Genomic DNA, 140,062 nt, shown 5'->3' with positions numbered 1-140,062 from the left:
CCAGTGGGTTTTAAGGAGGGTGTTGCCTGGGGTGAGGTTTGGTAGATTTATAAACAAGGTGAGGGAGGAAAGGCTTCTACACATGCATTATTAACGTGTAAGTGTGTTACATTTAACCTGAAAAAATAAAGGCAGAAAACTTTATAAATAAGCTGAGATTTTCCTTCTTTTATTTAACAGAGAGCTGTTGGAAGAAAACAAAGAATGCTTTGGGTGGAGATGGAAATTCCTGATGCGTTGGAAATTGTTTCAATACTTTTTCTAATACTTCAGGCATTGACTAGAGGAACTGAAACTACAAAATATCTTGAACTGTTAACTCAGTGTCTCACACCTTCATCTGTTCTCAGTGCTGAGGCATACAACTTAAAATAATGATCATAAATGTATGCACAACGTGCTCCCCTTGCTCTACACAAACCAATTACGCTATTTTCTGCATCAAATTTGTCCAACTCTAAAGAAAAAAAAAACTTCAAAGAACAGGATGTTTTTCAAAGCAGGCTTTTTAGAAGCTAATGCTGACTTGCTGTGTTCTAGCCTTTTTTGGTGTTTCTTTGCTCTCTTTGACAGTTAACAGTTTGGAAATGAGCTCATCAGCTGATATAGGAAGGTCAGAGTTTAATATCTTTGGTCTCCCATTCGTTTGGCTAAATACCTAAAGCTGGTTATGCACTAGTGCTGAAGTGGGGGGAAGCATTCATGGCTCACTAAAACAAACCCTATGGTTTAAGGGTCAGCTGATACTCTTGCTAGAGTTCTTAAAAAGGAGAACTGAAATCCCTGAAAGAGGTCTGTCTGGATCAAGGTAAGTGGCTTTATCGATATCAGTCCCGTCAGTGAAGGCATAATAATTCAAAAATAATTTTGATCACAACATTTGAAAAATTACACAGTTGTAAGTCAGGCTGTCATTAAGTTCACTACATTTCACTTAGGTAATCCTGGTAAAATGTGAAGTTACTCACTGCTGGAAACTTGAAACGCTCTCACCATTTTCTGATCCTCTAATTTCAGCTTATGAAATGAGCCCACAGTGTAGAGGCAAGAAGCTAATTTTCCTGTCTATAAGTAGGAAGGACGTGAATACATGTTTTTTCAAAGTACATTAAAAAAAAAAGAGAGTCTCAACTTGACACCTTCCGTCTGACCCATTTATAGCTGGTTCTCTGTGATCTCTGGGTAAGTCTCATTACTGGGCATCATTAATCATTAAACACTGGATTTGGTAGCTGTCTATTCATGTGGCCATATTTCTTTAAAGATGGTGAGAAAATTATTTTATTCTGGCCAACCTTAATCATGTTATTTTCTAAAGTGAGCCTTTACATTTACTGCTTTTAAAAAAAATCCAGAGGCCAGCCCGGTGGCTCAGGCGATTGGGGCTCCATGCTCCTAACGCCAAAGGCTGCCGGTTCGATTCCCACATGGGCCAGTGGGCTCTCAAACACAAGGTTACTGATTCAATTCCTCTACTCTGACAAGGGATGGTGGGCTGTGCCCCCTGCAACTAAGACTGAACACGGCATCTTGAGCTGAGCTGCCACTGAGCTCCCAGATGGCTCAGTTGGTTGGAGCGCGTCCTCTCAACCACAAGTTTGCTGGTTAGACTCTCGCAAGGGATGGTGGGCTGTGCCCCCTGCAACTAACCACAGCAACTGGACCTGGAGCTGAGCTGCGCCCTCCACAACTAAAATTGAAAGGACAAAAACTTGACTTGGAAAAAAAAAGTCCTGGAAATACCCACCTTTCCCAATAAAGTCCTGTTCCCCTTCCCCAATAAAATCTTAAAAAAAAAAAAAAATCCAGCAAGCTCAAATTTTAGGTCTTAAAAGCAGGAATGATTTAAAAATCTACCCTTTGAAAATCAATGTGCTGAATTTTGTGTCTCTGTGTGACTAGTTACTGCCACATGCATTCTAGTTATAGCTCAGCCTAGGGAAGTGTGAGCTGAACACAGCTCCTCTTGCCACAAAGCCTCCAGCTGATACAGAGCATAGATGGATGAGTAGATGTGCACTGTTTGCATTACGGGAGTGCCTATACAGCATTAGCACATTCGATCTGCTGTGGCAATTTGGTGGAGAGATCAATTGGTATCATATGTAAAAATCAACAGGTTGATTAACCAAACTTTTCCAGCTTTCAATTTGTTATGTGGGATCAAAATTTTTTTAAAAAAAGACATGATAGGATAATCATGATAAACTACCCATGATCTTAACCACATTTAAGGAAAAACACAAATGTTTAGTATAAGTATTTTCTTATTTACTTCTTTACTCAAGAGATGTGAGCTTTTATTTTGTTCATGATTTCCTCTAACTGAATAATAGTAAAAATTTAACAAACTAGCACAATTCAATTTATTGTTCTAAAGTACTTCAATTTATGGCAGACACTGTATATACATAAGAGAGCTGAAGTCTTCTACTCTGTTTCCCCAAAAATAAGACCTAGCCAGACAATCAGCTCTAATGTGTCTTTTGGAGCAAAAATTAATATAAGACCCAGTCTTATTTACTATAATGTAAGACTGGGTCTTATACAATATAATTAATATAAGACCCGGTCTTATATTAATTTTTGCTCCAAAGACGTATTAGAGCTGATTGTCCAGCTAGGTCTTATTTTCGGGGAAGCAGGACATGCTATTGTGGGGACAGAGTCCCAGAGAGCAGTTTCCAGGCTCTCGGCCTCACGTGGAAAGGTGCTGGCTCAGGTAGTAAATGGCCATCAACTGTGATTGGATGGCCGTCAGCTGTAACCAGTGAGCCATTGGCTACTAATATAACTGCTGTGGCTATGCTGGCAGAAAATGTGGGGCTAGCAAGAAGGTGGTGGCTTTCAAGTGTGGATTGCAGTTAGGACGGCGGGTTGTGGACAGTGTGGCTCCTGCTTCCTGTGTCTCCAACCCAGCCACCAGCGAGAATATGGTAGTATGAGTCCCCTATTTATGGTTCGTGGGTGTTCCTTTTCGGCCTCACAATATCCTGCGTTCTTATGTGGGGAGCGGGACCAGAGACCCTGCGTGAGTCCCTGCATGACAGCTATATTTTTGATTCAGAAATAATGGTGAGAAGGTAGAATCCATTTTTTTGTTGTTGTTATTTATAAATGCTGCCAAAAGAAGAAATGTTTATCAGATTTCAAATGATACTGCTGTAAATTGGTAATTGGCAGCTTTTGATGTAAAACTTCATCTTAGCAAGAGGAACTTGATTAGAGTCAAAACCAGCTGAGGAAAATTCAGATGTGTGATGCCAACGTCCATGTCACGCAGGGTCTCTGGTCCCACTCCCCGCACGTGAACGCAGGACACGGTGAGGCCAAACAGGAACTCCCACGGAGCCATAGGTAGGAGAGTCATACCAGTATAGTCTCACTGGCGGCTGGGTTGGAGACACAGGAAGCAGGAGCCACACAATCCGCAATCTGCCATCCGCTTCTCTACAAACCAACAAACCCGCTAGTGTAGCCACGGCAGTTGTATTAGTGGCTAATGGCTAACCGGTAACAGCTGACAGCCATCTACTATCCGAGCCAGCACCTTTCCACGTGAGACCGAGAGCCTGGAAACTGTTCTCTGGGACTCTCCCCACAGTCCACTATGTAACTATATGAAGACATGTACTGTGGTACTATCCACCCAGACAGTCTTTTTAAAAAGTTTATTGGGGAAGGGGAACAGGACTTTCTTGGGGAACAGTGTGTACTTCCAGGACTTTTTTCCAAGTCAAGTTGTTGTCCTTTCAGTCTTAGTTGTGGAGGGTGCCGTTCAGCTTCAAGTTGTTGTCCTTTCGGTCTTAGTTGTGGAGGGCACAGCAACTGAACTCCAGGTCCAGTTGCTGTGGCTAGTTGCAGGGGGTGCTGTCCACCATCCCTTGTGGGAGTCGAACCGGCAACCTTGTGGTTGAGAGGATGCGCTCCAACCAACTGAGCCATCTGGGAGCTCAGCAGCAGCTCAGCTCAAGGTGCCGTGTTCAATCTTAATTGCAGGGGGTGCTGCCCACCATCCCTTGCGGGACTCTAGGAATCCAACTGGCAACCTTGTGGTTGAGAGCCCACTGGCCCATGTGGAACTCGAACCAGCAGCCTTCAGAGTTAGGAGCATGGAGCTCCAACTGCCTGAGCCACCGGGCCGGCCCCCATCCAGTCTTTTTGAAGAATTAGCTGTAACAGTCACAGTTGTGGGAAGAAACAACTCCAGTTCTGTTTTAAAAAGTTTTTAAAGTGATATTAAATACACATCTTAGCACCGCTATCATTTTTGTCCAAACAGACTGTGACAAATAATGTAGGAACATGACCCTTTTCATCTTCATTTCTCCAAGTGCAGTCACCTTCATTTTCCTCTATAACATACAATGTTTCTGTTTCAACTACTGAAATGATGCCTTCATGCTGACATTCAAATACGTGGAGAGACTTACAAGTCCCTAATGGTGCAAAGAGGTTTCTTGTTATCAGATTCATTATTAAAATCTGGGGCCAGAACCTTCAGCTCACTCTCCTGACTTTGCTCCTTTATGTAACTGCCAGCTGTGCTCTCCCAGCCTGTGTGTATTTGGGGTTTGAGGTTTCTGGACATTCCACTCTGTTGTCAGGCCTGTTCTCTTGGTGCTGGGAGGCTGCCTTCAACCTCAGCCAGCCCGACTTCAAATTTCTGGGCCTCTAGTCACTGTTCTATATTTTTGCCTGACTTTTGTTATCTGTCACCCAAACTGGCTGGGTCTCTCATCTGAGGATTCTTGAGACAGTCATTCTTCATCTTTGTTATGCCATCTCTTTGCCTCACCTCCATTTGGATATCTTTATTTAAGTCATTGACTTTATTTTGTAGCTTTTTCCTTCTTTGTTGTGGTGGAAGATGGCTGAAATCCTCCGGTGTGGCATGCCTACGCTTTAGTCTTTTGAAGCAGTGAATCTGGGGTTTGGTGATCTCATGATCTCACTAAAGTAAATGATTCCCTTTTCTATTTGGGAGACCTATTTATTTTTATGACCAGACATAACTTTCCTTTGGATTTGCTACCAGATTTGACCTCCGGTTTGCCTTCTCTGGAATTTGAAAGACGATTGTCATACCTCATACACTCCACTGGCTGAGTTGCATCCTCAGATGTGTCCAGGAGGCTCAAACCCCGACGTCAAAGCTTCTGTTACTGGCGGTGGCATTTCAGCTGCCTTTACAGTTCTATCCAAGCCTTTCCCACTGATTGCTAGAGCCTGTTGGTCAACCCTTACATGTCTCCACTGATTCTACAGTTCTCACTGTCCTCCTTTCTTCCACCTCTCGTGTTTTCTGAAAGATGTGGGGAATCTGAGGGTGGTAATACTCATGCAGCTCATGGTTGCATTTCTTGAAGAACCGAGGAGTAACGTCCTCTGCCAAAGGTGAAGCTTTTGAGCTTGTTGGTGTGCCTTTCCAATATCTGCTTTTTAAAAGATTCATGTCGGTGTCATGTTCTCAAAATATTGCTGTGCTCAGTCTTTTTGCAATCTCACTCACGTCTTCCTTTGCTTGATTTAAGTAAGGTGCTTCCGGCAAGTACCTATGCGGGGTTGTGCCTTCTGCGGCTCAGGAACGTGCGATTCTCACTCGGGCTCAGGTCTTGAGCACAGCGCGCTAACTCCGCAGTGATCGGTGAGGGCGACTTCTCGAAGTTCAGAGCAAGCTGCCCAGTGAGATTGCTCATTTCGCTCACAGGGTGGAAAGGAAAGCTTTCTTTACATGATGTATTCCTGTATTCTTCTTCCTCCTTCAGTGTTTTGTTTTTTTTTTTTAGGTTGGTATTTCTTCAAAAGATTCCTAAGTAGTTTCGCACAGCTAAATTCAATCTCTGCTTTCCCTGACAAATGTGAAGTATTTCTCAAGAATGCCCATTTCCCACTGTGCGTGTTCTTCTAAATCAAACTAATTCCCGAGCTCGGTGCCCTAGTCCGGATGCAGGGGTCGGAAGCAGTGCCCCGCGAGGCGGGCACGGCTCCTAAGCGTCCCTTCCCCCGCCGCCGCCGCCTGGCCTGGGTCTCTTCAGTGGCCCCTCCTCCCTGTCGCTCCCCAGTAAAACTGCACGAGGAACCACCCCCCACCCCACCCCACCCCACCGCGCGCCCTGCGTGCTTTAATTTGTAAATGACCGGAATATTTGCCCGAATCCAGAAGCGCACACTCGCGCGTTCGTCCAGGGGAAGCGCGCCTAGGCCCAAAAGGGGACAGACGGAGAGGTAGGGACATCACCTGCCAATGTCCGGGAAGCTCGCGACCCGGGCCCAGGCCCCAGCAGAGACCCGCCGCCGACAGACCGCCCCTTGCCTCTGCGGAGGCCGCCCCCCAGGCCCAGGGATGGACCACCCCCGGGGAGGAGCCTGGATCCTGGCCCCAGGGCCCCGGGAAGAAGTCCAACCGTTCCCGGGGCAGCGCTCGGGGGTTGCAGCAAGCTGGGGAAAACCTGGAGGTCCAAGAAGTCCTTTCATATGAAAAAGGAGGCCATCCATAGACTGTCCCTGAGCGCTAGTGGTAACAGGTCCCCTGGGCCAGTAGTGGGCCTTCCTCTGCACCTCCAGCCCGACTTCCCTCTGCCTCCTTCCTTTCCCTGTTGGCCACCCCTAAACCAGACTGTATCCTCCCAATCTCCTTGCCCTATTTCTGGTAGAAGTGGGCTATATGACAAAATAAATGTTAAGCCAAAGCTACGCATGGAATGGAATACCATCATCAGAGAACTAACTTCAGGGATAAGTAACTTCAATCATCTGAAATTTTATGTTTAAATTTTTTCCTCCTTTTCTTCCGCCTCCACCCCCCACTCCAGTTCAAGCCGTTGTTTCTCAGTCTAGTTGTGTAGGACACAGCTCCTTGGCCCATGCTGGTGTTATGAGCCTTGCGCTCCCCCCCCAGCTGAGGCAGTTGGTCGCCAGTGGGTCAGCCGCTCACAGCAGCTCATGGCAGCTCTCGCCAGCTGCCGGCCTCTCACGCTGGCCACGGGCCGCTCCTGGCAGCACACAGTAGCCCACCGCAGCATAGCAGCCCATGACAGCACAGCGGCCCAGGGCAACACACAGCAGCCCACCGCAGCTCACACTGACCTCCAGCTACTCACGGCAGCCCAGCTCCAGGGAGAGCCGTTGTTCACAGTCTTAGCTGCAGAGGGCGCAGCTCACTGGCCCATGTGGGAATCAAATTGGTGACCTTGGCGTTAGGAGCACGGTGCTCCAACCACCTGAGCCACCCCACTGGCCTTATGTTTAAAAATTTAACTAAAAGTTTAGAATTATGAAGTATGGTGTAGACAATGTCTCAGAAGTGACAGCTGTAAGGGTGGCCGGATGGCTCAGTTGGTAGCCAGTTCAATTCCCGCATGGGACGGTGGGCTGCACCCCTTGCAACTAAAGATTGAAAAATGGCGACTGGACTTGGAGCTGAGCCACACAGCCCTTAGCACGACTTAGCTGCTTCAAAAGTTAATAAACCTTAGTGTGCGTTTATAAAACTGGTAAGTCCAGATTGTGGGAGCCCTTGGTGTCTCTGTGCTTGTCTTAGGCCAGCCAGATCCCATCTGGAACAAAGTGCTCATTTCTAGAGAGTCTAATATAAAAAGGATGCTCTAGGTGTGAAAAGATAAGGGCATGGGGATGGGTAGGACAGGGTCTGGAGCTATGTCACAAGAAGGTTCAGAGAATTAAGGACATGGTCTGTGGCTGAGGGATTAATTGGGATGCTTCTTAAAGGGGAAAGAAATTCAGTGGGTGGGGCTTAGTGTTCAATAATACTACGTGATGATTAAAAGCTTCTATGTCCACACAATGAAATACTAGGCAACTCTTTAAAAAGATGTAGTTCAGTATCACTGGTATTTAAAGATAATATATTAAGTGAAAAAGATTACAACACAGTGTTACTGTATTATTCCATTAAAAAAATATATGTACACATATGGTTGTATTTATACACTCAGAAAATGTTTGCAAGCAATATGGTTCTATTGTAGTGGGACTTCAGATAATTTTTAAAATCTTCGGTCTTCTAATTTTTCAGTATTTAACACCGAATTTGTATCAGCATATTTATAGTTACCCAGTAGTAAGTCGGCCCCTGCTGAAGTCACCTCAGACCCTGGAAATGGGACCAACACAAGGGCTGGAGAAGGGGACAGGACTGGGTCTCTTTCAATTGACACAGATGTCAAGTGGAAAAAAGCACTTTACCAAACACAGGGCAATCCCACTTCTGTAAAATCTGCAAACATGTGTGAGGATCCCCGACAGCCATGCATGCCCAGGCATTTGCAGAGGGTTCTATTGTAAGTAAAACAAAATGGAGATGAAAGCCTCCGAGTCGGTCACCTGGCACCCCATCAGGACTGTGGGGTTTTCACTGTGATGCCCTCAGGTAGGCACTCCGCTCTGTGTACTGACCTCCCGGGATGTTGGCATCCACTAGAAAGAATGATGAGGTCTTTATGGACGGTAGGGTTGCTTGTCTTTCTGAGACGCTGAATCAATCTCAGTCAGATATTTCAAGCAGGAAGGGACAGTTTCCTCTCCCACATGCCCTTCTCTCTTTTGTTCTCCTGGATTCATAGTTCCCTTTTCACCATCACCCACCACCACAATGTGAATTACGAGAGGCAGCCTCAGGCATGGGACCTTATGGAAAACCTCCTTGCCCCAAGGAAAACAGAATCTAGGGCCCCACATTTGGCCCTCCCTACTAGACAAGGGGTTCAGGCCATCAGATGGGAGCAGGATTCGGTGATCCTTTAGCAAACGTAACACCAGAAGTGGACAATTTCAAACTAATTAAAACATACTATACTTGATCTTAGCCAAAAGTCTGAGAAGCAATAGAAGTGAACAATTTTAATGGGGACGGGGGGGCACGTGCTGGGGAGAGAGAGGTTGGTCTCCAAACTGAATGGAAAAAGGGGTCAAAGATAAAAGGGAAAGAAAGCAAAAGGAGAAACATAAATGAGAAAAAGGCCATCTCTGTTTCCCCTTTTAGCCAGCTTTAAAAGCTGATAGCCTTTGAACATTAGTTTTTGCAGATGGCAGAAGGGGACAAAGACAGTTCTATCACTGCCATTAGTGAGGGCTTCATTTGTGCATCTACAACCTACAGGCGGAGGATGGGATTATAGTCAACCTTAAATACCCAACCTGGGACTGCGTCAAGGGGGGAAAAGAAGGATCGACACTGAATTTGAGTGCAAAAAATAAATATAAAATTTATTAAAACACCCACAATATTTTAAAGATACCAGGAGTAATACAGTTCACAAACCCAGTTGTTTGTGTAAATTATAATAAAATACAAATCAAAAAAGGATACATACTTGCAATTTCTAGGCACCCTAAATTAAATTTACTGAAACACTGGGGGAGAAGGGAGGGTAAGGAGGGGTAGCTCAGGAGGCAAACCAATAAAGTGGGAGGAAAAATATTAACAAAAAGGTAAAAATTATACAAAATAAAATTATCAGCATAAATTTACTGTACTAAGAATATCTACAGTTTAATAATACACATCCTATTGCCTTGAGACATTGCAAAAATCTACCATTCATCCATCAACCCCAGATAAACTTCATTTCAAGTAGCCACAGTTACAAAGTCAAGACGGAATATTCAAGTATGGTTGTTAAGTTCACCTCCATTGGAAGCCAAGTAACCAAACAGGAATTCAGAGAGAAGAAATAAAACACATCAAAAAGCTGCAGGGGTTCTAGATTAAGTCTAGCGCATTTATATGCCACAATACGACCTGCCCTTGTTTCTTTTGAAATTGGAGTACATGAAAAAGAAATGACATCACTCCTGTTTTTCTCCTCCTTTTTCCCCCTCAAAAGAAAAAAAAAAGTATTGGAACCAAGAAAATTTGGATGTTCAAATGAGCCAAATAGTATTTTTTAAATCCCCATGTGAATAGTGACAAAGTTATCCCTGAATGACGACGGGTAGTCAAAATGAGAAAAGAGAGCAAATAATACCACTACAAAAAGCATCCCTGATATCAGAATAGAAGCAAACGAGGAAGTAGGCCAAATCACTCACTGATTCTTAGGCAAAAAGCAACGTTAGACCTTGCATTTCTGTGCTGCAGTCTCTGCTCAGGGGAGAAGCCTATTGCTTTGCTGTTGGGGGCAACTCTGCGGGAGGAAGGCCTGGGAGCGCGGAGACAGGCGCCTCACAGGTAGAAAAAACTGCACACGTGGGTGTAGGACTATCACCAATGTTGGGGGTATGCACCTCAAAAAGTATTCATTTTGGTCCAGGGTATGTTAAAATTGGCCATGTACTACTGTAGACGCAGCTGGCTAATAAAATTAGGTTTTGAAGGAGTCATTTCAAATGCCAGTAACGATGACTGAAAAAGCTCAATGAGATGGGCATAGGATATTCACATTTTATTGAGAAGCAAAACTTAAGAAGAAAATGAAAGTCAACCATGCTCCTTCCTTTAGACGTTCTGCCATTTTAACTGCCGAAGAATGAAAAAAATAAAATGACCCCAGATTCTTCAAGGTCAAGTACATCATCAAATGGACAACCTGCAGGTGTCAGACCCTCACGGAATCTACTTTACCCAAGTTGTCATGATGTCCTGTTTTTGAGGTATTTAAAAAAAAAAAAAATTACTGTGACAGTGGATGACACAAAATGGAGCTTCCTGTTGAGTTTTTAGAACATCAACTTTTGTGGACCCAAGAAGAAATTTAGAATAGCACCAACTAAAAAACAGCCTCAGTGGCATCGAGTGAGCAAAAACAGCGCCTTCCTTTAGTCTGAATATGAGGGGTTTACCAATGAGGGACAGGGCCACGCTGGGGCAAAGGCTGTGGAGCCCAGGAAGGAGCCCTTGCCCTCCACAGCCCTGACCAGTGCCAGGTGAGGAAGGAGATCCGTCTGGGGCACCTTGGCAGGCAAGGTGCCTTTGGGACTCTCAGAGACACCTACTTGGCACCCTGGGCTGCAGGAGGAGAACACGTGTCCCCGGCTATGAGAATGCCTGCCATGTTAAAAGAGGCAGGAGAACCTGACTCCTCTTCCTCAAGAAAAACAAAAAGCTCTTCACCCTTCCTTTCTCAGTAGGCCTGAGATGACAGATGTAAAATGGAGCACCAACCAAACCAGGCAGGCCCACTCCCATTTGCAGCCAGGGAGCTAGCTGCCTTTGCGACGTGCCTTTCTGTGTTTGGCCACCAAGGGAAGAACAAAAAACAAAACAGAAAAACTGCTCAGAGCAGGTTATAGCACGCGGTAAACAGAGGTCTAAGGAGACAGCACCAAAAGAGGGGAGGGGAAGCCAAGAGAGACTGGAGCCCACCTTGTTTTTGGTTGGTTGTGGTTTCAGAACCTTGATAGCACCTCAGCAGGACAGGATCAGGGACAGTCACATGGAAACACCATAGCACCATTTTATTTAGACGATTTCAATTCATAAAAATGCTTCCTAGGCCATAACACACACTTCAGTAACAAAAGGAAAGAGACTGGTTGAGGCACGTCAGGGATGTCATTTTCGTTTTCCACCAGCATTGCCTTGGTTTGAGATCTGGCAAACGTCACTACGTCGAGCTGCATTTCTCTCAGTGAAATCAGGTTACCAACTATTCATCGTCAACTGTCCTCACACACCTATTGCTTTTTCGGTACAAAGCAATTGAGCTCTGCTCCTTCTTTCTTTTTGCTTTAGCACTTTAAAAATCCCTTGCTCTGCACACTACAGTATCCAAAAGGGGCTGGTGGAAGGACCAAGGTGGGGGACAGTATGATCTCTTTCCATGTACACCACTGTCATCTCAGTGAGAAGATAAAGCAGTACCCACGAAGCCAGCGTGTGGGAAACTTAGGCCCTGCCAAAAAAACAAACCAAACAACGACAAAAACAACAACAAAAATCCTCAGGATCCATGAAACACCTTTAGTCAAGATTTCTGATGGTTAGATAATGATTTCTTGAGCTAGCACCAGTTATTTTGTGAGAACCTGCCACGAAGCGATTTTTACTTTAAAAATCTCTTAGCACAGAACTTTGCAAGCACATCCCTTGCACACAAAAGGCAGGGAAAACCACACCAAACAAGAGGAACCAAATGTTTGCGCTGCACGTGGATGGTATTGGAACAGGGCACACTGGGGAGATGACAATAAGACTCCATTTTCCGTTGCTATAATATTACTCTTAAAACTTGGTCATGCTGTTAGGTTCTTTAGTTGCAATGGCTTTATTTTTCTTCTCATGATAAAAATGTCTGTTAATCATCTTTAGGACTTAAAAAATGATAGTGCCAGTAAAAAATAAAAATTTGATTTTTCTCTTTAAGAAACCTTCAGCAGCAAGGGGGGATAAAGAGCTGTGCATAGTTACTTTTTAAATATATGTCTAAAGCATGCTAATTTTAATGACTGAGATTTGAGGTAGGTTATACATGTAGTGTGTACAAATCAGCATGGGCTTGAGCATGGCAACAGCACCATCTAATTTCGGAAACACCATTCTGAGGGGACGGGAACGTCCAATGGAGACTGCCTCTTGGCTCACCTCTCAGCAGCCTGTTCGCTAATCTAGAAATTTATGCACCAAAGGCTGTTTGAGCTGGGGGGACAGATATCACATGCTTTGAGCTTGTACTGGATTCTCTTTTCAGCTAATGGCTTTGCTACCAAAGGGTGACGAGGGGAAGAGTATATTTAACACACATCAGGAAGATTCACACATGCCAAGTAGCAGAATCACCTGGGTTACACTCGGGACCTTCCAAACCAACAGCCAACCTGGGGCTTTCCCGGGTCATACAGACGGTCACATTCTCCAAATGTTTCGTAAAATATTGTATTTCTTGCTTAAGATCATTTAAAATGAAGTTTTCAAGGCACCCCCGTATCTACCTAAGCACGGAGTCAAATGAGACCTGCATAAAAGTACTGATGCGATAAGCAAAATAGCATTTAAAGGACCCAACTTTTCCTCAAAACTAGAAAATTAGCATGCTCATTAAAGACTCTGCTTCCTTTAGCTTGTCAAACTGAAGGTCAGAGGTTTTCCTATAAATCTGAGTTCTGAATAATTCTAAATCCTGATAAGCTCTTGGGTATTTATTTCAAAAGCAATAATATTTCATTTTTGTCCTGTAAAATAAATGCAACTTTACAGAATATGGTAAAAGTGAAGGATAGACAAAGCACGTTAAATATTCAGCTACTATTTACAATTTCTCCCACAATTACATGTTAAAACATACTTTTTATTTTTCAAGTTGCTGTTTAAATCTAGGCAAAAGTGCTTAAAAAAATCTTTCACTATTTACAGTTAAAACCAGACCACATAAATGCTCAGGACATTTTACAGCGACTCTCCGCCAGGGCTTCTGGAACAGTTACAGCAAACACCCAGCGGGTCAGTTCTCAGCTCTTACACAAGGCACCTGGAAGCTCAGGAACTTGCCTTTAGCATCGTCATCTGATTGTTAAACTCGTTTTACGAAGACCCACATCTGAATAAAACTGCTCAATAAATATCTGACGTTTATCTCAGGGCTTGGTTGTCATTCACTGCGTGGCCATATTCCCCTCTGCGTGTCCTACAAAGCCCCCCAGTCACCACATCCACACTGATGTAACTGCGGCTAATACCACAGGAAAAACAACCTCTTTAAGAAGTGTGACTTGCTGTGGATGAATGTTGCTTCCACCTGTCAGGCCCAACCTCTCTCAACATTGTGAAAATTAAGCACCACATTCTCATTTCAAAGAACTGAATAAATGCACCAGTATTTTCAAACAGGTGTGTTAAAGTGGGTGGAGAGGGGAGGAAGGAAAGGAGAAACTGACTGAATAGAGAAATGGCACCAATCAGAGAGGAAAATCATAGCTACCTGCTGAAAAAGTTTGATTCTTGCATTTTAAAATTGTTAAGTGGAGGCCCAGTCCCCATGTGATAGCATGGAGGGGTGGGCTCGGATGTGAGGCATGCACCATTCTCCAATGTGAAAATCCAGGAATAAGGAGAGATGTGTTAACTGCTGTTACACTGGTGTGCTGAGCTCCCGCGGGACGCGACCTGCCCGAGAGTCAAGGAGGTCCCAGCATAATACTACAGCACCAGGCTCTGCGAGCGCTGCACACAGGGCAACGCCGGCTTTTCACAGCTTGGGTTCAACTTCTTGTTTTTAGATACAGTAGCCCTTTTTCGGTATCAGCATGGACTTGGGGGCATTTTTTTTAGAAAAACTGCCACTAAGACAAATCCCTTCAGCCCAGTATTCACTGGCCTGTCGACTTGGTGGAAAAGGCCCCTAAGAGCCTCTCAACTCCAGCTCCATCACGAGGTGCTGCCTAGGGAACCACGACATCACGTGACTTGATAAATAACGGACAGAGAGGATTCAGTGTGGAGACTAGCAAGCTTGAAGCTGTCTACTTCCAACCTGGTTGCTGGGAAAATCTGCATCAGCCTCTCAGGTGTCTGGCCTGGGGTGAATCTGTCCCCCTCCCCGCCGACTGCAAGCGGTGCCTGGCAAATGGACCCCAGATGTCTTTCTACAGATTCTCCCATCCTACCGGAGAGGACAGAAAGCAGCTGTCCCGAGGACTCCCTCCCCTGAAGGGAAGGTGTATCTGTCCGGAGGGATGGGCAAGGGGCGGATGGCTGAGAGAACTGCGTCAGCTCCCAAGGGGGCCAGGCTCGCTGGGCCCAGCAAGACGGGCCAGGAATCAGCGCTTCTGGCTTTTCCTGCCCAGCCTTTACCATTACTATTGTCGCTTTTTAAAAATCCAATAAATACACATTTTAAATGGAATTTAAAACTACTCCTTTGTGAAAGGACACTATAAACTTTCTTTCCATTATTGTGATATACAAGGATAGAGTTTTAAAAACAAGAGAAAATAAAAGCCCCCCAAACAAGGGGGGAAAAAAAGCCAATGTGGAGATATAAATATTAAGATCACGAAAAAAATCACCCGACGGCCGTAGCTTCTTCTTCAAAGTGCTGGGGAAGTGGGGGAAGGGAGGGGCGGGTCAGTTCTGAGGTTTGGACCATAAATACATATATATGCATATCTATATATGTATATATAGATAAAAAGACTTCTGCACCCCCAACCCGCCCCCAGGTGTGAGGGCAAAAGCACCACAGAGGCAGCTCGGGCCGGGCCCGACGCTGAGGTACGCTGGCACCCTGGCACCTAGATCCAGCGGCTGTAGGGACCAGTGACCTTTGTGTAGGCGTAGGAGGACACGGTGACCGCTGAGTCTGTGGGCACAGCCAGCGCCTGCCGGGTGGGGACAATCCCCTTCTTCTCCTTATGTTGGGGCTCGTTGACCACTGCGCCGCCCCACTTACGCTTCTTCCCATAGAGCTTGGCCTCCTGCTGGCCCAGGCCCAGCCGGGCGGCCTCTTCCTGCCGCGCCCGTGCCCTCTCCGCCAGCTGCTTCATCTTGGCCTCCCAGAGGGCCAGCCCGTGGTTGGGCTGGTTGAGGTTCTTGTGCTGGTAGAAGACCAGCGAGATGCGGGTGGGGTGGCAGCGGTTGGGTTTCTTGAGGGGCGTGGTGGCATGCAGCTCCCGTCGGGCACACTCGATGAGGATGGAGCCGTGAGCGGGCGCCACAGCCACGCCGCCGATATTCTCGTCCAGGAAGTTGTGTTCACTGTCAGACCACAGCTCTTCTTCCTCCTCGTCCACGGCGCCCTTCTCCTCCTTCACAGCCCCCTTGTTGGGGGGCTCCTCAGCCATCCCCTCCTCCAGGCTGAAGGGATCCCACAGCTTCTCCTCGGACTTCAGGGCCCCAAACAGCTTCTCGCTGGAGCCCAGGGGCATGCTGAAGGACTGCCAGGCTTTGTCCAGCTGGCTGGCCCCAGGGGTTGGAATCCGTCCCTCCTCCCCTTTCAGGGGGCTCCACAACTTGTCTTGGAACCCAGGACCACCTTTCAGGGCAGAGGTGAAATCCCCTGCCCCCACCCCCCAAGGCTTCTCAGTCAGGCTGGACCCAGCCAAGGCCGAGGTGTTGTTTCCAAACTTGCAGGGGCTCCACGGTTTGCCTCGCAGCCGTCCTCCATGCTGGGCAGCTGACTGCTGCCCATCACCAGGGAACAGCCCCCACTGGCCATCTGGGAAGTGGGAAGGGGTCAGGCAGCCAGCCCCAAAAGAACCGAGCTTATCGGGGATGACGGCAGGGCTTTCCCCTGGAGGGAACACACCCCAGCTGCTACCCACACTGTTAGTCCTCTTGGGGGACATGCTTGAGCCTCCTGAGTACTGTCCCCATAGGTGATTGGGTCCCCCATTCTGAGATGCCTCGGGCAAAGGCATTTTGCCCATCTTACCAGGGTCTCTGGGTATGGATTCCGCCTGGACCAGTGGGTCTACTGGCTCTTGCTTGATGGACCTGTTGTAGCAGTTGGAGCTCTGTGCAAAGGGAGAGGGGTCCCTGGACACTGGGTGGATCTGGGGGGCCTTGGGGAGCAGATACTCCTTGGGGCCTGGATAAGCAGGCTGCTGGTGGTGAGGAGTGGGGTGGTGGGTATCTGTGGGAACAGCCTGGCCAGGCAGCTCGGCAAACTCAGCACCACCGTAGGCTGGGCTCAGGCTGTTGTGCAGAGCGTGGAGGTCTGGCTTCTTCTCGAAACTGCCACCGCTGCCAGTGTGCCCCCAGGCGCCAGGCCCCAGGAACTGAGAGGGGAAGACAGGGTTGCTGGATGGAAAGCCATAGTAACTGAATGATGGAAGAGCGAACTTGGAGTGGAAGCCATTGACAGAGGTCAGGCTGGGCTGTGCATAGTAGGAGTGGTAAGAGTACACGCTGTTCATGCTGTACGGGTCGGAAGGCCGGCAGTTGCCCAGCACCGAGTAGCTCTCCACCACCGCGTTGCTGCCGTACTTGAAGGAGCTGAAGTGGTTCTGCGGTTCCACCTTGAGGGAGGGCTTCAGGCTCTGCTGGGACAACCCGCTCTTCAGAGACAGGCCTGGGGAGAACAGGAGGCAAGACGGAGAAGGAGCAGGGAGAAGCACAGCTGCCAAGGCCCCAGGCAGAAGTGGGGACAGAGCCTCCCTCTCCCCCTCAGAGGCTTCCTCTGCAGGACACGCACGACAAGCGAGGCTGGACTCGCTCTGGGCACGGCCTCCCACACCTGCGGAAGCCCTGGGAGAAGTGGCTCACACAGCCCACAGCCCGTCATGCCTCCTCCCCACCCTCGTGAACGCCACAATTCCTCCTGGAAGCACTCTCCTCGTGCTGGCCAGGGCAGGGCCAAGGGCCAGGAGAAGGGCGAGCCGGCATGCTCGGCCACCCCCGCTGCAGCCCACGTGCCTGAAGCCATGGCACCCTCCGCAGACTCTCAGAGAAGTGGGCAAGCTGGAGGGGTAACCCAGCTCCTCTTGGGAAGATAAGACGACCTCCTTGCCTTTGCTCCCCAGGTGCCTCCTACTAGGTTTGGTGTCCTGGGGCTGCTGCAGCTCTTACACTGACGGACAAAATTAAGGTAATGGGATGGTCCAGATGGCTGAGAGGGGCCGCAGGACTTTTCTGCCTGGAGTTCTATCTCGAGGCAGGAAGGAGGCAGTGAGGGAGCCGTCCAGGGCCCCCACCCAACAGCACCAATGCCACCCTGGTGGGCGCCCGCACCCCACACACCTGGGTCAGTGGAGATGCCAGCCAGCTCCAGGGCCTCCTGCTTGATCTTCTCTGGGGTGCTCAGCTTCTCCTTCTGAATCATCTTCTTCTTCTCGGCCGCCGCCTTCCTGGCTTCCAGCTGCCGCTGGCGGCAGGACTTGGCGGGTTCTGGCAGGCGCCGGACCTCGCGGGGGAAGGCGGTGAGCACCTGGATGGCCCCGCTGCCCACCTTCGCGTTCTGGTTCTCTTCACTGCCGAACTCATCCGTGGTGGCCATCTTGTACAGGGGCAGCACGTGCAGCTGCTCGTCCTCGGGGATCTGGCCCACGCAGCGATTGTCTTCCTTGGTCAGGGTACAGACCTGCCCCAGAAGAGAGAGGGAGGACGGGCACGGGGTTGGGGGAGCCCAGTGCTGGGAGGAGGAGCTGAGTATCCCGCACAGGTGACCCCTTCCCCACACAGCCCCAACACCAGCCATCTGCTTGGGCCCTCTGCTCCCTATTACTTAAGAGTGTCCAGACAGCACGTCCATCTTGGTTCATAGAGGAACAGTACCACCAACATTTAGTCTGCTCTGCAGCTTTCAAAGCACATCCATTCACACTGTCTCATGCGATCTTAATAAGGCTGAGAGGGGATGAGACGACTGGCCCAGGTCACAGGGCTGACCAGGGGCTGGGTCACCCCCCAGCCCAGCATTATTGCCACGGCACCAGATCACCCAGCAGAGCCTCAGAATGCCCACCAGTATCCTTTTTGCCCTGAACACTCGGCCTCCTTTGGCTCTTAAAATACTTTTCCTTTATATTAAAAACTGCATGTGCTGGTTGTAGAAAATGTAGGCCAGCAAAAAGGAAATAAAGATTACCTCCATAATACTACCACTCAGAAATAATCACTATAAACATTTTGGTCAATGACACATGTACAGACTCACTTTTTGGTAATTAAATAGGATCATATTCTGCATGCAGTTTTAGAATAACTTCATTTTTTAAAACATAGTATATTTTCTTATGTATTAAATATTTGCCTTCAGTATGATTTAAGAGCTGATTCTACTGTATCAATGCATTAATTTATTTAACTAATATCTCATTACTATGTAAACTTATTTCCAATTTTTCCTTGTCATAAACAATACTTTTATCCTTTTGGCTAAATTGTTAAAAATACTTCATTCCTTAGAATAAACACTGTGAAGCAGAACAGCCACATACTGCTAAGTTACCTTCCAAAACGATTATCATCAGTGTTCCACTCATATTGGCAGAATGTGAGTTTTAATTTTCCTATACTTTTGCCAATAATTTTGCCATCAATTTCTTTAAAACTTTTTGCTCATTATTATCAAAATTTATTTCATTGGTTTGCATTACTAATGAAGTTTGATTTTTTTTTTTCTCAAGTTTACTCTCCACTCTTGTATTGACTATATTCTTATTTTGTGTATTCTTGATACTCTGGCATTTGGGGCCTTGCTTCTAGTGGGACTGCCTCTCCCAGGGCTAGCTAATTACTAGAGATAGCAAATGATTCATTCCCCTGTGAGCACACCTTTGATATACAAACTAACCAATCCAGGGCCCACCCCCGCAATCATCCTCTTTACCAAACTCTCACACACCAAGATTCCCACTGCCCTAAATCACCCCAGGGCTAGGTATGGACAAGTAGGGACCACTCCTATAGCCCAGAGCCCACAGATATTATTCAAACTATCCAATTCTAAGCTGACTCAGTTTACCTACCCTGCCTCACCCATTCCTTCACATGAAATCCCCCAATAAAGGCTCTGGGCCATGCTCTCCCCTCACTCCTGCCTCCTGACCGACCCTGGGGCTTCCCCACATGGCTTGCTGCATCGCCTGTTTCTAGAGCTCTGTGAATATAAACTTCTTCCTTCAGGACAATCATTTCTGAGTCTTCCCATCTTATCCTACTTGATTAAAAAAAAAAAAAAAAATCCCGAGTATATTTTAACACAACTCTCTAACGGTCTTCCTTTTTTTGTGAGTTTTATGCCTTTTGCCCATTTTTATACTAGATTATTCATTTGTTATCATTTATATAATCTTTGCATCATTCCCTTTGTCACTTATTACAAATAAAGTTTTCCTGTTTGTATTGGCTTTTCAATTTTGATTATGGTGTTTTATTACTGAATATTTTTATGCAGTCAGCCGTATTCATACTTTCACCTATAGTTTCGCCTTTGGTGTCAGGCGCTACCAAGTGTATTTCTTCCCAGAGTTTGTGTGGTCTTCAGACTTACTCTGCTCTGGCCAGACCCCTGTATACTTTCTGGGTCCTACCATTCTCTAAAACTCAGTGTCATTAAACAACAGAGAGAAATAAAAGGCAAAAATGAGAGACAACAGACGCTGTTTCTCCCTGACATACAGAGATACCTCAAAAACATCAACAGATATGGCTAAAAAAATAACAGTAATAAGGACACAAATAGGATAGTCACAAAGATGACATTAACATGAGCAAAAAAAAAAAACAACAGGAAAAGATATTCAATCTCTCTAGTAATAAAAGAAACAAATTAAAATGAGGCTGTACTGTTTGCCACTCAGGCAGGGAAAGACTAAAAAGGTTGACAAGACACTGTGTTGCCAACTAAGCCAGAAAACAAGCCTGAAATTGTCCTCAGCCCGGAACCTCCAGGAGAGTACACACCGCTGCACAGGTGTGTGAGCACGGCCCCTCCCTGTGGTTTACAGAGGACCAAGTCTGAAAGTACGAACTGTTCAACAGGAGGGGAATGGTCAAGTAAATCATACATACAGCCTTAGAACATGAAGTGAACCTACAGCCACGGACACAGAAAGCTGCCCACCATGTATCCTTGAGTTAAGAACGGCAGGTCATGGAACAGCATGTACACAAATGTGATGTCATTTCTGTGAAGCTTATGTACCTGTACGTGCACACACACGCATCTACTCAGGTGTCTAAACGGATGGTCATCAGAACACTAACACTGGTTATCTCTATGAGATTTCAGGCAATTTTTACTTTATTTATTTATACTTTCTTATATTATTTTAAACATTTTTACAAAGAATACTTGTTTACTTAGTAAAAAACATACTATTCATTTTGGAAAAAATTTACTTTTTTTCTCTGCAAACTCTAGAAGCTCCGGGATACAAATAACCTCCCTGTGCTCCCATCTCCCGGTGCCCCATCCTCCTTTTCCGCCTCTCTCCTAATCCCGGAGGGCCGCCCTTTCTCTCTATTTCAGCTAGAAACCCTCACAACACAGTGTAGGCAGGAGCCTGCCCCATCTTGCTTCTCAGCCTTGGACATGGAGAAGGAAGACAGGTGGAGAAATGAAATCCTAGGGTTGGGCCAGCAGTCTCCATGGGGACACAAGCTACACCAGACTCTGGGTGAATTGTGCCAGTGTCCCTGCCTCTTCCACAGCCCCCGGGGAGCCCTGACTGCCCAGGACCCAGGTAGAAAGCAGAGGACAGAGCTGGCCTCACGCCTTCGAGGGACCTCCTGTCTTCTCCATCTACTCTCTCTCCGGGTGACCACATCCAGCCTCTTGGCTCTAACCACGAACTACATGCTCTCCAGTCCCCAGTCCATTTTTCCAGACCCTCCCTCTCCCTTCCCTTTCCACATCGCCACCTGGCCATCTAGCAGGCATCTCAAAACAGAAGTCTTGATTTTTAACCCCAACCTGGTCCTCCCCCATTATCCCACATCTCAGTAAATAACACCAACACTTGCCCAGCTGCTCAAGCAAAAAACCTTAGAATGGTTCTCAAGTCTTCCATCTTTCTCATCCTACATCCTGTCCATCAGCACATACTCTCAGCTGTACTTTCAAACTCATTCAAAATCTGTCCAATTACCCCCCAGCCCCCACCCTCATGCCTGCCCAGGCCCTGTCGGCTCTGGCCTGGACAACTGTCTCAGCCTCCTACCTGGCCTCCTTCCTCTGATTCTCTCCCACCCTCCCTTACCCCCACCTCACGTACTTTATTCTCCATCTGCAGGAGCAAGGAGCATGTCTAACTTTATAAATGAGATCTTCCCATTCCCAGCTGAAGAACCCTCCCAGGACTTGCCATCACACTTACAACACAACCTACAGCCCTGCCCGGCCTCCTGGGCTCCCTGCAACCTGGTCCCTGCCCACTCCTCTAACTCCCATTTCCGAGCCTCTGCCTGTGCTGGTCCTTCTGTCTGGCGCACTCCACCCCCAGACGAGCAGTCCCTTCTCACTTCATTCATGTCTCAGCTCAGGTGCCCTCCTCGGAGAAGCCTCTCTGACCACTAGGTTAAATATTTCATCTGAAATATTTCCTATCACTTCATCCCTTACCCTCCTTCATCTTTTCCTCTCAGCCTTCCCTGTGTATCCCACAGTATATCACACACTTGGGCAGACCTTTGTCCATTTTATCCCTCGGCATCTAGAGCCATACCTGGGCACAGTAAACATTTTCTCAATGAATGAATTGAGAGATTGTTTGGGTTTCAATCCAAGTGTTCACAAAGACTGGAGCTATGCTTTAGACAATTGGGGGCTCCAGGTGCCCAAGGGGCTGCAACATCCACCTAACCACAGAAACAAGGCCAGGCCTGTGCAGGCATCTGGCAAATTTTCTCAGAGAGGCGGGCAGGAGTGGGCAGTCCCCGATGCTGAGAATCTGTCTCTTGGTCCCTCCCTATTCGAGCCTCCTGACTGCACAGACCCGTTGGCCCCCTCCCAGGATGGTCCCGTGGGTGGGGCTGTGACAGGACACAGGCGTCCTTACCACTGTGCAGCCGTTGTAGAGGTTATGCTGGTCCTTGTGGGCGTGGGCACAGAAGTCCATGCAGGCCGTGACCCCCGAGAAGGGCCGCCCTTCCTTCAGCCCCAGGCGGCAGTCGATCGCTATTTCCTCATTGGTCACCTGTGTGGATGGCCAAGGAGAGTTGCTCACGTGGCCTGAGGTGAGTGGCCCTGATTCTGCACCTGGGGAGGCCAGGTCTTGGAGGAGGGAAGTTAAGGATTACAGGTGCCTTGCCTTTGGGCCAGAGGAGGGAGGTTTTCTGGCTAAGGTGCCTGTAGGAACCAGTTCCTCCTGGGTTATCTCAGGTCCCCCTAGCCTCATCTGGGAGAGGCAAGGCTGGCAAGGGACAGGCACTCGAGCCTCGGCAGTAGGAACCAGACCAGAGGCGGTGGCCAGGAATGCAGACCAGGGATGGAGGAGAGGTGGTCTGGGACGCAGTCAGCGGCGTGGTGTGAAAAATGGATCTTATCAAAGAACTGCATCACTGCTCCATCTCTGGCTGGGCTTAAGGAGCATAGAGGAGCCCACTCCCCGTTTCCCTACTTCAGGGAGCCTGGAGAGGGATGGGGATGACATGTGGGTAGAGAATGGCCCAGGAGCCAGTACCTGGTTCTGGTAGGCCTGGGGGGCCAGCCGCTTGTACAGGGGCGCAACTTCAGTAGCCAGGTCCTGGAAACTCTTTCTGAGCACTTCTTCCTGTGGAGAGAGGAACAGTCACATATCCAGAGCAGCCTGCCTGGCAAAATGAACACTGGAATCAGCCACCACTCCAGAACCATCGCCATTCCAGAACTACGTGCCATTGGGAAGGTAGAAAGTAAGGTACCACCAGGTAGTTTTCACTGTGTTCCCTCTGTGAGGGGTATGGTACCGTGTCTGTTTGAAAATTGGAGACACTGAAGCTCACCAGGAAAAGCCCCTGCCTGAAGGCCAGTCAGCCCGACTGCTAAGCCACTGCTCTCTTAGACTCGCTCCCAGTGCCGCTCAGCACACAGAAAACGGTTCTTGCTTTCGAGTCCTCCACACCCTGGGTTAGAGGTGCGGTTTGGTAGCGTGTAAAAGCATGAGCAATGAATGGGGATCCTTCTTCCCATGTTACAAACAGGTCAATAAAGGCCGAGATGGGTGATCAAGGTCTATGCTAGGAATTCCACAGCCAGCCAGGCGCACAGCCTGTCCTGAGCCAGGTACACAGATTTCAAAGCTTTGTTTTCTATACACACCATATCATGTGTTAGTCACAAGCCACATGTGGCTATTGAAATATAAATTAATTTTAATTAAAATTAAATACAATTCAAATCCAGTCCCTCTGCTGCACTGGCCACATTTCAAATGTCCAGTAGCTCCATGCGGCTCCTGCCCTGGACAGCAGAGAACATTCCCATCATCACAGAAAGTTCCAATGGACAGTGCTGCCCTAGACGAAGCAGCAGCCCCCAACTACACTTGGTGGAAAGTTTTAGGTGTCCACAGCCGAACTCTGGGCATCTGAGGGTAGCGAGTAGGGCTGTGGAAGCTCCTAGCAGGCCTTGAAGAGTTTTCGGAAAAGGCATGAAGAGCTTTCAGAGAAGAAAGCAGGAGAAAGCGGGGAGAGAAAAAGAACCCACTTCACAGAATTAGAAACGGAAGAACGAGACCAACTGCTCAGCTGTCCATCGAATGGGGCTGGCAGAGTTGCCAGTCACCCCTGACGGCACCTCTCAGGCTGCCATCCAGATGCTGCCACTAGCACAGTGGGCCCAAAGCCAGCCCAGTTTGGAGGTGAGCTCGTGAACTCAGGGAAAACACGCCTGGGCTGAAACCCTGACTTTGCCATTACTGCCCTGGGCGAGTCATGTGCCTCACCTGGAAAGTGAGGGGTAATGGTGCCGAGGTCATCAGGGTGTCATGAAATTAACTGAGAGGTGCTGGGCAGAGCACCCAGCACTTAGTAAGGATACAGGCAATGGCAGCTGATGGAACGGGAAATACCGGTGAGCAATTAAGTCAATGCATTTTCATTCCTAATTTCTGCATTCACCTCTTTGGGGCTTCTGCACTCATTGAAGCAAATGCATTTGCTGCTTCTAGGGAGGGCGGATGCTGTCGTAAATAAAAGTCTAGCGTCAAATCAAACCGTTAGACTAGTTCACGCAACAGTCTAAAGCCAGGCTTTGCGGATAAAAAGTGTTCTAAATTTGAATATGCTTCCTTTGACTTATGAATAGCAAAGCTTGGAAATCTGAACTAGAAGTTTCTACATGGTATAGAACAAATGTGCCCCAGGGCAGTCCCTGCCCCAGGGAAAAGGGAGAATCTCTTCTGGTTCGAGGAGCTTTGGGAGGTAGGGGCTGGCATGGAGATGTTACCTGGATTCCAGCAGACGGACCCAGAATCCCACCCTCACAGGAGCTCAGGCAGGAGGGAGCCATGGAGGCTGGAGGGGAAGTGACAGAGAGCCCAGCTAGGCCCGAGACTTCTTTGCATTTGGAACCTCTCAAGATGGCCTTCACCATGCAGACAGCAGAGGGGAGGTGGCAGAGGGGGAGGTGAGCTAACCTGATGCTTCTGGTACCTACAGCCTGAGCGGAGCCGACAGTGAAAACCAGAGGCCCCTGTCCGGTTGTCAATGGGTTGAAAAGGAGGCCAGGCCTCCGGTGAGGAGACTGCAGAGGAAGCCTCAGGCCTACAGGCCATGTCATGTGAATGCCAGCCCAGTACCTGAGGACTAGGCCAGGCCCCCAGGGAGGAGACAACGGGACAACTGCACAGAGAGGTCTGTCCAGCAGCCGGACAGAATGAGGGACGCCTTGGGAAGCCCAGCACTGGCCCAGAGAATGGCCCAGGACCACAGGCCGCTTCCTGCTACACCTCCCAGGAAGACGTCTTGGGAAAAATGAAGGAAAGAAATTACCCTTTAAAAGGGTCAAATTCTGATAAGGAATTCGAATATTTACCTTAAAGAGACTGTTTTAAACTGGAAGAGTCTGACGCACCTGTAATTGGGAAGCCTAATTTTTCACTCATTGCACCTCTTCACACATTATTTCACAGCAAGAGAAGCACAGAAAGCAACTTCCGTTTTCTGTACATCTGAGTCATGTTAACCTCACCTCCCAGCTGGACAATGAAAGAAAGCAGGTGGGACAGGGCGAGTGGGAGGGTCTGGCGGCTCCGTGAACGCTCCTCACCTCTTTGGGGTTGTCCCCGGCAAGGCGGAACTTTCGAGGTGTCTTGCTCCGAGCATATTTGCAGCCGTTGAAGTACATGCTCCAGGAACACCCAAAGGAGAAGGAGGCACCGCAGGTGTTGGGGTCTTTGCCTTGGCAAGCGCAGGTCCGGCTGCAACACACATCACGTGTTAGGCACACACTACACTTTTTTGTTCTGGAATCTTTCCTCCTCCCTCAGGGAGAAGTCCTGCTGAGGCCTGGCATCCACTGGCTTCCCAGTGACAAGGACCACATCCCTCCCCACCCTCAATGCCTCTCCTAAGTTTCCTTGAGTAGAGAGCCAGCGCTGAGCATCCCGTTCTGTTCCCACTCCTGGGCCTGGAGGTCTGAGTCTGTTGTTTGGGAAGTGCACGTGGGTTGTTAAAGTGGAAAGAATCTCATCAAAAAAAACAGGAAGTTTTATATTTTGCCTTAACTTTAATATCTTGACCAGCTCTAACACAGACCACACAGACAAGGGAATGAAGTGAACCACGGGGTCTGAACACACCTGCTTCCTGCAGGTCCAGGGGCTGACAAGCCTTTAAACCAATAAATACTGCCATAACAGTTCAACTCTTAATTAAATCCAGACACAACCCAAATGCTCCTCAACTGGGGAACGACAGACAGTGATACGTCTGGGTAATGGAATACGACTCGGGAGTGAAGAGGGCTGGGCTGCTGACGCACATCCGCAGAAGACGTTTGGAAACACTGTGCTCAGGGGAAGAAGCCAGACTCAAAAAGCTATACACTGTGTGGGTCTGTTTATATGACATTCTTGCAAAGGGAGAGGAAACAGAATTGGTGGTTGCTGGGGTGGGCGAAGAGCCTGTCTATTAAGGGACACGAGGGAAAAGTTTTGGATGATGGAACTGTTCTATATCTGGATTACGGTGGTAGTGGTACATGACTGTGAACATTTGTCAAAACTCTTCTAACTGTAACCTCAAAGGAGGAATTTTACTCTAAGTGAAAACAGCTTGATTTTTAAAAATGGGGAAAAACCCTGTAAGGGCAGTTTTTTTGCCTTATGTTAGTGGGGCACTCACACACTTTCACACTTACTAGCATCACTAGAGCCTCAGAGTTGATCAGGGCACAAGAGCAACCCTGAGCCAAGTTCACAGATGCTCCCCAGCCAGGACCAGAACCCGGCTCGGGATCCGTGGGTATAAGCATTTTTTCCACCCAAGGCCTAACTCTGTAGGACAAACAGGGCCCTGGGTCTGAGGGCGAGTGGTTTCCCAGAGTCCCTGCATCTGCTGCCCGGGGCCCTGGCTACATACTCATCGTTGAGGCCACATCTCCGGCTGGTGGGGTTCCCGTACTTCCGGAGGGTATCAGTGAGCTCCTGGTACAGTGTGTCTCCCAGGCTGCGGGGGATGCCCTCCCAGGCCAGGATGAGGATGACGATCACGGCATTCTGGCAGTGGTGGCCTGCCCGCTGCCGCACAAGGCACAGCAGCTTCTCCTCCAGCGTGTGCCGGCGGATCACCTGCAGGGGCGGGGCGGGCAGGTGCCGTTAGCCGCGGGGCCAGCAAACACACTCCTCTGCACAGGAGGCCACACACCCCTCACTTCTGCCGACCAGACCTGCGTGTGCAGGTCTTTAGGGCAGTGTCCTGGGGTGTCCCACCTGGGCAACAGCAACCACACAGGCTGTGAGACCGTTATAATTAGCGAACGAAAAACTCAGAAGTTATTTTTCTAAAGAAGAAAATAAGAAATGATTATTATGCAATCTAAGTTATTGGCGATTTATGTAGACTTAGGAATGAAAATACAGAGATAAAATTCTAAGCCAAAATATATTCAGAGACTTTCACGTTGTCCTAAAACATTGGGAGAGAAAATACTGCCTATCTGTGTTTTCAGTTAGAAAGCAATGACCTTGGTGCTGCAAAAACCAGTTTTTGGCAGTTCCTCATACAGCTAACCATCCAATTACCACACGACTAGGCAACCCCATTGCTAGATATATACTTAAGGGAACTGAGAGCGGGGACTCAGACACCTGCACCCCCATGTTCAGAGCAGCATTATTTGCATCAGCCAAAGGCGGAATCAATAGTGTCCATCGACGGATGAATGGATAAACAAAACGCAGCATGGCCAGACGGTGGATTATTCAGTCTTAAAAAGGAATGAAATTGTGACACCTGCTACAACGTGGATGAATCTTGAGGACATGACGCTGAGTGAAGTACACCAGACACAAGAGGACAAATACTGTATGATTCCACTTATATGAGGTACCTGCAGCAGTTAAACACATAAAGAAAGTAGGACAGTGGTTGCCAGGTGCTGAGGGGGAAGCGGGAAGGGGGAAGGGGGAGTTTAACAGGTAGAGTGTCAGAATGGGACGACGAAAAAGTTTTGGAGATAAGATTGTGGTGACGGTTTCATAACAATATGAATGTAACTGATATCACTGAACGGTACACTTAAAAATAGTTAATATGGCAAATTTTGTTATGTATATTTTAATATAATTTTAAAAAATTAATAATGTAATATACCCCAAATCACTGAATTGTATACTTCAAATGGGTGGACTGTATCATATGTGACTCAATAAGGCTGTTGACAGAAAGCAAGGGCCTTGGGCACTGCAGTCCTCTCCCCCTCAGGCCCCGGCCATTCCCTCCCCCAGGTTCTCACCTCCCTCTTCACTCACTCGCGAAACACTGTCCTGGCTAACAAAACAGTATGTCAAGGCAAAGGGCCCTGGGAGCTGGGGAAGGAGGTGGCTGCATCTCCCCAGAGGATCCCAAGTAATTCTGTGAGCAGATAAGAGGTGGGGGCCTGTGAAGAGCGGAGACTGGGAAGGGCTCTGAGTGTCCGGCTGATGGACACGGACCCAAGGCGGGGGTTCCAAGGACTATAAGCAAGGGGCTTATTTTTGTAAATAGCTTCATGCTGTAGAAAGGGGGGGACAGATGGTTGGGAGAGCAGAGAGACTAGGAGGCCAGTTAGGAAACCATGGACGTAACACAAGCAAAACACCAAGTCTGGAACGAGAGCAGTGAAGAATGAAATAGGAAAAGGAACCGATTCCAGAGACACTCAGGAGAAGGGTGACTTTGGGACCAGCTGATGACAGGGGCTGGAAAAGTCTTAAAGGACTTCCATGTCATTTAAGTGTAGGAGAGTGGGTGGGTGTTGTTAACGGGGAACACACCAGGGTTGGGGTACTTTGGAACCCCCAAGTGGCTACCGCATTTCCCCGAAAATAAGACCTAGCCGGACCATCAGTTCTGATGTGTCTTTTGGAGCAAAAATTCATATAAGACACAGTATTATATGATATAATATATATGATGTGATACCTGGTCTTACATTATAGTAAAATAAGACCTGCTCTTATATTAATTTTTGTTCCAAAAGACGCTTTAGAGCTGATGGTCCGGCTAGGTCTTATTTTCGGGGAAACACAGTATTTCCAGTAGGGCCTGGACGTCAAGAGGCGCCCTGGCTGGAGACAGACTTGTACATCAGTGATGTACATCGTGAGTACATCAGTGCGGGGAGTGTCTCGGGCAGCCAGGCAGGTGATGTAAATGGGGGACGCAGGCCAGACGTCAGACCAGGGCGTGGTGTGGACCAGGGTGTGGTGTGGACCAGGGTGTGGTGTGGACCATGGCACCGCAAAAAGCACCTGCCCCTTCAGAAGGAGGAAGCCAGGCCACCTCTTCATCAGTGTAGGGAGTGTCACGCTGCATGGAGGCAATTCCAGCCTAGTGCAGCTACCTCTTCCAATTTTGTAAGGAGAAAATAGAAATCTATACTATTACATGAAATCTCCCTTTAAAAAGACGAGAATACCAAATTCAATAATTTTGTGGCAAAATACACATGATACAAAATTGACCATTGTAGCTATTTTGAAGTGTACAGTGCAGAGGCACTAAGTACACTCCCACTGTTGTGTAACCATCACCAGAATTTTTCTGTCTGCAGAACTTTCCATCTTCCCAAACAGAAGCTCTATACCCATTAAACACTAACTCTCCATTCTCCTGACCTCAGCCCACACTTAGTAACCACTATTCTACTTTCCGACTCCACGAATTTGACTACTCTGGGTAGCTCATATAAGTGGACTCGTACAATATTTGTCCTTTTGTGATGGGTTTTGTTTCACTTCGCATAATGTCCTCAAGGTTCATCCATGTGGAAGAAGGTGTCAGAATTTCCTTCAAAATGTTAAAGAACACCTTGGATGCTAAGGAAAACACATCTCCAGGTCATGAGTTTCTGCTTTGAGCCATGGTGAAAATGGTGCCCCCCAGTCCCCCCATGGAAGCATCAATTATATCTTTTTTTTTTTATTGTTTTTTGGGATCTGTGACACCTGAACACACACATGTGTGTTGGAACTCCCAGTAAGATCGCCTGGCTTCCCACACACTGAGCTCGGCACATCAGGGCAGCCGCACAGACCTGCAGGTACTGGTAAGACAGTGGTCTGTGTGACTGGGATTGCTGAGGCACTATTGTCAACCTCGGCTCAGTGTCTTACTGCACTCCTGGGACATGTGTTCGGAGCATGCAGGGAGACACCTGTTCTGTCAAGCTGTGACTGAGCCACATCCTTTTGGTTTCCCAAGTGGCAAACACACACATGTCACTAGGCACAAGCAGAAGCTCTCTGTGGCCACACTGTCACCAGCCTATGGGTGCAACTCAAGAAAACAATAAGGAGGTGCTCCCTACCCACACTCTATGAAGGAACCCAGGACGGAATGCAGAGTGCCAGCATCAAAGGCAACGAGAGGCACGGATACAGCAGCACCCGAGCATGGCAACACACATGGGTCACACACCATCACAGAATCACAAACATCTCACCTAGATCCTGGGCAGGAATTCCTGCAACACTGAACTGAGAACAACACAGCACCCAATAGAACCACAAATCTATCCTCCTGTATCCTCTATTCCCACCCTTGGTACTTAGTTCCACTCCCTGGGGATCCCCAGTAAGTCTCATGCCCCTAATGGGCCTTCACATACCTGCCTTCTGACCTGTTACGTTTACAGACTGGCCCATGCAACATCTCTGCAGTTTTTCTACCAAAAGCCCATTTTTCTTTTATTTTCTAGCATGCTCCCGTTTATTCTGAGCCTTCAGAATGCTACGTGGGTCACTCTTCTACTCCCATGCTTGGTGACTTTCATACTTTGTCTAGGCCACCTTAAAAATCAGAGATTACCATTGGCTATCTGGTTCATCTCACTGCTTTCTTAACATACATTTGCTGAGTACCCATGATATGCCTCAACTTGGTTCCCAAGATCCTGGCCAGTCAGCTCTAGAACTTGTCAGGCATACTGCTTTCAGCTAAAGGTTCTGGTTAGGGGTTCAGGCTACAAATAGGGACACGAACCCTGGTTGGAAAAGAAAGCCCAGGCTCTAGACATGGGACCAGGTAGGACGGGGAGAGCCACAAGAGGCACTGTCCCACTTGCTGTGGCCACATACCACTGTCCTAGGCTCTTGACACCACTCTGCTACCAAGAATAATCTTTCCTTCCTGGTGTTTGCTAGTGACTTCCCCAGGGGGGCAGGGAAGGGAACACCTGCCTCTTTCCAACTTCTAAGGAGGGGGTACTCTTTAGATGAGCCCTACCAACCAAAACACATAGGGTGTTTGGTTGCTGTGTAGACAAAAAAACAAGAGAAGTCTATCCCACTATAGTAGATGGTTAGAAAACACACACACACACACACACACACACACACACACACACACACACACACACCTGCCATTTTCTTGACACTGTAAGAGCTCTATGATCTACCACCATTTGTTCTTCTTGTAAAAAACAATTTCTTTCTTCTGACCTTTTATCTTCACTCATCAGATACAGGAATTTCCCCACCTCTGGGAATGCTGTCACTATGCATTCCCTGCCATCTGGACTTCTCTTTCAAAGCTACTGTCACCCACCAGGGCTCAGGGATGTCACCCATGAGCTGCTTCACCCTTTGGACAAAACCTCAAGTTCACAGGGCTCCCTGTGCTCCGTTCTGGGCTCTGTCCAGACCCCAGAGGACACACTGAGAACCAGTTCCTCCTGGGTTATCTCAGGTCCCCTAGCCTCATCTGGGAGAGGCAAGGCTGGCAAGGGACAGGCACTCGAGCCTCGGCAGTAGGAACCAGACCAGAGGCGGTGGCCAGGAATGCAGACCAGGGATGGAGGAGAGGTGGTCTGGGACGCAGTCAGCGGCGTGGTGTGAAAAATGGATCTTATCAAAGAACTGCATCACTGCTCCATCTCTGGCTGGGCTTAAGGAGCATAGAGGAGCCCACTCCCGTTCCCTACTTCAGGGAGCCTGGAGAGGATGGGGATGACATGTGGGTAGAGAATGGCCCAGGAGCCCGTACCTGGTTCTGGTAGGCCTGGGGGGCCAGCCGCTTGTACAGGGGCGCAACTTCAGTAGCCAGGTCCTGGAAACTCTTTCGGAGCACTTCTTCCTGTGGAGAGAGGAACAGTCACATATCCAGAGCAGCCTGCCTGGCAAAATGAACACTGGAATCAGCCACCACTCCAGAACCATCGCCATTCCAGAACTACGTGCCATTGGGAAGGTAGAAAGTAAGGTACCACCAGGTAGTTTTCACTGTGTTCCCTCTGTGAGGGGTATGGTACCGTGTCTGTTTGAAAATTGGAGACACTGAAGCTCACCAGGAAAAGCCCCTGCCTGAAGGCCAGTCAGCCCGACTGCTAAGCCACTGCTCTCTTAGACTCGCTCCCAGTGCCGCTCAGCACACAGAAAACGGTTCTTGCTTTCGAGTCCTCCACACCCTGGGTTAGAGGTGCGGTTTGGTAGCGTGTAAAAGCATGAGCAATGAATGGGGATCCTTCTTCCCATGTTACAAACAGGTCAATAAAGGCCGAGATGGGTGATCAAGGTCTATGCTAGGAATTCCACAGCCAGCCAGGCGCACAGCCTGTCCTGAGCCAGGTACACAGATTTCAAAGCTTTGTTTTCTATACACACCATATCATGTGTTAGTCACAAGCCACATGTGGCTATTGAAATATAAATTAATTTTAATTAAAATTAAATACAATTCAAATCCAGTCCCTCTGCTGCACTGGCCACATTTCAAATGTCCAGTAGCTCCATGCGGCTCCTGCCCTGGACAGCAGAGAACATTCCCATCATCACAGAAAGTTCCAATGGACAGTGCTGCCCTAGACGAAGCAGCAGCCCCCAACTACACTTGGTGGAAAGTTTTAGGTGTCCACAGCCGAACTCTGGGCATCTGAGGGTAGCGAGTAGGGCTGTGGAAGCTCTAGCAGGCCTTGAAGAGTTTTCGGAAAAGGCAAGAAGAGCTTTCAGAGAAGAAAGCAGGAGAAAGCGGGGAGAGAAAAAGAACCCACTTCACAGAATTAGAAACGGAAGAACGAGACCAACTGCTCAGCTGTCCATCGAATGGGGCTGGCAGAGTTGCCAGTCACCCCTGACGGCACCTCTCAGGCTGCCATCCAGATGCTGCCACTAGCACAGTGGGCCCAAAGCCAGCCCAGTTTGGAGGTGAGCTCGTGAACTCAGGGAAAACACGCCTGGGCTGAAACCCTGACTTTGCCATTACTGCCCTGGGCGAGTCATGTGCCTCACCTGGAAAGTGAGGGGTAATGGTGCCGAGGTCATCAGGGTGTCATGAAATTAACTGAGAGGTGCTGGGCAGAGCACCCAGCACTTAGTAAGGATACAGGCAATGGCAGCTGATGGAACGGGAAATACCGGTGAGCAATTAAGTCAATGCATTTTCATTCCTAGTTTCTGCATTCACCTCTTTGGGGCTTCTGCACTCATTGAAGCAAATGCATTTGCTGCTTCTAGGGAGGGCGGATGCTGTCGTAAATAAAAGTCTAGCGTCAAATCAAACCGTTAGACTAGTTCACGCAACAGTCTAAAGCCAGGCTTTGCGGATAAAAAGTGTTCTAAATTTGAATATGCTTCCTTTGACTTATGAATAGCAAAGCTTGGAAATCTGAACTAGAAGTTTCTACATGGTATAGAACAAATGTGCCCCAGGGCAGTCCCTGCCCCAGGGAAAAGGGAGAATCTCTTCTGGTTCGAGGAGCTTTGGGAGGTAGGGGCTGGCATGGAGATGTTACCTGGATTCCAGCAGACGGACCCAGAATCCCACCTCACAGGAGCTCAGGCAGGAGGGAGCCATGGAGGCTGGAGGAAGTGACAGAGAGCCCAGCTAGGCCGAGACTTCTTTGCATTTGGAACCTCTCAAGATGGCCTTCACCATGCAGACAGCAGAGGGAGGTGGCAGAGGGGAGGTGAGCTAACCTGATGCTTCTGGTACCTACAGCCTGAGCGGAGCCGACAGTGAAAACCAGAGGCCCCTGTCCGGTTGTCAATGGGTTGAAAAGGAGGCCAGGCCTCGGTGAGGAGACTGCAGAGGAAGCCTCAGGCCTACAGGCCATGTCATGTGAATGCCAGCCCAGTACCTGAGGACTAGGCCAGGCCCCCAGGGAGGAGACAACGGGACAACTGCACAGAGAGGTCTGTCCAGCAGCCGGACAGAATGAGGGCGCCTTGGGAAGCCCAGCACTGGCCCAGAGAATGGCCCAGGAGCCAGTACCTGGTTCTGTAGGCCTGGGGGCCAGCCGCTTGTACAGGGGCGCAACTTCAGTAGCCAGGTCCTGGAAACTCTTTCGGAGCACTTCTTCCTGTGGAGAGAGGAACAGTCACATATCCAGAGCAGCCTGCCTGGCAAAATGAACACTGGAATCAGCCACCACTCCAGAACCATCGCCATTCCAGAACTACGTGCCATTGGGAAGGTAGAAAGTAAGGTACCACCAGGTAGTTTTCACTGTGTTCCCTCTGTGAGGGGTATGGTACCGTGTCTGTTTGAAAATTGGAGACACTGAAGCTCACCAGGAAAAGCCCCTGCCTGAAGGCCAGTCAGCCCGACTGCTAAGCCACTGCTCTCTTAGACTCGCTCCCAGTGCCGCTCAGCACACAGAAAACGGTTCTTGCTTTCGAGTCCTCCACACCCTGGGTTAGAGGTGCGGTTTGGTAGCGTGTAAAAGCATGAGCAATGAATGGGGATCCTTCTTCCCATGTTACAAACAGGTCAATAAAGGCCGAGATGGGTGATCAAGGTCTATGCTAGGAATTCCACAGCCAGCCAGGCGCACAGCCTGTCCTGAGCCAGGTACACAGATTTCAAAGCTTTGTTTTCTATACACACCATATCATGTGTTAGTCACAAGCCACATGTGGCTATTGAAATATAAATTAATTTTAATTAAAATTAAATACAATTCAAATCCAGTCCCTCTGCTGCACTGGCCACATTTCAAATGTCCAGTAGCTCCATGCGGCTCCTGCCCTGGACAGCAGAGAACATTCCCATCATCACAGAAAGTTCCAATGGACAGTGCTGCCCTAGACGAAGCAGCAGCCCCCAACTACACTTGGTGGAAAGTTTTAGGTGTCCACAGCCGAACTCTGGGCATCTGAGGGTAGCAGTAGGGCTGTGGAAGCTCTAGCAGGCCTTGAAGAGTTTTCGCAAAAGGCATGAAGAGCTTTCAGAGAAGAAAACAGGAGAAAGCGGGGAGAGAAAAAGGCCCCACTTCACAGAATTAGAAACGGAAGAACGAGACCAACTGCTCAGCTGTCCATCGAATGGGGCTGGCAGAGTTGCCAGTCACCCCTGACGGCACCTCTCAGGCTGCCATCCAGATGCTGCCACTAGCACAGTGGGCCCAAAGCCAGCCCAGTTTGGAGGTGAGCTCGTGAACTCAGGGAAAACACGCCTGGGCTGAAACCCTGACTTTGCCATTACTGCCCTGGGCGAGTCATGTGCCTCACCTGGAAAGTGAGGGGTAATGGTGCCGAGGTCATCAGGGTGTCATGAAATTAACTGAGAGGTGCTGGGCAGAGCACCCAGCACTTAGTAAGGATACAGGCAATGGCAGCTGATGGAACGGGAAATACCGGTGAGCAATTAAGTCAATGCATTTTCATTCCTAATTTCTGCATTCACCTCTTTGGGGCTTCTGCACTCATTGAAGCAAATGCATTTGCTGCTTCTAGGGAGGGCGGATGCTGTCGTAAATAAAAGTCTAGCGTCAAATCAAACCGTTAGACTAGTTCACGCAACAGTCTAAAGCCAGGCTTTGCGGATAAAAAGTGTTCTAAATTTGAATATGCTTCCTTTGACTTATGAATAGCAAAGCTTGGAAATCTGAACTAGAAGTTTCTACATGGTATAGAACAAATGTGCCCCAGGGCAGTCCCTGCCCCAGGGAAAAGGGAGAATCTCTTCTGGTTCGAGGAGCTTTGGGAGGTAGGGGCTGGCATGGAGATGTTACCTGGATTCCAGCAGACGGACCCAGAATCCCACCTCACAGGAGCTCAGGCAGGAGGGAGCCATGGAGGCTGGAGGAAGTGACAGAGAGCCCAGCTAGGCCCGAGACTTCTTTGCATTTGGAACCTCTCAAGATGGCCTTCACCATGCAGACAGCAGAGGGGAGGTGGCAGAGGGGGAGGTGAGCTAACCTGATGCTTCTGGTACCTACAGCCTGAGCGGAGCCGACAGTGAAAACCAGAGGCCCCTGTCCGGTTGTCAATGGGTTGAAAAGGAGGCCAGGCCTCCGGTGAGGAGACTGCAGAGGAAGCCTCAGGCCTACAGGCCATGTCATGTGAATGCCAGCCCAGTACCTGAGGACTAGGCCAGGCCCCCAGGGAGGAGACAACGGGACAACTGCACAGAGAGGTCTGTCCAGCAGCCGGACAGAATGAGGGACGCCTTGGGAAGCCCAGCACTGGCCCAGAGAATGGCCCAGGACCACAGGCCGCTTCCTGCTACACCTCCCAGGAAGACGTCTTGGGAAAAATGAAGGAAAGAAATTACCCTTTAAAAGGGTCAAATTCTGATAAGGAATTCGAATATTTACCTTAAAGAGACTGTTTTAAACTGGAAGAGTCTGACGCACCTGTAATTGGGAAGCCTAATTTTTCACTCATTGCACCTCTTCACACATTATTTCACAGCAAGAGAAGCACAGAAAGCAACTTCCGTTTTCTGTACATCTGAGTCATGTTAACCTCACCTCCCAGCTGGACAATGAAAGAAAGCAGGTGGGACAGGGCGAGTGGGAGGGTCTGGCGGCTCCGTGAACGCTCCTCACCTCTTTGGGGTTGTCCCCGGCAAGGCGGAACTTTCGAGGTGTCTTGCTCCGAGCATATTTGCAGCCGTTGAAGTACATGCTCCAGGAACACCCAAAGGAGAAGGAGGCACCGCAGGTGTTGGGGTCTTTGCCTTGGCAAGCGCAGGTCCGGCTGCAACACACATCACGTGTTAGGCACACACTACACTTTTTTGTTCTGGAATCTTTCCTCCTCCCTCAGGGAGAAGTCCTGCTGAGGCCTGGCATCCACTGGCTTCCCAGTGACAAGGACCACATCCCTCCCCACCCTCAATGCCTCTCCTAAGTTTCCTTGAGTAGAGAGCCAGCGCTGAGCATCCCGTTCTGTTCCCACTCCTGGGCCTGGAGGTCTGAGTCTGTTGTTTGGGAAGTGCACGTGGGTTGTTAAAGTGGAAAGAATCTCATCAAAAAAAACAGGAAGTTTTATATTTTGCCTTAACTTTAATATCTTGACCAGCTCTAACACAGACCACACAGACAAGGGAATGAAGTGAACCACGGGGTCTGAACACACCTGCTTCCTGCAGGTCCAGGGGCTGACAAGCCTTTAAACCAATAAATACTGCCATAACAGTTCAACTCTTAATTAAATCCAGACACAACCCAAATGCTCCTCAACTGGGGAACGACAGACAGTGATACGTCTGGGTAATGGAATCTGACTGGAGTGAAGAGGGCTGGGCTGCTGACGCACATCCGCAGAAGACGTTTGGAAACACTGTGCTCAGGGGAAGAAGCCAGACTCAAAAAGCTATACACTGTGTGGGTCTGTTTATATGACATTCTTGCAAAGGGAGAGGAAACAGAATTGGTGGTTGCTGGGGTGGGCGAAGAGCCTGTCTATTAAGGGACACGAGGGAAAAGTTTTGGATGATGGAACTGTTCTATATCTGGATTACGGTGGTAGTGGTACATGACTGTGAACATTTGTCAAAACTCTTCTAACTGTAACCTCAAAGGAGGAATTTTACTCTAAGTGAAAACAGCTTGATTTTTAAAAATGGGGAAAAACCCTGTAAGGGCAGTTTTTTTGCCTTATGTTAGTGGGGCACTCACACACTTTCACACTTACTAGCATCACTAGAGCCTCAGAGTTGATCAGGGCACAAGAGCAACCCTGAGCCAAGTTCACAGATGCTCCCCAGCCAGGACCAGAACCCGGCTCGGGATCCGTGGGTATAAGCATTTTTTCCACCCAAGGCCTAACTCTGTAGGACAAACAGGGCCCTGGGTCTGAGGGCGAGTGGTTTCCCAGAGTCCCTGCATCTGCTGCCCGGGGCCCTGGCTACATACTCATCGTTGAGGCCACATCTCCGGCTGGTGGGGTTCCCGTACTTCCGGAGGGTATCAGTGAGCTCCTGGTACAGTGTGTCTCCCAGGCTGCGGGGGATGCCCTCCCAGGCCAGGATGAGGATGACGATCACGGCATTCTGGCAGTGGTGGCCTGCCCGCTGCCGCACAAGGCACAGCAGCTTCTCCTCCAGCGTGTGCCGGCGGATCACCTGCAGGGGCGGGGCGGGCAGGTGCCGTTAGTCAGGGCCAGCAAACACACTCCTCTGCACAGGAGGCCACACACCCCTCACTTCTGCCGACCAGACCTGCGTGTGCAGGTCTTTAGGGCAGTGTCCTGGGGTGTCCCACCTGGGCAACAGCAACCACACAGGCTGCGAGACCGTTATAATTAGCGAACGAAAAACTCAGAAGTTATTTTTCTAAAGAAGAAAATAAGAAATGATTATTATGCAATCTAAGTTATTGGCGATTTATGTAGACTTAGGAATGAAAATACAGAGATAAAATTCTAAGCCAAAATATATTCAGAGACTTTCACGTTGTCCTAAAACATTGGGAGAGAAAATACTGCCTATCTGTGTTTTCAGTTAGAAAGCAATGACCTTGGTGCTGCAAAAACCAGTTTTTGGCAGTTCCTCATACAGCTAACCATCCAATTACCACACGACTAGGCAACCCCATTGCTAGATATATACTTAAGGGAACTGAGAGCGGGGACTCAGACACCTGCACCCCCATGTTCAGAGCAGCATTATTTGCATCAGCCAAAGGCGGAATCAATAGTGTCCATCGACGGATGAATGGATAAACAAAACGCAGCATGGCCAGACGGTGGATTATTCAGTCTTAAAAAGGAATGAAATTGTGACACCTGCTACAACGTGGATGAACCTTGAAAACGTTATGCTACGTGAAATAAGCCAGACATGAGAGGGCAAATAGCGTATGATTCCACTTATATGAACTATCTAGGACCAGGCAAATTCAGTGAGACAGAAATTAGAGGTCACCAGGGGCTGGGAGGAGTGGGAATGGGGAGTTATTAATGGGTGCAAGGTTTCTGTTTATGGCAACAAAAAGGTTTGCGAAATAGACAGTTATATAACACTGTGAATGTAATTAATGCCACTAAACTGTACACTTAAAAACGGTTAAAATGACAAATTTTATGTTACGTATATTTTACCACAATTTAAAAAAAGAAAGGAATGAAGTACTGATTCATGCTACAATGTGGATAAACCTCAAAAACATTATGCCAAGTGAAAGCAGACACAAAAGATGACATACGGTATGAGTCCATTCATATGAAATATCCCAAACAGGTAAATCCATAGAAATAGAAAGCAGATTAGTGGTTGTAAGAAGCTGGGAGGAGGAAGAAATAAACTCCTCCTTAATGGATACGGGGTAACTGCTTAATGGCTTAATGGATACGGGGTAACTGCTTAATGGATACGGGGTTTTATTTTGCAGTGATGAAAATGTTTTGGAACTAGGTGGAGGAGGTAGTTGCACAACATTGTGAATATATTAAATGTTATTGAATTGTTCACTTTAAAATGGTTAATTTTGTGTTATGTGAAGTTCACTGAATTTTTTTTAAAAAGGAAGAAACTACTGATTCACACAACAATATGGATTAAGTTTAAATAAAATTTTCTAAGTGAAAGAAACGAGACCCAAAAACTACGTACTAGTAACTCTGGAAAACAGTGCTTTGACTGGGTACTATATGGCTAAAAACAAAACGTACTTCACACAAATACTGTACTACAGTTGGAAAGTGTGTTTCATATCTAAGGAGACAGGACAACTAAATGCAATGTAGTATCCTGCATTGGGCTCTATAACAGAAAAGAAATATCAATGGAAAAATTGATGAAACCCAAAGAGTCTTTAGTTAATAGTTTTGTACCAACATTAATGTCTTAGTTTTAAATGTACCATAATTACATAAGACATTTTTATTAGGGGAAGGTGGGTACAGGGTATACAGGAACTCTCTGTACAACTTTGCAACTCTTCTACAAATGTAAAATTATTTCAAAATAAACCATTAAACAAAAAACTAGGCAGGAGGCCCAAATTTACTGATCCTGTCCTAGAGGAAATCTTGGCCACAAGCATCGAAACATGTACAAGAATTTTCACAGCAACACTACTTGCAGTAGTCAAAACTGGAAACAACCCATAATCTAGCAACAGTGGAACAGATACTTAAAATGTAGTAGTCATGTAACGGCATACATCCAGCAACTTGCAACAACATGGCTGAATATTACAACACAGTGAGAGAAAGAAGCATAGCACAGGACAAATACAGTAAGATTACACTGAAATAATATTCAAAACCAGGCTCAACTCTACTGTTTAGAGATCCATAGGTGGTAAAATTACTAGGTTGAACTATGAAATTGCAGATACTAAAATTTTTTTACCTACAATAAAATGGCAATTTCATATGGTTTAACTTTAATATAAAGAAAAACAAGGAAATCATTGTTTTTGGAAAGGAAACCACAAGTCAAGAGAGTGGTTACCTCTGGGGGATGGGAGAGGAATGTGATTGGGAAGGGTATACAAGGAACCTCTTAAAGGACCCGAGCACAGACTCCCTCCCTCACAGACACTCACCCTGGGCACTGGTGGAGGGACAGTGACTTGAGGGGCATCAGAGACATACAGGGAAAGACTGAGTTGTGTGGCTTTGGGGCAATGACTGGAGGGACAATTGCCATTTTCCCCATGTGGAGTCCTCTTCCCATGCAGCCAGCAGGCGGGTGCCATCTTTCCTGTGTTGAGCCCACCTCCCATGCCCATGGCCAAATCTGAATCTGCACTGGCCTGGTGACCTCTCCTCATGCCACCCAGGTGACTCCCTGGGACTCTGCCCCACGCAACTTGACCAACACCGGAAGCACTTTCTCGATGAGCAGCCAGTCATGCCCATGTAGTACTTTCTTGAACAACTCTTGGGGGTCTGTGGGCCCCACATGGGCAGTGACTGGCCTTGGTGTGCTCTGAGTCATTTGTTGAGTAGCTCCAGGCTCAGCACAGGAACCAAACCAGAATCTACATAACCTCCTGAACACCTTGGTGACTCCCTGAGAACTCGCCTCACTCAACTCATGTACCATACAAGGCTTTACCAGCCACTGAGCCTTACAGGAGCAGCAGGTGGCAGCAAACCTCAGGGTGTCCTGGCTTTTTGCAGTTACCCCAGGCCTGGTACTGGTGAAAGTGATCCTTGGTTCGAACTTGGCCTCTCCCATGTGCCTCCAGGTTTAGCACAGGGAGCAACCAACCACAGCTTGCTTTGTAGCGCCTACCAGGTAGTCTCTGGCTGGTCACAGGCAGTGGGTGAACTGGGCCTGCACTGGAACCCCTCCCAAGAGGCCCCAGAACCAACATACTTGGAAGTGGGTTTCAGACCACACCACAGCAAAGGACCAGCCAATTAGCCCTACAAGTGGTACACCCAAAGGGTGGTCTCAGTGGCCACCAGAGTCCACTGGGAAAAATCCTGCTACATGGGGTAAGCACCCCTGCACAGCAGCCCATAAGCTGTGGACGTGGCTAAACCCCACAGCCAGTCAGCCTGAGAATCAATCCCACCTACTGATGTGCCAAGAGCAACCAAAGCTCACCTATAACAGGAGGGCACACACAACCCACACAAGGGACACTCTTGGAGCACCTGGTGCAGGTGACCAGGGAGACTGCCACTGGGCCCCATAGGGCACCTACTACAAAAGTCCACTTTAAAGACTGGGAGACACAGCAGATCTACCTAACAGATAGAAACAAACACAGAAAGGCAGCAAAATGAGGAAACAAAGAAATGTGTCCCAAATGAAAAAACAGGAGAAAACTCCAAATAAAGAGCTAAACAAAATGGAGACAAGCAATCTACCAGATGCACAGTTCAAAACACTAGATATAAGTAAGCTCAAGGAACTCAGTGAGATAGCAAGCATAAAAAAGGACATAGAAACCACAAAAAAGAATGAGTCAGAGTGAAGAATACAATAACTGAAATGAATGCCCTAGAAGAAACCATCAGCAGACTGGATGAAGCAGAGGATCAAATCAACGATTTGGAAGACAAGGTAGCAGAAAACATCCAAGCAGAATAGCAAAAAGAAAAAAAGAATCCAAAAAAATGAGGATAGTTTAAGGGACCTCTGGGACATTAAGCATAACATTTGCATCATAGGGGTACCAGAAGGAGAAGAGAAGAAAGCAAGGAATTGAGAACCTACTTGAAGAAATAATGACTGAAAACTTTCCTAACCTGGTGAAGGAAACAGACATACAAGTCCAGGAAGTACAGAGAGTCCCAAACAAGATGAACTCAGAGAGGCCAACACCAAGACACATTATAATTAAAATGCCAAAGGTTAAAGACAAAGAGAATCCTAAACGCAGCAAGAGAAAGGCCATTAGTTACTTATAAGGGAACTCCCATAAGACTGTTAGCTGATTTCTCAACAGACACTTTGCAGGCCAGAAGGGATTGGCACAAAATATTTAAAGTGATGAAAAGCAAGGACCTACAACCAACATTGCTTAGCAAAGCTATCCTTTAGAATCAAAGGACAGATAAAGAGCTTCCCAGACAAGAAAAAGGTAAAGGAGTTCATCACCACCAAATCAGTATTACAAGAAATGTTAAAGGTACTTTTTTAAAAAGAAGGGGGAAAAAAGATAAAAAATATGAATAAAATGGCAATAACTACGTATCTATCAACAATTACTTTAAATGTAAATGGATTAAATACCCCAATCAAAAGACACAGGGTGGCTGAATGGGTAACAAAATGCTGCTGATAAGAGACTCACTTCAGATTGAAAGACATATACAGACTAAAAGTAAAGGGATGCAAAAAGATATTTCATGAAAATGGAAACAAAGAAATATAAAAGCTGTGGTAGCAATACTTATACCAGTCAATTATATACATACTACTGTGTTTCCCCGAAAATAAGACCTAGCTGGATAATCAGCTCTAATGTGTCTTTTGGAGCAAAAATTATTGTAAGACCCAGTCTTATTTTACTATAATATAAGACTGGGTATAATATAATATAATATAATATAATATAATATAATACAATACAATACAATACAATACAATACAATACAATACAATACAATACAATACAATATAATACCAGATCTTATATGAAGTTTTGCTCCAAAAGACGCATTAGAACTGATTGTCCGGCTAGGTCTTACTTTCGGGGAAACAGAGTATGTATATATAGAGTGTACCAAAAAAATATATACACATTTTAAGAAAACTGTATTAAAATTGTAATAATATATACCAATAACAAAGGATGAATACAAGTCATGTTTGACTTCTGCATCTACAAGAGGTGCTCAAAGTGGTTACCATCAGCATCCAGAAATTTCTGCTTGAGCAACGTTGACCAAAGTATCCATTTGTATATATTTTTTTGGCACCCCCAGTATATGTATGTGCATACACTCACACACAGACACACACAGACACACACACATACACACACACACACACGTCTAACCACTATGTTGTACACTTTAATATAAAATAATATTGAATGTCAAGAGTAACTGAAAAAAAATAATTAAAGAATACTTGTGACTGGAAAGAAAATAAATGGATTCAGAATACCAAAAGAAAGCTGTAAGATTGAAACAATGTTTAATTAACTAGTTCCAAAAATTTCAGTATAGCATGTATAATATGCTAGTTAGTGTACACACAATCCCACATGTGTATATATGTACACATATGCAAGCATAAAGGTGTATATACTATTACCCACACTAAGAATAAGCATAAGAGGGGGCCGCCTGGTTAGCTCAGTTGGTTAGAGCATGGTGCTCTTAAGGTTGCTGGTTCGATCCCCACATGGGCCACTGTGAGCTGTGCCCTCCACAACTAGACTGAAACAACCACTTGACTTGGAGTTGATGGGTCCTGGAAAAACACACTTAAATAAATAAAAGTTAAAAAAAAAAAACAAGAAGAAGCATAAGCAGAAGTTTGGCAATGGTGTGTACAGTCCAGTGAATTGAAGGAAGCTGCCTACTACTTATGGTTCTGCTCACAGAGGCTCTTCATTCCCCTCAATGTCCTGGGTCAGGCTCTTGCCTGAATTATTGTCATGGTCTCCTAACTAGTCTCAGCCCTCCGAGATCATCCTACCCAACGCGACCAGTTACACTCCCCAAAACAGAAATCCGATCTCATCACTTCCCACTGATAACTCCATGCTAGACAGAAGACAGAACCCGAATTCCAGAGCACAGTCCGCAGTCCCCGCAGAGCCACGTCTGCCTACTTCCCCGTCTTGCATCCTGCAATAGCCTCCGCAGATCCTTCCGCATTACTGGCGACATCCCTGTGTCGTTAAACATGTTCTCACTGATAACAGTGCCCTCCTTTATTGCTCTCTTTGTAAAACTCATCTCTTAAGGCCTCGTTTGAATGCCTCCTTTTCAGTGAAACCCTACTGGACTTCTCAGGCTCGTTTTCCCTCGGGATTCCCAGAGCACCTTGCATACAACAAAAATATCAAAGCACGTATCACAGTCCATTTTTAATGTTAACATGGAGCAGCAGAATGAACATGGATTTTTGCAGAGACCTGGGCAAGTTACCTTCCCAGCCTCTCTAATCCTCATGCCTCCTTGTGTAAAATACGTCAAGGTCGAAGTGCATTACATGAACTCAATATGTAGCTGCTGTCCAGACTGCCAAACAAATTATGTGATTGTGGCCAAGTTACACAACCCTTATGAGCCTTAAAGCAATTAAAATAATGTTTCGACATTATAGAATTGTTGAGTATTACATGACATGTGAGGTACCTAGTGCAGTTCTCAAACTATTAACACTTAAGTATTTCATGAATGCGTGAATATTTTCAACTAAAGGATTAAAAATGACTTGCTCCAAATAGACACTATTTTGCACCATAAAACAGAGAGGATTACAGAAGGATGCATGCGAAGTGGGGGAGGGGAGGAGCCCGAGGGGGTACAGAGAAAGCGAATGTAAGAGTGTGGGTGTTAGAGGCAATAGTCTGAAAGCTCTTTATAGTCATTAGGGTACTACACAGTATACAGAAAATAGAACGTAAGAACATGCCAGAACTTCTGGGCTGTATTCCAGTTTCTATTGTCTAGAGAAAAGTCAAAGTAATGGATTGACTGCAGGCTCTTAACACTGGAACTAGAACGTAATGTAGCTCTTGGTAACTAACCTGTGTCCCAAATCAGAAAAACTCAAAACTTACAGTTAAGGGCAGAGAAAGGAGATTTTCAAGGAGAAAATGCAAACCAAATCTTGGCAACTCCATCCCAGCAGCTAGGAAAAAAGGTATCAAGATCCAAAACCAAGCCAACCTGGACACGGAATGGTCAGGTTTTCTCTGGGGAAAGTCACAAAAACACAAAGGGCAGATACAGCTCCAAGTGCCAAATAAAACCAAAGTTATTCTCTTCCTTTCAGCAGTTTACAAGGCAGCCCAAGGAGTCTCTTAGAAGTATTGTTTCTTTTAATTACATCCCTTTCCCTGATATATAGATCCTTTTCTTTGATTATATATATCAGGAAGAAGATATTCTATGGGAAGAAATTGGACTTATAACCAAGTATGCTTATTTATAAAACCAGGATACATTTACAAACTATCCTAATTTTTAAATATATATATCCTCGTGTGTGTGTGCATGTGTGTGTGTGTGTCTTTTTGTGTGGTAACAGGTTTGTACTCAGTTGTGGCACCAGACAGCTTACAACACTTTGCAAGGTTGTGGTAACTTCCAGTAGAATGCAGTGTACACTCTGAATCAGTGATTAATATATGCTTGTTTTTCCATAAACAGAAATAACGTGTATTAACCATGTTGGTGCTGTTTAATGCCATTAATCTTAAATTCAACACGTGAGTTTACCATATTTACATTTACAGTTATAACACATGCACAGGGTTTGTCATTTTATGTTTTCCATGTTTCCCTGTTTTCTTTCTTATCTTCTGTTATACATGTTTTATTTTTTACCACCCCCCCTCCCCATAATCTGGAAAATCTGTAGCATGTTTTTAGTAATGCTAATGTGACTTTTAGAGAGAAAGAAGTTAGCACCCTTATAATTCCTCCCACCTCCTCCTTCACTTTACTTCATGTTTGTTGTTCGTATCGTCATGAACATACCATGTTTCCCTGAAAATAAGACCTCACCGGACCATCAGCTCTAATGCGTCTTTTGGAGCAGAAATTAATATAAGACCCAGTATTACATTATATTATATTACATTACATTATATTATATTATATTAAGACCTGGTCTTATATTATATTAAAATAAAACCAGGTCTTATACTAATTTTTGCTCCAAAAGACGCATTGTAGCTGATGGTCCAGCTAGGTCTTATTTTCGGGGAAACACAGTATTTCCCCCTCTCTATTATAAAAGAGATATTTAAAATAAAATAAATTTATTTCAAGTATAGTGGAAGTAAATATATTACTTCTTGTTTTAGGAAAAAATTATTAGAATTATTTAAATTTGGACTTTATATTTGAATACATTTTGTGTTCACTACCAGACCCTTCATACCACAAGCTCCCAATCTGTTAACTTATTTGGTTCATTTCCAGAAAATGTGAGTTCTTGAATATTTGGAAATGTTTTTATGAAGGCTTTATATGTGAATGGTAACTTCACTGAGGACAGAAGCCTAAGATCACGTTTATCTCAGTGCTCTGAGAACTGCAGTACAAATATCCAGCAAAGAACTCATATCCAGAATAAATAAACAACTCTTACCAAGCAGTAAGAAAAAGAAACACAAAAGAGAAATGGGCAAATGACTTGAACAGGTATTCTACAAAAGAGGACATAAGAAAGGCTGCTCCACTTCATTAGTCATCAGGGAAATGTAAATTAAAGCCACAGTGAGATAGAATTACACACCAACCACAATGGCAGGAAGACTGTTCAAACACTTGCTGGTGAGAAGCGGAGCGCTGCTGGTAGGAGTTTAAACTGTTACAACCACTTTGGAAAATGTGGTGGCCTACTAAAGCTAAACCTACATCATTTCAGTCCTATGTATACAAGTATACCCAACAGAAATATGTGTGTCTATACGTGTGCCAAGAGAGTACGTAAGAACCTCTTACATCAGCATGATTCATAATAACCTCAAATTGGAAACAATCCAAAGGACTATCAATGATCTAGTAGGTAGTGGCATATTCATAAAATGGAATACTATGCAGCAACGAAAATAAATGAACTACAGGTACTGCTACACACACACAGATGAATGTCACAAACACAACAATGAACAAAAGCCAAAATATAAAAGGAAACACACACACACACACACACTCATATATGATTCCATATATATAAAGTTTAAAAACAGGCAAAACTGATCAATGTGGTTAAAAGTCAGAACAGTTACCTTAGGACAGGGGTCAGCAAACTTTTTATGTTAAGGGCCAGATGCCAAACATTGAAGGCTTTGCGGGCACTCAGTCTCATCTTTGCTGATGTCGTGCATAAATAAATGAGCATTGCTATGTTTCATTAAAACTTACGGACACTGAAATTTGGACTTCATATAATTTTCATGAGCCTTGAAATAGCTTTCTTTTGATTTTATTTTTAACCATTTAAAAACAGAAAAATCGATTTTAGCTCACAAGTGTGGGCCAGATTTGGTCTGCAGGGCATAGTTTGCTTGAGGGGATCAGATGTCATGACTGGGGCCGGGAGGGCTGAGGGAACTTCTGAGGGGCTGTCAAAGTTCTGTTTCTTGATCTAGCTGTGGTTACAAAAGTCTACGCCTTTTGTAAAACCACATTTAGTTGTACACCTAAGATGTACATTATCTCCCTATATGTGTATTTCAATTAAAAGAATGGTTTTAAAAAGTATTTTCTTTAAAATAAAATAAAAAGTTTAAAAACACCAAGTGAATGTGACCAACTCATTTTTTTTGGTTAATTTATTTGTAGGCGATTCTTCATCCTAAAATTAAGTAACTTCATCAGGATCATTATTTGTCCATTTTTCTCCATTTTAATTTCAGACAAGGTTTCTACCCAACCTTTGACGCTTGCCTTTGTTCAGTTTGCTCCATGCTCTACGCTGGGAACACCAAGGAATGATCCCAACTTCCCCACAGACTGAATCTGTGGAGAGGATCCCTTCCATATCCCTTATCTCCACTCTTATGATGTTCATTTCTATTTTCTTCCCCTGTTTTGGAGGGGCCTTTCATGCTTGTCCCCCTTCATCACTGATTAGCTTTTTCTGTAATTCCGATTCTGCTTTCCACAGCTTGTAGTATAGCTGTAAGTGCTCTGTGCAACGGCATGCTTCTTCTGGAATTTAATCCACACTTCTTGTGGCTTCTCTGTAACTTTATTCTAGAGCCCCATCTTTCCTTTCTGGTTTCACTGTGAACATTTTATTCAACTGCCTTGAAGATATAAATGAGTTGTTCAAACGCCTCTTCTCTTTCCTAATATAAATCTTCATTTTGAATGTTCTAATAACCCCTGTACTTTCCACTCAGAATTTGAATGGATTGCGTGACGGATTTTTTGTTTGCTTGGTTGTTAATTTTTCAATGAAGGAAGTTTATCTCCAGGATTTCTCCTGCTTGACACTACTCACATTTTGGACTGGATGATTCTTTATTGTGGGGGCTGTCCCATGCATTGTTGAAGGCTTAGCTGCGTCCCTGGCCTTTACCCACTAGATGCCAGTAGTACCACACCAATTGTGACAATGAAAAATGCCCTCAGATATTGTCAACATCCCCTGGGGAAAAGCGATAAAATAGTTCCCAACTGAAAGCCACAGGTCTAGACTCATTTGCCCAAAAAATAGAATGGGTAGAATCTCCTTACTCCTTTCTATCTGGACATTGCTCAGCGTCTTCTCTTAGAAATTAAGCCAGAGAATTGGGTGTTACAGAGGTTTCAGATTATTAGTTCAAATGTTCAGTAACCTGAGGGGGGATGGGAGTAATTGAAGCTGGCTGTGGACAGCTGCAACTGGGAAATTTCATCTCTGTGCTCTCTGGTTGTTGGGGCCAACGCCTCTAAATCTGAGTGTTGAGAGTTGGGTTGTGCTGTCTTGATTCTAGGATTCTCATTTGTTCCCTCATATGGGAGTGAAGTGGTTACTCTGATAAGACATCAAGTTAAAATAAAACCGGATGGTTTGCAGGATTTTTGTCTGGTGGTTCGGCAAATATTTCTCTCTGCACAATGGCCTTTGTTTGATACCGCTGGCCCTTGGCTACAAAGCTGGCTCCTAGGATATGTCTTTCCATCTGTCCAGCCAACCATCCACACCACACACCTTGCCCCTATCAGAAGCTGGAGCAGAGAGGAAAAGGGAGACTTTGCATTCTCAACTTTCCAAAGAGCGTGCCTTCTAGGTGGGTGGTCTCTAACCCATCTCTCCAAGTTGTGTGGTCCCTCTGAGCCTCCACTAATGTTTTTCCCAGTACTGAGAGTTATATATATAACCCATGTCATCCTTTATTTTAATTCAAATTGACCTTAAACTGGCAGACAGCCCTTGTAATTCATGTTTTAAGACGGGATATTTCAAATTTCAGTTGACGAAATTTCTCCTGTATTTTTTTTTTTAAAGCCTCAGTTTTGCCCATATGTCAGGGTGCTTATTTATTTTTTATTGACTACTTATTTCCTATCCATACTTTACATCCCCATGACTACTTTGTAACTACCAATTTCTACTCCTTAATCCCTTCCCCTTTATCACCCGTCCTCTCAACCCCCCTCCCATCTGGCAACTATCGAAATATTCTCTGTATGTATGAGTTTGTTTCTTCATTAATTTTGTTCTTTAGATTTGACATATAAGTGAAATCACATGGCATTTGTCTTTCTTTGTGTGACTCACTCCACTTAGCGTACCATCAAGGTTCATCCATGTTGTTGCAGATGGCAAGATTTAATTCTTTTTTATGGCTGAGTAATATGCCACTGTATATATGTACCACCTCTTCTTGATCCAGTCACCCATTAAAGGACACCCAGGCTGCCTCCATATCTTGGCTATTGTAAATAATGCTGCAATAAACACTTGGATGCACATGTCTCTTTGAAATAGTGTTTTGGGGTTCTTCAGATAAATATCCAGAAGTGGGATTACTGGGTCCTCCTTTGTCTCTTGTTATAGCCTTTGTTTTAAAGTGTGTCTTGTCTGGTACAAGTATTGCTACACCAGATTTTTGTTTCCATTTTCATGAAATGTCTTTTTCAATCCCCTTTCTTGCAGTCTGTATGTGTCTTTCAATCTGAAGTGAGTTTCTGTGGGCAGCACATGTAAGGGTCTGGTTTTCCTATCCAGCCATCCTATCTTTTGGTAGGAGCATTTCATACATCTACATTGAAAGAAAATGTTGATAGATATGTAGTTATTGCCATTTTATTATTCATATTTATCTTTTTTCCCTCCTTCTTAAAGAAGTCCCTTTAACATTCCTTGTAATACTGGTTTGGTGGTGATGAACTCCTTTAGCTTTTTCTTGTCTGAGAAGCTCTTTATCTCTCTGATTCTAAATACCGTGTTTCCCCAAAAATAAGACCTAACCGGACAATCAGCTCTAACGCGTCTTTTGGAGCAAAAATTACTATAAGACCCAGTAGTATATTAATTATATTATATTATACTATATTATATAAGACCCGGTCTCATATTATAGTAAAGTAAGACCGGGTCTTATATTAATTGTTGCTCCAAAAGACGCATTAGAGCTGATTGTCCGGCTAGGTCTTATTTTCAGGGAAACACAGTATAAGCCTTGCTGGGTAGAGTAGTCTTGGTTGTACGGCCTTTCTTTTCATCACTTTGAATATTTCCTGCCAGTACCTTCTGCTGAGAAATCAGCTGACAATCTATGGGAACTCCCTTGTAGATAACTAACTGCTTTTCTCTTGCTGTTTTTAAGCTTCTCTTTTTGTCTTTGTCTTTAACTTTGGCATTTTAATTATAATGTGTCTGGGTGTTGGCCTCTTTGGTTTCATCTTGTTTGGGACTCTCTGCTCTTCCTGGGCTTGTATGTCTATTTCCTTTGCCAGGTTAGGGGAAGGTTTCGTCATTATTTCTTCACTACGTTTTCAATTCCTTGCTCTCTCTTCTCCTTCTGGTACCCCAATAATGTGAATGTTGGCACTCTTATCCCAGAGGCCCCTTAAACTATCCACTTTTTTTTTTTTTGGATTCTTTTTTCTTTTTGCTCTTCAGCTTGGGTGTTTTCTGCTACCTCATCTCCTAAATCGCTGGTTCAAAACTCTGTTTCTTCTACTCTACTGTTGATTCCCTCTAATGCAGTCTTTATTTCAGTTATTGTATTCTTCATTTCTGACTGGCTCTTTTTTGTTTTCTATCTCCATTTTTATGTTTCCTATCTCTTTGTTGAAGTTCTCCCTGAGATCACTGAGCATCCTTATAACCAGTGTTTTGAACTGTGCATCTGGTAGATTACTTATCTCTATTTTGTTTAGTTCTTTTTCTGGAGCTTTGTTCTGCTCTCTCATTTGGCACATGTCTCTTTGTCTCCCCATTTTGGCTGCCTCCCTCTGTTTGTTTCTATGTATCAGGTAGAACTGCTTTGTCTCCCAGTGTTTAGTGTTACTATGTAGTAGGTGCCCTGTGGGGCCCAGTGGTAAAGTCTCCCTGGTCACCTGAGCCGCGTCCTCTAGGTGTGTCCCTTGTGTGGGCTGTGTGCGCCCTCCTGTTGTAGTTGAGTCTTGGTTGCTGTTTGCACGTCTGTAGGAGGGATTGACCCTTAGGCTGATTGGTTGTGAAGACTGGCCATGACTGATAGAGGAGCTGTTGTGCAAGAGCTGACCCTATGGAGCAGGATTTGCTTTAGCAGGGCTCTGGTGCCTGCCAAGTCTGCCCTTTGGGTGTGTTCCTAGGAGATAACCTGGTGGTGCTCCAGCTTGGTCCAAAGCCAGCGACCAGGCATGCCGGCCCTAGCGCCTCCTTGGAAGGGCCCCGCCACAGGCCAAGTTCAGCTACAGCCTGTGCCCTGCCCAGGGCCAGCTGGAATGAGCCACAAAGCCATTTGCAGATGTCTGCCACCAGGGCTGGGACTGAAGGTACTTGGAATAGGCCAAGCTGCAAACCATGGCTGGCGCTGTCAAAGCCAGTTTTGGGGTTGCTCAGCAAGAGGTACGGGGCATGCTGAGGCCAGATGCTGTTTGTCTGCAGTTTGTGAACCTTTGAGAGGTTTTAGGAAATTCTGCAGCATGAGCCAAGGTCGTTTGTATGTAAAAGCCACTGGAAGAGGCTTGGGTGGGCCCACAAGTTGGGTGTGCCAGGGTCTCAGGGAATCACCAGGATGGGGAGACTAGTGTTAGCCAGGTTGATGGAGACTCAGGTACGGCAGCCACCTGCGTATGCATGCCTGGAGGTGGGAGGGCCAACAAAGGAAGAAGGCACCTTCCAGCACTTCTGTCTGGGAGAAAGCTGCCTCTCTAGCCCTCGCCCTGAAGCCAGGCAATTCAGTTCCTCCCTACGTGTCCCTGGCACCTTTTGAGCTGCTGCCCCAGTGCTAGAGCTCAGAGCGAGTGATGCCTTCAGTGAATAAGTCTGTGTGCCGTGTGCAGGCCATTTAAGAGGAACACCTGGGACTTCAGCAGCTCTCCATCTCACTCAGCCACAATCTCCGCTGGTTTTCACAGCCAAAAGTTGTGGGACTTCTCTTTGCGACACTGGAACCTTGGCTGGGGAGTCTTGTGTGGGGCTGGAACCCCTCACTCCTCAGGGGAGAGCTCCATAGCTGAGATATCCCTCCCAATTTTTAACTTTCACACAAAGGTGTGGGACCAGCCCATTCCGTGTCTCCGTGTCTCAATGTGGCATCTTCTGTATGTCCTTGGTTGTAGGACTTCTGTTCAGCTAGACTTCAGGTGATTCTCCATGATGGTTGTTCTGTAGTCAAGTTGTAATTCTGATGTGGTTGTGAGAGGATGCAAGCATAGCATTTACCTACTCCTCCATCTTGACTGGAAAGCCTCTCCCTTATTTTTGTTTCGTGGTTCCTTTCACTAAGTTTCAGGAAAGGGATATTTTGGTATCTTGTTGTTAAGTCACCATTTTCCCTTTTACTCTCTGGTGTAATCTTTCTTCATTTTCCATAGAAGTAAAGTGATAGAGCAAGGAAACAGCTCAACTCTTCTTAAAGAAAAATATGTTCATGTCTCACTTTGAACTGTGGGCGCAGAAGTGAAGTTTTTTTTTTCTAAAATACATATAGAAAGCTCTGGGGTAGAGCTTGGGAGAGCAAAATACAATTTTTGAGAAAATGCTGGTTATGTGGCTGTAGGTGCTTTTCTTTGCTCTGTGTACCTAATTTTATACTTATTAAAATAGAAAAATATGCTCTTTCCACTTCTGCACTAGGCTGGGGAGAGAAGGAAATGTATCCTTTCTGCTATCAGCAAGAGATACTGCACACGAGAAACTACTCCTTACTGCCTAACAGAAAGAGGGACCCTTAATTTCTAAATGCACCTTCCACCTTTCCCTCTCTCTCTACACGGAGACTAGGGCACCCACAGTTTATCAGTGGAGGATCTCATGGCCAGGTGTACACATAGGCTGAGGAATTTATTTTCTTTATAATACTGATACAGAGAGACGGTTGATAACTGGCAATACATAGGTGTCAAGATCACACAAAGCTTTTATAGTAGCTATCTTCTTTTTCCAAACAATCCTATATAATGCCTTAGTTTCCCGATGTAATTTTTATGAACTTAAAGCTGAACAGCTTAGCTTATGTGACTAATTAGATTGTACTTTATGACAACCAGTGGCTGCTAGCACAATACCTCCTGGCAGCCACAAATCTATGTGGAGAATGGCAGATGTTTGGGTCCTACCCTGGATCAGGTGTGCTGGATGAACATTTTTGAACTAAAATCTCAGGTCAGTTGCCTGTGAATTCATGGGCAGCATACTGGGCCTGCCGGTAGTAGACAGAAATCCTTTATAACAATGGGCACATTCACTGATGACAAAGATTAAAGGTAAGGGGATCATTCCTAAACTGATCTGATGTCTTTGGAGAGTTTAAATACGGAGGTAGAATAAGGTTGACCAGTTAACTAAAAAACATGTAGAGTACTTACCATATGCTCAGCACCAGTCTAGATGCTTTAGCAATACAACATTAAGTCCCAATTTTTAAAGAACCTGGGATTTAATTGAAAAGACTAGTGCACATGCAATATGTAATGTAAGACAAAGAAGAATCCAGCATTAAATCTTGACCCTTCTTCAGTACCTGTGCTGTTAACTTTCTCAACCTCCCAAACTATCTGTTGGTTCTTTAACCTATCCTCTCCTCAATTTCTTTCCACATCTCTTCCACACCTCCTTCATCGCTTCCTGTTTGAGATTCTCTCCCCTAAATGTTAGTATCCTCCATTCTCAGGCCTCTTCTTGAGCTATATATTTGTCCTGGTGAAATGACCCTAACTGAAACTTCAACTGCCATGAGTTTTCTGAAGAACCACCAATGCACAGACAGATCCAACCAGAAACACACTTCCAGACATCTCAAAGGCTGCAGGTCCAAACTTGCTTCCCTCCCAGTATTTCAAATCTTGGTAACTGGCACCACCATTCCACGCAATCATCTAACCTGGAACCTCGGGAGTTACCTGTGACTGCTTCTTCCTCCTTCCTCCCAAATCCACCTGGTCACCGAATCAGTTCATTCTTTTTCTTATTCTTTCTCTTTTCCACCCCCTTGTCTCCTCCCTCCTACTCAATGTCCATGTTAGTTCAGGCACCCATTATTTCTTGTCTGAACTACACCTGAGCTTGGAAACTGGTTTTTCTGCCTTTGGTACCATCCCCGCTTACCTTGAAACTGTCCTCTCTGGCCACTCCCAGTCTTTCATCTAACACACCAGTCACTCCAGCACAACTCGTGTTTCCCTGTTTTCTCATCTCCACATCTTAATGTGGATGCCCTTGCCTGGTACACTCTATCATCTCCCTCTTAATCTATTAAATTTCTACTTATCCTTTAAAACTCAGATCAGACATCACCTCCTCGAGGGAGTTCTTTCTGATACCCGCCTACCCAGAGTCAGATTCCCCACCTTCATACTGGTGTCCAAATATCCTATCACCTAAAAAAATTTTAAAAGATGAAGTTCCTCTTCAGCTCAAACTGAATATGGGGGGCGGGGGGAATACATTCTCATAAAAACTGTAGGAAGTAGACTTTACATGAGTGTAAAAAGAGATGAGTTATCTGTGCCCCCCCTTTCAGAACCATGGTCCATATGGAAGTGACCTAGTGGACCCCACTGTTAACCACAGTTGCTGGAATATACCTCCTTCACCCAAACTTTTACTACGTCCCAGGCAAAGGAGATGTTTTTCTTGTATTGGTCTTTAGATATATATATATATTTTTTTTAGGGCAGGACGATCAACTGGTTAAAAATACAGAATTTCTATGAAGGGCAACCCCTAACATCTTTGTCTCCCAATCTGCTTTTGTTATGGTTTAATGTCTCCAGCTGCTTGTAGACTGTGCCTCAGAGACATGAAGACAAGACTTAAAAATTAACACAGACCTGTTTATCTATAAAACGATAAGCAGATGGTCTCAAAGGATGCTTTTCTCACTAAAACATCATTTGGACTCATTCCTTGTCCTAAACTGGGTCTCCTTGTGAATTTCCCCATTTCTGAGAGCAGATAAAATACAGGAGTGCCTAGCCCACAGTTCCTGCAGCTCACTGTCCTGTCTCTGACCGTGATTTTAGGATGGTTAAGGCGTAGCTGGCAAGATCGCCAATGTGTGCCTCCGAACATTAGAAATATATCAATATTCTCTTCCTCCAATAATTCAATATAGAACTTCAATTTGTACTAAGTTTTCTCAAACTTATACATGTCGTACTACCTTTTGGAGTCAAGTATTTCCTTTCACGTCTTTTAAATTTATTTCTTTGAAGCCTCAAAGGGTGCATTTAATTCTAGTATTTCCAGATTCAGAGAACAAGTTCATATGAATTCCATTATACCTTCAGAAACCCATGGTCTTTATACAAAGATAAAACAGTACTCTGGGTGTTTGGGGTTTTTTGTTTGTTTTTGTTTTTTTACCTGGTGATGCCTGTATTGGCCAAAATGGCTTATTTGGTAAAAATCATCACAGAGCTTGAATGTCTCTTTTGCTATGCTATACAACCTTTCTACACTTTTATAAAGTTGTTTTTCTACCATGTTTCCCCCAAAATTAGACCTAGGGGCCGGCCCAGTGGCTCAGGCGGTTGGAGCTCTGTGCTCCTAACTCCGAAGGCTGCTGGTTCGATTTCCACATGGGCCAGTGGGCTCTCAACCACAAGGTTGCCAGTTCAATTCCTTGAGTCCCGCAAGGGATGGTGGGCAGTGCCCCCTGAAACAGATTGAACACGGCACCTTGAGCTGAGCTGCCTCCCGGATGGCTCAGTTGGTTGGAGCGCGTCCTCTCAACCACAAAGTTGCTGGTTTGACTCCCGCAAGGGATGGTGGGCTGGGCCTCTGCAACTAGCAATGGCAACTGGACCTGGAGCTGAGTTGCACCCTCCACAACTAAGACTGAAAGGACAACTTGAAGCTGAATGGCACCCTCCACAACTAAGATTGAAAGGATAACGACTTGACTTGGAAAAAAAGTCCTGGAAGTACACACTGTTCCCCAATAAAGTCCTGTTCCCTTCCCCAATAAACTCTTTAAAAAAAAGAAAAAGAAAAAGACCTAGCCGGACCATCAGCTCTAATGCAAAAATTAATATAAGACCCCATCTTATTTTACTGTAAGACCGGGTCTTATATAATATACTATAAGACTGGGTCTTATATTAATTTTTGCTCCAAAAGACACATTAGAACTGATGGTCCAGCAAGGTCTTATTTTCAGGGAAACACGGTAGTACTTAATTATCAATCATTTGTTATGAGCACTTAATGGCGTCTCCAAATTTTACTATCTCGTCTACAGAAATTCTTCCTTACAGTGACATGCAATCTGCACCCCTCTACCTACCACAGCTGAGGGGTGAGTTTCTGGAATAGGAGATGGTTCCCATTCAACATGAATCCCAGAGTGAGCAGCTTTATTTCTAACCCTTGTCCTGAGCTTGAATTCACAAAGATAATTCTCCCGTAGCAGCTGATGGAAGCACCTGTCCAGATGTGGGGACCAGACACTTCTGGAGAACAGGATGGCTCTCCCTCACATAAACCTCAGCACCTCAAAAAACTGTTTCCCAGTGAATCCCTTCTTCTTTGGCTCTCTTCATTCCTAATACCACTGTTTGAGTTAGGACTCGTTTCTCAACTAAACAATCTCAATCATTGTGTGACATGGGTTAAGAGTCCAACTGCCTAGCTGTAGCCCAGAATTCCTGCTCGTCTCTCCCCATCTGTGTTCACTACATTTTTCAGGACCCAGCTCTAAACAAGTTTGTTAAATAAAATATTACCCTCCATAATGACAACCAAGCCTGGTGTTTCAGAGCACTCCTAACAGTTTAGCCACTGCCCGACGCTAGCACAGAACCCGGCAGACACCTGCTGAATGCGTGACTGAATATTTTATTCTTTATATTATCTCTTCAAACAAACCACAGGGTCCTTCAGAGAGGAACTATTTCTCTTGATTTTTATTCTTATTGGTAGTTAGCACAGAGCTAGGTAATCAATAAATGATTGATGAGTTCAGTTAACAGCCAACACTTTTCTTCCTTTATGAGATGTATGTTTTCCCTTCTTTTTCTTGTCTTACTGAATTCAATGTGCTTCATAACAGCTAATATCCTCTGTGCTTACTGTGTGCCAGGTGGAGTTGTAAGTGCTTCACACATAGGAACTAATTGAATCTTCGCAACAGCCCTGGAAAGCGCGTACTATTACCATTTTCGTTTTACACGCGAGGAAGTGAGAGAATTAGAATTCAAATAAAAAAACTTGTTTGCTCAAGCACAATATCCACATCATTGAATAAACAATTAAAATATTTATGAAGGCTCCACTATGTCCTAAGCACTAGGTAAGGATGCTTCCTACCCCGAAGGAGCAGGAGAAACACCTAACACGAGGCAAATAGGACAGATACCTATAAACACAGAGAGAAAATGGTAAAAGGGGCCCAATTGCTATGATCAAAACAAGCCTCTCCCAACGCTGGGAAGGGGCCCTCAAAGTCCTATCATTAGTCCAGTAATAAACAGTGTTAGCGCTCGGTGGGAACCACAAGCCCGGAGCACATCTGTAAGCATCTGGCAGAACCCCGCACATGTGTTCACGCCTGGATAGAAGCCTGGGGCCAACGCTTCCCTGCTCCCCAAGTGATTCCTTGTCACTGACCCTTATGCTCTGCACCCCAGGAGTCTGGGGTGGTTGGGTGGGGCAGGACAGCCCACCTCCTCCTCCTCATTGATAAGGACACAGCATCCCAACAAATCACACAATTGACTTAATATTAATGGCTTTTAACAGAGAAGACAGCTTTTTGGTAGGACCTGTCGTGTGTCATAAAATCACAAGAATTCAACATATTCACCATCAGCATCAACATCTGAAACACAGGTATCTTTTAGGGAACACCATAAATGCCAGAGAACCCAGAGTCTAGAGTGGATCATGTATCAGCAACCCCCACCTCCCGGCCCGAGATAGCAGAAGTCCATGGAAACAGTTCTCACAGGCCTGTGTCTGCTCTGACTCCAGAAGACAAGAAACGGACCTGATTCCTCCGTGATCTCACCTATACCACAGCTGGATGCTAACTATGTCCAAAGCCCTACCCCCGATCTCCAGTCTCTCGGCCCCTTTAAACTCAGCTTGTCCAAACAGACCTCATCACTCCTCCTCCAAGTCTGTGCACTCAGTGACCCCCACCACCAAGGCAGAGGATGAGCTGTCCTCATCCCCACACACCCTCTTCCTCAGAGGCCCTCAATCCCACTCACTCTGCGCCCCTCACCCACCCACCCTTTCAGTCCAGACCCTTGTGATTTCCTGTGTGGCTCAAGACACCTTTCTCACAGCTCTCCCCACCCATCTTTCCTCTCCACCGCAGGCCAGTATAAGCTTTCAGAAGCACAAGGTGACAGGTCATTACTGGCCTTCAAAGCCCCAGGCGCACCTATGACCTATGAGAGTCAGTCAAACTCCCTACCTCGGCTCTCTGGGCTCTGCAAGATTTGACCCCTGCATGCCTCTCAGGCCGCCTTTTGTTCATCCCCACAAGACCCCTCCCTTTCTGTTCCCCCCAGACCAAGAACAGTCCAAATAAGCCCCACCCTCTCACAGCCACCAAGCTCAAACCTCAGCACAAGCACCACCTCCCACAGGAAGGCCTCTAAGATGCCATCACCTCAATCTGTGCAACGAGGCACCTGTGCCCATCTCCACTGATATGCCATGTGCCACACAGCATCAGCATTAGTTCCCTTAAATGTCTTTTGCTCTGGCCTGTGAGCTCGTTTCTGGGTCCCCAAGGCCCCGAGTGGTAGCTGGCATGCAATAACTGCCAGATGAAAGAGAGCCTAGAAACCCAAGCCTACCAGACCACATCCCTCTGCCCTTCCCCAACACCCAGGAGGAATTACCAACGCAGTCGCAGGTGGGGAACTCGGCCTGGGCTCTCTTGGCAGGTGTGTCCAGCAGACTCTTGGTGGGTGTGTCCAGGTACTTAAGAGGGGACTCCAGGAAGCCGCTGAGCGTGGGTGTGAGTGGATGCTCGGCCTTGGTGGGCGTGGCCTCCTGGCCCCCCTCCTCTGAATGGAAGCAGGTGGTTGAGAGCACAGTCACTGCCCCTGAAGATTCGATCTTGATTTGCTTGGGGGAGCGGGTGGCAAAAGGGCTCTCAGGGGCTGGGAGACATGTTGGCTGGTTCTCGGGATCCTGAATGGGAACAGACGGGGGGCCAGGAAGCCCAAAGCTATCCCCAAATTCAGCCTCAAACTGCCGAATGAGCTCTTCCAGCTTGTCATCGGCGGGGGGAAGAGGGCCAGCGGAGCCTGGCTGCAGGGTTGCCATGGGGCTGGGGGACCTCATTTCCTGAGTAGGGGGCAGCAGGCTGTCCCCGGAGGGACTAGGTGCAAATAGCGCAAGAGAAGGTTCTGGGGGCAGGGGAACAGCAGAGCCCTGTGAGGCGGGGGCGGGGAGAGGTGGGTGTGCCTGTGCCTCCTCAGAGGCTGGGGGCCTCAGCCCTTCCAGGACGATTTGCCTCAGAGGCGGGAAGAGAGGCTGCGCTTCCCGCGGCCTGGACTTCTTGATCTGAATGGGCTTCCGGACACTGGGCTTGATCCCAGGAGCAACTTTCTCAGTTCCCAGGGGACCTCCAACTGGTGTCAGGGGCTTCTTTTTCTTCTCCTTGGGCAGTCTGTCTGGAGGCCGTGGCACAGGCGAGCTTGATGGTGCCCACCAACTGGGCGCAGGAGGTTCCACGGGAGCAGGAAAGGAGGCATCGTGGGCCTGGTCCAGGAAGAGACTGCGCTTATGGTGGAGGTGCTGCTGCAGGGCGGTCTGGGCCTTCTGGTGGGTGTCAGGCTCAGAGGATGGTGTAGGAGCTTCCCTCTGGAGAACAGGGGATGGGGATGGAGCTGGGGCTGGGGAGGAAGAGGGCACCTCAACCTTGACCTTGGGCTTGGTGGGCTGGGCCTCGGGCCGCTTGAATACTGACTGGATGTAATCACTGGCGCTGCCCAACAACTGCTCCAGTTCAGCCATGGGGTCAGGGCTTGGGCGGGGCATGGGCCAAGAGCTCCGGGGTGTTGCTGGTCGGGTGTCAGTGCCCCATGCTTCAGGAAACTCTGTTCTAGGAGTTGCTGGAGGGAAGGCAGGGCTCTCAGGAGCAAAGGATGAGTGCTCTTCAGGGGGGACCACAGGCCACGAGGGGGCCCGGAGGTAGGACTGGGGAGATCTGAAAGGGGCGGGAGGGGACAAGGCCTCAGGAAGGGGGCAAGAAGCCTGGGAGGTGGAGTGAGAAGGCTGGGGGAGGGCAGAGGAGAGCTGTGTGAGGGCTTCAATGGCGATGGCGGTCTGCAGGCTGATGTTTTTCTCCTTGGCGATACTCAGGGCACTCTGGGACAGAGGCAGACCCTCTGGGGGAGGTACCTGGGGGGCCTCGGAGCTGAGGCGTGGCCTCGTGCTTGGTGCTGGGAGGCCAGCCTCACCCGGAGGCAGAGTCCCTGGGAGCCTGGCCCGCTGCTCCCCTCCCTCCACGACCACAGACTTGATCTTCCCCTCCAGCCACTCGAGGTAGTCAGGGCATTCTGGGCCATCGCAGGTGCAGTTGGGTGGTTTCATGCCATGCCGAGCGAGGGCCAGGGCTGTCTGCAGCGTGTCAAGGTCTTCACTGCCAGCAGAGCAGCTCTCGGGCCCTGACCCGGGTCCCCTGCTGTTGTTCCCAGCCTCGCGACTCATCTCACGGTTGAAGGTTTCATAGAGCCGGGTGCTAAGGGCCCCATAAGAGGACACAGCTTCGGCCACAGCCGAAAAGGCCACCAGATCGTGGGCATCTTCCAGGCGAGCAGTGTGGGCTGGGCCTGGGGTAGCGTCCCAGTCGGGCTTCTGGTCTACTCGCCAAGGACCCCCAGCCCCCAGCAGGCTGGGTCCAGCGGGTTCTCTAGCACCATTGACCGGCGCCCCTGAGGCGCTTAGCTGCCTTGAGTCCCCATGGTACACTGGCCCTGAGTCCATCTGACCTGGAACAGGTCCATCAACTGGGCTGAGCTCTGAGCCTGTCTGAAGAGAGAAAGAAAGAGAGAGAAAAAAAAATAAGGAAAAAGATGAGCCATAGTATTTGAAAAGCTCGTCCTACTTAATACGACTCAGGTGCACCCCTAAAGCCTGCTTTTCTGGTAAACCCTCTCTATTTCTGATGTAGCTTGAACCTCAGCTCACCTTCCCACACCTCCTTTCTCAGCTAGCTGTGCCAGCAGAAATGGAAGGCAGATCTTTAAGCGCTCCTAATTCTGAGTGACGCGCATAAGTGTTAGAGCCTCAGATCGAGCACACTGATGAGACTCCCCTGAAACGAAGTATTTGTTAAAGATGCACAGAAGGCCTTTTACTCGCAATGATCCAGGGGACACCAGGCCCACGGTCAAGGGGGAAAGAAAGCTACCCAAGTACACCAGGTGACAAAGTGCCATAAGTGTGAAGTGTATGTAAGGAACGAGCAGCTTTGATTAACAAATTCAGCTGAGACCAAGGGTCAGCTATAGCTTCTCAGTGGAAAGGAACCCACATTTCTTTTCTCTGTCTGTCACTGTCTTCACTTAAACCCAGGCTGAGTTCAGAGTCTGGGACAAGACAACATTCCCACTCCCAGCCCCAGGTCTGAGGGAAACACTGATGATTTGACACAGCATGTGTTTAGCCCCATGCTGAGCCAGTCATGCCTATGACGAGCCGGTTACCGCTTGGAAGAAGATCCAGGCCTCTCCCTAAGCCCAGGAAGCACCATTACACAGCTGATGTCCACCAAAGCACAGAGCAGGGGAGGGCACAAGAGGAAGGGGCCCAGGGGCCCCAGTCTAGCAAGTTAAAAGCTAATGCAAAGATGCAGAATGGAGTATTCAAGATTCATCCCTCCAGAAAGGAAAGCTCTTCCTTACTGTAGAATGCTAATTATATATATATACATGAAAAGGAATGATATATATAGAAGTCATCAGTAGATGCTACAACTAGTAGGTGAAAGCTTGCCAGGCACAGGATATATACATGGTCCTAAAACGTGTCCTCCAAAGTTACTTCATTACAATAACTTCATAGTGGAGAAATCTGGCACACACGACCTTTACCAAATGATCAGTTATCATCACCATCAATATCGGGACAAACCAACATCATGTGCCTCTTGATATGATACAAGAAGAATATATCATCAGTCACACAGAAGTCCAGCCAACACATACACCTGAACCTAATCATGAGGAAACATCAGATAAACCTAATGATGAGGAAACATCAGATAAACCCAAAGTGAAGGGACATGCCGGAAAGCACTTGGATTGCTCTCTTCAAAAAATTCAAAGGCAACTGGTCAAACGGCGGAGTAGGTAAACACTGTGCTTGCATCCTCTCAGGATCACATCAAAATTACAATTAAACTAAAGAACCATTATTGAGAATCACCTGAAGTCTAGCTGAACAGAAGTCCTATAACTAAGGACATATAAAAGAAGCCATTAAGGATGGCCGTATGGCTCAGTTGGTTAGAGTGCGAGCTCTTAACAACAGGGTTGCCGGTTCGATTCCCACATGGGATGGTGGGCTGCGTCCCCTGCAACTAAGATTGAAAATGGCGACTGGACTTGGACCTGAGCTGCACCCTCCACAAGTAGACTGAAGGACAACGACTTGACTTGGAGCTGATGGGCCCTGAAAAAACACATTGTTCCCCAATATTCCACCATTTAAAAAAAAATTAAAAAAAAAAAGAAGCCATGTAGAGACTGGTAGGAGGGGCAGAGTTGAAGAAGGACCAGTCCCACACCCACGTGTGGCAGTTAAAAATCAGGAAGGATATCTCAGTTGTGGAAGTCCCCCTAAGGAGCAAGGGGTCCCAGACCCACAGCAAGCTCCTCAGCCCAGGATTCCGGAAGAGAAGTCCCCACAACTTCTGGCTGTGAAAACCAGTGGAGATTATGGGTGAGAGAGATAGAGGGCTGCTGAAGTTCCCGGCATTCCTCTTAAAGGGCCTGTGCACGGACTTACTCGCTGATGACCTCACTCACTCTGAGCTCCAGTGCTGCGGCAGCAGCTCCAAAGGCGTCAGAGACAGACAGGGAGGAACTGAATTGTGTGGTTTCAGGGTAAGGACCGGAGGGGCAGCTTTCTTCCAAACAGAAGTGCTGACAGAAGCCACTGTTCCTCTGTTGAGCCCTCCCCACTCCCAACATGCAGACTGAGTTTCCATCAACCTGGCTATTCACCCTAGTGATTCCCTGAGATCCTGTCCCATATAACTTGTGGGCCCACCCAAGCCTCTTCCAGTGGCTTTTCCATAAAAATGACCTGACTTGGCTCATGCTGTGGAATTTCCCAAAACCTCTCAAAGGTTCACAAACCACAAACAAGCAGCATCTGGCCTTGGTGTGCCCTGTACTTGTTGTTAAGAAGCCCCAGGCCCAGCATCAGCAGCAGAAGGCCTCAGTTCACACCTTAGCCTCTCCCAGGCACCTCCAAGCTCAGCCCTGGTGGTGGACATCTGTGGATGGCTTTGTAAATCATACCAAGTGGCCCCAGGCAGGGTACAAGCTGTGGCTGAACTTGGCATGTGGTGGGGCCCATCCCTGGAGGCCCTGGGATCAGCACCCTGGAGCACCATCAGGCTGCCTCTGTGGATGACACACCCGAAGGGCAGACTGAGCAGGCACCAGGGCCCTGCTAAAGCAAATCCTGCTCCATAGGGTCAGCTCTTGCACAGCAGCTCCTCTATCAGTCATGACCAGTCTTCACAACCAATCAGCCTAAGGGTCAATCCCTCCTACAGATGTGCAAACAGCAACCAAGGCTCAACTACAACAGGAGGGCACACACAACCCACACAAGGGACCCACCTAGTACACTTGGCTCAGGTGACCAGGTAGACTGCTCTACTGGGTCCCACAGGTCACCTACTACATAAGGACACTCTAAAGACTGGGAGTCAAAGCAGTTCTATCTAATACGTAAAAACAAACAGAGGGAGGCAGCCAAAATGGGGAGACAAAGAAACATGTGCCAAGTGAGAGAACAGAACAAAGCTCCAGAAAAGGAACTAAACAAAATGGAGACAAGCAACCTACCAGATGCACTGTTCAAAACACTGATTATAAGAATGCTCAGTGATCTCAGGGAGAACTTCAACAAAGATAGGAAACATAAAAATGGAGACAGAAAACAAACAAGAGCCAGTCAGAAATGAAGAATACAGTAACTGAAATAAACAATAGATTAGAGGGAATCAACAGTAGAGTAGATGAAGCAGAGTTCTGAATCAGTAATTTAGGAGATGAGGTAGCAGAAAACACCCAAGCTGAAGAACAAAAAGAAAAAAGAATCCAAAAAAATGAGGATCATTTAAGGGGCCTCTGGGACAAGAGTGCCAACATTCGTGTTATAGGGGTCCCAGAAGGAGAAGAGAGAGAGCAAGGAATTGAACACCTTATGAAGAAGTAATGATGGAAACCTTCCCCTAACCTGGCAAAGGAAATAGACATACAAGCCCAGGAAGAGCAGAGAGTCCCAAACAAGATGAACCCAAAGAGGCCAACACCAAGACACATTATAATTAAAATGCCAAAGGGTAAAGACAAAGACAAAAAGAGAATCTCAAAAACAGCAAAAGAAAAGCAGTTATCTACAAGGGAGTTCCCATAGACTGTCAGCTGATTTCTCAAATAGAAACTTTGCAGGCCAGAAGGGATTGGCAGGAAATATTCAAAGTGATGAAAAGCAAGGACATACAATCAAGATTAGTCTACCCAGGAAGGCTAATCATTTAGAATCAAAGGACAGATAAAGAGCATCCAAGACAAGAAAAAGCTAAAGGAATACATCACCACCAAACCAGTATTACAAGAAATAAAGGGACTTCTTTAAGAAGAAAAAAAAAAAGATAAAAATAATATGAGTAAAATAGCAATAACTACATTTTTATTTCTTTCAATGTAAATAACTACAACAATTTCTTTCAATGTAGATGGGTTAAATGCTCCAATCAAAAGACATAATATGGGGCCGGCCTGGTGGCTCAGGTGGTTAAAGCTCCATGCTCCTAACTCCGAAGGCTGCCGGTTCGATTCCCACATGGGCCAGTGGGCTCTCAACCACAAGGTTGCCGGTTCAACATCTCGAGTCCCGCAAGGGATGGTGGGCTCTGCCCCCTGCAACTAAGATTGAACATGGCACCTTGAGCTGAGCTGCCTCCCGGATGGCTCAGTTGGTTGGAGCGCATCTTCTCAACCACAAGGTTGCCAGTTTCAACTCCCGCAAGGGATGGTGGGCTGTGCCCCCTGCAACTAGAAAAAACGGCAACTGGACCTGGAGCTGAGCTGCGCCCTCCACAACTAAGACTGAAAGGACAACAACTTGAAGCTGAACGGCACCCTCCACAACTAAGATTGAAAGGACAACTTGACTTGGGAAAAAAGTCCTGGAAGTACACACTGTTCCCCAATAAAGTCCTGTTCCCCTTCCCCAATAAAATCTTTAAAAAAGAAAAAGAAAAAAAAGACATAGTATGGCTGAATGGATAAGAAGACCCATGGGGGCGGCTGGTTAGCTCAGTTGGTTAGAACGGGGTGCTCTTAACAACAAGGTTGCCGGTTTGATCCCCACATGCGGCACTGTGAGCTGCACCCTCCACAACTAGATTGAAACAACTACTTGACTTGGCTCTGATGGGTCCTGGAAAAACATACTTCAAATAAACAAAAGTTTTAAAAAAGAAAGAAAGAAAGAAAACAAGACCCATGCATATGCTGCCTACAAGAAACTCACTTCAGATCCAAAGACACACTGAAAAGAGATAGAAACAAACCAAAAGCTGGGGTAGCAATACTTGTACCAGACAAAATAGGCTTTAAAACAAAGGCTATAACGAGAGACAAAGAAGCACCCAGTAATCCCACTTCTGGGTACTTATCTGAAGAAATGCAAAACACTAATTCGAAGGGACATGTGTATTCATATTACATGTAATCAAACAATATGGTGAATTTTTAAATTAAAAAAAAAACTTATTATAGCAAAAGGCACATTGCCATTAATCCCCCTCAAAATACTCCCCCTGACTTCGAACACACTTATCCCATCATTCTTGCCACTTTCTCAAGCAGTTCTGGAAGTTCTCTCTCATGAGTGTCTTTAGTTGTGCTGTCATGGCTGCCTCAATGTCCTGAATCATTTTGACTTTGGGAAAGAACCAGAAGTCAAAAGGTGCCAGATCCAGTGAATAAGGTGGACGAGGACACACTATAATGTTTTTATTTGACAGAAATTGCCATATATCAGAAGAGATGTGTGACATGGTGTGTTGTCATGATGGAGGATGATTTATGGCACACTTTAAAACACACCTTCTCTCAACCATAGTTCACACCCAACCAACTGCCCCGAACAAGTTGAAACTTGTCACATAGTGTTACTAAAGTTCGACGCACTGCTTCCCATATTGAAGATCCCTGCCTTTCCTTTGGATGGCCCTCGGGAGCAGCATTCACTGTATTTGTTGATCTCAACAGAAAGGCTCCGTGTCACACATCACTTCTGATATGGCAATTTCTGTCCAACAGAAACATTACAGTGTGTCCTCATCCACCTTATTTACTGGATCTGGCACCATGCAACTTCTGGCTCTTCCCCAAAGCAAAAATGACCATGAAAGGAAAACATTTTGAATCGATTCAGTACATTGAGGCAACCACAACAGTGCAACTAAATATACTCACAAAGAGGACTTCCGGAACTGCTTCAGGAAGTGGCAAGAACGATGGAATGAGTGTGTGGGAAGCAAGGGGGAGCATTTTGAGAGGGATTAACGGCAATGTGTCTTTTACTTTAATAATTTTTTTAAATTTAAACTTTCACCATATTTTGTGATCACACCTCATATGTTCACTGCAGCATTGTTTACAATAGCCAATATATGGAAGCAATCTGGGTGTCCGTCAATGGATGGATAGAGAAGAGGTGATACATATATACAACGGAATATTACTCAGCCATAAAAGAGAATTAAATCTTGCCATCTATAACAACATGGATGTACATTGATGGTATTGTGCTGAGTGGAGAAGGTTATACAGAGAAAGACAAACGCCATTGATTTCATTTATATGTCAAATCTAAAAACAAGATAAACGAACAAACAAAACAGAAACAAACTCAGAGATTCAGAGAAGATTTTGATGGTTGTCAGATGGGAGGGGGACTGAGGGCATGAGTGAAAATGGGGAAGGGATTAAGAAGTACAAACTGGTTATTAAAAAGTAATCATGGGGATGTAGGGTATAGCATAAGGAATATAGTCAATAATATTGTAATAACTATGTATGGTGTCAGATGGGTACTAGATTTATTGAGATGATCACCTTACAAGTTATATAAATACCTAATCACTCTGTTGCACACCTGAAAATAATAGAATATTGTATGTCAACTGTAATTAAAAACGTTTTTAGATATAGTTAAATAAATAAAGCAAAACATTTTTTTCAAAGACAGGGAAGACAAACATCTCTCCCAGCTTACACTAAGGAAACAGGACAGCAAAATGTATGCTCATGGGTCAGACCTGGGGAAAAACAGCTATAAAGTACATCATTGTGACAACGGATGAAATTTGAGTGTGGGTGTGGATAAGACCATATTGTGTCAATCTCAATCTTCTTGATTGGCTCATTATACTATGATTATGTAGAAGAATATTCTTGTCCTTAAGGCGCACACACACACACACACACACACACACACTGAAGTATTTGGTGTAAAGGGACATGGCACCTTGAACTTATTCTCAAATGGTTCAGAAAAATTAGTCACGTGCCATTGAATGACAAGGATACATTCTGAGATGTTATTAGACAATTTTGTCATTCTGCAAACACCCCTTACACGAACCTATATGGCATAACCTACTACACACTGAGGCTAGGTGGTATATATACCTCCATCATATATACAGTCGGGTGTTAACTTAAAGGTTATGTGCTGTGACTGTACATATAAAATAAATATACACATACAGAAAATGATAAAGCAAATAGGCAAAATGTAAACGATTTTGGTATGTGGGAGTCCCAGGTATTCTTCTTGCAACTTTTCTGTAAGTTTTAAAATTCTATCAAAATAAAAAGTTAAGAAAAACAAACTAGTCCCTCACGTAGAACCTAAGAGTATTAAACAGATGGCAAAATGATCCTAGTCCCCAGGCTGTCAGCCATGGAGTCATGGGCGCCAAAGTGGTGGTGGGAAGCTGGGATTTGGGATCAGCCCTGTGGGAGGTGAGCAGAGGCCCCAGCCTGTGGTTCCTGCCTCATCCTCGTCACTGTCCCAAACCTGGCCACAAAGAACCTTCATGCTTTTCCAGCGTGCTTTTCTGAACCTTGCCAATGCAGTTCTCATTGCCTGGAATGCCCTCCCAGCCTCTGTGAGGTCACTCTGGCTCATCCTACAGTGTCGCCTCCTCCCTGATCTGGTTAGCAGAATTACCTGTGGCGGGTTCCCACGGCACCTGGTATGGGCCTCTGTTAGCACGTATCACATGCCACTACCATTACTCAAGCAGCTGCCTCCCCCAGCAGATGATGGTTCCTTCAAGACAAGGTCCAAATCTTCCTGCTCTGTGCCTCCTGAGCATAGCCACTGCAGTAACCCATTCTCAGTCCAGTGAGAGGCCTCCCATCCCCATGGCCACGAAGCTGCCAGCCTTTCCCTGATGGAGGACTATCTTTCTGAACTAGGAACAAATACCTTTCCTCTAGGAATGGGGCTGATCACCCAGCACTCCCTTCCTTCCTTCCTTCTTAGAAACCTAAACTCATGTATCTGCAAAGGCTACAAACTCTGAAGTGCTCAGTTTCCATGCGTATGTGTAAGAGCCAGCAGGAGCTTGCATACGCAAGAAGAAACGTGGAAGAGCAGCATGGATTTACAAAAACAATGCCAGAAAGACTAATGCTACACGAGCTGAGGCTTCCCCAAAATGGTCAAGATAATGAAAAGGATTTAAAAAGTTATTTGCGGTGTGTCAATAAGAACAAGGAACGGTTAGGCCCACTGCTGTGGCTCTGAATTCCCTGGAGAGGAAAATGCTCTTTGGACCAAAAAGAGAAGAAAGGGAAGAACAGACAGAAAGACGAGGGAAGTGAAACCGGGGAGACTTTAAGAAACTCTAAATTCCAGTTTCCTGGCCAGAGGATCCCACTGATATATTCCTCACACTTGCTGGTGATCCCGGAGGAAATTTGTCATCAGGGGAAGGTGCCAACAGGTGAGAAAAGGGCAAGCGTTACCCCCAACTTTCAGGACAGTGAGAACAGCCCCAGGTGACATTCCTGAGTGGGTAACTAAAGGAACCACAGGAGTCGGTCAAGGAAGACCATCAACCCATCAACGTCCAACTAGTCTTACTTTTTTGTGTCACGTGGTCCTTGGACTAGGAGGTGAGAGGACAACCTGGCTGACAGGCCACACACACACTCAGGGCTGCAGGCCAAATGGGCCACAGATCAGTTTTGTTTGGCCTATACGGGTATCTCATTTTCTGAAAGATCGCATTTGCCCTTTACCTTTTATGAAAGACTCATATTAGTACCTGCTTTTGCTAACCGAAAGAAATCTGAAGAGGATTTTCACTTTTACCAAAAAAAAAAAAAAAAAAGTGGAAATAGGATTCAGTGTTTGTTTTGCTGCCAGCCAGCATCTGCCATGAGCAGCATATCCCATGAGTAGCAGGAATGGCGCCTCCACGCTCTTTCCCTGAGAACTACGCTCAGCATCAAGCCCCGTAACACTGAACTGTGTGTGTGAGCACCCCTGTTTTATCTAGATTTATCTTGTGCATCCGTTAGCAAGATGTGTCCTCAGGCATCAGAGAAGCCTAAGAGAGCTGGTAAGGGTGCTATGCTTAGTGTAAAACTGGACTTAATTTAGCGTTTTGTGTATGATTTGGTCGATTATTTTTTGGATCTGGGAATACTCCAGAAAGTTTCCGTATAAATTAATGATAATTGCTTCTTCACTTTACACCATTTCGGCTTACAAAAGGTTTCATAGGAACACGGTACTTTCAGATAGCAGGGGAAACCTGTGCAGTGTTAGGTTTTTATCTGTTTGTTTTGCCAATTTCACATGAAACCAAGATTTTCTCGAAGATCCACACTCCTGCCTGGCAACGCTGTCTACGACTGAACACGGGCTATGGCTCCAGCTCACCAGCAGCTTCACTGTGCGGCACCGCCTTCTTGAAACCAAGGCCAAGGGTCAGGGATCACTTATCAACTGCCTGAATTAATTATCACTTCATTCATTTGTGTTACCGCCAAGCCCCCGTAGGCATTTGGGTTTGTGACTCAGGCTGTAAACATTCAATTCCGCAAGGTCCACTGTGATCCCTCTGAGGGCCAGCTACAGAGAATTCCAGGCTGGCTCGGCTGGCTCACCGCTGGCTGAATGGCCATGCTCAAAGTGCGAGTGGCGTATCTGCTAGGGGGAAAGTCTTTAGCGGTCTGCTACAGGGCTCGGTCCTCAGAACTGTCCTGTTCAACATAGCTGTCAGTAACGATAGCGAAGGCACACTTACTAAATAGGCAGATGCTGGAAATAGGCGGGACAAGCCTATGTTAAGTGACAGAACCAAGTCCAAAAGGTGAACACGTTACAGAAAACTAAAAAATCTAACAGGGTAAGTAGGGTCCTATCCTTATGCTCCAAACCACATCTGTGCAAATTAAAGATGGAAGTAGCACATGACGATAGCAGTAGTCACATAAAGATGTCTTAGCATTCAGGAGGGGTAGGACACCCAATGGTACACTCAACAGGATGTGACTTGCAGCTTCAAAGGGTCTGACAACCCAGGGTGTTTCCAAACTTTTTTTATTACAATCCATAGTAAGAAATACATTGTATACCATGATCTATTATATACTTAGATATGTGACAAGTTTGCAAAATAGTATTTCCCCTTACTAGGCTCATGATTCCCTCCCTCCCCACCTCTCTCTTTCTTGCAGGCTGCAACCTTCTAGGTGGACGTCACAGCCCACTAATGGGTCCCAACCTACAGTTAGATACACAGAACTGACTACAACGGGCCCTGTGACAGGCAGTGGTAACCCCGTTCTGTCCAGACAGTCCCTACCTAAAACACAGGCTTCTCTTTGGGGCTGTACCTCTGAGGGGGGCACAGAGGAGAGCATGCAGAACAGCTCAAAACCATGACAGCAACGGGTCCCTTTGGTTCTGAAGAAGACAAAACTCGAGAAGGTCTTTAAACGTCTAAGGTTCTGTCGTTTGGAAAAAAAATTAGACTCGTTTTGAGTGGCCCTAAGAGGTGGAATTAGAAAACAGGTAACACTTTAGAGAGAACTTAGGCTCAATTTAGGGAAGAGTTTTAATATTGAGACACTAAAATATGCATCAAACAAACCCCGCCCCTCTAACAAGCAGGAGGTAGCAAGCTCTTATCAACAGAGAAGTTGAAAAGAAAACCAACCAGTTATTTGGTGATTATTGGCAGGGAGGCAGGACAATGGTGGAGGAAGAGGATGAATGCTAGCCTCGGCCCTTTCAAACTCCCAGATCAGACATGACCCAACGCTGAAACCCTCCACACTTTCTCCCTCGACTGTCACTCCCCTCTGGGATCCAACAAAGGCCACTCGGAGATGCTCCTCAGTGCCTGCCTTTTGTCTGCCTCCAGCGAACTCCAACCTCTGGAACGTGAGTCAGCTTCCCTAGAACGGAACCAAATCCTCCCCCACCTCCAACAGCTCCTTCTCCAGCTCATCTGTTTCTGCGATTGTTCTTGCTCTCACCAACGTTCTCAACCCAACATCATCCATGTTCTTCCAACGCAGTCCGTCACCAGATCCAAACAATTCTAAACACGGATGCCTCTCTACTCTATTCTATCTCCTCCCTTTCTGTTCCTGCTCTCCTGATGTCGGCCTTGGTGTGGGTGCACATTTTTTAAATTGTCCAACCTGACCGTGGCTCCTTTAAGCAATTCTACACACCCCAAACAACTGCCCCCACCATCCACACGCGTGCACGCGCACACATGCACACAGTGTTTTCTCCCCCCTACGAGCTCTGCTGTTGCTATGTGGCCCTCCCTCAAGACTCCCGGCCACCAACTCCATAACTCTTCCTCACATTCCACCCTTGTTCAACCTTCATATTTTTAGAATGCCATTTGCATACATCTAGTGTGACAGATTTTATTTTCCAAAGATGGCCACTACAAGCCCTCTATCCCACACGCATTTTTCCCATGGAGAGGCGGGTCAGCATTCCCTCCCTTTGAATCCAGGAGGGATTGGGACAATGATGGAAGGGACACTGCATGGTTTCCAAAGCTCGATTATACAAGGCAATACAGCTTCTGCCTGGTTCTCCTGGGACACTTACTCTTGGAGCCCAGCCACCACGCTGTGAGGAAACCCAGGCCACGTGGAAAGGGTATGTGTAGGTGTCCCGCTGACATTCCCAGCTGAGGTCCCAGCCAACAGCTGGCATCACCTACCAAACGTGTGAGTGAGGGAGCCCTCCGAGGATTCCAGCCCAGCTGTCAAGTTGCCTCTAGCTTTTGAGCCTTCCCAGGTGAGGCTCTAAACATCAAGGACCAGAGACAAACTACCCACGCTGCATCCTTTCTGGCGTCTGGGTCCACCGACTCCGTGAGCATAATAAAATGACTGTTGTTTTATGTCACTGAATTCTGGGGTGGCTTCTTAACCAACGATACACCAGACTGTTTATTTCAGGAATATCAAGACGTTTATAAAGTGAAAGGCAAGAAACAGAACTATAAACAAAAAAATTCCCTACAGCAGATGAGTGCAGTGAAAACAGTCAATACAGGGGCCTGGAGGGCAGGCTGCGGGGTGGGGTCCATTCCCTCTGGGCAGGCAAACATGTGTGTCAGTAAAGGTTTCACCTCAAAGTAACCTTCAGAATGAGGCTCGAACAACAGGTAAATATCCAGAGGAGGGGGATGGAGGAGGGATTCCAGATGAAGGGAGCAGCGGCACCACAAGGCACAGAATCATTGGATGGCGGCCCGGGAAGGGTAAACTGTTTAGGGAAGGGTAAGCCGCTGGGCATATCCTGGGCATAAAGTGTGGGGCGGGCAGGTGTGTAGCTCACAGCATGAACACAAAAGGGCAGATTGACGTTTCAGGAGGGGCACTCACACATTCCCATAGAGCTCGCGGGCTGCAGAGTTCAAGGTCAGTGGCTTGAAGACCATTTGGGAGACAATGCCACTGTCCAGATCAGTGATAATAAGGGCCTGAAGTAAGGCAACCGCAGAGACACAGGGATGATGCGAGGTTTTGGAGGCAAATGATTAAATGTAGACGATGAGACAAGGAACGACAGTCCACCCTTTGCTGATAAAGTCCCCTTGACCAGTCCTGCCCACTACAAGGTCCGAACCAGATCCTACAGGCAGCAGACACAACCACCGTCTGTTGGGGATATTCTCCTAAGAGTGTGTGACCAACCACGCTGTAAGCTCCTAGGCGTCAAGCTCTCCATCACGCCTTCAGAATCTAGCAGAGTGCTCAGTGTGTGTTCAAAAAGCTCTGCTGCATCTTCTTCCAGGGACCTGGTTGGTACAAGCGTCTTCACCCCTGGACTTTGAGAGGACAGCCTGAAGCAGCTCTGGGCAGCATTAGTGATCCACCCGTCAGTGGACACACAGGAGAGGTCTGAAAACGTCCAATGCCGTCAGGCATGCCTTTGCCACAAAGGACTCAGGAACCTGACAACTGATCTCAACAGGCTGCCCCCCACCTGCCCTCTAGAGAAAGGTCCACCAAAGGTATCTACTCTGGCCCTTCTTACAGCCACCTTCCAGGTACAAAACCCCACCCTGTCCTCACTGGGACACGCACACCCAGCCTTACCAGGTCTCTTCCTTGCCTCACAGTATCTCTGGAGGGCTCTGGTCCATCCCAGGGTTGGCCTTGCCCTGGCTGGGGGGTGAACTCCCCTCATCTGGGGGCAGCAGGGGTCTGTTACTAGAAGATGGGCAGAGTAAATGCCCTTCTCAGATCTGAGAAGAGACCTGGCCCTCACTCTACTTCATGAAGAGATGACATGTGTATACAGCATCACCACCCCCAGTCACAAGTCTCATCTTCCGAAAATTCCAGGGCTTCCCTGGGGGGGTCTAGAAACCTCTGCTGGAATCTTCCCCTGCACCCTGCCTTGTCAGGACTCCCGAGGTGCCACGTGCCTTCTGCTCTACAGCCTGCTTCCTGCTTATGCTCCCAGATCCCCACAGGTGGCCCGCCACAGCACTGGAAATCCACAGTATTCAGTAACAGCCTGTCCTCCCCACCCAAGGGGCTCCAGAGCACCCCTCCACACACACCAGGCAAGGTTGGAGAGGTGCAGAACTCCACCCCTCAGATACCTCATTTGGTCCCTAACACAATGAAAGATGCAGATATACCACCAGGAGTTCCAAGTCGTTCCCGACTCTCAGAGGAGCGACACATCAAAAGCAGTTCAGCACCAGCTTAGAGGAAACAGGTCCAGGAAGGTATCTGCAGCCAGCATGAGTAAGTCTGCAGTCAACCTCCACAAGGGCCAGTGGCCAGGAGGCAGGCCAGTGTGGGGCGCATTCTCTCCAGTGGAATCTCCAAGAATGAATTCTCAGGGGACTCCAAGACAGCAGTGGCTGCTCCCCACCCAGCTGGCCAGTAAGTCCCACAGCGCTTTCCCAACCGCCGGCACCACCAGCTCCGCTGCTCCACCCCTCCAGCCGCTGTTCAAGGAGTTGGACCGTCCAGCTCCATCCTGTTCCCTAGTCCTACAGTTCAGTGCTCCCCACACAAAGCCCATTCCTTCTGCTCCTCCCCAAAAGGACAGCCCCACCCCTCTACTAGCACAGGGGCTGTATTCACAGCACGCCACATCTAGATGTGAACAATTGTTCATCTCCTAAGACGATTCTCCTCTTCTGGGACTTACTGACAAAATATGCAGTGAGTGGCGTAAAAACCTTTTAGGGGAACCTTTGAGAGGATGTGTACATCTGCCTGTTTGTGTAAATGTGAGTGTGTGTACGTGAGTGTACACTGGCTAGCCTTGTCCGGTGTCTGCACGCTCCACATCCAGGCTCACTCTGCAGACAGCAAACCTGGGAGGGTGAGGTCTAACGTCGCAAGACGGACACATGTTGGCAGAGGGTGTTCTTGTGTGAGGTGAGGGGAGGTGCTGGTTCCTGTGGTTACTATGTACATAGCAATAAAACATTTTCCTGCTACAAAATGGACAGATAGAGCAGATCTCTCAAAGGCTAGGGTGATGCTTGTGGAAAAAGCTGAAACGAGGCCAAATTCCCTGAGGTCACCATATCTGGCAGAAGCACAGGACTGCGACTGTTCATGCCTTCTGACCCAATAGTAATTAATATGGTTTCAGGGGAAAAAAGAAAAGAAAAGGAGGAACTAGGAAAAGTCTCGACATAACTCTGATGGAACACGCTTACAATGTGCCGAGTATCAGGCTAATCACTGCACACTCATTTATCTCCTCCAATCATTACAAAGTCCTACAAGATAGACAGTTACCTCCATTGATAACACAGAAAGGTTAAGAAACTTTCTCAAGATCACACAGCAATCCAAAAGAGCACAGCCATTTTTAACTACTAAGTACTACTCTTAATCTCACTTCAGAAAATGTAAACAAAATTAATAAGACAACAGAAGAAATAAAAAAGTTACATGTGCCAAAGATTTTCCCAGAAGCATTAATTAGCAAAGAATTACAAGTAACCTAAGCACCCCAACAATAGGGGAATGGTTTTAAAATGTTATGATAGTTCATAAAAAGGGAATAGAAAATAAATATATAAAAAAATACTCGACTTCATTAATCAGATAAATACAAGATAAAACCACTGCGATATTCCATTTTATGTCCAGTATATAGAATTTACGATAAGAATGTTTAGTTCAAATCTTGCCCCCACTGCTTCCTAGCTCTGTGACCTGGGGCAAGTTAGTTAACCTCTCTGTGCCTCATTTCATAATCTGTAAATTGTGGGTTAAAAACAGTACCTAACCTCATAGGGTTATCATGAGGATTAAACAAATGAATATATGGCGAGCACGTATAACAATACCAGTTACATAGCAAGCACCATGAAAGGGTAAAGTTTAATATTAAGTGCTGGTGAGGTTTAGCAGAAACTTTTTCTAAATACCACTAGGAAAAGGCATAAGAGAACAACCATTCTGGAAAGGTCTGTGGTGCTATCTTTTAATGTTGAACATGCATGAATCCTATGTTTCTGCAATTCCACTCCTAGAGAAACTTTTCAACACGTGCATCAGGAGATGTGTACACAATGCTCATAGCAGCATGATACATAAAAATCAAATTGTAGAAATATTCTAAGTGCCCACCAATCACAGACTGGACAATGGATTATTTTACAGCAGTGCAAATGAATGAATCACAGGAACACGAATGAATCTCAGAAACTATACTCAGTTAAAAAAAAAAAAAAAAACGGAAAAAGAAAAGCCAGCTTCAAAAGACTACATATAGTCGACCAATTCTAAAAAGCTCAAACAAAGCAAAATTAAATGCGTCATACAAGAACACAAACATATGTAATTAAAACTTTTTTTAAAAAAAGCAAGGGGATGAGAAACACAAAAGTCAAGGTAGTGGTTATCTCTGGAGGTGAAAAAGGGGAAAAGGGTGGGGGAAAACACCCAGGTAGTTTCAGTGAGGGCTCAATGTTCTACCTCTTAACGTGGGTAGGGCGTTCACATGTATTTATTATTATGCTTCATCTGCGTAACGTACAGACACACCTCGGAGATATTTCAAGTTCAGTTCCAGACCACCATAAAAAGGTGAGTCATAATCTTTTTGCTGGTGAAGGGTCTTGCTTTCAATTTGTGAAAAACACCACCATCTATGAAGCTCAGTAAAGCCGAACACAATAAAACAAGGTCTGCTTGTATAGAAAACACTAGGTCAAGTATATGTTTCATATAATACATAAGAAAATTACAATATATAATATTTTATCAATAGATGTATAACTGCCTAAAGTGACATAGAAGAAAAACAGAAAAACAGAAGGAAATGTCTTACATGAAAAAAAGGGAACTTGAGAATATACTTGTACTCATAAATAGATGCTGAGGGTTTTTATGACAGAGCAAGTGTTTATACTATTTGAAGTGGAAAAAAAGAAACAGGATTCAAAATGTCGCCCAATTTAAGAATTCAATTCCATTCACAATGCACACATGCAACCTCAAGAGGAAATATGCAGAAATGTTAACAGTACTTGTCTCCAGTGGCAGAGAATGGGTATATTTTGTTGTTCATGGTCTCCAGAATTTACTGTAGGTATTACATTTTTATTTGGGGGGGGGGGTAAGTTTAAGAATAAAGTGCCTACAACACACCTGAAACTTTGCACAAACTATGTATGCCTCTGAGCAAGTATTGGAAGGGAGCCCCAGGGAGAGGAATTCGTGGGTGAATTTTCTTCTTGCTATTTCTGTTGCTAGAGTTGTTTGTGTTAACGCGCGCACACACACACTATCGCACACATGCGGACAGCAAGAAAACTTCTACAAGATGAGCAGCACTCTGGGAGGGGAAGACAGAGTCCGGTTGAGTTGGGGACTCAGCCTGAAATTCCACCCCATGAAAAGTTTTCTGGAACTCGCTGGGCTCCAAAGCAAAGCACTGCAACTCCGACCCACACAGAAACCCCTCCTCCAGAAATTCGGTCCTCCCCTAAGGCAACCCGTGGCAGGAAGGGTGGGGATGGGGGAGCAGGGCCACTGACGGCCCTGCAGGCTCCCCGAACAGCCTCCAGCGCAGCGGCCCGGGAGCGGGCGCCAGCACTCTGACGGAAGCCCCTGCCTCAAGCAGCCGGTGGCTGCCTGCCGGCCGGAGGCCAACAAGAGGAAATTGAGCCGACCACATCTGAGGCCTGGCGCAAGGAGCAGCAGCTGCCTCCAAAGCCGCCAGCACACGAGAAGCAGGTCAGGACGCTGAGACAGCTCCTCAGCCAGACAGCAAAAGCCCCGACTCCCTAACACACACACCACACCACACACACGTGTGCGCACACACGCACACACCCGCTCCAGCAGCGCTGGGGCCATTGCCCAAACCACGCACTGCACGTCTCTCAGCCAGAAAAGCCCCCATCGGTTCCCAGCGAGGGCGGGCATTCCCACAGCTCCGCCCACCCAGGGCTCATACCCAGTTCTCACCACCCACCTCCTACCCAAAGTCTAAAAAGCTAAGGACATGAGAAAGGAAACCCTGTCAACGCCACAGTCCACTGACCTTGACTAATGGTCCCAAGCCCTTTCCCTAAAGGTACCCCAAACCCCACATACTCCAAAGCTCCTAATTGGTGAGTGGCAAAAGCTGAATCTAACATCAGAGCCAACAGTGGATGCCCATGGCCTCCCAGCTGCCAGGGTTCTCATCTATCTTCTGGAGAATGAATCCCACATTTGCAGGAGACTCTCAATAGCTATGGATTTCAAGCCTCGCACTTGGACTTCTGCCGAGTGAATTTGCCCCGGTCCATTCCTTTCTCAAGATCTCAAGAGGACTTAAATTTCTTTCATTCAAAGAAATTAATCTTTAAGACACCACCCAAAAATCTGGAGGAAAAGTTAATTTTTGGCAGAGCAGCCTTCACCCATCAGTCATAAAGCTGACTTCACTCAGTGGACTAGGAAATGGAAAAGGGGGGGAAGCTGCCATTTCGGGAAGCCTGGTGCTGTTCAGAAGGCAGGAAATTAGGGAGTGAATACATTCCATTTGTCCTAAACCCCTGGGAAAATCACACAATACATTTCAGTGTAAAGTTTCATTATCCACAGTCACTGCTGGTCTGTTAGCCCAGAAAACTGAAAGATGCCGGTAATTTGGGTTCTTATACATGTTCATCTGAAAGTCTTGTCTACAATGTTGGGTAACAAGGGGACAGGATCCTCAGCCCCTCCTCATCCATCACCTTCTCCCTGAGACTCAGGAGTGACGAGGAAGGCCCTGGGAGTCCTGCCCCTCTAGCCTCTCTGTGGCAGACCCCCCCTGTCCTGCCCACCCCAGCACTCCTGCCATAGGATCCTGGTTCTCCTCCACTCTCTCCTTTTCCTCCTGAGTCCCCTCAACAGAGCTGCCCTCCGCCCTTCCCCCCTCGCCCTCACCGCTCTCCTGGAAAGCTCACCTCCACCCAAGGCGCCAGCGCTCAGCCTGCACCTATAGCCACAAAGCTTCCTTCCCCCTGGACTGCTCCTCAAGTTCCTGCCTGGCTCTCCAGCTACCAGACACTTTTCCACTTGGACGCAACTTAAATCCTAATTCAGTACCTGTCCCCTTTCCCAGCAACTCCTCCTCTGGACATTCCTTTTAAAAACTTCATGGGGGCCGGCCCGGTGGCTCAGGCGGTTGGAGCTCCATGCTCCTAATTCTGAAGACTGCCGGTTCGATTCCCACATGGGCCAGTGGGCTCTCAACCACAAGGTTGCCAGTTCGATTCCTCGAGTCCCACAAGGGATGGTGGGCAGCGCCCCCTGCAACTAGCAACGGCAACTGGACCTGGAGCTGAGCTGCGCCCTTCACAACTAAGACTGAAAGAACAACCTGACTTAGGAAAAGCCTGAAAGTGCACACTGTTCCCCAATAAAGTCCTGTTTCCCTTCCCCCAATAAAATCTTTAAAAAAAAACCACAACTTCATGGAAGGAGTCCTTCTCCTGGACATCCTGAGAATGCCCTTCCTTCCCTCACTTCTGATGTGCTTCCCTCCTCTTTGTGCTTCCACATGCAGACCTTAGTCCTGTCCACGCTCTTCTCGAGAGGATTGCACACCTGCCTTCTTTCCGTGTTCTCCTCACTTTGTTCTCATGGGGACAATTGCAGCAGGAGGCTCACTGACGCGCCAACCCCCTTCTGCTTTCACCCCGGCACACCACTGTCGGGAACATATTCAATCCACTGCGCCTCACACCCATGTCCCCCAATTCCCAGGCCAGGGTGCCTTCTAATTCACAACTTCAATCTTCTCTTTTGGTTCAAATGGTAAAAATAAACAAACAAATAAATGGTTAAGCAAATAAACAGATAAATGTATAAAGGGCAACAAAGTCCCTTCCATCTGGTAGTGCAGCTCCTAGGAACTTAGGTTCACAAATCTGCACTTCAAAAAAAATCTTTTCTAGGTGGTAGTGGATGGGGGGAGGGGGGTTGTCACTGTGTGAAGGATATAAATGATAAATGTCTAACCGTTACATTGTTTTGTGCACCTGAAACTAATAAAAAAAAAAGTTTTTTAAAAAAAAGACTTAAAAGCACTAACAAATATTTAAATTAAAAAAAAAAAAAAGAATGTTTTCTAGGGCCAGCCCGGTGGCTCAGGTGATTGGAGTGCCACGCTCCTAACGCCGAGGTTGCCAGTTCGATTCCTACCTGGTCCAGTGAGCTGCGCCCTCTACAGCTAGGACTGTAGACAACAGCTCTCCCTGGAGCTGGGCTGCCGTGAGCAGCCAGAGGTCAGCGTGAGTTGCCATGGGCTGCTGCGGACTGCTGTGTGCTGCCGTGGGCTACTGCGTGCTGCCAGGAGCGGCTGGCAGCCAGCATGAGCGGCCAGCAGCCAACCGATGACTGGTGACCAACTGCCTCAGCTGGGGGGAGCGCAAGGCTCATAACACCAGCATGGGCCAGGGAGCTGTGTCCTACACAACTAGACTGAGAAACAGCGGCTTGAACCAGAGTGGGGGGGTGGGTGGAAAAACGGGGGGGGGGGGAATCTTTTCTATACATCCGTGAAAACCGAAAACCCAGGAAGAGAGAAACAGTTTGGTAAATGATGATACAACTCAGTAGATAGAACCTTACACAGTCATCAAAACCCATAAATTATAAGCAGCAAGGAAAAGTGCTGGCTATAATGGGAAGTAAAAATCACAGAATACAACACTGTACATGAAGGTTTTGATCACAACCATGTAAAACCATACATGTAAATGACAAAAGAGGGAAGGTACTTTTTTTTGGTGGGGGAGAATATTGGGGAACAGTGTGTGTCTCCTGGGCCTATCAGCTCCAAGCCATTGAACTGTCAACCTTGTTGAGAGCGCGCACTCTAACTGAGCCATCCAGCTGCCCCTCCGGCAGCTCAGTGGCATCTCGTTGTCTTCAATCTAGTCGTGGAGGGCGCAGCTCACTGGCCCACATGGGAATTGAACCAGCAACCCTGTTGTTAAGAGTTCGTGCTCTAACCATCCAGCCGCCCTGAGAGGTACTTTTTTAAAAAAATGAAAATAGCTGCAGTAGCCCCATAGAATTATGAAATTTCAACTACTGATGCTATCAGCATATTATGACAATTATACCTTTCATGTATGATATACTCATATATAGCTATGTATTGATTCACTTATCCCTCCAACAAATATGTATGGAGCATTTACTACCTGAGTGTCCCTCTGAGGCACTGGGGATACAGCAGTGAGTGAGCAGTCCCTGCCTCGTGCATAGAGACTTTCTAAATGTTTAGATTTGTCTTGGGTCCCAATCAAAGGTAGGTTCACAGACAATAGTTTAGTGGTTACCAGAGGGTAAGGAGGGTGGGGCGTGGGCGATGAGGGTAAGGCGGATCAAATACATGGTGATGGAAGGAGAACTGACTCTGGGTGGTGAACACACAATGGGATTTATAGATGATGTAATACAGAATTGTACACCTGAAATCTCTGTAATTTTACTAACAATTGTCACCCCAATAAATTTAAAAAATAAATTAAAAAAAAAAAAAAAGAAAAAAAATTATATAAATGTGAAAAAAAAAAAAAAGGGTAGGTTCCTTTAGGACAGACACTGCACTACTATCTCGAAATGTGTGTGGCAGCATGAATCTATCTTATACACTCTGTGGCCCTGAGTGCGTGATGAAAGCAATGAAACTCATACTAACTGCCCTTTGTGTGGTTACTAACAGAATATCAAAGGCATACTGAAAACCACGACAGCCAGGGAAAACCCCAGTGGATGGCTCAGGACAATAAAGAAAGGTCATTAAGAATAGACTAATAAAGAAGGTAGAGAATAGTTTCCACAAAAGATGCTGAGAGAGATAGGAGAACAGGAAGTTCTGACACTGCAAAGTGGAAAAGAAAAAAAGAAAAACAAGAAACTCTGACTTCTCAGAAATGACCGTAGTTTACATTTGGTGCCTTTTCTTTCCGAAGGCAACATGGACGAAATTTACAAAACCGGGGTCATTGTGTATATTTGGGTTTTTTAATGCTAATTTCTTCCCTTTCTGTAGCATAAGAATTTTTCATAGTCTTACCTCTTCTTCAAGAGTTTCATTTTTAATAGCTGCACTGCTTCCCCTGGTATGTATGCAGCATATACAGCCCTTGAGGGTGAATGTCTAGTTTCTGTCAAGTTTTGTCACATTCCCATGGCACGTATTGACTACTGAGATCACTTCTTCCTTCCTTCTCTCACCTCTATCTAGGTGACGAGGATGGGGAAGGGGATGGAAAAATGGGCACCAAGGCAGGGCTCTGGTCAGCGAAATGGATGGACTCTACCAGCCCCAAAGACTGTGGGTAACAACCTTGATTGATAACAACAGGTAGGATTTTACTCACATTAGCACGAGCATTTCATCTCATTTGGGGGACAACTTAGAAGGCATGTCTCTAGTGTGCCTTTGGGGAGGACTATTACGCAGCCATAAAAAGGAATGAAGTGCTGACACGTGCTACAACACAGATGACCCTTAAACACATTATAGTAAGTGAAAGAAGTCAGACATGAAAGGCCACATACTGTATGATTCCGTTGACATGAAATGGCCAGATTAGTCAAATCCGCAAAGACAAAAAGATGAGTGGCTGCCTAAGGCTGAGGGGATTGGGGATGGCGGGAATAAGGAGGGGTAAATGCTATTGGGTAGAGTTTCTTTTTGGAGCAACGGAAATGTTCGGCAATAGACAGTGGTGATGGTTGCACAACTCTGTGAATATACTAAAAACAACTGAATTGTACATTTTAAATGGGTGAATAGTATGCTATGTGAATTACATCTCAATAGAACTTTAAAAAGAACTTTAGAGAAAAATCTAGATTTAAATAGATTCTGGGTGAATTGTATGCTATGTGAATTACATTTCAATAGATTTAAAAAGAGCTTTAGAGAAAATCTTTGTCTCCATCTCCGCAAAAAACTTTAAGACAAAAGCAGAAACGAAACACTTGCTCAAGTGGGGAAGGCTGACCTGGAGAGCCCACCCCAAAGATGGAGGGAGAAGGATGGGGGAGTGACAGGAACATCAGTAAAAACCTCTTTGCAACTGCCTCACAGGTGTTTACCACTCCTTTTATGTCCCCATTGGGTTACTGGTGAAAGTGGAGACTAGAGGGGTCTTATCTCAAGGAAAGTGGTGGTGGTCAAGGTGAGGAGACCTCCCCCAACCCCACTGCCAAGCTGTGAAGGGAAGCACCCCTCAAGCCAGCAGGGCGGCGGCGGGTAACTCTTGAGAGAAGAGAACAAACTGGTGAGGCCATGAGCACTGACTACACATAGGAAGGGGTCCCTGAATTCAAGAACCAACGACATAAAAGCCACTGATCAGCTGAGTAGTCACAGATACAGTCAGGTAGGAAACGTAGGTTGGTTCCAAAGGTCCTTATTATTTAAAAAATAAATAAATAAAAAGTTGGGGAGGGGAATTTACAAGATAGTCAATAAAATAAAAACAAGTTCAGGCAAGAATACGTATTAAGCAATGAGCATGCCATTAGAAGTGAAATGCAAATCACTTTGTTGCAAAAAGGAATCACAGTTTTAATACCCACAATACAAGAGGGTGTTGCTACTGCAAGACAACCTTATAAGTCAATTCTCTGTTAAGTGTCCCCCTTGGAATGCGAATGACCTCTTCAGAACCTGCACGGGAGGACCTGTGGCAGGTAAGCAGGGGACCTGCTTACTCTGGCCCAGCCTAGGGACATATACCAGGCTCTCACTTCTGGCTGGCGATGAACAAGTCCCAGCCACTAACCCCCAAACTGCCAAGGGGTTAATACCCACACCCCCAACCTGTGGATGTCACTTCTCAGAAAGCAGCAGCCCGTGCCCCACCCAAAGCCATGATCCTTGTTCCTCAGCCCTGTTCTCAAGGGAGAGGCAGTGGCTAGACCAGTTTTAAAGTCCCTCTCTCCCCAGCTATGGCCTTGATCCCCAGCCAACACCAAACCAGCAAGGGAAGGGGTGGAGGCGGGGTGCTGTGGCCTGGCATTGCAGACAGAGGGGCAAAAGGGAAGGGCAGGAGAAGGCAGTTCCCTGGGGAACTGGGCCTGCCCCACCTCTCTGCCTGAGGAGTTGGCTGATGATAAAGACCTGGGAGCTAAGTGCTGGGGGTGGGGGTAAGGGGGGAAGTGGGGGGGGGAGGGACCTAGGAGAGCACTTCAGCAGAGACCAAATTCCCGGCCCCAGCGCCTCTGAGACTGTCTTGCTGTAAGCCCTGGACAAGTCATTTTACCCATCTGGGCCTCAAATTCCTCATCTGCTTTTAAAAAATTCTTTTAAAATGTCAAGAAAAACTCAGGCTGTGCTCCAGATTAAAGGAGACAAAAAACCTGACCACTGAGTATGTGTGGTCCATAGATTGTTCTCCTATAAAAGAGGTTGTGACAATGGGCAGAATTTGGGTAAGGTCTGTAGAGTGGTGTACGAAGTGTGCCCGAGGTCTGGAGATTAGGTCTGCAGGTAACACAGGTAATTTCCTGATTTTGATCAATGCACTGTGCTTATGTATGTGATTTTAGAAAAGCTCACACTCAAGTATTTAGGGAAAAAAAGGCATCACGTCTGCTACCTAATTTTAAATGGTTCAAATAAAAATCATAAAGAGATAGCAAAGAATAAAGCAAATGTAGTAAAATGTTACTACTTGGGAATCTGAGTGAAGAGAATTCTTTGTACTAGTCTTGCAACTTTTCTGAAACTCTGAAATTATGCCAAAATTAAAAAAAATTTTAGAGTTATGTTACTAGATGATCTCCAAGACTCTTCCAGTTTCTGTGAACCGGTAACATGATCCACATTTTACAGATGAGGAACAGGAAACAGGATGAGGCCGGCTCCTTAGCAGCAGCAGCAGGAGGAAGGCTCTATACTCGGCTCTCTGACTCAAGTCCCCTCTCTCCACCAGACCCCAGCTCTTCTGATCAGTGAGGGACAGTGAGCCCCAGGCACAACCCCAGGCCCTCGTCAAGAAGGGAGAACCCCAGAGTGATAGGCAAGGAAGAAGGGGGGCCATCTGACAGAGTCCGTGCTGGCGGTCAGGAGAAGGGGAGAGCCTCAGAACAGGGACCCCCCTGCTCCCCTTGCAAGACCCCTTCCCTCCACGCGCACAGGGCCCAGGCAGCTCCCCATGCACACCCCAGAGGGCTAACTAAGCCCAAGTTTCAGTGCCACACACGCACAAGCTCCACCAGAACACGCCAGCCCACGTGGAGCACAGAGTCACAGCCTGGAATGACCTGGACAAGCCCTCTCTAACCAAAAGAAATACATCTGGAAATCCTAAGGTAAGTCTCCGAAATCACTGCAGGGTCAAGAGAAAAAAAAAAATAAAAATCACAATTACATTTATTTCCAATCTGTTTAAGCTAGTTGTGCTTGTTACAGTTGGGTATGTACTTTAAATATCATTAATATGTAAACTGATATGAGTATAAAAATAGAGTTGTTTCTGTGGGAAAAGTCACAATTACAGACTTGAAGATTAATATCAATGAAAACAACAGCTATTAACAGAGAAAAATTCATGCTTCTAAAATACTTTTGTTAAATAAGAAGAAAAAAATGAAGGTTTCAATCCAAGAAGTTAGAAAATAAAAACTAAGAAAGGCAGGAAAAAGGAATCAGTAGAGATAAAGACAGAAGTAGCTGATTAGAAAACAAAATGTAGTGGTATTTAGAAATGAATCTAAGAGGAGGTTCTCTAAAAGACCAACAAAATAAACTGGTAAGGCTGGTCCTTTTAAAAAGAAAATTATAAATAAACAACAGTATTAGAAATGTAAAAAGGAATACAATCATCACCAGTGAATACAACATGAAATGCAGCATTAAAAACTTTGAAAATATGGATGAAAGAATGACTTTCTGGAAAAGTTATTCAAGAGGTAGAAATATTGAAAATATCAATCACCAGAGAAATAGAAATTTGTCAGAGAACTACCCCCCAAAAAGGGTACCAGGCCCAATACTTGTTTATTAATTTTTCTAGCTCATAAAAAAAGTTGACTTTTTTTTTTTCAATTCTTTCATTATTTCCCCCAGATCCCTATGAGGTAAGCACTCGCTCTCCATTGTGTAGACAAAGAGCCCAAGGGCTCAGAAGGGCCAAGGCCGTCTGTCGGTCATCTAGCCAGATGTGGCCAAGCTGGGACTCAGTCCCACAGCTGGACATCTCCAGGATACAGCCCAGAAAACTCTGTGTTCCAAAATACTCCTCAAGTTCCTCTGCGATCAGCCAGGTTTGGAAACTTCTGGCCCCTTGCTACTTAAAGTGTGGTCCAACAACCAGCATCTGTACCACCTGAGAGCCTGTCAGAAATGCAGACTCTCAAACCCTGCCCAGACCCGCTGAATTAGAAAATGCATTGGAAAGAGATTCCCAAGTGATCGGGATGAACATTAAAATGTGGGAAGTACTGGCCTGGCCTCTAACTGTCCGGTCTCTTCCAATTCCTCTTAAATTTGCAAAAGCAGTGCCAGTTCTGTTTGGCAAAAACCACACACGCACACACACAAAATCAACTTGATACACTACTAAAACCAGATTTGATCATCTAAGCATGTAAAAAAAACTGGCAAAATAAAACCAAAACACACATTAAAAAATTAAGACCTTTGTAACATTTGCCAAGCTATGGCAAAGACTTAATACCACTAATATATGAAGCTCCGTCAGGAATTCATAAGAAAAAATCACACAAAAGAAAAATAGGCAAAGCAAATCAAAATATATTCATGAAGAAATGAAGATCACAACTAAACAGAGCAATAAAAGATTTGTAAGTCAAAACATTTTACACCAATTAAAAATAAATCATTTTTATAATAAACGTATTATTTTGATAATCAAGGGGAAAAGTCAATTGCCATGAAAATTTTTAAATATATCTGATTGTTTTAGAAAGAATTCTAGAAGTTCTCTCTGAATGGTAAAATTATGGATGTTTTATTTTCCCTACTTGCTTACCTGAACTTCTGCACTTTTCTGCAATGAATTTGCATTCTTTGTAATATACAACAAAAAAGTTTTAACTATTTCCTAGAGTTTGATCTTAGGAATTTCACAGCTTTTACACTTGTCTCCCCTGCTTTTTCACACTTGTTTGCATAATGCCTGGCACTTACAGGCATGTCGTTTCAGTCCTCAAGTACTGGGAACCCAGAGAAACAGAGCCCCTCTTACATTACTTCACAAGCCGACAGTTCTCAAAAGTCGGGGGGGGGGGGGGGGGCAGAGGAATCACCTGCAGGGATTTGGCTCCAGATGCAGGTTCCCAGGTCCCATCCCCAGAGATCAGCCCTGTGTGTCTATGGTTGTCCCCGGAGGCCCTTTGAGCGCCTCCCTCCAATAACCCCTGGGGCTGAGGGTTATGTAGGAAAGGGGAAAAACCAGCCGGTTCAGAAACTGGGTGATCTGAGGGTCTTACAGACTGGCAGGGGACAGCAGTCTCTTTCTACCCCCGCCCCCTGCGATGTGCACACGCAGGCTCCACCAGTCAGTGGTCAGCAGCCCGCTCTCTGAAAGAGGGCAACAAGTGGGCGGGGAGGCAGGGGTGGGACAGGCTTTCTCCAACAGGTGAGCTAAAGCCCTGAGCAGCCCGCACCGCAGCCTCACTGTCAGAACTCACTCTGCTCCGGAGAAGGCATTTGGAACAACTCCATGGGCTCACGGAGGTCCATCTGTCAGAGTTTCCGCTGGGCACCCTGAGAAGGCAGCTCCCCCCGAGCTGGCACACATACAGCTACGGTTGCCATGAGGCACCCCAGGACTTGGCACCTCACAGGCCGGGCCCACGGTGACGGTCCCCAGACCTGAGGCTGCTTCCCAATCCCAGGGGGGGACTAGGAGGGGGTAAGACACGGGTGAAGTGGGGGCTCAGAGCAGTACTTCCACCTCCCTCCCTTGGTACATCTTGGATGGATGTACCCTTGGTTCCACTGTTTCCCTGGGCATTTAAATAAACTAGCAGAAGAGCCAGAGAAAATGTTTCTATCCTCTGCCGCCCTGAGCACCGGAGGAGAGGAGGAACACAGGCCGCGGACTAAATGAGAACCGTTCACTGCCACAGCCAAAAGTAACCCGGTGACACACTGAACCAGATGCGTGAGGACAGCGCAGAGTGCCTGGGATGTGGCTCTCAGCCCACCTCTAACTGGCATTTGTTTTGCATATGCCAGCAAAGTTGAGCCCCTTTCCCCGCTTATTTCCAGGCAGAACTCCTGACCTCCACTTAAGAGCAGCAAGCACCCTCACACCTCCAGGTCTGGAGTCCCCCATGCCCCCGGGATGAGGGGGGCCTTTTCCAGGGGTCCTGGTGGACCCACGCTGCTTAGGCAGGTAGAAATCTCCATCTCCATCCTAGCTCTGTGGCAGCAGAGACGGGGGACCTGCACTATGGCAGGGGGACAGGGCAGAGTGGCCTGTACTGGACAGCGCCATCAAGAAACAGGGTCTTTCATTCCCCGATTACAAATGAAAGCTTCAACTACAAACAGTGAGGAGGAACAGCATGCAAGGGATAAACTTCACCTAGAAATGAGTTGGGGGATGGGGAGGCCAGAGACTCTGGACAACAGTAAGGAGAAGAAAGCCACTACCTTTGAGAAAGACCAGGACAGATGTGGAGCCCACGTCACCAGTGGTCTTTATAGGCTCTGTTTCAGACTCGCTGACTCCTCAGCCTCAAAGAGCAGCGGCAGGTAGGTTTGTGCTTCATGCCGCCTTCAGGTTTCTGGAAACCCAGAAGGCAGCTCTCCCTACTAGTTAGTGCTAATGAAGGTTAATGACAAGTGAGCTGTCAGTCCCAGGGTAATTATGAGGTGTCCATTCAGAGGGCTCCTCCCTGATGTCTGACTGTGGGAAAGTGGCCCAGGAGCTTCTTTTTACTGTGGGGACAGGGCAGGTGCCCCACTTCTGTGGTCCGGCTCACAGCCCCCGGGCTCGGAGCCAGGACTGCTTAAGCTGCTACAGCCCTGGCCTAGGTTGTCACACTCTGAGGAAGTGAAGCTCATCGTCTCTCTCATCAATCTGATTCCACATCGTTTATTAAAAGGATTTACTGTGTGCTCGGCTTTGTGCCAGGTACGAGGGAATGAAATTAAGATGAGTACCTCACCAAGTAGGAACTCATCCCGGACCCTAAGGTATTGCTGCTACACAGGTACAGACAACACATGGGGATTGAGGGAGCAAAGCGCTGCCTAGGCCCGGGGAGCTGGAGTGTCGGAGGTAGCATCCCAGAGCCGCTGACGAAAACCAGCGCATTTCTAATATACTTCAGGTAATAGGTTTAAAAAGCGTAACAGGAAAGATCCCAGTCACTGCATCACCACCAAAAAAAAGACGACATTCTAGGAATACACGTAATGGGAAATGTGTAAGAGCCATATGAAGAAAATTGTAAAACTTTGCTGGACATACAAAAAGGCTAGAATAAATAGAAAGATGTACTTCCTGACCCCTGGATGGGAGGACTCATTATAAAACTGCCCGTACTCCCCCGAACCTATAAATTCCATGCGATTCCAACTGAAAAATCCCAACATTTTTCAAAGAACTTGACAAGCTGTTTATAAGCTTATTTGGAAAAGGAAATGCAAAAGAAAAGCCAAAAAACTGTAGTGGAAAAAATGAGTTTTGGGTTTTTTTTAAACCAAACTGTTATATAAAAATTGCAGTAATTAAAACAGTGAAATACTGACATAGAATCAGACAAATAATTCAATGGAACTGAAGAGAGGCCCTAAAAAAAACAAAAACCCATGAATATGAGTATTTATAAAATACTTAAGGTACAATTATAAACCACCATTTGGGAAACTATAAATATTTGATGAATAGACTGGACAGAACAGGCTTTCTATTTGGGAAAACTTCAATCCCTATCTTATGCCATATACAAAAATAAATCTCAGCTTAGAGAGCTAAAGATTTAAAATAAAACTATAAGGTAAAATCTTGGGCACCAAAATGTTGATGAATTCCAACTGTATAAAAATCAAATTTCCATATGACAGACACAATGCAATACAATATGAAAGGCCACAATTTTTTCAAAATATAACAGAGGTTAATTGCGAGTTGTAGACATGGTCTCAGGATGTGGAGTGCTGCGTGGGACGTATGGTCAACAGAACTGTGGTGACTGCTATGTCTGATGGGTGCGGGACCTTTCAGGGTGATTGCTTCCCGGGTTACAGAAATGTCTAATCGCTGTGTCATACACCTGAAACTAATATCATATGGTATGTCAATTGTAATTGAAAAATTAAAAACTATGTAATAGAGGTTAATATTGATAATATATTAAGAACTTTTATGGATCAATACAAAGACAATCTAATTAAAAGTGGGTAATAGATGCAATATATGATACACAGAAAAAATGCAAAATGGCTAATATTTAAAACATTCTCAGGTTCACTAATAAAATAAGTTAATATGAGATATCCTTTTCACCTACCAAACTGGCAAAAATTAAAGACTGAATTCCTCATTCAGTGTAGGTGGGACAGTAAATTTGATAGATATTATCAAATTGCCTTTTGGGAGGGTAATTTGTTCATGTCAATTAAAATTCCATTTGTGTGATTTTGTCCTATACAAACACTTGAACAAATAACAAAAAAAATGTAGGTATAAGTATATAAATTACCACATTGTTAAAATTGCAAAAATTGAAACTGTAAACGTCCATCAAAAGGAAACAAATACAGTAAACCTGTAAAATGAAACACTCTACAGCCACTTAAAGGGCTAAGCAGATGTACTGACATGGGAAGATGTCCTCCACATATTCATGAGCAAATAAAAGACCAAAATAAAACGCGTATGGTACGGACACATTCCTGTGGGGAAGACACTAAGTCCAGGTACTCATTTTAAAGTCTGGAAAGATGTATAAATTGTTCATAGAGATTACAGTGGGATGGGGAAGAAATACGGATTTTCGGTTTCCAATTTATATACTTCTATATTATTTGATTTATTTAAGTGAGTATGCACTACTTTTATTTAAAGTTCAAAAAATTCTTTTCCATTTTGAAAAAAATAAAGAAGAATATTGCCATTGGTTTCCAGGTTGAACTCAAACTCCGTTGCTTCTCTGTCCCCCGTCCATACCCTCCCCGTGGCCTTTACTGCTCTCTACAGAGTCAAGATCAAGGGTAAGAAAACCTGTCCCCAAAGGTGCTGCACCTTCTCCCTTGAGTGTGGCCCCTGGACCAAGTCATTTCTCTGCTGACGCAAACAAGCTGGGTGCAGAGGGCTCCCCCTACCACACTGGCCCTGCTGGACCCAGACAGGGGAGACCGTGCCATCCCAGTTGGTATCACTGTTGTCCTACACCCTGAGCTCTGGCGGGTACACTCAGGGAGTTTCAGTGGAGCGTTGGCGGCTGTGCCCAAGAGATGCCCACCCTGTTTTTCCTGGCACTAGGCTCCCTCTCTCTTCTCCTGCTGTCGTCTCCATCCTGGGAGACTGTTTCCAGCCTCAGGGACCCCAATGGGGCTGTATCTTCTAGAAGTGCATGAAAGTAGCAGGGAGCAAGACTTGAACCTGCAGCCTGGGCCAGCTCAGCTAGACCATGAGCTCTGTGTCAAGCTTTTTTCCCCTCTCTCATTCTCCTTAACTTCTAGCTCCATTTCCTCTGTTGCTAATGTGTGAGGCTTTTCTAAATACTACTAAAACTTCCATTTGGGCTTGGGACATGCTCTGGTCCTGGGCAATAAATTCAAACTGATTTTGCTTCGGTTAAAAAAAAAAAAGTTTCCCATAGGTCCTGGTTGCTAAGCTGGCAAGCTATTACTAGGTCCCTATCTAGGGGTTTGGAGACAAAGATCCCAACAGTAACCAAGCACTATACTGTCTGGTCCTGTATTGTCCCAAGTACCGGGATTCTCCACGGCGTGTCCTTGTTGGGAGGAAGGGGAGTCAGGCTAAATCAGGACTTGGTACTCACACATGGGTGAGTACCCATCAGCATCTCCCCAAGAGCTCTGGCAGACATAAAATATTAAAACCTGGACAGTGAGGCCATGGTAGAATTTAGAAAAAAGGTCATGTTTTCAATGTGTTTGTGATCAAAGAAGAAAAAAGTAGAAAAAGATAGAAAAAAAATAGAGTGTCCTAAGGATCCAACTGAGAATCTAGAAAAAGCGTGTACCAAATATACCTAAGGACAAGAACACAATAAACATGAAACAGAAATTAATACTTTAGAAAACAGAAATCGCAACTGACAAATCTATGCACTTTTAAAGTACATAAAGCTCTGGCAAAGCTAATGAAGGACAACAGAAAAAAATTAATATACATTAGAAATTAAGAACGTGAAAAAAATTAGATACTGAGTGAACTGAAAAGCATTAACTATACACACATTATGCTAATAAATTTGAAAATAGATCACTTTCATGGGAAACACAAAGTAAACATTTTATACCAATACCCACAATGGGGGATAAAAATCAGAAAGCTGCAAAGACCCATCCCTCAAAAAAGAAGTACCAGGCTCAGATGGTGTCACTGGCAGAATTTTTTCAAATCCTTAAGGAATGAAATTATTACACTGTATTATTTAAATTGTTCCACAGTTTAAAGAAAGAATAAAAGTTTCACTATCCATTATCTGAAGTTTCTAGTACTCTACTACCAACATCTGACAATGCAAACACAAAAGGAAAATTGTAGGTCAATCTCATTCACTAATATAGATGCAAAACTCCCACGTGAGTAATTCAAATCAAACTGCAAGGTAAAAAAAATACCCTGTCACCAAGTATGGTATATTCAAGGAATGCAAAGATAGTTCAATATTAAGAAATGTATTAACAAAATTCATCTCATTAAGAGGCAAAGGAGAAATATAATTTCATCTTCAAACCACACTAAATAGATATGACAAAATGGAACATCCATTACAAGAGGAAAAAAACACTTCTTGATAAAATGGAATAGGAGACCTTAACACGACAGAAAACCTCAACAAATCAACAATACCAAGCTTATGGGTGAAACACTAGAGATATTCACATTAAAGTGAAAAGGAAAAAATCACTAAGAGAACATTATCCTCTGCTCAGTAAATATCTGCCAAATGAATTTAACACGGAAGGATAGTCCTAGGAGAGAGAGAGGCAAAAGTCTACTGACAAGGGGATCAGCTGTGATGTCAGAAACCCCTGACCTCCATTCCAACTCCACCCCCTTGTGAAATATCAGCCCTTGGTCACATTATTAGCCTAAATCTCAGTTTCCTTATCTGAAAGGTGGGGCTACCACTACCTGTCTTGGAGTTGTCATGAGAACTAAGGGAGCGAACAATGAAAACTGTGTCCCCACGAGCCCCATACATGGTAAGCGCTCAACAAAGGGCATTACAGCTAGTCCTTGCGTAGGGAAAAGTGGGCAACAATGCAGCGTGACTCCATTTTTATAAACAGCACTTAACAACTGTCTGTGTGCAGAGAACCAAGTCTGGAGGGACGCTCCAGGTAACTGGTTAACTAGGTTGTCAAACTATGGGCAAGTTCCTCCCCTTCAGTCTATTTCTATTTCCTACTTTTTTCAAAGAACCTATACTATTTATATAATCAAAAAAGAGAACAGAAAGCCAAGAAACGATATAGATTTTTGGATTCAGTCAAGATTAAGGACTGGCGAGCCTAAAGGCCAGGTTGGAACAGGAGCTAAAGGGGACGGGGAAGAGGGTGACAACTGGGGCGGGGCTGGCAGGATTCCTTTGCCCTGCGCCCTGTCACCGTGAAACCCACGCAGCTTCAGGAACGCCCACACAGCGTGTGAAGGTGCTCCTTCCCGGCAGAGGACAGACGCTCTCCAAGCCGAAAGCCAGCACACATGGCTGTAGTACGCAGAGCCTGCCCCGACGGTGGCCAAATGCCACAGAAATTCTGTACAGTGGGAGTGGGGCGAGGGTACTCATTTCTTGAGCCAGGTGCTGGTTACACAGGTGTGTTTACTTTGTGAAAACTCACCAAGCTGTACACAGTATGTGCTCTTTGTGTGTGTGTGCTATACTTCAGAGATTTTTAAATAATTAAAAACGGAGCGGAGAACACTGAGTTTCTGTCGTCTGCTACAAGAGTTTTCCTCAAATTCTGGTTTTAATAAATCTGAACTCATAGATCAGTTTCATGGAACAGAACATTCAATCCAGTATTTCGTCTGACATATTTCACTGTCTTAATTTTTCCAGACTCTTTATTGCTTATCACTAAAATTATCAATGGATGAGAAAACAAATTCTGGGGCAACCCAGAGGTATGGGAGACACAGGGAAAGCCTCACTGGATGAGGGCAGTGGCTTCTCAACCCTGAGGGCACATTCAAATCACCTGGAGAGCTATGAAAAATGCTGGGGCCCGGCCTCCACTCCAGACCAATTACATCAGACTCTCTGGGGCTTGGGCCCAGGAATTGATGTTTTCTTTTTTTAAAAGCTCCCAGATGATTCTAATATGCAGTGGAACTGAGAACCACTAAACTAGTTGAACCAGAGGGACTGGCCCCTGGAAACTCTCTAGGCAAGTTGAAGCGTGCGTGGCCCTTGCCCGTCCTGGTGGAGGCCGTGGGGGTGGGAGCTAGTGTTTAGGGCTGAAGGGCTCTGGCACCCACCCAGGTCCTCCTCCACATCTCGCTTCCCCCAGACCTCAGAGACCCAGCGGGGAGCAGTGCCCTCCTATGGAGGAGGCAGCCTCGGAAAGTGAGGGGGAGGGGCTTCCCAGGGGTTGAACACAGAACCCTGGGCACTGGCTCCCAGCGGGTGACAGACTGCTCTGGACCACTTAGCAGTACAGGCCCAAGACATACACCACTCCAACCACACAACCCCAGAGCTAAGCCCTAACTACTACCCAGGGTCCAAATGATACCACTGGGAACCCACAGCTAGAAAACAGGAAACCAAGGAGAAATAATAGTGGGAAGAAAGGCCACAGGGCAGAGGTCAGTGTACGTCTTAATCATCAGGTAAGATCTGGCTTAGGGAGAAGTGGCAGGGCCAGTGAGGAGGGGATGCCACCTGGCCCACCTGCTCAGAGCTTCCCACATTAACCCCTGGGGCCCCCACGCCACCCTCTTGCTGCATCCACTTTACCTCGCTGGGCCACAGGAACCCATGGGTCTGACCCCAGCAGATAGCTATTTGGGCCCCGCAGCCCCTCGGCATTTTACAAGCTTCTAGAAAATTTGGACCCTAGGAGCCCTTGGTCCATGCCCCACAAAGCAGTGTCCTCAGAGGCCCTCTCTGCTCAGTGGAGAACTTAGAGCTGAGTTCAAAGCATGAGGGGCAAAGCGTGAGAGTAGTGGTGGGCTGAGATCGTGATGCGTGCCCTGGGGTGGAGAGCACAGGAGAAGAGAGGAGGGAGCATGGTGCCAGGAAAAACAAGGTGGGCATCTCTTGGGCACAGCCTCCAGCGCTCCACTGAAAATCCATGACTGTACCCGCCAGAGCTCAGGGTGTAGGACAACAGGGAAGGCAGTCTCCCCTGTCTGGGTCCAGCAGGGCCTGGTACAGACTCTGTACCCCAGAGTGGGGGTGCCCTCTGCACCCTATCCTAACTTATTCAAGCCATCAGAGAAGTGACTTGGCCCTGGGGCCACACTCAACGGAGAAGGTACAGCAGAGACAGAGTGTCTGGGGATCCCGCTTAGGCTCTCAGCTCAAACCCATCCAGGGTGTCTGCCTCTTCCTGGAGTTACTAGCTCCCCCAGGTTCTTCCCTCTTCTGCAGAGTGGCCATCAGGAATCAGAGATGGAACCTCCCTATGGTACAAGAAGGTGGCCTGGCAGGAAACAGCTCCTTCTGTAAACTCCATCTGCTTAGCAGGGCTGGGACCCAAGGCCCACAGGCTAAGAAAGCAGGTTGCTGGGGAGGAGGGTGTTGGGGCGGGGACTCGATGCTTCAGAGGCAGCAAAGCAGGGAAACTCAGTCACAGGGCAGGGAGTTTAGGAGCTCTCTGTCAGGGACAAGTTGCAAACCCTTTCAATGTCTTTGTTTCCTTGCAAAGCCCATGAGGTTAGGATTACACTGAAAAATGCTTGGAGGCGGGGTTGAGAAATCCAATTACTTAAGCACCAAGGGCATGAGTGCCAGGCCACAGAGGTAAGTAACTAGGATTTGCTCGGCCCTAATCTTACTGTCCTCTTAAGGAGTATTTTTGTGGCAAGACTGTGTTACCCACCTCTTGCCCCCTCCCCAGTCTCCTCTAGGATGAGGCGGCAGGGGTAGAAGGAAATTAGTGTTTTTATTTTTTTGTCTAATCTTTAGCATCTCAAACGAAAAGGCCAGAAATCCTCAGCAGCAAAAATCTTTGCAGTGTGTGTGCTGGGGGAGGGGGAATGAAGTAGGAAGGAGATGCCCAAATTCATACAATCAAAAATACTGGGATGTCTATCCTTCTGGAAGCCAGGATAGAGTTTGTGAGTCACCCTCAGAGCAAATGGGGCTCTACCTCAAGTTCACTGAATGGGAAAAGTTAAAAATGCAAGGTGCCCTTCCTGAGGCAATGGGGCTTTAGTGTGTTGCAGAACCCAAGTCCACTCTGGCATGTACAGACCTGGTTTCCCCCTTAACTGTCCTCTCCCTCTAAGTCATGCAGTTTACACATGCGCGCACACACACACACATACACAAGCAGACACACAGTCCTGCTCCTTGGGGGCGGGGGGGGGGGGTGTGTGTGCTCTCCAGGCTCTGACACTTCTCCATCAGAATCTGAGGCTTGCAGAGACCACAGTGCAAACAGGAGGCGTCCTTATCTACAGAAGCTGAGATGCAAGTAAATCTTTTGAGGGACTGACAGAATCTCTGGGATAGCAAGATCTCTACTCTTCCAAGTGGTACTCTGTCCCCAAGATGGAAAGTACAGAAGAGAGGGTAAGCCATGTCCAGAAAGGGTGGTCAAAACAGAGACCCTCTGCCCCCCCCCCCAGAAGCAAAGTTCAAAAGTAATGCTGTTCAGGGTATGGCCCGTGGACTGTTTCCCACGTGTCCCCCACGACATAACTTAGGAGCCAAGGGTAAGCCTTCAGATGCCGTCACAGCAACTTGAACCTGCCGCGACATCCAAGAGCAAGGCCACTGACACCTCCTCCAGGGCTCTCAGACCAGTTGGGACGGTGCTGAACTTCCGAGCCACGTGTGGTACAAGCTGAGAACTACTTGTACAAAGTAGGACTGTGACTCAGTCTGCAACATTTTGGAAATCAAGGGAAAAAAATAAAGAAGAAGAAAACTGCCCCTTTGCCACATTTAGTTTGAGAAAACCTAACTTTGGAAGGCAACTCCTTCATTGTACAGAGGAAAGTGAAGTCCAGGGCACTAAGTGATCTCCCCACAACTAATGACAGAACCCAAAAGAGCTGGGAACAAAGAGGTGAAGAAACGGGACAACTGTTACTTCTCGCCCTCCTCATCTCAGTCAGAGGTTTCCGTGGGAGCTCCCGGCAGGGCCCTACGACGCCCAGTGCGTGGAAGGCAATTTCAGATTCCAGGTAGAACGCCCAGGCACATCATTGCTATCCAGCTTTCCCTGAATCTCAAACTCGATATATCTAAAGCCAACATTTTCCTTTCAAAACTAAGCTCTCTTCCCATCTATTCGATTTGCAATCCACTTCCCTAATCTGTAATTGTCAGATTCCAGAAACGCTAACTTATTGAAAACATGGTTGGCACCAGAAAAGCTAACTTATTGAAAACATGGTTGGCACATTGATTTTTCCTTCTAAGTCCCTTGATATCCACTGAGCCAGTGATGAAAACAAAGGTAAAGAGCTAGGCACAGCTGGGGGCAAAGGATTTGCTCTGCCATGTGCAAGTTCACAGCCCCAAGCACACAGATCAAGAATCTTCACTGTATAAAAAAAAAAAAAACTGCCAACGCTGGTTTGCCCACTCTGAGTTAGGAGTTTAGGTAACATAATTAATGTCTTGCTTCCAGTGGTATCGTGAAGATCAAATAATAGTGATTTCTTGTATTTTTCAAGACCCAGTACTGTACCTGAAACATGGTAAATGTTCAGTAAATGTTGAAAGACAACGAGAAGAAGAGACAGTGAATGGGGTCCAGTCCTGGAGGGCACGATAATCTACAGATTCTCATCATCTGAGCCACCCCTGTCCCCTATCTGCCCAAAGGCTTCCTAAAGTAACCCACATGGAAGCCATCGCCTTCTCAGAAGCTGCAGACATGCTGGGAACAAGGAGGGTGTCCTCAGCTGACTGCCAGATGCCCTAGTGTGAGAGGAAATGAGGCTGAAAGCCCAAGAGGTCAGGGTGGGAAAGAGGACTTGCAGGGCTGGGAGACCCAAAAGCGGAGAGCTGCTCCGAAGCCCCTCCCCACCCTCTGTTCCCACTCCCCGCCCGCCAAACCATGTGCTGCAGCCTCGGGGTTGGGGAGGGGACTTGGCAAGACCACAAAGACCATTTCTAGCAGAAATGTCCATCTGCAGCTGGAAGGAACCCAGGGCCAGGCCCTCCTCAGCCAGCCCGTGGGAGGGACGTAGACGCCCTCACGGGGCTTCCTGTGGGCAGCACGGCGGAGGATGGCGGACGGCGGCTCTCCCTTTAGCTCACTCAGCTGTCTATCTAGTAAAGTCCTCTCCCTCGGCCGAGACATTCAAAAACTGGGAGTCACCGAGGAGGTGGAGCTGAGCCCTGAGACACTCCAGTTCTTGTTATACATGAGGGAAGACCCCGACCCCTCCCCCAACTCAACTCTGAAATCCTCCTGGTTGGCTCCTTTCCAGCTCTAGCCTGACATGCTCACTGCTGCGGTATCTCCCCAAGTTCACAACTGCCTGTAAACATACCTGAGAGAGAAGGAGTTCTGCTGGACCCTCACAAACGGCTGCAGAATGGGAAGCGCAGGCAAAGGAGGCAAGAAACTAGTAGGAGTCACCCAGTGTGTGTGTCTGTGAGGTCAGGGATCATAGAGCCTCGATGAAGGGGCGTTTCAGCAGTGGTCGAAGGGAGAGACAGAAAGCAGAGATCCTGGGCACCGTCCCCAAATAGTTTCCAGACATCCTCAGCCAGCTGAGGATTCCCGTGGGGCAGCGCACGGGGGTAGCGTGGGAGTCCGAAAGCCAGGCGGCCTGCGGCTCTCAGCACCGGGCACTCACTCCCGGCCAGGCTGCCAAGGAGGAGGCAGCAGCAACAGTGTGTGCTCTGGCATGTTCCTGGGGATACCGTGGGTAGACATGTAACACACTAGACAGTAAAATGACAACCTGTGTTTATCACACTCCACTCCACATACCCTGTATCATGGATGTTCTCGAAACCATGCAAGACTCGGCACACCGTGGATGAGCATATTCCCCTGGTTGCTGGATACCATTCACCCATGGGGCTTCCCAGCCTGCACCCAACCCACGGGAACACAGACTGTGACACCCCCTGTCCTGTGTCCCAGAGTCTTGACCTGAGTTCAGAATGAGCTCACGCACACCGGACATCTTTCTACACCATGACCTGCTGATGGAAGAGGATCTGGCTAAACTGCCTCAGCCAGGGTATGGGGGACACTGCACCCAACTGGCCACCTAAGTGGGGGGGCTGGCACCAGGAACAGGGGGATCAGATCCCTGTGCTTGCTGGCAGTGCCCAAGGCGGGGCTAAAGGAAGCGATGATTCTCTAACAAACAGCTCAATAAAAACAAGCACAGACACAACCTTTAAAAATGCCGCCAGCTCAGGACCCACTCTGAGAATGGGACAGGAGGAAGACGTGTTTGAAGGGCTTCCTTTGGTTTTCCAAGTAAGCTCGACACGCACCCACAACACGGGCCGTGATACTAAGGTTGAGATACTAGGTTGGGAGCTTCTAGCGGGACTGCACGGCCAGCAGAATGCAGGCAGAGAGAAATGGAGAACACACTTGGAAAGAGCTGACGAGAAGCCATCGCTATGCAGGAGGGAGGGGGTGCTCTCGGGAGTAAACAAACCTGCCAGCAGCCCTTCCTCCAAACAGAGAGGGAAGTTCTGGCTGACAAGGCCGGAGCCACAGAGGAGGGAGAGAGCTGCCTCCTCCCTGAGCCCATCTGTCCTCATCCCCATGTCCTGCTTTCCCCAGGGTGGGGGACAGAACAGGTGCACGCCACGATCTCTGTGCCCACAGCCCTCAACAGCACACGCGGTGATTATAGCTCCCCAGTCAGCAGTGGGAGGCCAGGGGAGGAAGCGGAGGTGGAACCTGGGGTTTCTGCTCCGGCAAAGAGCATAGAGTGAGCTCACAGCTCTCCTCCCCACCCACAGAACTGCCAGTATCAACCACCCTCTGCTTGCCTCAGGGGCCTCCCACGGTCTCTTCCCAGGTGATCACCCACTCTTTCCAGCCTCACTAAGGCATACCCAGCTCCCCAGGGCAGCCAATGCCACCTGGCTCTTCTCCTTCCCCCAGAAGCTGCTCAGAAGCAAAATTCTTGCCCTCCCCCAAGCACTTCCTTCCCTGAAGTTCCTTGGGAGGAAGCCAAGGAACCACCCTGGCTTCTGATCCACCCTGCAGCCTCACCCAGGAGCCCCCATCCCACGTGGGGAAGCAGTGCCCCTCCCTGCCAGCATCCCCACCCAGGCAGTGAGCTGGCAGGGTGCCACTTCCAGCACCTCCACAGAGCTTCCCACAGCTTTCCCAGGAAGCAGGAGGAGGACTTCCAGGGAGGAGCGTCTGGGGACAAGAGCAGCTCACCCACCTGCTACCCAAGCAACCAAATTCCCCCAGCTCCCCACAGGTTCCGGCTGCCCAAGGGGCAGATGGGGCTGAGGCAGAGGCTGAAAGGGGCCCCCTCCTTCCTAGGAAAAGCCCATTTGGTCCTCTCCCTGCTCACCTGTCCCCACACTCTTTCCCCAGCCTCTCTGCTCTGGACTTGAGAGGCAGCCACATCGCACTGCCTCCCACTCTGTTTTCTCCGCCCTGGGCCAGCAGAAGATACTGCTGAGTAATCCCAAACTCACCGCGGGTCCACAGACCTGAAAACAGGGGCAAAGCCCAAGGAAACCTACTGATCCTGCTCCTTGTCAACCTGGGAGGAACGTGTGTGTTTCCCAGTAACGGCTGATACCGTACAGACCCTACCCTGCCCCAAATCCCCCAGCCTGGCCCTCAGACAGCCACATGAAGCGGCTCAGCGCCCGCTTCGCTACTTCCCACTCACCTGGTAACATTCCCTTCCCAGTCCCCCAGACACCAAGATTCAGAGTAACAGCAGCCACCCACCAGATTCCCAGTCATGATGTTGCATCAGCCCCCACCCTACCCAAAATATCCTCACCCCCACCACCTCCTCTCCTCTTCAGCCATCTCCATGGTGACAGCAGCATGACTAATGACACCCTATCAGCTTCAGACTCAGGAGTGCAGCTCCCCCTCCCCTTTACCCCCCCCCCCACCCGGGGATTTCTGCAGATTGGATGTAAACCAACAGTGCCAGGGACATTCTCATTTCCAGAGGCAAGGGTGGGGAGTGGGTTGCATGTCTTAAAACACACACACACACACACAGTTCAACAAACCCAATCCCAACTGCACCCAAACCATCCAGCTGAGAAAGCAAAAAGAATCCAAACAAAACCCACACAGGCCTGAGAATTCATTGGCCGCCCACACCCCCGCCGCCCCTCCCCCTCAGCTGCTGCTACACACACAGTGGGAGATTAAAGGATCACCCGAGGAGACCCTTTATTTTTATCCAATCCAGTCAAACACTTCACCCCCACCACACACACACACACACACACACACACACACACAAGGTACCTTGACAGCAGCTCCTTGTCCCCACGGCACAGCTCCTTCACCAGCCTTTATTTCCACCTGCAAAAGAAGCCAGAAAGACTGATGAGCCAGGCTGACAGCAGGAGAGAAGCAAAGTCCTTCTGCTGCGCCCCTAACACCGCTGCAGGGGACGCGGGAGGGTGGGAGCGATGGGGCCTCGGAAAGAAAGGACAGCAAGGACCATCTTCCTGACTCCAGCTGCCGCCCAGACGCTCAGTGAAGGAGCTCATTCGCCTTCCAGTGTGTTTTTATTTTCATTTCTCCTTTTTCCACCCGCCCGAGATCTAGGAGGCCATTGCCCCTCCTCCTGCGTCCGGGCTGGCCTGTCCTTCCCCGCCCTGCCCGCTCTACCTCGGCCGGCCTCCTCTGGTGCATGGGCCGGCGGGCCTCCCATTATCCCCGCCGGAGCGCACGGAGGGAGGCACTGCAGAGGAGGCGGCGGCCAGCTGCCGGCTTGGCTCCCCTCCCCGCCGCCGGCGAGGCTGGTGTGGAGGGGGCGGTACGCTCACCAGCCAATCCCCGCGGCTGGCCGGGCGGGGGCAGGGCCGCCGGGGAGCTGGACCTGCCCAGCCGGGAGGCGGGGGCACCGCGGAGGGTGCCTCGGAGCCGCGCTGGTGCCCAGGCCCGCGGCCGCTCCCTGGCAGGCCGAGGATCCCGGGGCACCCCGCCTCCTCCTCCGAGGTGACCCTGAGGTAATACCAGAGGCATCCACTGCATCTCCAGGGTCAGATGACAGACCACGCCTGGGGACGAGCAGACATTGGTGGGATTCCCCCTCCCACTACTGTCTAACCCCAGCACACCGGGCCACTGACTGCCTCACCCAGTGTCAGGCTGTGATAAAAGCAGGAGGTGCAATAGCCCCTGCAATCTTCGAACGAGAAAAAAAAAAAAAAAAAAAAAACCTTGGCAGTGCCAACCTTTACCCCATTTTGCAGATGAGGAAACAAGGCAAGACAAGTAACTTACCCAAGGTGACACAGCTGGGACTCCAAGTCTGCCTGGCTCTAAAGATCAGGCTCTAAACCCTGTGCAGTACTGCTCCCCCCTCCCTCAACCCCCCTCCCCCGCCCCCTTCAGCGCCCACCTCAGAAAATAGACTTCTTCTTGAAGCCCACACGGCCTGTGGCTCAAAGCCTCACCAAGCCAGTCTGGCCCTCCCTATGCATACAAACACCCACACCTCACCCTAGGCTCACTCATCCCCCTGCCTGAACATACCCCACCCCATCTAGACAGCCTCCCCCACCCCCCCCCCCCCCCCCCCCCCACTCCAAGATGCCTTCTCTGAAGGGCCACAAAGGCAGCCCCCCCCAGGCCTCAGGGCTTGCCACGCCCGGGGGAAAAAAGGCTGAGGAAGGGAGCTGGGCCCAGACCCCAAGAGCCCTGGCCTGCCGTTCCCAAACTCTAAGCCTTTGAAAGCTGCAATGCCCAGGAGGCTGAGGGCAGGAGAAGAACAGAATGGGGTGAGGAAGGCCCTGCACTCCACTCCTGTATTTAATTCCTGGCATCCGTGGGCACGTCCTGCTCCACCCCATCCCCTTTCTGTAGCTGAATACCCAGAGCCTCCACCTCCCAGGAAGGGGACCGCTACAGACTCAAGTCCTCACATACCTGGTTCCTCTCCTGGATCCAGCACTACCTAGCTGCAGGGCCCTGGTGGTGACACCTTACCTCTCTTAGCCTCACTCCACTCATCTGTAGAATGGAACTACACAGAGCAGCAACCTCACACACAGATGTGAGGATTCTGTGGAAAAATGCAGCACATCCCTACACACTACACTGTAGGTGCTCCTGGCCACCGTCACCCTCAGTTTCCGGGAATGCTCATTTGTGCTACTTCTCTTCTCACAGATGAAGAAGCTGAGACCAGAGAGAAGTGACTCAGGGCTCGTCAGGATGTGTGACAGCCCTGTTTCGGTGATGTGCTCCGCTACCTGCCACACCTCAGATGCCCAATTGCTGCCGGGCCCCAAGGGGGTACTCAGATGGATGAGATGACTTAGGAGAGACAGCAAAGCTTGCCTCTGGCGGGGAGACTCCAGGAGGCACGGAGGCCCACACCTTCGTCACCCCTGGGGACAAAGAGCAACACTGCTGGGCTCCTCCCCAGGGCAGGTGACAGGCAGGGCAAGGAGCAGTGTCCTGAGCCATGGCTCAAGACAGGAAACTGGGCTTCTGCACCTCTTAGCTCTCACCTTGGCCAGACCAAGAGAAGTCTCTACTTCATCCTGGTTCCTAAAACCCGGGCCCCACCCACCCACACCACACACAGTCTGCTGCCTGGACAGTAACAATTCATACTGTTGCCGCTGAGGCTGCCACCGTTTATCAAGCCCCTGCTCTGTACCAGGCTCCGTGCCAGCCAACCACAACGTAGAAGCATCGCATTTAAATTACTCCACACACAACCTTGCCTCTTACGGAGAAAGGGACTTAGAGACAGATGTTGATTACTTGTCCACCCAACACACAACTGGTGAGTGGTGGGCTAGAATTCCAATCTAGGCCTTTCTCCCCCCAGTTCTCTAACCAACCCCCCCTGTCAACCTCAGCGAAATGCAAAGAGGGATGGGGTCACCTGACCCCACCCACTTCCCTTTAAGCTATGGGTCTGAGAATAGTATCATTTTCATGCCTCGGAGACTTCTGGATGCTGATCATTGCCGGGACCCCCTCCCCTCCCCCACCTGGTGACAAGCAAAATGCTGGATCCAGTGTTTGGTTACCTCCCTCTGCCGCTTTCCAGCTCATGGAGTTCCTCTGAGCATCACCTCCTTCTCCCAGGGCCTCTTCCAGAGCACCCGTCACTACCAAGTGCAGTTATTTATTTACAAGGAGATCTTCCCCACGTGGGCAGGGGCCCTGTCATCCCTACTTTACTAGCCTCTGCACAGAGCTGGAATGTGCTGAGCTGAGTTTCTACACACGCAGGGGGTTGGGTGCTGAGATACGGAGGCCACTCTCCTCGTCGGCCTTCTCTCTGAAGTCTCCAAGGATCGAAGGGTCACCTGCTCCCCTGGGAGGGCAGGACCTGCCACAGCTGAACTGGAGCTGAGTCCCAGCCTTGCTCAGCCCAGCCCATGTGCTCACCAGCCTGCAGAAGCCACTCTGACTTCCTGCTTCACCCACCCCCACAGTGCTAACTCCGTCCTACTGCAACCACAGTTCCTGGCCCAGCCCATGCAGATAACCTAGAGGAACCTGTGGTCCCTGAGGCCATCCCCCTGTTCCCATCTCTGCCCCACCCTGGCCTCCTGCCCTTTTCTGAGGCAGCTGGAATGCCAGGGCTCCACGGAGTCACAAAGATGGGTGCTGGGGCCACTCTGCCTTCAGCAGACACTCTCCACACCCCACACCCAGCTCCGCTCCGTCTAATCCCTATCTGCCCCTCTTTCTACCTTTGGGATTTCACAGTGACCAACCAGAGGTCCTTGGGACCCCACATGGGGGTTAAGAGTCCCTACGCACCTTCCGTCATGACCCCCAGTCCCCACTACACTCCCAACAGAGTGGAGTGGGGCCACGGCCCTCCCTACAAGGGAGAAGTGAATGGATTCATTCATTCTCAGAACATACAAAATACCCCAACACCGAGAACCTCAGAAACACAGATATCCACAGGCCAGAACCCACACAGATATAAAAAGACTAAGGGATGGGGACACCTCTACATATAGACCAAGCACCAACCCCAGGTCAGGCCCCATACTGGGAGTAAAATGCCCATGTCTTAGTTAACCCCCAAAACACACCAGTGAAACAATAATCATTCACGCCCATTCTACAGATGGTGAAATTAGGATACAGAGAGGCTAAGCACCTTGCCCAAGGTCACACAGCTAGAAAATGATTGAGCAGGGTTCTTGCTAACCCCTCACTTGCAGCTATACAGCCACTGCTGTTCTGTGTAGCAATCTGATTTTCACACCGACCTACCTCTTCTCCAGTTGGCAGGAGGTAGACAGACTTCTCCTCCCTGGCCATGGCTGTGTCCTGCATGAGGTCACTTCCCACAAAGCTTTACTTCAAAGCTCAGTTCAAGCCCACTTCCTCCAGGAAGCCTTCTCGTGTTACCACGGTCTTCTGCCAGCCAACAGCACTTGTAATATTTCTCACTTGACACTCGGTACTTGCTATTTGTCTTTCTGGGTGTCCTGCCTCTCTAACCAGAATGGCTGGAGTCGTGCCTTTCCAAAGCCCCTGTGGGGTTTTGCCCAATATTCCACACACTGAAGGCACTTGGACTCGGCTGTGGGGGAAGCCTGTGACCTCCTTCCCTTCCTTCTCCATCGCACAAAGGATCCTGCCAAAGAAACCCAACACCCCCTCCACCTTCAGAGCCTATGTTTGAAGTCCCCGGTGTCCACGCATCAATTTCCACCCAAGTAATTGCAGCCCATCACACACATCATCCCCTACATTTGAAACTCTTTGCGGTTGTCATGGGAACTGCCTTTGCCTTCATTCACTGATCAGGCCTCACAATTAGCTTTGGCAGTAGAAGTCTGTGTCAACAGCAATCTCAGGGAGGGGGGAGAGAAGGTGGGGGTAGGAGGAGCAGCAGCAACAGAAGAAAAGGTACTCCTCCTCGAGATACAGCAGAAGCAGACCGATCCCAGGCACCCAGCAATGTCCGTGGGAAAACAGTCAGAGCCGGCCAGTAGCTCTGCCTGCACATTTCGGTACCAACAAACAGCATGCTCCCGGGCCCACCCTGCTGACAGGTAGCAGAGGCGGCTCTACCCACATCCCACACCCCGCACGCCCTCCAGGATGCGTGTGAGGTCTTATAGTCTATGGAGCGAATCAGGGTCTCCCCGTCCCACATCCAACAGCCTGGGTCCACCAAGTGTTCCAGGACCCACGCAAGTAACACGGGACCTTAAGAGGTTGTGGAAAAGGTGGGACACGGGAACACTGAGTGGTTTAGAAACCTGGGGGCAGCCTCGCGGAAGACTTCCAAGAGGAATTCACACAGAGTCTTACCTTCCCCCTGGTGGATCCAGGACCAGCGGCGTGTGGCCCCCTGCAGCCTGTGTGTGTCCTTCCACACCCCTGCCACCAGCCAGAGCACTTGAGTAGCATCTCTACCCGCCTCTGGCACAGAGATGCCTCCTTCCTTCCGAAAGAACGCGCCTCATCCTTCACATATCGCTATGCTGAAATTCTCAAAAACGTGTCCCTTCCCTTTCCCGCTGGGCTCTCTGGGCCCAAAGGTGACTAATGCAGGTCTCTGCCCTCAAGGCATCCCTCCCTTGTAGTCCTCGCAGACTGCACTGTAATTATTTGTTTCCATGCTCGTCTCCTTCCACAGACTGTGAGCTCATTAGGACAGAGTACACACTGCCTTGTCTTTGCCCACAGCTCAGGCGCCGCGCCGCCTGCACAGAGCTAGTCCCGCCTCACACACAGCAGTCCCGGCGAGAGGTGCTGAATGAGGCTGGGAAGGCAGCACACTGCGGGTCTACAAGCCAACGCGGATGACGTCCTGCCTCCGGAAACTGAAGCAACACCAGAGAGAGAAGCTACCCTCCCCCGGCCCAGGGGACACTGTAGGTGGTGGGGCCGAGGAAACGCTCCAGGAAGGTGTGTGTCTCTCCTCCTCGTCCTCGCACCAGCTCCTCTCCTCCCACTGGCTCCAGAAGGGACCCAGCCCTCACAGTGAGATCGGCCCTTTCTCTCTCTCTGGGGTCATGCCCGGCACAGCGAGGGAACTGGGACACCCAGAGCTTACCCTTAGAAGGCAGAGCAATTAATAAAAAGTAAGACAGAGAAAAAAAAAAATGAAACGAGAGTTACCCAATGTGCTTCTCCCAAGAATGGCTTAGAAGTGGAACAAAACTGTAGTCTAGGACCTTGTTACTTGTTTTGGACCCAGCATGTCCATACCCCTTCCTGAGGCTTCCTGGCCGTAATTAGAAGGGTGGGACGCTAAGGGGCACGTGCAGGCTGGCAAATGCCTCCAAATGACTCTACCCAATGCAACTCCCCTTCCACTTGGAGAATCGAGAATTGCTGTTTTGCCAGTGGTGGGAGGTGCGTTATTCTGTCCACAAACTCTCTGGCTGGGTGTGGGAAAGTGGGGCACGAGGGAGCTGGAACTTGTACAGGTCAGAGCCAGCAGGGCAGGAATAGAGCTTGTGCGACCTGGAGCAAGCGAGCGAGCAACCGTCAGACCTGCGGTCACCTGAAGGCCAGCCAATCACCCCACACTGAGCTGAGGCTTTCTTTTTTCCCTCCCTCAGTGACTAATAAAAACTTAGGTTATCGGATTTCTTATGCAAATGAGGAGACCAGGCCACAGAGGGGTGTGTCCACTCCAGGTGTTCCCACAGCTTCAGCCCTGCAGACTCTCAGGCAGGGGCCACAGCAACCCTCAAGGACTCTCCCCAACACAGCCAGCCAGCCGGCATCAGGGCGCAAGAAAGAGGAAGCAGGTCCTTCCTGAGCATCCAGTCCTCAGTCCACAAGGGAGCGATGGGCAGGCGAGTGGGGAATTAGTGATGACTCCTAAGATCCCTATCGTGGTCTTCTCACTCACCCAGTCGTCTCGCTGCCTTCTAGGACAGGCCCGCAGCACAGAGGCGACAATGGACTTGGACAGCCACACTTCATTCCTCTTGTTCTTCTTTCCCCATAGCAGACAGTGAAAACATGGCCATGCCCACAAAGAGAAGCAACGAGCCCAGGAAAGCACTGTCCCTTCCAGAGCCCTCACCACTTACCTTCCGGTGAAGACAGGGGTCCTAACCCAAAATATCCTTCTGAGCGCAGCTAACCCAGACAGCCATTTCCCCAACCCAGAAAGAGGTCTGGGCAAGGCTTCAGAGACCATGCAGGGCAGCTCCACGTCCCAGAGAACTTGCCACGATGATGGAAATGTTCTACGCCTTCACTGTCCAGTACAAAAGCTGCTGGCCACACGCAGCTACTGAGCACTTGAAAGACACTTGCGTGGCTGAGTTACTGAATTTAATCTTATTTAACTTTAATTAATTTAAATGTAAGTAGCCACATGTGGCTAATAGATACTGGACAGGTAAAGCATGCTTCTTAAATTTGGGGAGGTCATGAATATTCATGAGAATCTCCTGAAAACCATGGACGCTCTCCCCTGATAAAAGATAACCCTACACATTCACACAACATTCGGCTGAAGTTTTCATAAAGTTCACAGATTCTATTCCAAACTAGGTCTGACATTAGGTCTATGTATAACATTGTCTCGAACATAACAAAAACTTTACAGCCTAAGGGAGGTGTTTTTTGAATCTGTAAAAATAGATTTGATATTATACTTTACTTCATCTTAGCAAGAGATGCCAAATGTGGACGCCCCCACCCTACACAGGATGTCCCCTTAAGATCCCTGCCAGTCAGTCAGCACCCACCCTCTACCCTGACACACACACACACAGGAAACACACCACCTCTTAGCGCTGGCTCTTACGTCTTGGAACAGCTGCAAATGTTACCGTTCTTTTGCTCACACGGGTTCAGTCTACCTGCTTATAACTCCCACCCGCTAACAAATGTTCTGCATGCTACTCTCCATGACAAGAGTGACTCCCCCTCCCATACAAGATGTGCCTTAGCTGCATTTCCCTACCCAGTTCCAAGCTGAACAAGCCTGTTTCCTTCAATTGTCCCTCACGTGACCACTCTGACAGATCTCCTCAATACAGGCATATCAACATCCCTTTTAGAGTTTCAGCTCTTCCTACCCACGAGGAAGGCAGGGTTCCTTACTTGTGCATTTATTTCTTCTATTTTTTTAAAGAAGTACCAGACTTTGGATTTACCCTGATTAAATTCCATCAAGTTTGGGTGGAGCCCATGATTCCAGACGGCCCCAATCTCCTTAACCCCTTGTTCTATCATTCAACTAAATACCTGCACCACCAGCACCCCACCCATCCACAGATGGGTGGAGGTAGATCCTCCCTACCTACATCTTATGAAGAGGGCACACATGCCTTCACCTGCATAAGCCTCTGGGCCCTTCCATGAGAACCAAGATTCTATGGATGCACCCTTCCTCTTCACGCCCGTCCGCTGCTGCTGCCCTCTCAGAGGGCTACAACATCCCAAGTCGGGGCTGAGCAGCAAACGCCTGACAGCCCTTTCCTGACTAGTCGCAGCACACACAGCGGTTCCTAAAGGCTTTTATTGATAACTCACTAGACTAGCAGAAAATGGACTCGAGAAGAACAAGTATAAACCTGGAATAAATCTCAAGAGGTTCTTGTCTCCCCAGCCTATAGTACGGTAAAGATATGGATTGGGTCACCTTCCTTACCCTTGTTGGCAACTGCAGTTATTTTCCCTGTTGATCAAGACTTCCTTCTGTCCTGTTCTCCATGCCCCTCTGCCTCTGCCCAGTCCCCAGCTCTTCACACGTACAACTCACCTGGGAGTCTGGTTAAAGCGCAGATTCTGACTCACTAGGTCTGATGTAGGGCCTGAGAGTCTGCATTTCTAATAAGCTCTCAGGTGATGCCAACTCTGCTGGCCCCCTGATTAAGAAGGTGGGGGTCTGGGTGTGAACCATTCAGGTGCCCCAAGGCTCAGGTGAGCCATTTGCAGTAGAGGAGTGCAGGCAGGTGCCCATCACCTCATCTCTCAGCAGCATCAGAAGACTTCCCCTCAACCTACATGTTACATACATTTGGGGAGCCCCGGCCCAGCTGGGTCCACCAGGACCAATTAAACCAGAACCCCTGGGGGTGGGACCCCTGATCCACATAGTTGACAAAAAGATTGCACAGCACAGTTTTACCAATGTCCTCTCTTCAGGATGACTTTAAATAAAAAACTGGCCCTCTATTCTATCCAAGGAGATATCATCATTTATGTGCAGAAATCCAGATCTGTTCATCTGACTGGGCTGCTTTGTAAAGAACCGCAGGGACCCCCAAACCTCACCACTTGATTTTCTCAAGCCTCACAACCACCTTTTAAACAATCTGCTCTAGAACTGTCAAAAATTGATGTCAAGCTTACGCATTTATAATTTCCAAAATCTCTTTGAAAAATTGGACTTTTTGACTGTCTCTGATCTTCTGGCCCCTTTCAACCATCACAGTTTGTAAAGATGTCCTTCCACGAGCATATGTGAAGGTGGTCAGTAGGGAGCGAATGACTGACTCAGGTAGGGCAGCTGGCTGGCTCTTCTTCCCTAATCACGCACGCGGTGGTCCCTCCCCATTTATACCTCCCAACAAGACAGGGACCCAATGGCTGCTCTCTCTATGTCATTAGCTAAGCTCCCAGAAGTTGTAAGCCTACCCCTTCCTTTTCATTCTTGCTGGAAGTATATAAAAGGCTTTTATTGTCTTGGGTATTTTCCACCAGCCTCAGCACATTCTGGCTACTGGACTTCTGACGCTCCTCTTAAGGGGTCAGACCACTCTTGACTCTGCCTTTAGCATCACGCACCCCCTTTCCACGGAAGGAGGGTGGTCTTTTACCATCTGTACTCACTAGACAGCAGCCATACAGCCACACAGATGGTTCAGTTCTTCCCCGCTCCCTCCACCTTCCTCCTTAGGGCACCACTAAGGACTGTTCTGTCAGCGTTTCCTTTTTAAAGAGCAATCCTATCCCTCCAGCTAACTTCCCTTTTAGTCTGTGGCCATGGGGTTAAAAACTGTTTGCATTTGAAAAACAACTGTCTAAAGTCTATGGTGACCAGCTCTCCTTGCCCAACCTTCTCTCTGGCCTCACAAATGTCTGAGATGCGTCCCTTTCTCTAAAGAGCTCATCACTTCTACTTCATTCATCAATTCTTTCTTTGTTGGTGGGAACCGATCCAGCCTGAAAGGATCCCTCCTCACAGCCTCAGTCTTCAAGAAGATAGACCTACCAGAAGGCGAGGCGAGAATCCATCAGGTGTTCTGATATTGTTGCGATAGCTCCCATTCCAAGGTATCTTGTCTCAAAACTGGCATGGAGAGCTATTTCAGCCACTAAATCCACTTGGCTAAGGGTTATACAGTGTCTCACACCGTATGTATTCTCACTTCTTTTTATTTTCACTAACATTCTCAGCCATGCTTCTACCCTTATGTATACATTTTCCTATACAGTGTTTGGTTTTTTTCCAAAAAGGGTTTTTTCTCCTACCCTCCCTACTAGGTGTTTGCTTCCGTCACCCACGAGCAACATTTCGGTCAGGCCCAGGGACACAGCAGCTCCTTGCTCCTGGTGTCCACCTCCTCCCCCAGCAGAGAGAGGCTGGAAACACCTCCCTCCCTCCGCCTTGCCCCACAATTCTTCTATGAGCAACTTAGAGGATGTCTTGAGAGAGACATGCAACTTGAACTGCATCTTTACTATGACAACCGAGAGACTCACTAACGCACAACTGTTTACGCGTAAAGATGAATTCTTTTCTAGATGTCCGAGGAATGTTCTGTCACCATGCAGATTACCTGTGTGCCAGATTTACATATACTTTAGCTCAATTAATTCTCCCAACAAGCCCGCAAACAAAGGGTCACCCCATGTGACAAATGAGAAACCCAATTCTCAGGAGACTGAGCAGCACAGGGCTTACTTCGGGTTCCTAGGTCACTGAGACTTCACACCCACCAAATCGGACTTTTCTAATCAGCCATGTTGTGCTACAAGCCACCACTCAGGTAAAAAGAATGTGGAGGTCGAACAGCCCCAGGCATCAGCCCAGGATCTAAATCCTTCACTGGAACTAAGAAGGAAGACCACAGGACAGGAATGAACCCCTTCAGGTGTGTTACTGCACTTGAGGACCCACAGAAGTAGTCACCTGCCTCTGGTAGGAGAGCCCGCCCTGGAGCTGTCTCTAGTCTTAAAATGCTAAACGTCTCATCTGAGTAGAGGGGCTCTGCAGCACCACCACCGCCCTCGGCCCACTGAGAAAAGAGTGAGGAGCAGGGGAGGAGGATGGGAAACCCAAGATAACATTCACCCGCTTACAGGATGATACAAAGCAGCTGTCAGCAGCAGACAGCTTCAAGGAAGCCCCAAAGGAAGCTGGGGGAGGTGGAGACAGGATGGAAGTAGGGAAAGGGTGCCCAGAAGAGGAAATACCAGGGAGCAGGGATGCAAGAAGATGGTCTGATTCCCAAGAGATGCCTGGGATGCTCTCTCTTGTACCAGCTGAATAGTCAGGACCAAATTCTAAAGTTCTGTTCCTGACCCCAAACCAAAGAAAACTCAGATGTCAGGGATGTCTCTTCCTTTCCCAACGTCCCCAATCCTGGAACATGTTCCCTCTGCTACATGGCTGCTCAGATCTAATGGTTAAGGTCCCAGCAGTCCGCTCAGGGTCTGGTAAATGGTGGGCTGGTTTTGGGGCTCCTTCATTCAGGCAGAGTCTCTAGGCATGCCAGCTCTGCCAGGGCTGCTTCCATTAAATGCAGTGTAGTCTGGGTGGTGGTTCCCACACTTTCAGCCTTCATAGACCAATAAAAAAACATTGTGAAGATGCACTAATTACCATTTTGTATTTTGCCAAGCAAAGAGTTCTTTAAAAAAATCGATCAACTTTCTATCAACACCTTCATTTCATAAAAGAAAGCACATTTTAAACATCAAGTAGAAAGAACCTATTATTAAAACAAAGTACTCCTCTTAAAGTCAAAGAAAGTTAGCTTTAAGAAAAAGCTCACTCCATTGTCCCCTTTCCATTGTTTCTCCAGAAACTGGGAGACTCTGCCATGGGCCAGCACTGGTCTACACCCCGCCAGCATGTGGCCCTTCTGTCCTGGGATACCGCAGGCCACCAGCCGCACGTTGCCTGACACTGGGGGCCTGGAGGGGCAGCCGGCCACATCACGGTCCTGACGGATGCAGACATCTCTCAGCAGGGTTATCCCCAAGCCTCAGCCAAGCCAGATCCCCGGTGTCTTCCCCATGACCAGCCGGCAGCCCAGGCCAGCAGCTCATACACCAGGATGCCAGGCCCCAGGCCCCACTCCAGCCTTTCTCATTGATGCCTCATCGCTGCCGAAAGAAGAGCTTCAAGACAGTTCACAAGGGCCACCGGTTCCAGGAACATCCAGCCTAGAAGGCTCAGACCCCACCCCTCAGGTCTGATTAGGGGAGGAACGGAGGGAGACAACAGGGCGGAGAAGGGGGTGAACACTGGAAGGAAGCAAAGGAACCCAGCTTTACAAAGTAGACTGACAGGTTCCCTTCACCCCGAAACACCAGATCATCACATACCCAGGAGTGAAACTCACCCCTGACCCACCCCCTTTCAGAAATAATCCACAGGGCACTGGGTCAGCAGGATGCCAACTCCCCTGAACGCCAGCAACTGAACAGGGCTGGACACTGTCTCCTGAGTTGGGATGGGAGCTGCAGATGCGATCCAGATGTCTGCTTTAACTAGAGACTAGGAAAACAGGACACCGAGTCTGAGGTCCCCGGACTGTGATATGCTGCTTCCATTGAGAGTGCACGAGAAGGTGAGAAGGGGCAGAAACATCCCAGCAACACCCACTTCCCCACCCCCAACACTTGAATCACTCTTCCCAGCCGTGGGACCACAACCCCACCAAGTCTGCGCACAGCTCTGCACTCAGCGGTCAGGAAAATCCTGAGCACCAGCGGCTCCCCATCAAAGCCACAGGTGCCTTAGCTCTCAGAAGCACAGCGCTCACAGCCCAGCTGGAAAGGGCTTCAAAGGCCATCAAGCACAACCCCTTCACTTCCCCAGGGAGAAGATAGGCCCCGAGAGTGGGCCCGAGGTGTCTGAGCCCCTGGACAAATCAGTGGCAGAGCCGGGAGCCCCTCGGACAGCGCAGGCCTCAGTCCCTGTCCAGCGCCAGTTCCGCTGCCTGGAGCAACCTCGGCCGTTACTCCGCGCCTCCCAAGCTGCTCAACTTCACTGGTCCCTACTTCTGCCAACTCTCTGCTGTCGCAGCTGCCGCCAACCTCGTGGAAGGGAAAGATGGCCAATGCAGGGTCCCTGCCTCTCCACTTCCCTCCTTTGATCTCATCCCAATTCTTCCTTCCCTCCGTCTACCCCGCTACTCCTCCCTGGGGTTGACAGTGTTTTAAAAGATCGTCATTCATTCAATCAATTAGTATCTGAGTGCTTATGACACACCAAGGAACTGAGCCAGGTCCTGAAACACAGAGATAAACAATCTTTGACCTCAAGAAGTACGAAGTAGGGGAACCCAAATCCTGGGTTTCTCATTAAATTCCCAAACAGTTTCAACTGCCTCTCCTGCCATCTTTCTGAGGAAAATGATGGAACCCAAAAAAGGTTTATGGAAAGAAATATCCCACTCCTTCAGGGCAACATAAAATCACCTGTCACTCCAAATTTTTCTTTCCAAACCCATTAGCCTCCATCCCCTACTTGACACCATCATTCCCCGTATCACCCAAGCATTGGTGTGACCTTGAAATACATCTGAGGCTTCGAGCAGGACAAGAAACTTTTAGAGATAAAGCTGTGATATCACTGTCCAGTGACAAACGCAGACATCAGAGATGAGGGTGCTAACTCAGAGCCCTCTGCGACCCAGTTACTTTCTTATAAATTGACAGCTTGGCACAGGAGCCCACACCAGCTTCCAACGACCGTTAACACTCGAAGTTGGACCAAGAGAACCAGGATGGGCTTAACTGTCTCTAGGAAAAAGCCCTGCAAGTACAGCACCCTCAAGGACGGGACAGGGCAGCCAAGCACAGGCCAGCTTACCTCCTTGAGAAGCCCCACTTTTTTCTTCAGCACCTCACATTTGCGCAGTTTGCAGATTTGGTGTGTGCGGCGATTGGTGCAGCTGGTGCAAGCCCCACAGTTTTCCAGCCGACGGCAGGGCTCACAAGTACCACACCGTTTCCGTTTCTTTCGCCCATCTCCACCCCCTCGGAGTTGAGGTTCACTCGCAGCCATTGGGAGCCCAGGCCCCTGGAAGCCCCCTATCATCACCTGGCCCTGAGGAAAGTCATAAAGACCTGGCAGGTCCGGCTGGACTGCCAGGGGCACCTGAAACTGGCTCATGATGCTGCCAGAAGTGGGGGCATAGGTGCCAGGGAGGAGCCACAGTCCAGCTTCCTGCCTGCCTACAAAGGCGACCAACAGGTCGTTCTCTCCTAAAACAGTCAAAAGTCTACAAGGTGAAGGCAAGTAGCTCCAGTCTCCCAGATGGGCGCCTCTTCTCAACCCCTCTTCACCTCCTCTGCAGCAGTCTGATAGGGCTCAGTTGGGGACCACTCTCCCACTTGCTGGGACCCAGGGTCTGAGGGAGGACATCCGCAGCAGTCCCCAGAGAAGGGATCATCTTGGCTGGGTGGACTCTTCACCCTCACCCACCCTGGACCCAGGCATGAGGTGAACAGGTGGGTGTGGTGGGGGCAGGGCGGGGTGAGGAGTTTCTCCTCCTGATATTTTTCCTCCTGGGTCAGGATGATGGAGAAGGCAGCGCTGCCTGAAAGAGAGACAAGAAAGGGGAAGCGGATCACTGGGGCTCAGGGATAACTTTCACGTGTTACCTCTTCCTGCTTCTGGGAAAAGAGAAAATAGGGGAAGAGAAGGGGCTTGCTCAATAAGTTCTGCCCAGAACCCCTGGCAGGGTGCACCAGTGCCCACTCCCTGTCAGAAAGAGGAGGCCGAGGGCCTAATGGGGTGCTAAGAGAGCCTGGACGAATTTAGGGGGTGGTCAAGGTGATTTCCAAGAAAGTTGTCTTCTACCCCACCCCTCACGAGCCTGGGAGAGTTTCACTCAAATTCCCACACACACCCCTCACTGGAGGTCGCTGGGGCCTCCCCAAGGGAGCAGAGCTTTCAAAATAAAGTTTGCTGAGAGCTGCACTCGGCGGGGCTGCCCGGGCGCCCCCAGCACGGAAGCGGCCTGGAGGGGGGGCGCGCCCGAGGTAGAGCGTGCTGGCTGCACCGCCACGACCCCCGCCCGCTAGCCAGACCCGGGAGGGCTGGCCGCTCCGCCAAGGGTACGCGGGGAGGGGGGCGCGCTGCAGCTCGGGCCGGGCCGCGCGCGCGCCGCCGCTCGGGCTCCTTTGTTCTGGGGCCTCGGCCGCTCGGCTCCGGCGGCTCTGCAGCCCCCGCCCCGCCCCGCCGCCCCCGCCCGGCTCCGCTACACTGTGACCCATAGCACCCCCGCCCCATCCCCCGCAACAAGGTAGCGGCCCCCACGCCGGCCCCCGGGCCGTCCCCTCCCCCCCGGGCCGGGCCCCCCATGCCTTCCCGCCGCCCCTCCCCCACCCCGGAGCCGGAAAGGCACCGACTGCACCGACCTGCCCGCCGCCTCCGGGGCGGCGCGCACAAAGGGGCAAAGTTTCCCGGCCCGCGCCGCTGCCACCACCGTCGCGGCCGCCGCCGCCGCCGCCTGGGGCGCCCGCCTCCTGGAGCGCCTGGCCCTGCTGAGCTCGGCGCGCGGAGCCCCCCGCCCAGGCCGAGGAGGGGACGGCTCAGGAGGAAGGAAGAGGCAGCGGCGGCCGCGGCGGCAGCAGCAGCAGCAATGAAGGCGTTCGCGGGACTCCCCGCCCCCCGCGCGCCACGGCACGTGCTCGCCCGGGGACTCCCCCGCCCGGGAGGGCGCGCACGTGCGGCCCGGCCGAGCCCCGCCGGCCCCGCCGCCGCCCCCTGCGCCGGGCCTGGGGCTGCACGAGGGGGGAGTTCCCAGGGAGAGGGGGTGTACGGAGCCGGCGGCCCACAAGCGGGTGGGGGCAGGGCCCGGTCCGACCACCGCGCCTTTGCACCTGCAGAACCTCCCCACCCCCGCGGTCGGCCCTCCCTGGACCCGGCCTCCCCCGTCGGGCTGGCCGCCCCCACCCTCCCGCGCTTCTGCAGCTCCAGCGGGCAAGGCGGGCCGCACGGGGTGGGGCACGCGGACCTCCCAGCCTAGGCCCTCGCCGAGCTGGCCCCGATGTCCCCACTTCCTGCCACTCCCTGCGGGCCGGAGCGGTCTGGGACGGCCCCGGCGCCCTCGGGAACCCTGAGCTGCGGACCTGACTGACCCTCCCACCCTTTTCCCGGCTGCCACTCGCTCATTCCAAGGCAGCACAATGGGGGACATCGCGCGTTTGCGTACCGAGTCAGCCTGGCCGGCAAGGAGGGGGTGCCTGGGGACAGAGGCCGTTGGCCGGCTGCAGGGCACCCTCGTGGGGGTCACGGGCGAGCGCCCTGCCCTAGCGGACCCCAGGGCCCTGCCATCGCGAGCCTCCCCCGCGCGGCGCTGGGCTCTTTCGCGTCGAAAACAAAGACTAATCCGATACCCCCGCCCTGCCTCCCAGAGGAGGGGGAACGGGCGCGTCGCGGAGGGTAACCTAGGAGGACAGCGTTCAGGAGGGGCTCGGACAGCTTCGGAGGATGTCATGGCGCAACCAAGCCCTGTAACCAGACGCAGACACTTTGAAAAGTCACCCCGGGCTATTTTCCAGGCAGGGGGCAAGGGGCAAGGCATAAGAATATTTCCAAGTTGCCAAACTGCCCGTTCTCTCTGTTGTTTTTTCCCCTCACCTGTTGTGCAGGCCAAGTTGAAATTCCAGGTTAGATTAATTCAACTCCACCCATCTGGCCTGACTGCCAGGCTGGTGCCCGCAGCTGCCTTCCACCTACCTGGGTTGCTGGGGAGAAGGGTGGGTCTCTAATACACACACACACACACACACACACACACACACACACGCACGCGCGGGCAAGTCCTGGCAGAAACATCCACGGGCCGACTGGCCTGACCAGTTTGGGTGGTGCTCACAGAGCCAGGTACCTGGCAGGCATCCCCGCCAGGCTGAAGCTAACAAGTCAGCCAGAACTGGAAAATGAGCATTCAGCCGGCTATTTAGAAAGAAAGAAGAAAAAAGTAACTGATCTCCAGTAGCGCTGTCCAGAAAGCCCTAGGCGGTAGGAGAAGCCCCGGTTCTGTCTGGAACTTCCCTCCTCGCAGGCCTGATTTTGACAGCCTGCTCCATTGGCCAGGTTGTCAGCTGTGGGGTGGGTGGTGAACATGGCTAGCTACCTACTTCCTACCCTGGCCTTTGAGAGAACTGAAGTGTTTCTATTCAGGAAGTAAGTCTAAAACTGAGAAGAGATACCAATAGAGTGTAATTTTCAATCAAACTTGAGAACAGGTTATGAACGTGTAATTGTTTTTAATGTTATAATTGTTTGATGTTTTAAATAATTATATTTTTAATAAAATTATGTATATTTTAAAAATGTGTAGAAAATACAGAGAATTAGAAGACAAACATCTCCCCAATGCAACATTGAACCATTGGCTGTATTTCCTTCTAGACTTTTCTATTTTAGATTCGTTTCCTTTTTTTAATAAAATGGTTGTACTAATACTGATTATGCAATTGCTGTCCTCTTTTCACTTAACATTTTACCATAAGCATTTCCCTATTTGTTATACAATCTCCAGAGACGCAATGTGACCGAGGTGAAGAACGTGGGTTAGGAGCCAGAGAACTTTGGGTTCCAGAACTGGCTCTGCTAGCAGAGTGACCTTGGACCAGGTACCCACCATCTCCGAGGGAATCCAAGTAAAGTACTTAACACAGGGTTTAATAAATGCCAACAATTATTGTTTATAGAACAACCTTGTGAGGTAGATACTATCACTAAACCCATTTTATAGATAAGGACACAGAGATTAAGTAACTTACCCAAGGTCACTCAACTAGTAAGTTGTAGACTCAGAATTTGAGCCTGACATCTTTCTTCCTATACTCCGTCTTGGTGAGTGGCACCAGCAATTTACTGTGCCAAGTTACTCTTTACCAGCTATCTATGAGAGGGTCATTTCACAAAATTCTCTGGCTTAGGTAACTAGGTGGATGCCGGTGCCGTTCACCAAGACAGAGGACAGGAGGAAAGATGCCGGGGACATGTGTGTGGAGACGCATGTGGAGTTGAGGGGGCCAGGCCTGGCTGGAACATGTGTGGGCCTCATCAGTGAGCAGATTGTAAGTGAGGCTTCAGGTGTGGAGGAGCTCTTCAGGAGTGGACATGAAGAGTGAGAAGAAAAGGCAGCCAGGACAGAGCCCCAGGGAACACCAGCTCCTCAGGGACAGCAGCTGACAAGGGGCCAGCAGAAGAGACAGAGAAAGAGCCGCCATAGAGATAGGAGGGAAACCAGGCCCAGGCCTGAGACCTGCCTGTCAAGTCTTCCCAACTGCTTCTCCCCCCGGAACCTTGCCCCTTGGCAGTCTTGTTGCTCTTTCGTTCTGTCTGGGGAAACCCCTTCCCACTTCACTCACTCCCAGCTACCACTTCTACCTGCCAAATTCCCACGCATCCTCCAAATCTTGGCCTAAATGCCAATTCTTCCATGAAACCTTTTCCTTCTCCTGAGACAGATTCCAGAGCCCCACTCACCCACCCTCCACAGAAGTCTGACACTCTCTCCATAGGAACAATTATTTTACTGGCTTTGTCACTTTGCACATTTCCCTCCCAGTTACTACTACTACTAGTTCCTGGAGGGCTGGGACCTTGTCTTTTCACCTTTGTAACCCTAGATCTAGCACCCAATCAGTATGTGCGGAATGAAGAAAGGATGTCAGTAGAACGCAATCAATGAAATATCCCAGTAACACCGAGGACCCACAGGCTTCCGAGGATTTTTTTCTGCCTGCTTCCGTACAGGCACAAGCCCTTCAGGGGCCTCCACGATAAAATCCAAACTCGTCAGGCCCTGCCTTCTAGGGTCTGCCGCTTCCTGTGTGGCCTGGTTATTCCCTACTGGCACAGCGCTCAGGGAAGGAGAGCAGCTGGGGCAGGCATCGGGGTGCCCAGCGAGCTTCTATCTGCGATCAGTAAGTACCGGTAGAGAGCTAGAGGCGGTGTTTCGCTAAGTGTGGTCCAGGGACTGCAGCATCACCACTACCTGGGAACTTGTTAGAAAGGCAAGGTCTCAGTCGCCACCCTAAACCTACTCAAGCAGAAACTCCTGGGGTGGAGTCCCGCGATCTGTTTTAACAAGCCCTTCAGGGGATGCGCGCTCAAGTTTGAAAAGCCCTGGACTAGAGGAAGCCGGCAAGAAGCAAGTTCAGCACCTCGGCGGCGGCCAGGATCAGGCCCCAGGCGCTTAGTGGAGGCAGACGGAGGGAGGCTCCTTTGACCGAGGTTTGGCGGCCCCACCCCCAGCGGCCGAGCACTGGGCCTTTTAGGCCACTGCTCCCTTGAGGTCAGGACCTGGCGGGCGCAGGTGCCCCAAGGGCTAGAAAGGGAAATCCCGTCGCTAGGGAAAAACCTTCGACTGCAGACAATACAGTGTTGACAGGGAGCGTGTCCCGGGGGTGGAGATGGAGGTGGGGCTGGGAATAAGGAGGGCTTCCAGCTCCATTGATGAACTGCGGTTGATTCAGCACAGGGCCAAGGGCATAGGAAGTATAATTGGATGTGCGCCTGTGGTTCTCCGGGAAGTCACCGCGTGGAACCAATACTGCTGGGTGTTTGCCCAACCTGCAAATGATTGAATGCGACTAACCACCTTTGAGGTACTTGACCCCACTCCTTCTCTCTAGCTAATAAGCAATTTGTCCTATTTGAAGCATGAGCTTTGTACTCTGGGACCTTTTTGCAGAAATGTAAATAGGCTATGTTCACACCTGGGCTTGGTTGTAAAGATTGAAGGCATTGGGAAGTTTATTTGATTTGGGATGTGTTTCTTCTTCAGTCATGTATTGGTTAAAAATATTGTCAGCTAATATTTACATAGAGCTTTCCCTGTTCAAAGCACTTCCACACGCATTATCGTTCTGTCTGTACATAGTGGCTAATACACCAAATGTTACTTCCCTTTTCTTTCTATGACATAGTTTTCATTATTATCACCATTATGCAGATAAGGGAACAGGGACTCAGAGGTAATTTGTCCAAGGTCATTCACTATTAAGTGGCAGAATCAGGTTTACAATCCAGGACCTCTGAAATTAGCCTACCAAAGGCACAGCTGATATGGGGCAGAAGCTGGCATTTTGCTCTTGGGGAAAAGGAGAGTCAATAGTGGATTGCTTTTTGATGTGTATTGGTTAGTGTGACGTGTAGGGTAGCCAAGACTATACTTTTGAATAGCTCAGCAAGTGCTTTCACATTTTATAACTATTTCTGTGACTTCACTTTGAATCTAGGTTGAATCAAATAGACTATATAACCTACAAGGAGAATGCTAGGGTCTCCCTCATAATGTGAAAAAAATAACTTGAAAATCTTCCAACCAAAGGAGGCTGGGCAGGGATGGGAACTTTAATTGACTCAGAGACTCAGGCTGCTAAAAACCCAATGGGGATAAAGGCCTTGGTGCCCCCAAACCTTGATTTGACTCAATGTATCAGTCAGGATCAGTTAGGCTGTGCTACAGTAACGAACAATCCCCAGGTCTCAGTGTTTTGACACAACAAAATTTTATTTCTCAATCATGAAATATGTCCACTGTTGGTCAGTCGGAGCTCTGCTTCCCACATCCACTCAGGGACACAGGCTGCTGCAATGGACATGTTGCCTACTGAACCCTGAAGGCAGGAAACGAGGATGGGGCAAATGGAGCACTGACTTCGAAAGCCTTTATCTGGAAGTAACACACATCACATCTGTTCTTATTTCTCCGGCCAAAGGGGGCAGGGAAGTGCAATAGATGCACTGCTCCCATGTGCCTGGAGGGAGAAGCAAAAACATTTGGCTAACAGCACTAATAACTAACACACAGGGAATGCACGTATGGGCAGTGGATGTGTAAGTGTGCTTTTGAGGCATATATAAGTGCAATCAGTCTGTCCATTTCCAGGGTGCTTCTCCCTCCTGGGGACAAGTACTTCAGATTCCCATTCTAATGGGTTATCATTCTTCACCCTAGAGCAGGTTCAGAGATTTAGATCAGGGCGAAAAATCTGAGTTGAGGGAAGCATGGTGGAAGGGGTAAGTGGCAGTGGGGCAAACTCAGTAGAAATTAATTTGTAAATAGAGAAACAATCTAGCCAAGGAAAGGACTTGGAGTATCACTAGGGGCCTGTCTGCTAAAGGAAACTTCTGAAACAGCACAGCTTTGGAGGAAGCATTTCCTGCCTTGTTGTCATTCCCTCCCACTCATCCTTCCTGGCTAAACTCAGGTGACACTCCAGGAAGCCTTTGATGACTGGGCCCACCAATCACATGGTGAAAGTGCGGAGGTTCGTCTCATGCACTGTGCTGGGGACAGCGACCGCATGTCGCTTGGCACTGGCTGCAGTCTGGGGTGTGCCTGAGTGGGGGCTGAGGATGGAGGCAGAGAGACCAGCTGGAGGCTGTTGCATGAACCCAGGTGAGGAAAAAAAGGATCGTCTCCACGAGGGTTGTGGGGGTGCGGATAGAGAGAAGTATTAGGGAGAGATTTGGGGAGTCAGATCAACAGGATGGGGTTGACTGAATGAGGGGATAGGGAGGAAGTTTCTGGAAGAGCAATAGGATGGATGGTAGCACCAAGGGGCCCAGAGGAAGGGCAGGTTGCTGAGTAGGCTCAGCAAGGACATGGCCCTTTGAGGTGCATATGGGACAAGTCCACAGAGAGACCCAGGAAGCAACAAGTATAGGGGACTGAGGTTCAGGTGGGGAAGTTGGCAGGGCCCAGATCCTATGATCTACCTCTTGGTTAAACTTTAGCATCAAATTCTCCAACAAAGTCAGCATTTTTAAAAAGAACTTGTCAAAGAAAAGAAAAGGTGGGGAGGGGAGAGATGAAAGCAGAGAAAATATGGGTAGTGTAAAAACGGTGAAATTCCTGAATTATAAGTCCTAAGAATCCAGTCAGACTAGTGCAAAGGCTTTACAGAAAGAGCAGAGCAGCCCGGAAAGGCTGCTTCATCTTCAACTGCTGTGTCCCATTGTCTTGCTTCCATATGTTGCTCCCGTCCTGTCTTCTGATGAGCAGCAGCCTGCTTGTCCCATCTGAGACCTGAACTTGATATCAACCCCTTTCATCCTGGAGACACCCCATTCCCCACATCATCTCATGGGTGAGGGTCCAGTCCCGTTTGCAGGAACTGGACGATTGGGGGGACCAAACCTCAGAGACCTCCTAGAGACCTCATTCTTCTCACTCTGACATTGTGCCCCACCCCCCCAAAACGCCTTCCCCCTTCCCTGCACAGTGAGACGCTCCCTCAGGATTCCCTGCTCCGTTCCAGCTCCTCTATGTGCTGGTTTGTGACTGGGGCTGAGGTATTATAATTCCCCCTCCTGACCTCCTTTTCTCTGTAAAAATGGGAGTCTTGATGCCTCCTTTGCAGAGGATCGAATGAGCCCTGCTATGGCAAAGTCCTATCTCAGACCTTGGTGTACAGCAGGCACTCAAACTGTCCCATTCTGCCATCCCCACCTCATCATCATCCCCTGAATCCTCTTCCTACTTCACAATATTTTAACCACATGTGGCCATGACCATATTTTAACCATATGTACCCATGACAACCAGAGTTAAAATCTATACAGGAGTCAATGGGGACATTGTGTCACCTAAGGTAACAGGGATACGATGTCCAGGTGCCCAGGATGAGGCTTGGCACTGAGATGGAGCCCCTACTCAGCCTCCCCAGGGGGAGGTGGCAGTTTCCCAAATGCCTCCCTCCATATTCAGTCAGCCTGAGGTCCTGTCAGCTCCACTCTAAACTGTCCTGAACTTGTCCCCTCTCCCAGGCTTCCAGCCCTCCCCGGCTCTCCCCCTGCAGCCTACTTCCTTTGTCCTCACTCTGTGCTCTCCTTTCTCACAGACCTGGATCATACTGCCTTTGATTCAGACCTCCTGGGCCCTGAGCAGTCCTCCCCTGCCCCCCCCACCCCAAATCCTGGAATTGAAAAGGCCACCCTGCCGCCAATCAGGGAAAATAGTTTCAGCCTCTTGCTGCTCCAAGTGTGATCACTGGGCCCGCAGCTGCAGCACCACTGAGAGTTTGTGGATGTGCAGAATCTCAGCAGCCCCAGAGCTGCTAGAACAGAATCTGCATTTTAACAAGACTTCAGGTGACTCAGAGACACCCTAAAGACAGAGAAGCTCTGCTTTAGAAGCCTTCAGGGTCAGGGATAAGTAGGCTAGAGATAAAGAGAACACAGGCATCCTGCGCAGAGCTGGGAGACGGTTCTTGGAAACACCTGCACTGATGGATTGAGTCATTCAGAGTCACTCTAGCATCATTACTGGGGAGACATCAGGTCTGACAATTTGCGAACTTGTTGCATCAACGTTGCTAACCTTTTTTGATACCAGAGGGATTATTCATTATAAATTTGTACCAACTGGACAAACAGTTAACCAAGTTTACTATTCGGAAGTGCTGAAAAGGCTGCATGAAAAAGACGACCTGAACTTTTCGCCAACAATTCATGGCTCTTGCATCACGACAATGCACCAGCTCACACGGCACTGTCTGTGAGGGAGCTTTTAGCCAGTAAACAAATAACTGTATTGGAACACCCTCCCTACTCACCTGATCTGGCCCCCAATGACTTCTTTCTTTATCCGAAGATAAAGGAAATATTGAAAGGAAGGCATTTTGATGACATTCAGGACATCAAGGGTAATACGACGACAGCTCTGATGGCCCTTCCAGAAAGAGTTCCAGAATTGCTTCGAAGGGTGGACCACACGCTGCCATCAGTGCATAGCTTCCCAAGGGGAGTCCTTCGAAGGTGACCGTAGTGATATTCAGTAATGAGGTGTGTAGCACTTTTTCTAGGATGAGTTTGTGAACTTAATTGCCTGGCTTCGTAGACTGTAACCAACATTGTACTATTTATCTCCTGAACTAGGGAGGGGGTTGTCAGCTGATGTCTCAATCTTCTTGTCATTGTTTAGGACTGCCCTAGTGGTCACATGACAAAGGCCACGACTCACATGCATGTGACATTCGGCCATCTCAAACCACAATCAAACTTGAATTTGAACATCCAGCCTTTGGGAAACAATCTAATTATTACTCATAGTCATAAAAAACTGGAAGACAAAAAATAGGGTGTTAAAGGCAAAAAGAGGCGCAGGGAACAAACAGATCTGCCACTCAAGCAGGAAGGTGCAGTGGGCTAAGGGCACCTGAGGGAGGCAGTGGCCCGTGGGCGCAAAAGGAACCTCGCAGCTGCTAGAAAAGGCAGGAAGAAGAGCAGTAAGTGCAGGAAGCCTGGAAGCACCTGTGAGGCTGGGGTGAAGAGCTCAGGTTTATAAGCACATGCAGTTCTACATAGATAAGTCTACAGAGTGGGATTTTTTGAAACCACCTCTGGCCCAGGGAGGAGGCTGCTTCTTGTGCTTGAGAGCCCTCTTGGAGGCAGGTAGGTGAATTCCTTCATGAGGTGAGCCAGAGGTGCGCTCTGTCCACTGCTTCCTGTGTGCACTGCAGGGATGCTGGCCGAACATCAATACTGAAAGGAAACCTGAGGACTAGGGTGGACAGATTTAGCAAATAGAAATAGAGGCTGTCCAGTTAACGTTTAATGTCAGAGAAACAACAAACAGTTTTTTAGTATATACAGAGGGTGCCAAAAAAATGTATACACATTTTAAGAAAGGAAAACTATTAAAGTTGTAATCCTTAATATATACCGATAACAAAAGATGAATACAAGTCATGTTTGACTTCTGCCATGACAAGAGGTGCTCAGAGTGGTTACCATCAGCGTCCAGACACTTCTGATTACGGCGAACTACTGCTTGAGCAACGCTGACCAAAGTGTCCACTTGTACACATTTTTTTTGGCACCCCCAGTATATGTCCCAAATATTACATTGCCAGAACAGCCCTAGTCAGGACTAGTGTCTGTCCTCAAGGCATGGGACCAGGGCAGGTTTGGGCTGAAGGAAGGATAGTCTCCACCTGGGGCCCAGTGGTATCATCCTAAAACCCACCCTATTTTTGAATACAGAGCAGAAATGGGCTTTGTTAGTTTTGGGGTGGGACAGTCTTTTGTGAGTGGCTATGCCATATTATTTGCTTTGAAAATGCTTTGTCCTACAAAGTATATGGGAACTACCAACATGTTTTTGTTTTTGTGTATGTGTGTGTGTGTGGTTTTTTTTTTACATTTTCAGTATTGGGTGGGGTAGTTCAAGGAATGTATATTATAAAAGTATTGTTGTCTTGGTAATTCCAAGTCAGGTTCCTGTAGGAGGTGGATTCCTTCTTAGTCCAGAACAACAAAATCCTGTTCAGCCAGACAAATTGCCCTTAAATACATAAGCATTTATTCACTGAGACCTGTGAAGAAAATGTTGGTGACTATTTACCTGATCAAGTAACCTAAAGGTTATTTCTAAGCATAAAATCAACAAACCCTTCTCCATGTGAAAAACTCCAAATTAAATGACAAGCCAGGGGAAAATACTTACAAAACAAATGAACAGGAAAAGTGTCATATATGAACTGAATATGTAAGAAAAAAGACAAAAGGGGAAAAAAGGGTAAAGGACATGAACGGTCACAAAAGAAGAAATACAAATGACTAAAAACAATATAAAAAGTCCAACCTCGTTAATAGTCATAGCAGATGGACACATCACAAATGAAAATGCCCAGTTTTGCAAAGACTGTAACAATTTTGTTTACCAAGATATACTACTGATGGGACCATAACTGTGTGCACCGTTCTGGGGAGCGATTTAGCAATGTTTGTCAATAACCTTCAAAATATTTATACCTCTGACTCAATAATTTCACTTCTAGGAAAATGGTGCACAAAAATCTGGTACGAGAATCTTCATTGAAGACTTGTAACAACAAAAAATTGGAAGCAACCTACCTATTCAACATTAAAGAGTGATTCATTTATGGGCTATGAGCACACTGGAACATGATGCAGCCATTATAATGATTTTATTTATTTAAAAACTACAGGTTAATTATAGAAAAATAAGAATATATGAAAGAGCAAAAAGAAAAATCTAAAAAGAATCTGCAGTCCAGTGATAATCACTGTTAATGTTGTGGACCTTATCTTTCAAATCTTTTCTGTCTTAATAATAAAATAGTGTTTTCGAAAAGTATTTAAGAACATGGGAAAATATTTACCATAGAAATCAAAGAAAATAACATGTATATATTGTGTTATTAAAAATTGGTGTGTAAATATGCGTAAAGATTGGAAAAGAATACATCAAAATATTAACACTGGATCTCTCAGTTTTTGTTTTCTTCATATGTTTCTTCTAAAATTTCTACAATAAATGCATATTAGTCCTATAATTGAGAAACAGAAACTTATTTTTGGAAAAAGACAAGTAGAATGTCAATGCCTTAAAGCAGCTACTTAAGAGAGAGAAAAGCAAATTCTGATTAACGGAATGATTCTGACTTTGCACATTGGAATTATCTGGTAAATTTAAGGGATACTGATGCCCAGGCCCCACTTTCAGAGATTCTGGTTAATGGACCTGGATGGGGGCCCAGGCCTTGTATCCTTGGCAATATCTAATCACACTCAGGGTACGGGGGTGGGGGGTCTAATGTGCAGCCAGACTGGCAACCACTGCTTACGCTGCGATCACAAGTCTCTATAGGAGTTTAGGGGACTACTGTCCTCTGGTGGAGGAGGAACTACGAGACCTTGTTTCAAGCCCCGAAAGTGACCCTCTCTGGCTGTGTCCTTTAGGCAAGTCATTTAAACAAACCTCAGTTTGTCTATCTGCAAAGTGGGAATATTTAATACCTACAGCAAGTGTTGGGGTGTGGCTTCAAGGAAAGGACATATGAGAAAGTGCTGTATGAAATAGAAAGACTATAGAACATGTTGTTAGAAACTAGAAATCAAATGATAGTAATTATCTTTGATCAATGAAATATCCTTGGCAACATGGGAACCCATGGAAAAAGGCGGGTTTCTAAGCTGTGTCAGTCTTGTAATTTGATTTGATTTGTAGGCAGGTGCTGTCAAGTGTGGGTGCCTGGGTTAATCCTAGCCAGAGGGCTCACAAGCAGTGGATAGCGGCCAATAGACGGGTTGGTTCAGACCATTTGGTCATCTTGCTTTAGAAGTGGCTGGCCTCCAGGAGCCAAATCCTTGTTCTTATGAAAATGTGTCTTTGCTTTAAACAATCATCCCCAAATATCTACTTCCAAATGGAATGTTCTTATCTGAATTGTCTCCTTGGGAAGTTATGTGACCATTGCTTAAAATGTCTTGGGAATTCCTCTTTTGAGATTGCCTTTGTCTAAGCTACGTGTTTTTCTGAGTATTTTTCAATCAGTGAATTCATTCTCCATCCTTTGAAGAGGAGCTTAATTTTAGACAGCAGCCAAAAATATCTTTCAGTACCAAACCTGATGATTAAGATGGTATTCAAACCTAGGTAACACATTTTATTTTTTAAGTAAAGAGGTCACTTGTAAGGTACATGTGTGTCTGTCTTGCTACCCAGTGTATTGCCAGCATCCTGCACATTGCCTGGGACCCAATAGTTTAACAAACCGTGTTTCCCTGAAAAAAAGACCTAGCCAGACCATCAGCTCTAATGCGTCTTTTGGAGCAAAAATTCATATAAGACCCGGTCTTATTTTACTAAGACCGGGTATAATATTATATAATATAATATAATATAATATAATATAATATAATATAATATAATACCAGGTCTTATATGAATTTTTGGTCCAAAAGACGCTTTAGAGCTGATGGTCTGGCTAGGTCTTATTTTCAGGGAAACAGGGTATTCTTGTTGAATGGTGAACAGAGCCTGGCTCTCTACTGGGACCTATGAACTGTCTCCAAAGGTTAAGCCTGAAAAGGTTTTTGAGCAACTGCAGCCTACGTGGGATTAATAATTTCTAGCTTGTATGCCAATTACAGATCAGTCCCTTTCTTTGATACCTACTGTGTTTCCCTAAAAATAAGACCTAGCCGGACCATCAGCTCCAATGCATCTTTTGGACCAAGAATTCATATAAGACCTGGTATCATATTATATTATATTGTACTGTATTATATTATATTATATATTATAGTAAAATAAGACTGGGTTTTATATTAATTTTTGCTCCAAAAGACACATTAGAGCTGATTATTTGGCGAGGTCTTATTTCCGGGGAAACATGGTAGGTATGCTATGGATACTTTATGTATTTGATTTAGGAGAAAATGATGCAGCTCCTTCCCCTTACAAGGGCTAAGACTGGATTTAGTCTCCTAAGGCAACACTGATCAGCGACACTGGGCAACTGGAAGTACGTTTCACGCCAATCCACAAAACATCCAAGCATGGTATTATTAACAAGGGCAATGCCTAAAGCATAACTCACTTTTTCACACCAGGATTTCAAGACACTCACATTAATCTGGACTTGCAAATTAGCCTAGGTCCACACCTCCACACCCTAATGAATTTGAGGTGTGGAGTTAGGCGTGGACCTGAGTCAGAACTCCGGGGCTGTGCCAGCTCTGCCGTTAACTAGCAGTGTGGCCCAGGGGAAACATTTCTTAGCTCCCACCTTGGTCTTTGTCCTTATCTATACCACGATCTTGCACTCTTAAAGTCGTCAGTTCTAAACTGAGAACAATAAAAGCTGATGAGAGGCAAGGAGAAAAAGTTGCTAACTGGAGACGCCCCACTGGCACAAAATGGAGAGGAAACCGAGGTCCTGCTCAGGTAATGGGGAGACTTTTGGAGGAGCAGAAGCCAGTCTCAGGCTGAGACAAATTCCCTACTTTGATGGAGAAAGAAAGCCAAAGACGAAACTCAACTGCTCCTGGCAAAGGAACAGTTTCCAGCAAGAGAACACACAGGTCATCTGAGGTCAAGTTCAGGGCACACAGCCAGCTGCCGCCTGGAGGGAAGGAAGCTGCAGTGAATGCCGCCTGCCTGCCTGCTCTCCCAGCCCTCCACGTCTGAACACAAGTCCCGCACCAGCCCCTTTGCCAGGTCGCCCCCGAGACCTCAGAGGCTACCCCAGACCCAGGCATTCTGGCTCTGGCCTCACAGACACAGCCCTCCCTCCCAGAGGTGCTGAAGGGACGCAGGTACGACACAGCATGAGCAACGGGGCTCTGGCCTGTTTTGTCTTTGCCTTGCAAAGAAGAGGGGCCCACGCACTTCTATTTAAAACATTTGTGCATTCCTCCTCCAATGTTGCCCTCTCCTCCAGCCTCACGGCCTCCCCTCCCCCAGGCACACTGGACAGTTTCTTCCTTAGTACCCTGGCTTTGCTCACAGTGTTTACTCCAAAGCCACTTTCATCCCAACTGTTGCTCTGAAAATCGTACTATCATTTAATGCCCAGCTCGAATGCCATGTGACCCATGAAGCTCTCTCAGCTGGAAGTAGCACCTGTTGCAGTCTGTCTTGTATCACACATGGGGACATGCTGTCCCTCTCCATTTGGGACCACATTGTACCCACCCTTCACTATCACATCATGTGTGTTCCTTCCTTTGCTCATGCTGCTCACCTGTCTGGCATGTCCTACCACCCCGCCTGCCAACATGTGAGTACTCCTCCCCTCACCCTGCAAGCTTCAGCTCAGCCAGACTCTGTAAAGGACTTTCCAATGCTCTCCAATCTTTCCATCCACACAGACCTACCAGTTCCCTGTATGGAGTGGATACTCTGTGCCCAGATGTTTGTCTACAGTATTTCTAATCCTTGGAGTATCTCTGCAAAGGAGGTGCAAAGCTCATTTCACTTTCAGATTTAAGGACGACAGAAGCTCAGAGAGGTTAAGGCACTTGTCCAAGCTGCACTGCTGGTTAGTGGCCTGACCAGGATTGAAACCCAGGTTTGTATGACGCCTGAACCCCAGGCCTCCATCTAGTCCATGCTACTTCTTCATTCCTAAGGCAGATCTTTTGAGCGGGTACTGTAAGGACCTTGAAGATCACCTTTCTTGTTTTCAAAGCAAGGAACCTAGAGAGGTCTGATGACTCGCCGAAGGTGACACAGCTTCTCCTTACCCCCTTTCCTCGTTCCTGCCACGTGCCAGAACTGGTGGCCCAGGAACCACCTATCGACTGCCAGGGGTCCCCAGTACTAGGTAACATTCCCTGGGGTCCCCAGTTACACGTTCTCTGGCCTTGCAAGCAGGGCCCCAAATTAGGCTAGAGAGACTGTTGCAACAAGCTCAGAGCCCGTGGATTATTAGCTCAGCTATATATAGTGACAAAATCCCAAAGAGTGACTTATTAGAGTTTGTATTTTTCTCTTGTAAAAGAAGTCTGAGGAGGGCAGTCCAGGGCTATGTTGCAGTTTTACTGAGTTAGGGCCTAAGGCTTCTCGCTTTGGCAATTCCTTCCTCATGAGACACTTTGGGGTCCACAGTGGCCCCAGGAGCAGGTGCTCCGAGCCCATCTTGTATTCCCGCCGTGTGCTCTAAGGATCTCAGTCACACAGTCTAGTCTAGAGCTGGAGAGGCTCTGCTAGATGGGCCTGGCCTGGGACTCAGCAAGTGTGTAGCTGTCAGCACAAAGGGGAGAAGGTACGGAGGACGTTCCATTGCATAGTCCAAGGCGCCCTTCTCAAGCTCAGCCTATTACTTTCCTCCTTTTCTTCTTTCTTTCCATTTGCTACTCACTCCTGTGTGCCAGGCATTGGAGAGTCAAAGGGCTAAGACACATTCTGAGGTCTGACAAAAACAACATCATTTTAACGCTATGTAGTGAGCGCAACAATAAGAAAGATGCAAAAGGCTCTCGGCAGGAGCACGAAGAAGGGCACCGACCCCGCTGAGAGGGGCCAGCACAGGCTTCCTGAAGAGGGTGCTTGCTGATGAGACAGATCTGAGGCATCTGAGGGGGAAGTGGCCCCAGATGATGGCCTGGATGTTGGGGATGAGTGAGGAGTGAATGCTTCTGGTGGTCAGAGGCATGACGGGGCCACCACTGATGAGAGAGAATACAGGGTCTTTTCCCACAGACCAAGTGCTTCATGGTCGTGGGGAATAGCCACAGACTCAGATAGACTATTGCTTCCCCAGGGTCGCCATTTTCCATCGCTGCTCCCAAGTGCATGCCCATGGGCCCGTTTCACTTTAAGGGTTTTATTAGGTTGGTGCAAAAGTAACTGCGGTTTCAAAGGTTAAAAGTAACTGCAAAAACCGCAATTTCACTTTTGCACCAACCGAATAATTCAAGTGCCTTCTGGAGAGGAAGTCCCCAAGACTCCAGTCTAGTCAATCAAACATAAGAACATAGTCTGTACCATGCAACCTCCAAGCCAAACCAAGCTGGAGTTTCACAAGTGTCACCTGAGCCCGACGGTCCCTAGTGGAAGCTTTGGCTCTAGTAAAGCCCCCTGTAGTGAACATCTGCCGCTTTGTGGAGAGCCAGCGCATGAATCATCTTCCCGCATTTGGGCACTTACCCACCCAGGTTGGAAGTAGAGCCCGCCTCCCACAGTGAAGATGAAAAGTCACACACTGCCTTTCTCAGACTCCCTCGAAGCTTCTGGGCAAGTCAGGAGCATGTGGCCCAGACTCGGCAAAGTCAAATAGGCCTGCCGGAGTCTCGGGTCCATGAGGAATTTTCTGTGTCAGCAGCCATGGTGGGCTCTCCAGGGTCTTGCAAATGATGAGCCCGGAGGCTTAAGCTTCATCAGGTTCACAGTAACTTCTGTTTGCAATCAAGAATCAGAACTGATTCTTTGGTGGTTTATCAGTTCATCAGGGTACATGGTTAGGACAAATGAAGGGACGAGGAGAGTACAACTTTGTCCAGAGGACAGTGAGTGAAACCATTTAGTTAGAACAGAGGGTCCTTTCACAGGGGCAGGGGAAGATAAGGTTGGAGGACCCCAAAAGCCCAGTTAAGGAGTCTCTGCAGGAAGCCTTTGCTGCTCCCTACCCGCTGGCCCCCATCCCACCCCAGTTGGTCAGGTGCCCTGCCCTTGTGCTCCTGTTGAGTGCCTTTTGCATCTATCTTATTGTTCCACTCACCACTTACTGGGGAACCCCAAACGCGTTATTGAATTTCTCCGAATTTCAGTTTCCTCACTGGTAAAAACTGGGATCTAAAACTCCCTTCATAGGGTTATTGAGAGGATTGATTAACATTTCAAAAGTGTTCAGTAGGGTAGCTGGCACACAGTAGGCATTCAACAATCACCAGCTCCCTTGACAACTTGAAGGTGGGGTCTGGGCCCATCCTTTTCTTGCATATCCTCGGTGCTTCACACAGAATGTACGTAATAAACAGATTGCGATATGGAGCTTTCAAAGCCAGTGGCCTCAGAAAGGGCAGCGCATGTCTCCAGTTACACCATCCACTTAACAAGTCTATGCTAGACACTCACTAAACAGCAATAGGTAGATAAATGTCAGCCACTGTGCTGAGTAACCAAGACATGGTCTGTGTCCAGAATGACAAAGCCTAGGAGGGGAGAGATGTCTCCACACGACTTCTGTTCAGGTCTGACACACAGTTTGACAGTTTAATAAACAGAGCGCCCAGGAGCCCAAAGACTGGCTACTTCCGTGTGGGACGAGGGAAGTGTCACTGAGAGAGTGGTAGACTTGGGACTGACAGAATAAAAGGGGGGAGGTGAGAGAGAGCAGCATTCCATCATGTGGGGAACACACAATGTATTCTGGAACCGTGGGGAGTCTTGTGGAGTGTATGAAGTAAGCAGTGGGAGATGAGGTTGTAAAAACATGGCAGCTCTACTACTTCCGCACAGGAAGGGCTGAGGGGCAGCTGTCTGTTGGCAGGGGTGGGGCGGGAGACTTCGATGCTGTGCTTTTACACAGCAGCCAGTTCCTTTCTGCACATGGTTCAGTCGGGGTGACCTGGGGAAGAGGTGACTACTGGTGGTAGTATGCGTGGCGGTGGGGAAGCGGGGGCAGGCATTCCAGCCATTCCTGACACAGCCGTGACCACTATGAAAGAGGAGGTGCAGTGAATGAATGTTGGGGAGTCAACCACAGCATCCACTACACCTTCAACTAGAGAAACAGAAATGAGGTACAGAGATTTGAGTCTTTTGATATGAAGAGGCAGAATTTGTTGAGAAAGGGTGTGAGACAAGAGGTAGAGGGCCCACGATGACGCCAAGGCTTCTGATGGGGTCGGCTGCGTACATGGGGAAGGAGGGGAAACGGGCTTCGTGGGCTTGGGGTGGGGGTGGGATGAGAATACTGTTTCATACACACTGAGCATAAGGGATATCCAGGTAATGACATCCAGAGGTCAATATGGCTCTAGCTTTAAAAGTCACCTGTTGTCTGGGGTCTGCTTCAAAATAATCTGAGAATGGTGGATAGGCCGTAGGTGAAACAAAATTGGCTATGAGTAGATCACTGGAGTGGGTGAGAAAGTCAAAATTAGCTCAGACTAAGAAAAAACCCTGACATTTCATCATGCTGGGAGGACAGACATAGGGACAAAGTTACCATGAAACAATAATCCTTCCAGGGGCACGCTGCAGCTAAAGTGTCATAGCCACCCCCTTCTTTGCGTGACTACTTTCTGACTCACCGAGAAACCTTGTTCTCTAAAATGATAGCCCATCAGAAACTTTGGTGTCTGAAATTTCATCAGTAAAAATGAAACACCCTTCTGGTGCCAGGAGGATCTGTATCCCTTTGACACGGAGAAGTGGTCTTGGTTTGCAGCCCAGGTTCAGAGCTTCAAATAAGGAGCTTCTGAACACAACAGGCCACGTTTATCTTTGTCCTTTCAACGGAAATGGACCTGGGTCTCCTGTGCAGTTCAGACCAGGTATTGGCTCCGGCTTTGCTCTGAGACTATCAAAAACACGGCTACATTTAAATTTGACCTCAACTCTGTCCTTCCCCCCAATTCTGTAACTCTGCTTATTTGGTGAGACGCCCCATAGTTCCTCAGGTATGTAGTCTCCTTCGCTGCAATGAGTTAATAAATCTGATTTTGTCAAACTACAGGTTCATTCCTGGTGGTTTTAGGCTGTTTGGGCCAGGGCATGGGAAGTGGGGATTCGGGAGGTTTTGTACTATTCCCTCCACTACTGTAAATGATTCACACTTGTCATAACATTTCCAAGCTGTAAAGAAGTCCTCACCCCATAATAGTGCCAGCCATGCCAGTGTTTCAGATCTGTGGGAGGCAGGATAATAGCCCCCCCAAAGACGTCCACATCCTAATTCCTGGCACCTGGGAATGTTACCTTAAGAACAAAAGGGACTTTGCAGATGTAGTTAAGGTTAAAGACGACGATGGGGGAGAGTATTCTGGATTATCCAGGAGAGTTCAGTGCAATCATGTGGGCACTTAAACCCAGAGACCCTTTCCTGGCTGTGGTCTGAGAAGAAGATGTAACAATGGAAGAAAAGGGAAAGATGCAACGTTGCAGGCTTTGAAGATGGAGGAAGGGGCCATGAGCGAAAAGATGCAGGCAGCCTGTAGAACACACAAAAGGTAAGGAAACAGCTTCTCCTCTCGAACCCCCAGAAAGGACTGCAGCCCTGTTGATAATTTGATTTTAGCCCAACGAGACCCATGTCAGAGTTCAGATGTCCTGAACTTTACAGTAGTTAAGTTCGCGCTGCTTTAAACCACACTGTGGCTACTGGATATGGCAGCAACAGAAAACGAATACAAGGTCTCCCAGAGGAGTGAGGCAAGTCAGAAAGGAGCCTGGGGGGCACCAACACTTCAAGGCAGAGTCAGCCTCGGAGAGAGAGACGCCAAGCAGTGGAAGAGCAACGAGACCGACAAAGGAACAAGTTCCAAGAGGAGAAAGCGGCCCAGAGATTTAACCTGCCTCCTCTTTAAAGTGAGGGCTGAAAGAGGTTGAACAGTCTTTCCAATTCTGCAAGTACGTTATTTCCTTGCTTCATTTTGCCTGTGATTCTAGCATTTGCATATAACAGCCTCTTTCACCTGAAATACCACTTTCTCCCTTCATGTTGAAAGCCTGAGAGTGAGAAATTGCACAACCTCAAACCATGTTATAAACCCATCAAGGTAATAGTCTGGTTCCAGAATAGCAGGTTTTACCACATAGTAAGACCGAAAGAAATGCAGCTATTTTTATATGCGAATCCAAGTGATTGGACTCTGGGGGACAGCCTAAACCGAGTGACAACAGCCACCCCAACGGGCCGATAACCCAATCCTTATCTTGGTATTTCAACACTCCACCCAGACCTAATCTTCCCGACACTTAAGATCCAAAAACTACTGCTCCTCACTAAAATATTCTCTCTCTCTCTCCCCCTCCCTCCCTCCCTCCCTCCCTCCCTCCCTCTCTCTCTCTCTCCCTCTCTCCAGACCATCTCATGTGGAAAATGGCAAGATATATCACCCAGGTGAGACTGTTGATGGCTTTGACTATCTCAGAGAAAGAACATTTACATTCTAAAAGGCAATGTTCACAAATAGAGGAAAACACTGAATTTATGCCTGTCAGGCTTTCGGACTAAGTCAAGAATGGGAAGGAGAGGAACATATTCTTAAATGATAAACTCACTAAGCTCATCTGATTTTCACAGTCTGGGCCTAGTGCCTTCTTCTCACACGAAGGCCTTGGCATGTGACTATTTTCTCTGCCTGAACACTCTATTCTTCAGGAGAGCTGTCACTTTCGTAGGGGGCTGTCCCAGACTACTTGGCTCCTTCTGTAGAGGCCCCCACAGTACTTCTTTTGAAATGCTCCCCACACCTGCAATGACTTGTTCAGTGTCTGTCACCTTCTCCGTTAGATGACAAGGTCTCTGCGAGGTGAGGACCAGGTCTGCCTTCTGCTGTGTTCACTGTTACCTCCTAGGTCCCCGGCATGTGGCAGATACTCAGAAATGTTTGCCGATGATTGAATACATGAGTGAAGGGTAGGGGCCTAGTGCTCTTACCCTGGGTCGCCAGGTGATTTCTACATTAGTGTTTCCTGGAAAGGTAAACGGGAATCAATCATTTGGGCCCCTCAAAGCTAAAGGACCCAAACCATTGAGTTCCCAAAACACACCCTATGTTCACCCCTGATCTCATCCGAAGCCTGAAGCAGTAAACATATACAAGAACAAGTGGGACAGATTTTCGACCTGGTGTCAAGACAATTCAATGGGAGAAAAGATTCATCTTTTCTACAAATGGGGTTGGCACTACTCGATTTGCACATGCAGAAGGATGAAGATGAATGCCTTCCTTACACCACAGACAAAAAATAACTCAAAATGGGTCACAGATGAAATATAAGAGCTAAAATGACACAACTCTTACAAGAAAATGTAGATGTTTGTGACCTTAGATTATCCAAGACTTCTTCAGACATGACTCCAGAACGACAAGTGACAGAATAAATTGGACTTCATCAAAATTAAAAACTTTTGTTTCAGAGGACACCAGCAAGATGAAAATACAACTCACAGGATGGGAGAATATATTTGTAAGTCATGTATCTGAGGATTCAACTCATATCCAGAATATATCAAGTACTCTTATAACTCAACAATAAAAAACCAGTTGAAAAATGACCAAAGGATTTAAGTAGACATTTTTTCCCCAAAGAAGATACATAAATGACCAATAAGCACACGAGAAGACGCTCTACATCACAGCCATCAGGGGAATGTAAATCAAAACCACAGTGAGATACAACTTTACATCCACTAGGATGGCTATAATTGAAATGACAAACAGCAAGAGTTGTCAGGTTGTGGAGACACAGGAACCCTCGTACATTGCTGGAGGGAATGTAAAATGGTGCAGACACTTTGGAAAAGTTTAGCAGTTCCTCAAAAGTTAAACATGGAGATACCACTTGACCCAGTAATTCCATTCCTCCACATACACTCAAGAGAAATTAAAATATAACATCTAGGGCTGGCCCGGTGGCTCAGGTGTTTGGAGCTCCATGCTCCTAATGCTGAAGGCTGCCAGTTAGATTCCCAAATGGGCCAGTGGGCTCTCAACCACAAGGTTGCTGGTTCAACTCCTCGAGTCCCGCAAGGGATGGTGGGCTGTGCCCCCTGAATCTAAGATTGAACACGGAACCTTGAGCTGAGCTGCAGCTGAGCTCCCAGATGGCTCAGTTGGTTGGAGCACGTCCTCTCAACCACAAGGTTGCTGGTTTGACTCCCGCAAGGGATGGTGGGCTGTGCCCCCTGAATCTAAGATTGAACACGGAACCTTGAGCTGAGCTG

General features: G+C 47.8%; 2 protein-coding genes and 1 pseudogene across 6 annotated transcripts; all 3 read right to left on the bottom strand.

Annotated features, from left to right (window-relative positions):
* Positions 1-4,198: 4,198 nt before the first annotated feature.
* Positions 4,199-5,950, bottom strand: LOC109457398 (formin-binding protein 1; annotated as a pseudogene).
* A 3,251-nt stretch (positions 5,951-9,201) lies between these two features.
* TET3 (tet methylcytosine dioxygenase 3) lies at positions 9,202-38,783 on the bottom strand. Its single transcript, XM_074333913.1, has 12 exons — positions 38,763-38,783; positions 38,103-38,311; positions 36,792-36,942; positions 34,232-34,319; positions 33,937-33,959; positions 32,009-32,098; positions 26,903-27,138; positions 25,590-25,740; positions 23,023-23,112; positions 22,399-22,536; positions 17,636-17,975; positions 9,202-16,967 (listed from the first exon to the last, which is right to left on the bottom strand). The coding sequence occupies exons 1-12, from the start codon at positions 38,781-38,783 to the stop codon at positions 15,190-15,192; spliced, it is 3,315 nt and encodes a 1,104-aa protein (XP_074190014.1). The 3' UTR covers positions 9,202-15,189.
* A 20,701-nt stretch (positions 38,784-59,484) lies between these two features.
* Positions 59,485-119,644, bottom strand: LOC141571566 (methylcytosine dioxygenase TET3-like). 5 transcript variants are annotated; one of them, XM_074332186.1, is made up of 4 exons: positions 119,523-119,644; positions 116,745-117,474; positions 103,022-103,078; positions 59,485-61,933 (listed from the first exon to the last, which is right to left on the bottom strand). In XM_074332186.1, exons 2-4 carry the CDS (start codon positions 117,045-117,047, stop codon positions 59,636-59,638), a joined length of 2,658 nt encoding a protein of 885 aa, XP_074188287.1. In that variant the 5' UTR covers positions 117,048-117,474; positions 119,523-119,644; the 3' UTR covers positions 59,485-59,635. The 5 variants fall into 5 exon arrangements, with proteins under 5 accessions (XP_074188287.1, XP_074188288.1, XP_074188286.1 ...); XM_074332187.1 differs by lacking the exon at positions 119,523-119,644 and adding an exon at positions 119,095-119,117; XM_074332185.1 differs by lacking the exon at positions 119,523-119,644 and adding an exon at positions 118,298-119,074.
* Positions 119,645-140,062: the final 20,418 nt, after the last annotated feature.

Source organism: Rhinolophus sinicus, linkage group LG05, assembly GCF_036562045.2.
Source record: "Rhinolophus sinicus isolate RSC01 linkage group LG05, ASM3656204v1, whole genome shotgun sequence".
In the NCBI taxonomy this organism is placed as follows: Eukaryota; Metazoa; Chordata; class Mammalia; order Chiroptera; family Rhinolophidae; genus Rhinolophus; species Rhinolophus sinicus.
The sequence above is the reverse complement of the archived record's forward strand: the minus strand, read 5'-3'. Positions and strand labels throughout refer to the sequence as shown.

What these genes read in the sequence shown, in the direction of transcription:
- TET3 (XM_074333913.1), bottom strand. Translation starts at nt 38,783, where the DNA reads ATGGGGTTGCCTAGTCGTGTG. An exon ending in TGGGGTTGCCTAGTCGTGTG is followed by an intron (nt 38,312 to 38,762) that starts GTAATTGGATGG and finishes CCGCCCCTGCAG; the next exon opens with GTGATCCGCCGGCACACGCT. An exon ending in CCGGGGACAACCCCAAAGAG is followed by an intron (nt 23,113 to 25,589) that starts GTGAGGAGCGTT and finishes CTCTCTCCACAG; the next exon opens with GAAGAAGTGCTCAGAAAGAG.
- LOC141571566 (XM_074332186.1), bottom strand. Translation starts at nt 117,047, where the DNA reads ATGAGCCAGTTTCAGGTGCCCCTGGCAGTCCAGCCGGACCTGCCAGGT. An exon ending in AAGTGGGGCTTCTCAAGGAG is followed by an intron (nt 103,079 to 116,744) that starts GTAAGCTGGCCT and finishes CTTCTTTTGCAG; the next exon opens with GTGGAAATAAAGGCTGGTGA. An exon ending in GACAAGGAGCTGCTGTCAAG is followed by an intron (nt 61,934 to 103,021) that starts GTACCTTGTGTG and finishes TTCTCTCTTCAG; the next exon opens with ACAGGCTCAGAGCTCAGCCC.